Source organism: Staurois parvus, unplaced genomic scaffold (genome assembly GCF_062004578.1).
Source record: "Staurois parvus isolate SC_StPar_1 unplaced genomic scaffold, SC_StPar_1.0 ptg000388l, whole genome shotgun sequence".
Lineage (NCBI taxonomy): Eukaryota > Metazoa > Chordata > Amphibia > Anura > Ranidae > Staurois > Staurois parvus.
The window spans coordinates 3355235-3499413 of NW_028318184.1; the positions used below are offsets into that span (position 1 = coordinate 3355235).

Genomic DNA, 144179 nt, shown 5'->3' on the forward strand with positions numbered 1-144179 from the left:
CATATATTATTTTTAACTAAAAGGTGAGCTTATCCTTTAACCATATTTAGGTGCAGCTATTACTGAGATTTCATCCATTCAAGAAAACACTCATTGGAGGGTGATTTATTCCATCTATACTGATTTAGTCCATCAGACTGTTCAGACTTTGCAGAGATTTGGTTGGGTCCTGCACCTTCAGAAATCAGCACTGGAACTGACCTGACCCACTGGAGTATATAGGTATTCTTCTAGATATGGCCCAGTCCAGGTTTTTTCTTTCCTTGGGTAAACTCCTTATTCTCTGTTCCCAGGTTCAGGGCAGGCCAACCTTTACCTTTTGCATGCTGGCTTTGGGGTTGATGTTTGCCTTCTTTGAGACAGTTATGCATAATTCAACTTCAGACCATTGCAACGCAACATTCTGTCTGCATGGGAAATGAAGGTGCATTTTCTAGGCATTCACATGTGCCTGATGCTTGGGAGCAGGCTATCCCTGGCCTTGTTGCCTATACACCTTTCTCTGAAGTCAGGGCAATCCTTCCTTCCACTGAACTGGAAGAATTTCATGATGGACACCAGTCTAGCAGGCTGAGGGGAATCCTAAACACTCTATTGGTGCAGGAGACCAGGATGACCAGATTCTTGCTTTGGCAGAAGTTTTCACTCCAGTCCTATCTGTGCACGTTCCAGGTAAGGAAAATTGCAAGTGGATTTTCTCAGTGTAGCGCCCTCTAGTGCTGGGTAGGATTTGATGTTTTTAGTCAGAGGCTTGTTAGAAGCCTGGGATGAGTCAGCCTGGGAGTGAGGTAGTGTGTTCACCTCAGGACAGGCTAAGAGGCTTTACAAGTCAGGGCTTTTGGAGCCCTGCCACCCTTACAGAAACTGCTAGAACTTTATGGCAGAGGGGCGGAGAAGGGGAGGAGGCCCAGAATTGCATGTTTAGGGGAACTTGGCCAAACTCCAGGCAGGAGACCGGGCTTGGTGGCCAAGAGCAGCCCTTAAATATGACAGAGCCTGTGCAGCAGGGGAGTCGGGTAAAAGATGGACTGAAAGAAGGTGCTGAAGTAAGGAGCCTGGGAGGGGGCCCCAGGGAGGTGAACGTACCTACAGGCTGGTTGCTGGAAAGAAGGATCTCCACTGTGCCAAGTCTCCTAAGGAGGACAATCTGGTCAGCAGGGAAGGAGCCAGCCCAGCATAATGCCTGAAAGCATCTAAAACCCGCCAAGCTAACAAGACAGTACTTCTACACCACCTTGGGCCAAATAAAAGGAGAGGCAGTCAGGTGCAAAACCCAACTAGTTCTCATCTGGGACTACATAATTGGCAGAGCTTGGAAACTTGGAATCCTTAGCCCAGGGATACCCTCGGTGCTACTGGGTGAAGGAGGAAGGATTCATCTGGGGTCTAGGGAGGTACATCAAGGGGTCTTCAGTGCTAATTTTTTTTGATCCACATTTTTGTACAGTGTACAGTTTTCTAAGACATTTGTCCTCAAGTTTGCAGTTATTTGGACATCCCATATACCCTTAGACCCCATCCAAGTTGTTAACCCCTCTATAAAAACAAAAAAATAGCTCAAGGACTGTTTTATTGACTTTGTGTGTAAAGATGTGGAAAATGCGTGTTGCCTGGCCGTGCAAAGCTTAGGGGGATCCAAACAAACTCAGTGGCTCCTGAGGGGGGTAGTGCTACATCAGTTTAGGACAAGTTGTGTCCATATTGCAAGGTTATTTCTTCTGTGAAAGAATTGGTCGCTCTCAGGAGCTCAGTGAATTCAAGCGTGACACCATGATAGGTTGCCACCTTGCATTAGGTCCATCCGTGTAATTTCCTTGGTCCTAAATATTCCACGGTCAACTGTTAGTGGTATTATAACAAAGTGGAAGCAACTGGAAACAACAGCAACTCAGCCACCAAGTGGTAGGCAATGTAAAATTACAGAGAAGGGTCAGCGCATGCTGAAGCGCACAGTGCGCCGAAGTCACCAACTATCTGCAAAGTCAATAGCTAAAGACCTCCAAACTTCATGTGGCCTTCAGATTAGCACAATTGTGCATAAAGAGCTTCATGGAATGGGTTTCCATGGCTGAGCAGCTGCATCCAAACCTTACATCACCAAGTGCAATGCGTAGCATTGGATGCAATGGTGTAAATCCACTGGACTCTAGAGCAGTGGAGACATGTTCTCTGGAGTGACCAATCACACTTCTCTGTCTGGCAATCCAATGGACGTGTCTGGGTTTGGCAGTTGCCAGGAGAACGGTACTTTCCTGACCGCACTCTGCCAATTGTAAAGTTTGGTGGAGGGGGATTATGGTGTGGGGTTGTTTTTCAGCGGTTGGGCTTGGATCCTTAGTTCCAGTGAAGGGAACTCTTAAGGCATCAGCATACCAAGACATTTTGGACAATTTCATGTTCCCAGCTTTGTGGGAACAGTTTGGGGATGTCCCTTTCCTGTTCCAACATGACTGCGCACCAGTGCACAAAGTAAGGTCCATAAAGACATGGATGAGCGAGTTTGGGGTAGAGGAACTTGACTGCCCTGCACAGAGTTCTGACCTCAACCCGATAGAACACCTTTGGGATGAATTAGAGCAGAGACTGTGACCCAGGCCTTCTTGTCTGACATCAGTGTCTGTCTTTACAAATGCTCTTCTGGAAGAATGGTCAAACCTTCCCATAGACACACTCCTAAACCTTGTGGACAGCCTTCCCAGAAGAGATGAAGCTGTTATAGCTGCAAAGGGCGGGCCAACTCAGTATTGAACCCTACAGACTAAGACTGGGATGCCATTAAAGTTCATGTGCGTGTAAAGGCAGGACGACCAATACTTTTGGCAAAATAGTGTATCAACAGAAAAATCTGCACTCCAGTCCACGGTTTTCTCCCCATTGTTGATGTCACCACTGGATTCTGCTTGTAAGTAACTTGTAAGTGCACGTCTTTGTGGAGCTGGCTCTGTGTACATACTGGGAAAAGGAAGCCATCCATTATTTACAATTGTCATGTGACCTGCTGTAATTGGTCAGCAATGGGCTGGTATGCAGATCAGTCATCAGCTATGTCCAAAGGACACAGCTGTTGACAGATCTCACTGCTGCAAGGCCCCAAAGGCGAACATGAGGCAACGATCCAGGAGGACGTCATATGATGTTCACCCAGATCAACGAAAGGCCCGCTCGCCAGTCATTTTACTAACGAACAGCTGGGAAAGGGTTAAAAACAAGCAATGGAGATTTGGGGATTACATCCAGGGCTGCATACATGCAAAGCATGCGCTCTACCACTCAGTTACATCCCCTTTGTACAGCTGCAGGATTAAAGCTGGCCATACATGGACAACAGGGACTGGCCAAAGTTCAGTCAATGTATGGGCACTCTATCTATCAATCGACTTGTGTACAACCAGCTTGTCGGGTTTTTCCCGAACAATTAGTGCAGCTGGCTACAGCTGGCAGCACTAATCACTGTGTTCTGCCAGCAGGGAAGGCAGTCAGAGCAATCAAGCAATTTTCTTTCCCATTGTGGTGGGAAAGGACATTGCATAATCTTTAGCCTGCCTAAGGCTGGCCATACATTATACAATTATCTTCCAATTTTCTGCCCAATTTCCTTTAGATTTACCTTCAACTGTGTAGTGCAAGGGCCTGCCTAATTGGATACAACTGAAAGTGTTGTTTAGGTTTGTCCTCCTATTATATGGTTTTTGGTAAATCTAAACCAAAAATCTAAAGATAATTCTATAATGTATGGCCAGCCTAACTCTCCTTACACATGACTGTGAATTCTTTGCCAAGCCTCCAACACTGCTATTGTCTGTGAGCTTGGTTTTGACCTACTTCCCACAACGTTTGGCTATATGATGATGATTGAAGAAATGGTGAGGGTCTACCTTGGACTAAACCAACTAGCAGTAAACAGGAGAGGAAGGCAGAGGAAAATACCAAAATCACATTAGTAAACAAGTAGTATTGGCCCAAAATTGGCAATAGATGTCAGCATACTGTGAACAATAACAACCTAATGCAGGTCAATACAGCACATAAAAAAAATACATGAACGTAGGGCACACTTGTTGTCCTTTGAAGCCCTGAATAGAACTAAAACTACCAATTGTCAGATGGATTAGGCTTTATGATCTGATCTTTGTTACTGCACACAACTGTCAGTTGATCATTTTCAGGGGTTATTCAGGCAGTTTAAGAATCATCTCCCAATCACTACTGTTCTTCCTGTTGGGAAGCAGCAGGGGGGCTGCCAAGTCTCCTCTCCCCATTTCCTCCACTCTGTATTGCCATAAACATGGGTGTTCAGATGAGCCAATTATTCCTGTTTATGTGCTTGCATGGTATTTGTGAACTGTACACGTATAACAAACAAAGTCAATTCAACAAATACTATCAGGCTGTTTTTAAATCAAACAATAGAGATGCCAGGGATTGAACCCGGAACTTCACACATGCGAAGCGTGCGCTCTACCACTGAGCTACATCCCCATCTGTTTACTAGTGGATCCAAGTTTCTATTTCATAAAATATTTAGGTTTTTTGGCATCACAGATGAAAATGGGGATCTATCATTAGACGAGGAGGTATTATGCTGTATATCGCTGTGTCCCATTTTGAACTGGCCTTTGTTGGAGATGTATCTTGGTGCTGCAGTTCAGTATTCAGGGGAGGCGCGTTAAACTTTCAAGTACATGTAGTTGCTGCCTAGAGAAAATCTCATCCATTCAAGCAAACACTCATTGGGGATGGTTTACTGAAGGAGTAGAATATGTTCACTTTGCTATACCAGTCTTTCGCTTTACCCAATCATGTGCAAGCGAAATAAAAACAAACATTTTTACAGATATATGATTGGGTGATTAAAGTCAGCAAAGCTTCACCACATTTACATCTAATTATGTGCAACCCTTTTTTTTTTCATTTAAAGTGTTACTAAACCCAGGACCCTGCATTCACTATATCCAGTCTCCTCGGACCCTGCATTCCCTATATCTGGTCTCCCAGGACCCTGCATTCACTATATCCGGTATCCTCGGACCCTGCATTCCCTATATCTGGTCTCCTCGGACCCTGCATTCACTATATCTGGTCTCCAAGGACCCTGGATTCCCTATATCTGGTCTCCAAGGACCCTGCATTCACTATATCTGGTCTCCCTGGACCCTGCATTCACTATATCTGGTCTCCTTGGACCCTGTATTCACTATATCTGTTCTCCTCGGACCCTGCATTCCCTATATCTGGTCTCCCTGGACCCTGCATTCACTATATCTGGTCTCCCAGGACCCTGCATTCACTATATCCGGTCTCCCCAGATCCTGCATTCACTATATCTAGTCTCCTCGGACCCTGCATTCCCTATATCTGGTCTCCAAGGACCCTGCATTCACTATATCCGGTCTCCCAGGATCCTGCATTCACTATATCTGGTCTCCCTGGACCCTGCATTCACTATATCTGGTCTCCCAGGACCCTGCATTTACTATATCCGGTCTCCCCAGATCCTGCATTTACTATATCTGGTCTCCCCAGATCCTGCATTCACTATATTAGGTCTCCCCGGACCCTGCATTCACTATATTTGGTCTCCCAGGACCCTGCATTCACTATATCCAGTCTCCCCGGACCCTGCATTCACTATATCTGGTCTCCCTGGACCCTGCATTCACTATATCTGGTCTCCCAGGACCCTGCATTCACTATATCCGGTCTCCCCAGATCCTGCAGTCACTATATCCGGTCTCCCCGGACCCTGCATTCACTATATCCGGTCTCCCCGGACCCTGCATTCACTATATCTGGTCTCCCAGGACCCTGCATTTACTATATCCGGTCTCCCCAGATCCTGCATTTACTATATCTGGTCTCCCCAGATCCTGCATTCACTATATTAGGTCTCCCCGGACCCTGCATTCACTATATTTGGTCTCCCAGGACCCTGCATTCACTATATCCAGTCTCCCCGGACCCTGCATTCACTATATCTGGTCTCCCTGGACCCTGCATTCACTATATCTGGTCTCCCAGGACCCTGCATTCACTATATCCGGTCTCCCCAGATCCTGCAGTCACTATATCCGGTCCCCCCGGACCCTGCATTCACTATATCCGGTCTCCCAGGACCCTGCATTCACTATATCCGGTCTCCAAGGACCCTACATTCACTATATCTGGTGTCCCCGGACCCTGCATTTACTATATCTGGTCTCCCCGGACCCTTCATTCACTATATCTGGTCTCCCCGAACCCTGCATTCACTATATCTGGTCTCCCCGGACCCTTCATTCACTATATCTGGTCTCCCCGGACCCTTCATTCACTATATCTGGTCTCCCCGGACCCTTCATTCACTATATCTGGTCTCCCCGGACCCTTCATTCACTATATCTGGTCTCCCCGGACCCTACATTCACTATATCTGGTCTCCCGGGACCCTGCATTCACTATATCTGGTCTTCCACAGTACACAGAACATGGAAATGCAATTATTTTAGTAAATATAAACTGCTAAATACCTTTTCTCATCAACAGTTAGAGCAGTCATGTGACTTCTATCAGTGTCTGGCCAAGCACTGGTTAAAGCTTGTAGGAGGAGGGTTTTTTTTGCTCTAGGAGGATGCAGAATCCTTGACCTCTGGCTGGACAGTGCTGATTGGCCCTGTACTGATCACATGCACTCTCCCAAGAAAAAAAAAAATCTGTAGCAATACACACCAAACTGAGCATGTACAGAGTGTCTCCACACCATATGTCTTATTAGGCGATAAGAGGGGGACACTGGAAGAAGGGGAGGAGCAGAGAACTCAGGATCAAACAGCATTTTTAAACAATGCAGAGGATTAACCCCTTCGGTTCTACAGTGAGTATAACAAGCATGCTTTACAGCATATACAGACTGAATTTTACTGTTGTGGGGTTAGTAACACTTTAACGTCTTGCTTCATGCATGTAATTTCCTGTGACAATGGTAGACCACAGGGCTGCTGTTAGAGTTTTCTATGCTTCAGTTATGAATGAACAAAATGAGTGATTGGCACCGGTCACTCATTGTGTTTATTCAGAACACTTTAATACTCTGTGCAGTACACATTGAGATACAGACTCCCTAGCCCCTCCAGTGCTGCAGCCTATCTCATCCATCTATTTCTTGCTGCACTGTGCACAGAACCTCCAGCACAACATTTCCATTTGTACGGCACTTTGCATGCATTCCACTTCAGGTTTATCCTTCTGCTTTGATGTGCCTGGAATGTATTTAACTGATTTAAGATGAAAGTTCAGTTGAAATGTAAAATACAATGTCCAGCACCTGTAATTTAATGGATGTGACTTTAAAAACAAACAAGTGGTGGGCTGCAAGCGGTGGAAAAAATGCGTCACTGTGAAAGTTTAAAAATACATTTTTAGATGTGAAACCTGTAGACATTTCCCTGTTCTTACCAACATCATCTTCTGTCTTGTTTCCACTCTGGTGGAGTGAGTCCCGTCTGTGACTTTCAGATGTTTCTCCTAAAATATACTACATGCAGTTATGAGGCTAGAAAAAAGGTCAAGTTCTGCTATTGATGGATAGTGGGAACTTAGCTAGTGAGCGACAGCCATCAGATATTTCAGATGTTTTGTTTATTAAAGCCAGCACACTATGCAAGACATCTCTCATAGATGAGTGAGCAGGAAACCACGGGTTGGCTCCTCCACTAACTGGCAGGTCAAAAAAAGCAAAACATATCTTTGGTAGTATTTAGTAATGAGCACTAAATACGTGTAACACGGGATAACTGTTTTTTTTACTGCTTTTCTATGGATTTTCAGATTTCTAGGGATATGCACTCCATCTGATGACCAAGGTAGGATCCCCTTTCTACTTTTCTGTAGTGTATTTTTAGTATAACTCAACCTTTTATCACATTTTTAAGATGTTTGATGTTACTAGTCAGTAGAGCATTCAGTAAAATCGAATATTTCAGAAAGTATCTTTTAGATGTTTAAATTTAGTTGGTTACCAATTTATCCTTTTTTTTAGTGTTTTTTTTTTTACAATGTTTTCAGCAATGTTTTAGGGAGGAAAAGCCTTTTACTTGAATCTGTGCTCGTTAAGGAGCTTACAATCTAAAGTAGACACCACAGTTATACAGATGTAGAGACAGATTTGGGCAGAGGCTGATTAACGCACCATTACTTTAAAAGTACAGTGAGGAACTACACAAATACATAGACAATATACAAGCTTTATGCAATTAAGACTCCTGATCAGGGGTGGACTGACAACTCATGGGGCCCCCAGGCAATAGGGGATCATGGGGCCCCTGTGTCCTTGCCCAAACTCAAAAAAGCCTATGAAATAGGTACCAGGGCATCTCATGGGGCCCCCTACTTACCCCGGGCCCGAGTTTCCAGATGGCCAGTCCGCCCTTGCTCCTGATGCTGCCAAGCCTACAACCCTAAATCTGGGATTCAAGGCCATTGTTCAATCCAAAAAGTGCCCATATGCCCACTTTTAAAATATTCTTTTTTACATTCTATTTTTTTTACAGTTGACTGTGGTTTGTGTCTATGCAAATTTTTCATTGTGTGCTGCAGAAAGCGACAGATTATTATTAGCAGTGCTAAATATTTGCCATCTCAGTCTCTGAATGAAGCTGAGCTACATATCCAGGATTGTCCTAGAGCCCAAAACAAATCTTCATCCAGGCAGCTCCAGAAACTCTTAGTTGTGGTTCCCAAAACCCTAAAACTCTGGCTTTATGTAGCTCCTGAAATCTGAAAGCACTGGATTTAGTTGGCCCAAACAATAATGGCTCTAGTTTAAGGACAATCCAGAAACCCTCAGTGCTAGTTCCAGACAGCTTCAGAATTCTGCAGCTCTGGCTTTAGGTAGCTAAAAAAGTATGGCACTAATTTCAAGTAGCCTCAGAAACCCTCAGCCCCAGCTCTAGGCAGCTTCAGAAAACCTCAGCTCTAGGCAGCTCCAGAAACCCTCAGCTCTAGGCAGCTCCAGAAACCCTCAGCTCTAGGCAGCTCCAGAAACCCTCAGCTCTAGGCAGCTCCAGAAACCCTCAGCTCTAGGCAGCTTCAGAAAGCCTCAGCTCTAGGCAGCTTCAGAAACCCTCAGCTCTAGGCAGCTTCAAAAACCCTCAGCTCTAGGCAGCTCCGGAAACCCTCAGCTCTAGGCAGCTTCAGAAACCCTCAGCTCTAGGCAGCTCCGGAAACCCTCAGCTCTAGGCAGCTTCGGAAACCCTTAGCTCTAGGCAGTTCCAGAAACCCTGAGCTCTAAGCAGCTTCAGAAAACCTCAGCTCTAGGCAGCTTCAGAAACCCTCAGCTCTAGGCAGCTCCAGAAACCCTCAGCTCTAGGCAGCTCCAGAAACCCTCAGCTCTAGGCAGCTCCAGAAACCTTAAGGTTAGGTTTTAGGCAGCTTCAGAAACCTTCAACTTTGTTTTTTGGGTAGCTTTAGAAACCCTCAGCTCATGTTCCAAGCTGTTCCATACATTCTCTGTGCTAGCCCCAAGCAGCTTCCAAACCCCTCAACTCAGACACTGTTGTTCCATTTGCAAAAATATTTTGAAGCAGATTTTTCTAATGCTTGCTAGCTATTCTGCCCATTACCTGCTGGCTTAAGGAACACTGACATATTTGTAAATCTTTCCTGATAACTGAGCCTGTTCAGAGGAAGAATGGAATGGTTGGATTTGTTTTCTTGGTCAGTCATTATTATATTCATCCTTGACTGATGCACACTGGCATGGTTTTACTTTAAGCATTGGTAAAATGTATTTGTAAGAATGATTGCACTGTGAATTTGAACAGTAAATGTTGCTTTCATTTAGTAAAATATGTTCATTCCAAAACTGAATGTTAAGAGCAAATAAAATGTTTAAGTACTTTTGAGTAATATTCAAGTCATCCAGTGTACCCAGAATTTTTGTACGAGTGTTCACTCTGAAAATCTACCAGTATATGGCCAGCTTAGGTTCCAGATCTTATCTTCATTCCTATACTTCAATCATCAGTTTTTTATCAGCTCTGTAGTTTTTCTTATACAACTAATGCTCCCTTTACCAAGCCATGGAGCCAGATCTGGAACCAAAGCCCTAAAAACCTTGATGTAGACCACTAACAATAGGCACCATCGGTGCCACAAAATACCACTGAGCCATATAACAGAGTGTGATTAATACTTTACCACAGTGGTGTTCAACTTTCAGGGTTTAGGAGGCCTCAATAGCAGTCATTAACTTTGCCACATAATATTTAGATTATATATTGCTTCAGGAGACTGTGGGCATGCTACAGGAGACGTTCACAAACTGCAAGCATGATATAAGGGATGATCAAGAAGTGAGACATACTACAGGCACTGGGCTGGGGAGCATGTCAACCAGGCTGACTATACGGCTAAATGCATGCCACGCATTCTCACGGCATCCTGTCGATCAGATTACAAGTTGAGTGATGCAAATGCAAGCACAGATCGGCCACCATGTTTAGAGTGGTTATAAATCTTCAGAAACATAAGGGGACCAGCAGCATCACCGAATATTTGCTGCTCAATATAATTGTTACTGTAAAAGAAGGTTGAGGTTTCTTATTGAAAAAGGAATGCAATAATAAAATATCACTTATAAGGTTAACATTTACTGTAAGCAGGATCTGTAATACCATATATGGCAAAATGTTTGTTGACAAAAACTGGGTCTTCTCCAAAATGCTAGTAGAGCATATCTGTGTCTTTGTATTTTGTAATATCAACGGTACCCATCACTAGAAACACTTGAACTCAACCAATTGGAGGGGAATAATTTTGGTCATATTGCAGGCGTGATGGTCAGGTTTCCAGAAACCTTTGGCCATATAATGTACGTGATCCACTCTTTTTTGATCACATTTTTGGCCATGTAGTGTATGTTAGGGGATCCATTTTTTTTGGCTATGTACTATAAGTACTATACAGAAATATGAAGAAAGGAGAAATACAAATACATTCCACAGATCAAAAGGGTAGCCAATTCTTCACTTCCATGTTTGTGACATAATTTGTAAATACTATAACCCAACACCTCAGATCTGATGGCTGCACAGAGAAACATTTTCAAAACCATATGTAGAAATAGAAAGTCTATTGGCTATGCAGTATAAGTACTATACAGAAATATGAAGAAAGGAGAAATACAAATACATTCCACAGATCAAAAAGGTAGCCAATTCTTCACTTCCATGTTTGTGACATAATTTGTAAATACTATAACCCAACACCTCAGATCTGATGGCTGCACAGAGAAACATTTTCAGAACCATATGTAGAAATAGAAAGTCTATTGGCTATGCAGTATAAGTACTATACAGAAATATGAAGAAAGGAGAAATACAAATACATTCCACAGATCAAAAGGGTAGCCAATTCTTCACTTCCATGTTTGTGACATAATTTGTAAATACTATAACCCAACACCTCAGATCTGATGGCTGCACAGAGAAACATTTTCAGAACCATATGTAGAAATAGAAAGTCTATTGGCTATGCAGTATAAGTACTATACAGAAATATGAAGAAAGGAGAAATAAAAATACATTCCACAGATCAAAAAGGGCAGCCAATTCTTCACCTTCATGTTTGGGACATAATTTGTAAATACTATAACCCAACACCCCAGATCTGATGTCTGCACAGAGAAACATTTTCAGAACCATATGTAGAAATAGAAAGTCTATTGGCTATGTAGTGTAAGTACTATACAGAAATATGAAGAAAGGAAAAATAAAAATACATTCCACAGATCAAAAGGGTTGCCAATTCTTCACCAATTCTTCACCTCCAAGTTTGCGACATAATTTGTAAATACTATAACCCAACACCCCAGATCTGATGGCTGCACAGAGAAACATTTTCAGAACCATATGTAGAAATAGAAAGTCTATTGGCTATGTAGTATAAGTACTATACAGAAATATGAAGAAAGGAGAAATAAAAATACATTCCACAGATCAAAAGGGTAGCCAATTCTTCACCTCCAATTTTGGGATATAATTTGTAAATACTATAACCCAACACCCCAGATCTGATGGCTGCACAGAGAAACATTTTCAGAACCATATGTAGAAATTGAAAGTCTTTAAACCCTGTTATTGCAGATATCTACTCTGGAGAATGTGTGCGCGATAAGGCTGACTTATACCCTGCTTCTCTGCTGTCCTCTACTCTCATCAGTTATTCATTTTTGTACCTACAATTTTACATTTGTTATTTGCATACCATATGTTGCAACTTAGTAAAACTGTAAAAAAAAAAAAAAGCAACTGTACTTGAATAGGAAGTGAACAAACAAAGCAAAAAGAAAATAATAGACCTACAACTCACTATTTGTAATTGCTTTATCTACATTATCTGACAGAAATTTTGGAAACTCATACAAAGTTTACACTGTGATATTGATAGAGTCTAGCTGGCATTACATTAGTGGAATTTATATAAATAGTTTTCAGTTTTGGAACAATTCCATTTTCTAATGGTTAGCAAGGTCAAATTGATGTTCGTTTTCGACCATAGTGAGGAGACAGCATAGAAAATGTTTCTCAAACGAATTAAGTTTTAGCAAGGAATGTGGTTTTCGGCCAGGAAATTCCATTTATACAAAAATCGAATGTTAAAAGCAAATTAAATCTTAGAGTACTTTTTAATCATTTTTTAATCAAGCCTGTGTTGACATTATTATGTACTGACAAGATGTTTCATTCGAACGTTCATTCAAAAATCTACCAATCCGCACAGCAGGCTTGTAGGGAGACTAAGAAAACTGTTAGTGCAGATGCACATATTTTTAATGGGTTGATCAGAGTTTGAATTTAGGTTGTATTTTCCTAACATCAGAGCATTCATTTTCTTGAGGAAGAAAATTGGAGGAATTCCCTCTTATTTCCTGTCCCCATAACAGAAAGTAAGAGAAAATCTCCCAATGGAAGAAATATTGGTATTCTAACAGCTCTCAGTTCTAAAATGAAAATCGGGTACAGACCATTTGGAAACTCGGGCACTGCTCGAGGGCTTGGGGTCAGTAGGGGGCCCCATGAGATGCCCTGGTACCTTTTTCATAGGCTTTTTTGAGTTTGGGCAAGGACACAGGGCCCCATGATTCCCTATTGCCCAGGGGCCCCATGAGTTGTCAGTCCGCCCCTGATCGGGTATAGATACATGGATCAGCAAGATGTTAGTTTTAAGGGCTCATTCACACCAGTAGTTGTGCTAAGAGGAAACAGTGTCAAAGCTCCGATCCCAGCACATTGCATTTTTTACATTTTTACATTTAGAACAAGTGAAACATTTACCACTTGCCCTCTGGAAGATTTACCTCCCTTAATGACCAGGCCATTTTTTGTTATTCGGCACTGCGCTATTTCAACTGGTAATTGCACGGTCATGCAATGCTGTATCAAAATTAAATTATGTCCTTTTTTCACACAAATAGAGCTTTCTTTTGGTGGTATTTGATCATTACTGGGTTTTTTATTTTTTGTGATATAAATGAAAAAATACCACGAATTTTGAAAAAATAAATTATATCTTTTACCTTGTATTCTTTGAGAAAAGTACAAGGTATACTTTGAATGGTGCAGTAGGCAGTCACTCAGAGAGGGACCTGGAAGACAGTGAGGATCACTGCAGTAGCTGTGACTCCACAGGAATCAGCCAGGTATAGCTTATTATACTTACACTGGTCCAAGCCGGACCTGGTATTCAGCTTTAAAGCGGTAGTAAACTCTGCTGTAAAATGTTCTTTTTAGGGCCCCCCAGGTGATTTATGCCATAATGTGCTAGTATGCATGGCATATTAATACATTATGGCAGACTTACCTGTCAACCGGTGCCCTCCAGCGCTGTGGTGGGATCGACTAGGCGGGTCTCCGACACTTCCATCTTCACCCGGTCTGCCTTCGGCCTCTCGATAGGCTGGGCCATGATGACATAATTCTCATGCATGAGCATGGGAGTCACATCACTGCAGCACAGTGGGGGCCGTAAATGTTCAAGGACCTGCGCATGCGCGGCTCAGTGTACATGAGAGCTGACAGGCAGGATAATGGCGGCTGGAACCGCAATGTTGGTATAGGCGTGATGTCCTCGGTGACCAAGATGCATCACCTACGCCAACGTTGCAGTTCAGCGTGCATTCCAGCCGCCGACTTTTGGAGTACGTGCATGCTGGCCGGCTCCACATCTGTCTCCCTCCTGAACCACGCTCCCTACCATTGAGATGCGGACAATACAGGCACCAGTGATTCAGAAAAAATGAGGAAGGGTTGTAACAGCGCAAACACTGCAAAGTCCTGGGAAATGGTAGTATGGGGTGATGGTGGTATTAGTGGCTACTGTATGAAGAGCGTAGGATTCCGTGTGGCACTGAGGGCAAGGCTTCCAAATAAGCTGTAGCAACTTCTGTAGATGAGAAAAAGGAGAGAAGCGCCTCTAAGTGCAATAAGTCTTTTAATTCAAGTCTAAATGTAGAAACACTCACATGTGTGAAGTAATCATAAGCTTAAAAACCGTGGTTAACAATAGTTAACGGTGGGGTGGTAACCCGGGTGAAGAGCTGTCATCTTACTGCGATGTGGGGAGGTCAGCTCTCGGCTGGAACAGCGTGGTGGCTGGAGGGGAACAGCGGTGAGGCCGGCCTGCATGCACATCCTCCCTCAGAGCCGGATGGAACGCACGCTGGAACGTAGCGGCGGCGTGGCCGTGATGACCTCAGATCCCAGGGTGCACTGCGACCCCCCCCCCCATCAACTTTTTTCACATAGCTTCTTTGATTTTCAGCTGTTCAAAAATCTTTTATTAATGTCATTTTTTATTTCATAAATTTTTTTTTTTTTTTCATTTTTCTTTCTTTTTTTTTTTTTTTCATCATTTTTTTCATTTCATCATTTTTCTTTTGTCTTCTGTTTTCTTATTTATTACATCCTCTCTTTTTTCCATTTGATTTCCTTTACCCCCCCATTTAACATCCATGACTTTACACTATTCACCTGACAGCAATGGTCAATCACTGGTTCATTGGTAATTGATCAATTAGACTCACGTTCCCTATATATTCACCCCTGTTCATCCACCTCTCCCTGCTTGAAAAAGGAGCGCACTTCCGCCTTCCACGGCCAGTGCATGCTCCGAAACGCGTCGCAGTGTACCCTGGGATCTGACGTCATCACGGCCACGCCGCCGCTACGTTCCAGCGTGCGTTCCATCCGGCTCTGAGGGAGGACGTGCACGCCGGCCGGCCTCACCGCTGTTCCCCTCCAGCCACCACGCTGTTCCAGCCGAGAGCTGACCTCCCCACATCGCAGTAAGATGACGGCTCTTCACCCGGGTTACCACCCCACCGTTAACTATTGTTAGCCACACATGTGAGTGTTTCTACATTTAGACTTGAATTAAAAGACTTAATACAGGCACCAGTGACAGCCATTCCCCATGGTGTTTCTACACCACAATACCCTACATAGTTTTATTACTCTACAAACATGTGAGTATTCCTACTTTTTATTATATATTAAAGTGGTCTGCTGCACTTAGAGACACTTCTTCTTCTCTCCTATTTAGCCCAAGCTGCTGTTTACACCCAAATGAGGTGACTGATCCCTATTATCATATAGCTCAGTCTGAATTTTTATTTAGACAAATAGAGACAGGAACTGCAATTCATAATTCATAGTCCTATGGAATGTTTTGTCATGTGTGTATTTATTTATTAATGTATTTAAAGGTTGTACTATATATCCACCAGGACTTCTTTTCTGCCACTTTTTTGTTTATAAGTAAAGAACTTTATTTTTTGCTAGAAAATTTCTTAGAGACCCCAAACATTATATATTTTTTAAAGCAGAGGCCCTACAGAATAAATTGGTGGGTGTTGCAATTTTTTATATCACATGGGATTTGCACAGTGGTTTTTCAAACACATTTTTTGGGGAAAAAATACACTTTTTGGAATTTTAATGCACAAAAACACAATATAATACCCAATTGTTCGTTAATACTTAAAACATGATTTTACACTAAGATATCAAACAGGTCACATTATAAATTGCGCACTCCCGTGCAGGGGCGTACTGACAACTCATGGGGCCCCCGGGCAATAGGGGATCATGGGGCCCCTGTGTCCTTTCCCAAACTCAAAAAAGCCTATGAAAAAGGTACCAGGGGCATCTCATGGGGCCCCCTACTGATCCTGGACCCTCGGGCAGTGCCTGAGTTTCCAAATGGTCAGTCCACCCCTGCTCCCGTGCAACAACGTAAATTAAATTATCCATAGGTGGTGCTTTTGTAGCACCCTCTAGTGTGCTACTAGAGTAGTGTAGGTAAATTTATTGTGGATAACTCATGGTAACTGTGTGAGTCTATGAATAAGGGCAGGTTACTGCAGGTGAGGCTAGATGGCTTAACAGGTTGGGACCATGGAACCTTCCAGAAGCCAGTGGGTGGAAGGGGTGGAGACCCACTCTGAATGTTTATGGGAGTCTAACCAATCCCAGGTTTGGAGGCCCTAGTAGAGTAATGAGACCAACGCATAAATATGGGAGAGTCAGGCTGGCAGGGGTGTTGAGTGGAAGATGGAGTGCTGAGGCCTGGAAGGGGTCCCCTAAGTCTAGGGGGGCTGGCCTCCAGGGTGGGCTTGGACTGGCTCAGGAGGGTCCATTTAGTGTCACGGCATGAACAGGATCAAGGCCTGGGAGCAGTGGGAGCAAAGAGGACAGAGTGAGTACATCAGCACACCCTGGGATTCACAAAAGGAGAGACTGCCACATGTAGCAAGCTTCCAAAGCAGAGCACTGGGCTCAATCCTTTATCCTTGTCCTGGGAGATCTTCACGACCACTAGGAGGGATGGTAGTGTCTGCAGGTTGTGGAGCTGGGACCAGTTCTAAAGGGGAGAGGAGACATCTCTGCATGTAGTTTGCACCAAGCTAAGCTATCTTTCAGAGGGGCTGCAAGTCCCTAGCCCATAATGGGCTGTTGCTACTTATCTGTAATGACTGATGGCTTTCAAGGAAAAGAACAGTCCAGGATCTGTTTCTGTAAATAGGAAGGACATTGTCCCCGTGCATTGATTGAGTCAAATTGGGCATCCCATAATTCCTTTTACCCTATCCAAGTTATTTCCCCTAATAAAATAACAAAAACCAAGCTGATGGAATATTCACTGAATGTGGATGCAAGAGCAGAAAATGCGTGTTGCCTGGAAGTGCAGAACTTAGAGGGATCCTGAAACACAGCGGTCCTCACAAGGGTAGTGCTACACTTTAAAAGCCTTTACAGGTTACCAGTTTAGATTTACACAGGAGGTCTTGTGCTAGAATTACTGCCCTCAATCTGATGTTTGCGGTGATACTTCAAATGATACTTTGCTGGTTGTCAAGTAGATATAAAATTAAACAAAGATGGGGAAAACATGAACTTTGTTTTGTCCTCTCCCAATGGGACATTGAGGGCAAAAAAACCCCATTGTCATTCCCTACACCATCCATAGCATACAAAATGACATTTTTTCAGCACCTTTTTTTAATTTATCTCCAAATAATCCAACCTGTTCTTAATAGAAAAGGCAATCCTATCTATTATTAGTACCGAATAAAGTGGCCATTGAGTGTATCTTAAGATATAGAAAAATATTCCCAGGCTTACTGTTGTCACCACACTTGGTTCTTGCTTCAAGCTGAAGATTGATTCAGAAAACTGCATCCCAGTTGTAAACTATGTGTTGGGTGCTAGGTAAACAAATAGCTATTTTTTAGTCTTCATGGGCTGAGATACACTTTAATGTAGAGGAACATACATATGAATTAACAGGCGTTTTGTAGATTTTTTTTCTGGCATTGTTTTTATTGAGATTTCGAGACATATTGTAGGGATACTTTATAATGTTGTGCTATATTCTCTAAGGATGGGTCTGGGTTCTAGTAAGAAGGTCTGGAAGAGAGAGGACCAATATGAAGTGAGAAGACCCGGTCATGGTACCTTTTTCAAAGCTTCCCATCCACCAACAGTAAGTCTTCACCTTTGTTACTTGTGTATGTTTCTTTTGTTAAATATAAAAGAGTAATAGTAATGCTCCACATGTGCTATATCACCTGTAGCAATGAGAATCTTGGTAGAAATATAATATGAACAGACTCCTGCTCCCTTTCCAACAGCAAGAACTGTGACCCCTGGCATCGTACCTTCATTAGTGTATAAAAAGCCAAAGCCCTTTTAGAGTAGAGAAGGGTTAAAACTGCTGAGCATTTGCATTAAGGCCTAGTTTACACTTGTGGTCAGGGGGTGGTAAAAATAGGCAATGATGGACTTCTGCAAACGGGAACAGCCACCTGCTGATCGAAATCCAACATGTTCTTGTTAGACTAGAAAAATTTAAATCTGTCTATGGGAAATGTCAAGCACAAGGCCCACAGGTCAAATCTGGCCCACCAGGTCATTTCATTCACACCTCTCCTGCAGCTGCAGCACCCCCCTCATCTATGTCCCCAACATTTCTCAGCAGTCGGCAGCAGAGAGAAGGACAGAACTCCTCCATCATATCCTGAGATTCTCTGTACAGTCACAGAGATGCTTGTCTCTTCCCCCGTGTCAGCAGTCGGCAGGTGAGAGGAAGACAGAACTCCTCCTACAGAGCCTGCACCTCTCAGTGAATCCGCAGCACCCCTTCATCTCTGCCTCTCTTGGTTTCAATATTCAGTATACTCTAGCAGCTGACTCCAGCCCTCCTCTGGACCTCCTCCAGACCCTGCACTTACTGCATCCAAATTCTGACCCCAGATTCTTCCCGACAGCAGCACTGCAGGACTCTTGACTTCTGATGGTGGGGGGACTCTTGAAATCTGATGTAATGGGGGGGTACTCTGGACATCTAGTGTTACAGAAATAATAGTACCTTTGAGGGCAACCATAATGCTGATGCGGTCTGTGATTAAATTGAGTTTGATCCCCCTTGTCTATGGCCAGCTTTAATCATGGTTTCACCTCCCCCAACCTCCCCCTTAATTTGAAAAGGGAATGTACACATGTGGCGGTGGCAATGGATTTCTTATTGAGTATCACCACCGAACACAACCCAACATTGGGGCCTATTTATAAAAAATGGGCATAATCCAGGAGCATTCAACTTTTTGTGCTCACCACAATATGCCATACATCATCAGCATTATTTCCAGTAATTAAGAAATGTTTATATTCTATATAAAATCATTCTAGCTCCTTCCACGTATGGTGTGTAGCATACATCTTCACACTTTAATACCATAAAAATAAAAACATGGTACCAACAAATGCACAATCACTGATTAGAAGATATTCTTTGCAGAACACATAGAGTATTTACCTAATACTGGGTTTTGCAGTGTGATTTCCTCTCACCCTTGCACAGGAACACCACACACACACACAGGAATACCATAAATACAACCTACGCACACTGCAGAAAACCACACATTAGAGAACTGAACCCACAGAACAAATTCCGGCTCACGACAGGACTTTTCAAGTTTCATAGAGTCAACAAACCTACAGAATCTCTTGGAAGAAACGAAGTAATGAGAACTAATTACAGTCTTGGGGTTCCACAGGAACAGCACGGTTTCTCCCTTTATATATAAATGTTGAGTAGGTGCGTGGTGAAGCGGCAGAAATCACGGAATGCAGTAACTGATGTATTGAAGAACTTGCAGAACATTTACAACAACCTGGCAGGGGGAACACCCATTCAGGAGCTCACAGTCAATGCAGCGAAGAGTCAGCAGTAGTAGGCCTGAGCTAGAGGTAGTGTCTGCCTAGGGAGGTGGAGTGCAGAAAACCACACATTAGAGAACTGAACCCACAGAACAAATTCCGGCTCACGACAGGACTTTTCAAGTTTCATAGAGTCAACAAACCTACAGAATCTCTTGGAAGAAACGAAGTAATGAGAACTAATTACAGTCTTGGGGTTCCACAGGAACAGCGCGGTTTCTCCCTTTATATATAAGTGTTGAGTAGGTGCGAGGTGAAGCGGCAGAAATCACGGAATGCAGTAACTGATGTATTGAAGAACTTGCAGAACATTTACAACAACCTGGCAGGGGAACACTCATTCAGGAGCTCACAGTCAGTGCAGCGAAGAGTCAGCAGTAGTAGGCCTGAGCTAGAGGTAGTGTCTGCCCAGGGAGATGGAGTGCGGCATTGCTGGTCCGGTCAAGAGGGAGCTTGTGGGAATACAGATTAAGGCCTTCCACCTTCCCTGTTCCTCAGGCATTTTTCCCTATCGCTAGTGCTGCCCCAGACAGACAAGTGACCTCTCCCTACACTAGCCACTTTGCAAATGTGCTCCAAAACCCAGGGGCAGAAGCTTAAAAAGACTCTGCCTGACCCAAGATGGCCACCAGGGTCACCTGGATGCAGTATAACCAACCACAACACTGCTCCAGGGGACCAAGGAAACCATAGAGAAACAAGTATCTCTTGACATCCCCTCCAGCTGCAGTACCGCTCCAGTTGAGCACCACTTACAGTGGAAAAAATAGTCTGCACCTACCTGCATTCTGTGTCAGGTTCCTCCAAACCCGCTTTCCTGGTTATAAAGATCAGTGAGGGCTTGTTGGCATCAGGGGAACACTACCCAGATTGTCTTCCTCCACATTTGTTTTGATAATGAAGACTGCTAGACTAAAGCAGCCATTACACTTACAGACATGAGGTTAAATTCACAAAGCTTAAACACAGTGATTTATTTTATGTGACAGTTATTTTTAGTGTCCAATGAGATTGGAAATTTACAGTCACATAGCTAAAAGAAAGATATCCATCCTTGTATTAGAGCTTTATAAAATAAGCCTACAGTATGTGAAAAAAATAGTATCCAATGCCAAAACTTATAAAAAAGTTGAACAGAGTAGGGAATGTCTGTGTCCCATTGGTGAGAATTACGTTCACATCCTGTCCCAAATATATAACAGCAAGTAAGAGAAAATCTGTCCAAAGAGATTGGAAAATCTCTTCTTTGGTTATCGTCAGTAGAAGAGGTGCCCCATGGGAACGCTTCCCCTCTACAGTATTCTGGTTATGTTGACAACCTAAAAGTTTGGACTTTTCTTCACTTTCAGCCATGTTGACAATGATCACCAAGACAAACTGAACTTCAAAGTAACTTAAAAAAAAAGATTTTGCTATAGATACTCTTTAACCACTTTGGCTCTCACATCTATTCACTTCCTTTTTGTGCTATGCGCCTGTTTATTCAGTAGTAACTTTGTCATTACTTAAAGTGGTTGTAAACCTTTTCTCTGCTATCTGCATGAATCACTTCTAAGAGTCTAGGCCGACACCAGACAATCTCAGGAGACACCCCTGCAGCACACAGCAGGCAACTTAGAGCCTCAGTGCTACATGTTTCCCTATGAGACTGTGTAGAAGAGGGTGTGTCCATTCACTCCACTCAGGTCTCAGAATACACTCAGTTCTCCTCTCTGTGCTGTGTACTGTGTGACATCATATCCCCATCCTCTGCTTTATAAAGTTCAGGAATGCTGTGTAAAATGTTTGCTTTAGAAGTCTGTAGAGAATAGAATGCTACAGATAAACAGGTACAACCCAGGGGCGGACTGACCATTTGGAAACTCGGGCACTGCCCGAGGGCCCGGGGTCAGTAGGGGCCCCATGAGATGCCCCTGGTACCTTTTTCATAGGCTTTTTTGAGTTTGGGCAAGGACACAGGGGCCCCATGATCCCCTATTGCCCGGGGGCCCCATGAGTTGTCAGTCCGCCCCTGATCCCAAGACTATTCTAACACTTCTCTCCTACCTGTAAAAATCTTTGTTTTAGAAAATAACTTAGAACCCCCAAACATTATATATATTTTTTAGCAGGGGCCAGAGAATAAAATAGTTTTGCCATTTTTTAAGTTACACAGTATTTATAAAAAACACAATTTTTGGGGAAAATATACACTTTAATGAGTTTTAATGCACAAAAACACAATATAATACCAAATTGTTGGTAGAATATAAAAGATTATGTTATAACAAGTAAATAGATACCTAATATATAACACATTAAAATTTTGCACACTTGTAGAATGGTAACAAACTACAATGCTTAAAAATCTTCATAGGCTATGCTTTAAAAGCCTTTATAGGTTACCAGTTTAGTTACATAGGAGGTCTGGTGCTAGAATTATTTTTCTTGCTCTGATGTTCCCGATGATACCTGACATGTGTGTGCGATTACCATTTATGAATGCGTGCGGGACCGACGCATGCATTCGCCTTTGAGCGCAAGCACGGCGAGACAAGGGTGCTTTGAAATTTTTATTTTATTTTATTATTTATTTGATTAGATTTTTTTTACACTATAACTATTTTTTGATCACTTTTATTGCTATTGAACAACATCAAGTGATAGAAAATTTAATTATCTATTTGATTTGATTTTTTTTACACAATAACTATTTTTTATCACTTATTGCTATTAAACAACATCCCTTGCGATAGCAAATTTAATTTTTTTTTTTGTTACACAATTATTTTTTATCACTTTTAATGCTATTGAACAACATCCCTTATGATAGCATGGACCGTGACAGGTCTATTAGCCCTCAGATCTCTCTTCTGGCCTCCAAAGCATCAGATCAAACCACGATCAGTTTGATCTGAAGCTTATACAAACCAGGAATTGCTTGTTTACAAACTGGTGAAATACTCATCGCATCCGGTTTCTTAGACCAGAGATGATCAAGGTCATTCTCATCCTCGATCATCTCTATGGTCAGCTGACCTAAGTGGGACGGGAGAGCCAGGGAAGGCAGCTGGGGATCCCCTTCCACCAACTGTAAAAGTGATCCAGCAGCTAATTAGCTGCTAGGATTGCTTTTTCATGAAGAAGCATTGTCAGCTGAAAACAAAGATACCAGAATGATGCCTGTAGCTGCAAATGTATATCTCGGTACATCACATACTACAAGTATATCGCAGAGACTGAAGTGGTTAAGCCATTTTCCATCAAGACTAAACATCCCTCTTTGATGAAAGCATTTATTTATTGAACCATCCACTTGCATTTCTGTCACTGAGCGATTGTGTTGTTTTGTGTTTGACCAGCACAGGGGCGGACTGACAACTCATGGGGCCCCCGGGCAATAGGGGATTGTGGGGCCCCCGTGTCCTCGCCCACACCCAAAAAAGCCTATGAAAAAGCCAATGAAAGGTACCAGGGGCATCTCATGGGGCCCCCTACTGACCCTGGGCCCTTGGGCAGTGCCTGAGTGCTCGATTGGTCAGTCCGCCCCTGGACCAGCAATACACTGAAACGTGTGCTACAAATTCAGTGATATCTCTGTAGACAAGGGGTGTCAAACACAATTTCATTGTGGGCTGCATCAGCATTATGGTTGACCTCAAAGGGCTGGTTGTATCTGTAAGATTAGATGTGCAAAGTGCCCTACCTTCCCTTACATCAGATGTCAAGAACCAACCGACCATCAAAAGTCAAGAGCCCCCACCTTCCTCTTGTTTCAGCTGCCCGAGGGGTGCGAGGGCCATGTAAATTGGACTGGTGGGCCACAATCAGCCCTTTGGCCTTGTGTTTGACTTATGCTGAAAACAATTGAATATTATTCATCTACAATTATTATTATTATTAGTCAGGATTTATATAGCACCAACATTTTACACAGCACTTTACGATATATAGGGGGACAGTACAATTACAATACAGTTCAATACAGAAAGAATAGGAGGGCCCTGCTCATGGCGCTTACAATCTAAGTACAATGCTCACAGCAAGATTCAATTAAATGCATAACCCCTCCTATTCGTAAAATGCAATACATATCAAATCAATAAAATGAAACATATACATAGTTACATAGTTAGTCTGGCTGAAAAACGACAAAAGTCCATCCAGTTCAACCATTAAAAAAAAAAATAAGATTTTATAGATAGATAGATAGATAGATAGATAGATAGATAGATAGATAGATAGATAGATAGATAATATGTATTTTATTTCATTTATTCATTTCCATGTTTTGAGGGGGTTGTGAATTTATATGAATCTTTCTGTTGCGCTCTATTTTTTGTGTGTTATATGTGTACGTTTATTAAACTGAGACTTTTATTCTCAATTCATTTCTCTGCACTTTTGAGATGGAGAACTTCTGTTCTCAGAGGGAGAAGAGAGGAGTTTTTCCTCTGAAAACGGCTGAGATCTGAATAGAAGGAGGAGAGCTGCCTGTGATCTCGTGAGATATTGTGAGATTACAGAGCAGCCTAGTTCCAAAAATGAAACCAAGTCAAAAAGGCTATTACATAAAAATAATAAACATTAGGCACTGGGGCTTTTTAGTAACATATATTTTGCCGTGGTTTTTAATACAGTTTTTTAAATCACACATTGTGGCGCATTCTTTAAATTCATATTTTTGTCCTTTTTAACCCACATTTTGGCACTTTTTTTAAGCACGCAATTTGGTGCAGTTTTTTTATTGTGTTTTATGGTGCTTTTTTTAAGTGTGCACTTTGGTGCACATATAATGCACATTTTGATGCAGATTTTTTATCACTCATTTTTTTACATATATTTTGGTATTTCTTTTAACACGTATTTTGGAGCTTTTTTCACTCACTTTCAGCACATTTTTATGTGCATTTTGGCAAAACATGCATCTCTTAGCCACATTTGGGGTGTCATTAACAATTAATTGCACCACAAGCGTATTTTGCATCCATTTATGGAATGTGCACAAAAACACATTTCTGCAGATTCCTGGAATGCACAGGTGTGAATGGGGTGTTAAAAAATTAGCCAAAATGCCTGTTAAAAAGTGCCAAAATGTACATATAAAAAATGCTAAAATGCATGTAAAAAAAACCCCCACAATGTGAGTTGAAAAAAAAGGCCAAGCTGCACATTTTAAGATATGCATCAAAATATGCATTTAAAAACTGACAAAATGCCAAAACGAACCTTTTGGTCATGGAGCGTTGTGCGTTTTTTCCACTTTTGTTTTGGCGCTTTTTGCAATGCATTTGTCACATATCACATGTCCGCTAACCTAATATTGGGTTCCGTTTGCAATGAATGGTGCCTAGAAGCACAGTGTGCATTTTGCCGCAATTTCAGTATAATCTGTATTCGCAGGCAGTCACGCAATAAATATATATACCATTATACATATATTTGTATTATATATATATATATATATATATATATATATATATATATATATATACACAGTATATAATTTATATTGATTTGTAATCCTCTGGAGAAAGAAGTATTCTGCCTCATGTTGCACCAGCTTCTCTCCCGATTCTCCACCTGTAACCTGGAGAATTTGGGACGGAGATATTTCACACGAACGGCCAGTGATATCTTCAGATCTCATTTTCATAAACTGACAGTTGTGTACAAGCGGCAGAACGGTTGTGTTCTGTGATGGGAAGCTGGGAACATGTTCTCTGCTCAGTTACATAAACTGGTACAAGTGAGAGGTCAGCTGCGATCCTCAGGATCACAGCTCTTCTCTCTTTCATAAACGGACACCTTAGTCTGAAATGGATATTTGGATATACAGCTGCTTGTTTGGAGGAGGGGATTGTAGATCAGGAGGTGCAAAACTTTGGATTGTGTTTGAATTATTGCGACTTGCATTCAATTTAATTTATTCAACTGGTCTGATTTGCATTTGTCATTTCGGCTACAGATTCCATCCTCTCGACCACAGAATTTTGTACATCAAAACAGAAAGTCACATGAAGGTGAGACCCCGGTGTTTTAGTTTGAATGAACATATTAATTCTCAATTTTTGTTTCATCTAAACAGTGCTGAATATAGTGTATATACAGTTGTGTTCAAACGTTTGCATACCCTGGCAGAAATCGTGAAATATTGAGTCCCCACATTCTAGTGTCTGTAAGGCAGCCTATGAGGCTTCGGGAAAATATGCGCATTCCATGAATCTGGTGTGCCAGAAGATCCCTAAGGAATCCAATGCTGCAGTGCTGCTTCTTCTCTTGGATGTCCTCAACCCTGTCTATCTGCACGGGGCAGTACATGATAAAGAGCGTAAAGTAGTAATAGACTAACTATGTAACTATAGATTGCTTTAAAAAAAGTCCTGGATTCTTTCCTAGATACGCAGAATATAACTGGATACTAACATTTATAGGTAAAGTTGATCCAGGGAATATCCGATTGCCTCTTGGGGGATCAGGAAGGAATTTTTTCCCCTGCAGGAACAAATCGGGTCATGCTATGATAGGATTCGAACTTTTTATTTTTTTATGGTTGAACTAGAGTAGTGGTTCTCAACCTTCCTAATGCCGTGACCCTTTAATACAGTTCCTCATGTTGTGGTGACCCCCAACCATAAAATTATTTACCCAGTAATTATAATTCATGAAGTGTCGTTTTACCTCCAATACTGCTGCTTTCAACACAGTAGCTGCTTTTAAGAGAGTAGCTGCTTTCAACACAGTAGCTGCTTTCTACACAGTAGCTGCTCTTTACACATCGGAAATATGTGTTTTCCGATGGTCTTAGGCGACCCCTGTGAAAGGGTCGTTCGACCCTCAAAGGGGTCGTGACCCACAGGTTGAGAACCACTGAACTAGATGGACTTTTGTCTTTTTTTAGCCAGACTAACTATGTAACTATGACATTTTGGCACTGATATTGAAAATATCTTTGATCGTGCCAAAAAACCTTTATATAAGGCTAGTGATCATATGAAGCCAGTTACTGTCACATAGTTGTTTGGCTCCTTTTTAACTCATAATTATAACAGAAATCACCCAAATGGCCATGATCAAAAGTTTACATAACCTGGAATATTTGGCCTTGGTAGAGATGTACAAGGTGACACACACAGGTTAACCAGGAAATTAAAGGTTAATTTCCCACATCTGTGGCTTTTTAAATTGCAATTAGTGTCTGTACAGTTAGGTCCATATATACAGTATTGGACACATTTCCTAAACCCTTCCTCCAATTTGGATGGACATACCCTTAAATTAAACCTGAGAGTGTGCACTTTCAGCCCATATCCATTATATAACTATAGCTTGAATATGTTTTGGTAAATACCGGAAAAAAAAATCAAAAATTGTGCCTGTGTCCAAATATATATGGACCTAACTGTATATAAACAGTCAATGACTTTGTTAGCTCTCACGTGGATGCACTAAGCAGGCAAGATACTGAACCATGCGAAGCAGAAAAAAACTGTCAAAAGACCTGTGTAACAAGGTAATGGAACTGTATAAAAACGTAAAGGATATAAAAAGATATCCAAAGCCTTGAATATGTCAGTCAGTGCTGATCATTCACTTATTAAGAACTGGAAAATTCAGGGATCTCTTGATACCAAGCCAAGGTCAGGTAGACTGAGAAAGACTGCAGTCACAACTGCCAGAAGAATTGTTTGGGATACAAAGAAAACCCACAGGTAACCTCAGGAGAAAAACAGACTTCTCTGGAAAAAGACAATGTGGTTGTTTCAAGGAGCACAATATGACAATACTTGAACAAAAATGAGCTTCATGGTCGAGTTGCCAGAAAGATGCCTTTACTGTGCCAATGCTCCAAAAAAGCCCAGAGAGGCATGTCAAGGTGTTGTTAGGCATTTTGTAACCAGGCTTTTTTGTTGCATTGGTCCAGTATAGGCTTCTTTCTGGCAGCTCAACCATACAGCTCATTTTTATTCAAGTATCATTGTATTGTGTTTTTTGAAATAACCACGTTGTCTTCTTCCAGAGCAGCCTGTATTTCTCCTAATGGAAACCTGTGGGGTTTTTCTTTGTTTCTCAAACAAGTCTTCTGGCAGTTGTGGCTGCAATCTTTCTTGGTCAACCTTACCTTGGCTGGGTATCAAGGGATCACTGAACGTCTTGAGCACAACTGTATAGACCATGCTGAATATATATATACACCATAATAGACAACAGTCCGGCTGAAGGGTGAAGGTATGTGTTTTTTAAAACTTTTGTACTTTTTTCATATTTGATAATAAAGGCATTTTTTAATTTATACTGTCTGATCTCTTGAGTAACCTCCTGTCCTGGGTTTTTTCAGCCCGACTGTTGTTTATTATGATGCTTTTGGGTTAAATAGATCACACCGACATTCCATGGTGAGTCAGTGAATTGGTGCCCATGGTAAGCCTTGAATTTACTGATTTACCTGAGGGGAGGCCCCTTTATTTTTGTTTTTCATTTTTGGTTTGAGCTAAATATATTGTATAAACCATGCTGCCTAAAAGGCACAATGATGTCACCTTTTTGTAAGGCATTGTCCCTTATGTCATGTGATTTTGTTTTAACACTAATTAAAGAATGCAGGGTCAGAGGATGAGATATATATGCTGTGCTTATATTTAAAGTAAATTATAAAATCAGTCACAATTATTAATATTTTAAAATGTGCAAATTTTATTAAAAAATACCTGTCGTGAAGGTCCTTGTTCAGTCACTTACTGCTATGAAGTGACAACGCCCTGTGCCTTTCTCCCAATCCCTGCCTTGCATTGTCACACTGTCAAACATGCTTCCATTGAAAGATATAAATGGCTCTGCCAACACTCAGGGGCTACCACCAGTTCTCCTGTACGGGTCCAGGCAGGCAGGCAGAGGGGCCCAAGCAGCTGGATGAATCAGATGTGGGCGGAGGGGGGGCATCGTCAAGGTAAGGGACAGTTACTTGAACTGATCCCCTGTATGGCTCTCTTTTGCAGCAGCTGAAAGCTGGCTTCTCCTCTACTACCCGCCATCTTTCACCTGCTGCAAAGGGAGCCATACAGGGGATTGGTGCCAGTAATTACTCTTCCGGTGCGCCCATCACTCTCCCTGTGTACCATATGCAAAGGCCCCACAGTGCTGCCAGCTTCCCACCTTTCCTTCCCACTGGCAGCTGCAAGAACACAATAGGATCCTTCAGGATGTCGAGTGTGGTAATATGTCACATTTACCAGCCCTTTTCTTTCCTGAATGAACACAATGAGTGATTGGTGCCAATCACTCACTTTGTTCATTCATAACTGAAGCATAGAAGAGCCTAACAGCAGCCCTGTGGTCCACCATTGAAATTACATGAATGAAGCAAGATGTTAAAGTGTTACTATACCCACAACAGTAAATTCAGTCTGTATATGCAGTAAAGCATGCTTGTTATAGTCACTGCAGAACTGAAGGGTTTAATCCTCTGCGTTGTTTAAAAATGCTGTTTGAGCCTGACTTCTCTGATCCTCCCCTTCTTCCTGTGTCTCCCGATGAGACATATAGTGTGAAGACACTCTGCACAGTTTGGTGTGTATTGCTAGAGTTTTTTTTTTTTTTTTGAGAGAGAGAGAGAGTGCATGTGATCAGCACAGGGCCAATCAGCACTGTCCAGACAGAGGTCAGGGGTTTTGCATCCTCCTAGAGCAGAAAGAAAACTCCTCCAACAAGCTTTACTCAGTGCTCTGCTGAACACTGATAGAAGGCACATGACTGCTCTAACTGCTGATGAGAAAAGGTATTTAGCAGTTTATATTTACTAAAATAATTTAATTTCCATGTTATGTGTACTGTGGGAGACCAGATATAGTGAACACAGGGTCCTTGGTATAGTAACACTTTAAGACCGCAGAAAGTGATGGAAAATTCAAAATTGTTGAGTTGTCATGAGAGCAAGAGGTGAGGGGAGATCTTCCAACTGTTCTGGTGACAATTGTCTAAGAGGGGAACTCCCTCCACCTTGGGGAGATTTCCTTTCATTTCCTGTGAAGTGAAAATAAATCTCCCCAATAGGACGCAGAGGGGAAACATTGATGGGGGTTTAACCTTTCCTCTCTGTAAAAAAAAATCATCTTTATATATACTTTTAATTATACAGTTGGAAAATATACTAAAACCTTTGAAAGTGACAATGCCCACCATCTGATCATGAGCAACATAATTCTACTTGTAATGTATAATTGCATTACTTATAAACATCCACAGATAATTCCCTCACAGACATATCCCCTTCAGAAATTCAATGTGTGATATAGTAGGATATACCTTACAAAGAAAATAATAATGTGTAGTAGTGCTGAGCGTCTTATTGATTCCCTCTCTTTCTTGGCACAGAGAAGAAGCTTGTTGCAGTTATATATGACTACACTCCACTCAATAATGGGGAGCTCCAGCTACAGAAAGGGGAGAAGCTCCAGCTCCTGTCTGAGTGAGTTCTGTTTTCTATCCATACAATGGATGGTGGTAGGGGTGGTGAGACACTTGATAAAGGTTTTCAGATATGTCTTATCCTGGACTGACAGATTTAAATCCTAGTTGGTATAGTCATTGATCTCTGTTAATTGACACTTAAAAAATGTGTGTAACTCCACAATTCCTTTATTTTGCCTTCCATCCATTTCCCTTATCTTTTATCCTCTTCCTTTGCCATATTTGCACTTTTGTTCTATCTTCCTTTTCTTCCCCCACACTTCTCTTCCTTTCTGTATGTTTTCTTTCTATTCTTTTCTATCCCATTCCCCTTCCTTTAGCCTCTTTCCTATCACTTCTATCTCCTGTCTTGCTCTATCCCATCAGTTTCTTTACCTTCCACTCTCCCCCTTCCTTTAGCACACATGGCATTATGGGGTGGATTTACTAAAATTGAGGAACTCAGAAACTGTTTCTGCTGTGCATGGTAAGCAATCAGCTTCTAACTTCAGCTTGTTTAATTAAGCTTTGGCAATAAAACTTGGGAGATGATTGGTTTCTATGCAGAGCTGCACCAGATTTTGAATCATACAGTTTTAGTAAATAACCCCCTATGCTCCCTTCTTCCTCTTAATGTTTTTCCTTTCCTTGTCCTTCACTTCCATTCCATTCTGTTCCCCTTTTCCATTCCATTTCTCTCCTGTACATAAAATTATCTTCTCTTTTTATCATTATCTTTCTTCTGTCCATTCCATTCTCCTCCCTTCCTGTACATTTTCTGCACATTTTCCCTTCTATTTGTTCCCTTATTTCCCTTCTCGTCCATTTTATCCCCTTTTTTCCGTTCTCGTCCATTTCTTGACCATCCATTCCCTTCCTGTCTGTTTCATCCCCTTATTTTTCCTACCCATCTTTTTCATCCTCTTCTTTTCCCTTTCCTTCTATTTCATCCCCTTCCTTTCCCTTCTTGTCCATTTCATCCCTCTTCCTTTCTCTTCCCTTTCATTTCATCCTCTTCCTTTCCCTTCCCTTCCCATCCATTTTGTGCCCTTCCTTTCCCTTTCTGTCCATTTATTCCCCTTATTTTCCCTTCCATTCCATTTCATCCCCTTCCTTTCCCTTCCCGTCAATTTCATGCCCTTACACTCCCTTTCTGTCCATTTTATCCCCTTCCTTTCCCCTCCCATCCTTTTCTTCCCCCTCCTTTCCATTGCTGTCCCTTTCTGCCCCTTTCTTTTCTGTTCCCATCCGTTTCATCCCCTACTTTTCCCTTCCCATGCATTTCGTCCCCTTCCTGTCCATTTCGTCCCCTTCCTGTCCATTTTGTCCCCTTCCTTTCCTTTCCCATCCATTTTGTCCATTTCCTTTCCCTTCCTGTCCATTTTGTCCCCTTATTTTTCCCTTCCTGTTCATTTTGTCCCTATCTTTTCCCTTCCATTTCGTCTCCTTATTTTCCCTTCTTGTCCATTTCATCCCTCTTCCTTTCTCTTCCCTTCCATTTCATCCTCTTCCTTTCCCTTCCCTTCCCATCCATTTTGTCCCCTTCCTTTCCCTTTCCATCCATTTATTCCCCTTATTTTCCCTTCCAATCCATTTCATCCCCTTCCTTTCCCTGCCCGTCAATTTCATGCCCTTACACTCCCTTCCTGTCCATTTTGTCCCCTTCTTTTCCCCTCCCATCCTTTTCTTCCCCTTCCTTTCCCTTGCTGTCCCTTTCTGCCCCTTTCTTTTCTGTTCCCATCCGTTTCATCCCCTTCCTTTCCCTTCCCATCCATTTCATCTCCTACTTTTCCCTTCCCATCCATTTCGTCCCCTTCCTGTCCATTTCGTCCCCTTCCTGTCCATTTTGTCCCCTTCCTTTCCTTTCCCATCCATTTTGTCCCTTTCCTTTCCCTTCCTGTCCATTTTGTCCCCTTATTTTTCCCTTCCTGTTCATTTTGTCCCTATCTTTTCCCTTCCATTTCGTCTCCTTATTTTCCCTTCTGTCCATTGCATCCCCTTCCTTTCCTTTCCCATCTATTTTGCCCCCTTCTTGTCCATTTCTTCCCCTTCCTTTCCCTTCTCTTTATTCTCCTTCCTTTTGCCTTCCATTTCATCTACTTCCTTTCCCTTCTCGTCCATTTTGTCCCCTTCCTTTCCATTCTCATCCATTTTGTCCCCTTCCTGTCCATTTTGTCTCCTTCCTTTCCCTTTTCATCCATTTCATCCCCTTTCTGTCTAATTTGCCTCCTTATTTTTCCCTTCTCGTTCATTTTGTCTTCCTATCCATTTTCTACACTACCTTTCATTCCTGTGCATACCATAATGTTTCCTTAATTCATCCCCCTTTCCATCCATTCTTCCCTTTACTTTCACTTCATATTTCTCTTATTTAGTAAAGTGTATGTAAAATCAAAACTTTTTATTAGTTTTGGATAGTGCGGTCAGGGGTTACAACCTCTGTCTGCTTTTTATTACTGTCTGTGTCCAAGCTAAAGGGGATTGGTCCTGATGATATTTGTCTAGTACATAAAAATGAAAAGTTTCTCCACTGTCAGAAAACAATGATCGCTGCTGGCAGCTATAGTCACTGGTAGTGATCATACGAAAAAAAAACCTGACAGGCTGGTTGTGTAATGAAGTTGATCGATAGATTGATGCTCATAGATGGACCATAATTCAGCTTGTTCAGAAATTCGATATGTCTGTGGTTGGCTTAAGAGGACATATCTCCTCACACCACACAAATCTTTCTGTAAAAATTGAATTCACGTCTATCATCCCTCCTTCCCTTGTGTACCTTCCTTTCATTGATGTCCCCTTGATTTCCCTTCTATTTTCTACACCTGATTCTCCTTCTCTTTCATTGTGTCCTCATCCTTTTTCTCCATTTCTTTCCCCTTCCTTCCACCTTTCATTCTTTCCTGAGCAAACTAGAAACTCTGCTTCCCTTCTTTTTCTACGCTTCCTTTCTGCCTCCTTCCTTTCTCTGTCCTTCCTTCCACCTTACCTTTTTTTCCTGGACATATTATATTCTATCACCTCTTCCTTCCCTTCAATTCTGACCCCTTCCTTCCCTCCAAAACCATATACTGTAATATGAGGTCATACCTAGAGATGAGCGAATTATTCAAAAATTCGGTTCGGCTGATTGGCCGAATTCGCCGATTAAATTCGCTTCGTGCCGAATATATTCGCTGCGAATTTAACTTATAAAAAGGGTGTTTCTAGGCTTCAGAGAGCCTTTATATTAGTGCAGAACACCGTACCTTTAATTTAAATGCCCTTGGAGTCTGCTGGGGAAGAGAAATAATACTGTCAGTCAGTATGACATGCAGATGAGTGCCGTCGATCTTAGAATCACCGCACACTTCACTCATTTGGGCAGTCACGGGGCCAAAACCAGAGTGTGGAGCCACAGTGTGGCGGTGGAGGCAGCAGCAATGGGAGGCCATACAGCACCCTATGACAAAATGGAACCCACCAGCAGTGTGAGGAGACCTGACAGTGGCACATGGCAGAGTGTGGCGATGGAGACAGCAGCAATGGGAGGCCGTACAGGGACCCATGACACACTCTGGACCTGGCAGCAGCATGAGGAGTCGGTACTAGGGCCCATGGCAGATTACGGGCCTGGCAGCAGCATGAGGAGGCGGTACAGGGGCCCATGGCAGAGTGGCGGAGCGTAAGCAGCTAAAATTGAAGGCCATACAGAGGCCTATGTTAAAAAGTCCCCCCAGCAGCAGCGTGGGGAGACGACTATCAAGAGTCCAATGGCAGAGTGGCGGAGCAGAAGCAGCTTCAATTGAAGGCCATACACAGGCCTAGGTTAAAAAGCGGAAGCCGTCAGCAGCGTGAGCAGACGACAGAGACACATGGCGCAGGGTGGCGGTGGAGGCAGCAGTATTCGGAAGCCATACACAGGCCTAGGTTAAAAAGCGGAAGCCGTCAGCAGCGTGAGCAGACGACAGAGACACATGGCGCAGGGTGGCGGTGGAGGCAGCAGTATTCGGAAGCCAAACACAGGCCTCGGTTAAAAAGCGGAATCCGTCAGCAGTGTGAGCAGACGACAGAGGCACATGGCGCAGGGTGGCGGTGGAGGCAGCAGCAATGGAAGGCCATACAGCACCCTATCACAAAATGGAACCCACCAACAGTGTAAGGAGACCTGAAACTGGCACATGGCGCAGGGTGGCGGTGGAGGCAGCAGTATTCGGAAGACATACACAGGACTAGTTTAAAAAGCGGAAGCCGTCAGCAGCGTGAGCAGACGACAGAGGCACATGGCGCAGGGTGGCGGTGGAGGCAGCAGTATTCGGAAGCCATACACAGGCCTAGGTTAAAAAGCGGAAGCCGTCAGCAGCGTGAGCAGACGACAGAGACACATGGCGCAGGGTGGCGGTGGAGGCAGCAGTATTCGGAAGCCAAACACAGGCCTCGGTTAAAAAGCGGAATCCGTCAGCAGCGTGAGCAGACGACAGAGGCACATGGCGCAGGGTGGCGGTGGAGGCAGCAGCAATGGAAGGCCATACAGCACCCTATCACAAAATGGAACCCACCAACAGTGTAAGGAGACCTGAAACTGGCACATGGCGCAGGGTGGCGGTGGAGGCAGCAGTATTCGGAAGACATACACAGGACTAGTTTAAAAAGCGGAAGCCGTCAGCAGCGTGAGCAGACGACAGAGGCACATGGCACAGGGTGGCGGTGGAGGCAGCAGTATTCGGAAGCCATACACAGGCCTAGGTTAAAAAGCGGAAGCCGTCAGCAGCGTGAGCAGACGACAGAGACACATGGCGCAGGGTGGCGGTGGATGCAGCAGTATTCGGAAGCCAAACACAGGCCTCGGTTAAAAAGCGGAAGCCGTCAGCAGCGTGAGCAGACGACAGAGGCACATGGTGCAGGGTGGCAGTGGAGGCAGCAGCAATGGAAGGCCATACAGCACCCTATCACAAAATGGAACCCACCAACAGTGTAAGGAGACCTGAAACTGGCACATGGCGCAGGGTGGCGGTGGAGGCAGCAGTATTCGGAAGACATACACAGGACTAGTTTAAAAAGCGGAAGCCGTCAGCAGCGTGAGCAGACGACAGAGACACATGGCACAGGGTGGCGGTGGAGGCAGCAGTATTCGGAAGCCATACACAGGCCTAGGTTAAAAAGCGGAAGCCGTCAGCAGCGTGAGCAGACGACAGAGGCACATGGCGCAGGGTGGCGGTGGAGGCAGCAGTATTCGGAAGCCATACACAGGCCTAGGTTTAAAACTGGAACCCAGCAGCGTGAGCAGACGACAAAGACGCACATGGCAGAGGATGGATCTGGCAGCAGTATGAGAAGGCGGTACAGGGGCCCGTGGCACAGTGTGGTGATGGAGGCTACAGCAACTGGATGCCAGAAAGTGGCCGATAGGGCTATATACTGCATGACTACATAGGTGGTTTTTATAGTACTTTATTTTGGCCTCCCTCTCAGCAGGTGTGAAAAAGGCCACCATTTTTGAACGGTAGCGAGGGTCCAACAAGGTGGACAGCCAAAAGTCATCCCTCTGTCTGATGGTTATTATTCGGCTGTCGCTACGCAAGCAACCAAGCATGCTATGGGCCATTTGTGCCAAGGAATGCGAGGGACTCCCTGCCTCCATCTCCACAGCATACTGCCACGGTGCGTCTGGGTCCTCTGTCTCCTCCTCCTCCTCTACCAGATGCTCCTGCTCCTCCACTCCTGTCCGCTGAGTGGAAAAACCACCCATTTCACTCAATAATTCCTGAGCACCAATGTCCTCCTCTACCTCCTCCTCTTCTTCCTGTCCTGCCCCCACAGGGGTCATGTGGCGTTGAGATCTGTGCGCCACGTCTACCGCACCCTGACCAGCCATTGTTAACAGCATTTGTTCCAGGACGTGCAACAGAGGAATGACGTCGTTCATCCCATAGTCCTGCCGACTCACGAATAGCGTGGCCTCCTCAAAGGGCCTGAGCAAGCGGCAGGTGTCACGCATGAGCTGCCAATGGCTGACATCTAAGTTACACAGGGGAGTACCTTTATCCGCTTGTAACATCAGGAAATCGGTGATGGCCTTTCGCTGTTCGTAAAGGCGGTCTAACATATGTAGGGTTGAATTCCACCTTGCTGCAACGTCGCAGATCAGGCGATGCTGTGGAATTCCGTTCTGCCGCTGCAGCTCAAGGAGGGTGTGCTTTGCGGTGTAGGATTGGCTGAAATGCATGCAAAGTTTACGTGACATTTTAAGGATGTCTTGCAGTGGGATGGTGGATTTTAGGAACCGCTTGACAACCAGATTGAACACGTGAGCCATGCATGGCGCATGGCACAACCTTCCTTGAAGCAGAGCAGACACCATGTTCTTTCCGTTGTCGGTCAACATGGTTCCGATTTTCAGTTTGCGCGGAGACAGCCATCTGTCGATTTCTCTGTTCATTACACTCAGAAGTTCCTCCCCTGTGTGACTACGTTCGCCAAGGCATACCAGGTGCAGCACAGCGTGACACCGTTGCGCCCTGCACATGTGATATGCCGGTCGGGTAATGGGACTTGGCACGGGGGTGGCGGCTGAGGACACGGCGGAAGAAGAGGTGGTAGAGGCGGACATCTTTCCTGGACCAAGGACGTGCAAACGTGGAGGCAAAAGCGGCGTGACCTGTCCAAGTTGCTGGTGCGGCTGTGCCGGCACCACGTTCACCCAGTGGGCCGTAAATGACATGTACTGTCCCTGACCGTAGTTACAGCTCCACACGTCGGCGCTGCCGTGCACTTTGGCAGAGACCGACATGCTCAAAGACTGGCCCACCATCTCTTCTACATGTGAATGCAGGGCTGGCACTGCCTTTTTGGCGAAGAAATACCGGCTTGGCACTCTCCACCGCGGCTCGGCACAAGCCATCATTTCTCAGAAAGGTGCTGAGTCCACCACTTGGAAAGGGAGGGACTGCAGCACCAGCAACTTGGACAGGAGGACGTTCAGCTTCTGCACCGTCGGGTGCGTGCTCGCAAACTGTTGTCTCTTGGAAACGGATTCCAAGAAAGACTGCTGACGGAATCCGTGAAGAGGAGTAGCAGGAGAAGGAGCATCTGAACGAGCGGAAGATGCCAACGAGCGACAACTCCCCTCAGCAGAGGTGTTGGAGCCTTGACTGGCTGATAGAGGGCAATTGCGGGTGACGGAGCAAGTAACGGAGCGGGTGATGGAGCGGGGGCTGGGGCAGGCAGAACCGCCGTATCTTTATCACGGTTTTCCCAGGCCACCGAATGGCGACGCTGCATATGCTGACGCAACGCTGTAGTCCCAACATTTGCCCCCTGGCCACGCTTGACTTTCTGGCCACATAGTCGACATACGGCTACGTTTACTTCCTCGGGCGGCGTGACGAAAAATTGCCACACCGCCGAGTAGGAAACTTTGCCCCCGCTACTCCTCACTGGCTGACTGCTACTTCCTCCGTGCACACCGGCACCACTACTGGCCGTGGTGGTAGGCTGCAGTGGAGCTGGTGCTCTACTCCGTGGCCATTTGGCTCCACTGACACTGCTGCGACCCTGCTGCCTCCTGGGCAACCCACCGACTGTTTTGCTCGCTGGCAAGCTGGCACCCTCTTCTCCTGATGATGCGGAAGCAATAGCCTGATGACGACGAGGCTGCCAAGTGCGATCAGCCTCATCATCATCAATTAGGGTCTCCGCGTCACTACTAGCCCCCTCGGCTGCGTGTGGGTCAGGAGACAGACCTGTCTCTAGACCGGCTACCGAGCCACTCTCCTCGCCACTACTTCTTCGCCTGGCTGCTGAAGAGGCGGATGTCTCCCCCCGTTCCTGACCGCCCTCTGTTAGCTCTTCCTCACTGTACAGTGGGGCTGAGCCCACAGCATGCGATACTTCGCTTGGTGAGGGAACACCAAAGGACAGGGGCAGGTCGAGGACACGTGATTTCAGTGGGCTTGCTCCCGGGCCATGCCAACTAACGGTTGTGTCTGACGTACCCACCGACCGTTGGCTGTAGGTGTCAGAGGTGACCTGGGAAGAGGAAGACGACCGAGTCAACCAATCGATGACGGCAGGGTTGTCGGTGGAGACACGACCGCTGGATGACACCGGGAGCACTGGCCTCTGGCTGCGACTAGTGCTGCCTCGACCCCTTCCTCTGCTGCCACGTCTGCTCGCTCCTGAAACATTGCCTCCTCTGCCACTCCTCTGCGTGTTGTCTGACATACTCTTTAATTCAATAAGCACCCCAAAAATAAAACCGGATTTAACTCTTTGAACGTACAATAGTGGTTGTGAAGCAGAAAGTCAGTTTATTTAGCACAATCGGTCAATTGCAGCTTGCCGTTGGCTGGAAACTGTACGTTTATGTCACTGGAATGCACTAATCACCCAAAAAATATTACCGCCACCCGGCGTGTAAATGGATCTAACTCTTTGAACGTACAATAGTGGTTGTGAAGCAGAAAGTCAGTTTATTTAGCACAATCGGTCAATTGCAGCTTGCCGTTGGCTGGAAACTGTACGTTTATGTCACTGGAATGCACTAATCACCCAAAAAATATTACCGCCACCCGGCGTGTAAATGGATCTAACTCTTTGAACGTACAATGGTGGTTGTGAAGCAGAAAGTCAGTTTATTGTACACAATCGGTCAATTGCAGCTTGCCGTTGGCTGGAAACTGTACGTTTCTGTCACTGGAATGCACTAATCACCCAAAAAATATTACCGCCAGCCGGCGTGTAAATGGATTTAACTCTTTGAACGTACAATAGTGGTTGTGAAGCAGAAAGTCAGTTTATTTAGCACAATCGGTCAATTGCAGCTTGCCGTTGGCTGGAAACTGTACGTTTATGTCACTGGAATGCACTAATCACCCAAAAAATATTACCGCCACCCGGCGTGTAAATGGATCTAACTCTTTGTACGTACAATGGTGGTTGTGAAGCAGAAAGTCAGTTTGTTGTACACAATCGGTCAATTGCAGCTTGCCGTTGGCTGGAAACTGTACGTTTCTGTCACTGGAATGCACTAATCACCCAAAAAATATTACCGCCAGCCGGCGTGTAAATGGATTTAACTCTTTGAACGTACAATAGTGGTTGTGAAGCAGAAAGTCAGTTTATTTTGCACAATCGGCAAACTGCAGCACCAACTGTGCACGACAGCCACCAAAAAAAAAAAGGGTGTATGTCACTTTAAATTTTCGATTCTTTGATAGCTGTGGCCCTGAGTAACGATTCTGTGTCCCTGAGTAACGATTCTGTGTCCCTGAGTAACGATTCTGTGTCCCTGAGTAACGATTCTGTGTCCCTGAGTAACGATTCTGTGTCCCTGAGTAACAATTCTGTGGCCCTGAGTAACGATTCTGTGTCCCTGAGTAACAATTCTGTGGCCCTAAAGTCTCTGTGGCCCTAACTCTGTCCCTTAATACAGACAGGTCTGTCTCTCTTGAATGACCGGAGGCTAATGGAGAATTCTAAGATGGCCGCGATTTATAGCTCCACCATTACACAGTGCTGGCTGGCTGCTGATTGGCTAATGCGATCACATGTCATGATTCATGACTCATAAATGCATTATGGGTCAGCGCGCCTTGTCTGCGCGCCTTCCCAGAGATCCCCGCCCCATCTTCTCTGTCCATTTTCTCCTGTCGCCACACATGTCGCCGCCATTTTTGGGAAAATTCGATTCGTGCATCCGAAGTTTGCTAATCTTCGGATTCGTCGCGAATCAAATTTTTCCAAATCTTCGGAACGAATTCCACTTCGTCATGTTCGATTCGCTCATCTCTAGTCATACCTAAACAGTTTTTCATTTGAATGCAATCAGGCAGGCCCTTGCCCTACATACTTGAAGGTATATCTAAAGGAAATTGCACAAGAAAATGTTATTTGTATGACCAGCATATGGCTAGGTTCAATTTTGTGTGATGCAAGAATGTGCACAAAATCTCACACGTTCCTGCAGCACTCAAAAAACTTGCATCCCTTTTGCAGGCAAGCTGTGGTGCCATTAACCAATACACCGGCGTGATCTGTCACCGGCCGTGTACCTCGGACACAGCCGATGACAGATCTGAGTATCGGCCCTGTTGCCAGTACCATGTGACCTGCTGTGACCAATCACAGCAGGTCACATGACAGTTGTATACAATGGATGGCTTCATTCATGCCATCCATTGTATACTACTGTCTAGCTGTGAATGGTCACAGCTAATTACAAGCACATGTCGTGATTAGCTGTGGCCAAATCACAGCTAAGCACAAAAAAAAAAAAACCCTGAATGAATCGATGTCATTCAGGTAAATGCTTGCTTATAGCAAAGTAATTCTTTGCTATAAGCAAATTGTGTAAAAAAAAAAAAATACTGATCACTTCCCCAAAGTAGTACAATGTAGATCACTTCTCCCTTCATTCGGAGAAGCAATCTACACCGCTTCATAAAAAGGCATTCAGGGGAGAACTCTCTCCTCTGAGAATGTCGGAGAACTGAACAGCTGTCATTTACCGACACCTTTATCTCTTCCACCCCAGTCTTTCCTCTTCCTTCCCTTTTTCCCCTTTCCTGCATTTCCTGTTCTCTTCTTTAATCCCAACTTCTCTTCTCTTTCCAGTACATAACATTATTTTCTATTTTTTTATCCTTCCTTCCTTCATATCTGTCTTTTCCCTCCTCTTCAATAATCTTTTATCACTTTTCTCGTCCATTACCTCCCACTTTTTTGGCATTGTTCATTTCATCATCAATGCTCCCTTCTTTTTTTCAGCACCGATGGAGAGTGGTGGTATGCAAAGTCTGAGCTTAGTGGCCAGGAAGGCTATATCCCCAATAATTATGTCACACTGGTTGCTGGATTGGAATCAGAATTGTGAGTGGGTTACCAAATAATTTTTTTTTGCAAATTAAAAACACTGTTTTGCATTTATTGTGATTCATTGAACAATAAACTGCTAAGGGAGCACTCCTCTGACAACTGAAATACACTATATTGCCAAAAGGATTAGGGCGCCTGCTTTTACACGCATATGAACATTATTGGCATCACATTCTTAGTCCATAAGGTTCAATATTGAGTTGGCCGACTCTTTGCAGCTATAACAGCTTCAACTCTTCTGGGAAGGCTGTCCACAAGGTTTAGGAACGTGTCTATGGGAATCATTGACCATTCTTCCAGAAGCGTATTTAAGAGGTCAGGCATTGATATCGGGCGAGACCTGGCTCACAGTCTCCACTCTAATTCATCCCAAAAGTGTTCTATGGGGTTGAGGTCAGGACTCTGTGCAGGCCAGTCAAGTTTCTCCAACCCAAACTCACTCATCCAAGTCTTTATGGACCTTGCTTTGTGCACTGGTGCGCAGTCATGTTGGAACAGGAAGGGGCCATCCCCAAACTCTTCCCACACAGTTGGGAGCATGAAATTGTCCAAAATGTCTTGGTATGCTGACGCCTTAAGCGTTCCCTTTACTGGAACTAAGGGGCCAAGCCTAACCCCTGAAAAACAACCTCACATCATAATCTCCCTTCCACCAAGCTTTACACTTGACACAATACAGTCAGACAAGTACCGTTCTCCTCACAACCGCCAAACCCAGACACATTCATCGGATTGCCAGATAGTGAAGCGTGATTGGTCACTCCAGAGAACACGTTTCCACTGCTCTAGAGTCCAGTAGTGGCGTGCTTTACACCTTTGCATCTGACACTTTGCATTGCACTTGGTGATGTAAGGCTTGGATGCAGCTGCTCGGCCATGGAAACCCTTCTCTGTAATTTTAATGGCCTACTACTTCGTGGCTGAGTTGCTGTGGTTCCCAGTTTCTTCCAATTTGTTTTAATACCACTAACAGTTGACTGTGGAATATTTTGTAGCAAGGAAATGTCATGGATGGACTTATTGCACAGGTGCCAACCTATCATGTTACCACTCTTTAATTCAATGAGCTCCTGAGAATGACCCATTCTTTCACAAATGTTTGTAGAAGCAGTCTGCATGCCAGGGTGCTTGATTTTATATACCTGTGGCCGTAAAGGTGATTGGAACACCTGAATCCAATGATTTGGAGGGGGTGTCCCAATACTTTTGGCAAAATAGTGTATTACGTACATTGAGTTGATTTACCTGCAGGCCTCCTTAATGTTCCTCTGCATTGTTTCCGCACCTCGTCTCACAATTCAGTGACACTCTATCATACGCTCACCATACTTGTTACAACACTTGTTTTGATTGTACAATCTCCTCTAGAGCTACCAACCAGTATGTAGTGCATGGACCTGCTTGAATGGATACAGACTAATTGGATAGGTTTAGGTGGGGATATACCAATACCATTTTATTTTCAATAATGAGTACTGATACTTTTGTTTTTGTACTCGTCGATTCCAATTACTGATACCTGCCAGGAACTGTTTTGTGTACACTACCACTGTCAGCAGGGGAATCATGCTGAAAGCTGAATGAGTGATTGGTTGTTAAGGATGAGGTAGCACCACACTTCGCACATCACACCTGTTCACCTCTTTATAAACCAGAGCAATTTTTACATTTCTGCTATGGACCTGCTTATTCAGCGGTAACTTTGTCATTACTTAAGATAACAACATAATGCATATATATTTTTTAACAACAAACAAGACTTTTGTGAATATTGTCTTGCAACAATAATATTTTTTTTACAATTCTTAGACAATTAAATGTAACAAAACTAAAATAAATAAACACACTTTTTTTTAGCAGTGTTAGCTTAAAAATAGTGTGACTGTACAAAATAGTATGCATTTTATTCTGTAATTTGTAATGTTTAAAATGACACTAAGATTGTGATTCTGGTACAAAGCATTGACAAGTTATTTACAAAGGAATCAAATGTTTTTGTTTTTTTTTTAATTTTGCACTTTTTTCAATGTGAAACATGTGAAGATATGTTAAAGGTGTAAACATATTGACAAACAAAACAAAAAAAGTTTTAAATATTAATAGTTTATAAAATAGAAATAAACAAAAAAATCATCAGGAAAATAATTAATTAAAAGGAGAATAAGGAGTTAATTAGGGCTGATTAGAGAAATTAAAGGTTAAAGGGGTTAAACAGAGGAACATATAATTAAAAAAAAACTTTTTTTTTACTTGACAGGTTGCTTTTAACTGACTTCATGTGCAGATGGAAGTTCATCCCTTTGAGCTGTAGATGAATAAACAGAAAGATACAAAATGAAACAATGTATCTTTTTTACCTTTTTTGTTTTAGGTGAGCAATGTTGTTGATAAACATTGTCAGGCTTTTTTTTTTACAGTTCCAATTGCAGCATCTTGTTAACACTTCAGCTGTCAGCAGGGGAACCCTGCTGACAGCTGAATGAGTCATCAGTTGTTAAGGACACAGTGGCACCACTCCTTAACAACCTGCAATTGCTGGCTTTTCTATTTACATTTCAGCTGTCAACAGGGAATCCCACTGACAGCTGAAAGAACAGAGCCTGGAGGTATCGATTTCAGGTATCGGAGCACTTGCATGAGTACCAATACTCATGCAAATGCTTAGTATCGGTACCTATACTCATGCAAATGCTTGATATAGGCACTGATACCAGTATCGGTGCAACCCTAGTTTTAAGTAAGTCCTCATATTACATAGATTTGGTTCTAAGGGTGATTGTACAGAGACTTCAGGTCAGATTGTAACATATATAGGGAGCCTTAGTATAGCTGTGTAATTATGTGTCTATTTAATTGTGTCAATGATCCATTAGGGCAGGGTTTTTCAACCAGGGTTCCAAAGAATCCTAGGGTTACTTCAGATGTTGCTAGGGCTTCCTTGAACAACGAGCAATTTCTGCCTCTCAGTTCCCACTGACATCATTTATCTATCTGTAGGGGGGTAATTCTTCTCTATGACCTCAAGTTTAAGGAGGGTTCTTCCCACTGACCATCACACTAATTTATCATGAATTGTAGACATAGTAATTTTTAGCAGGGGTTTCCTGAGACCAGAAAGTTATTTTAAGGGTTCTTCTGCCCATATACTTGTTACCTTGGATTTCTATCATGAAATAAATCATTTTGGACTTCAAATCCATCAGTGTGGTGCTCTGGTTTTCTCATACTTCCTGAACAATAATCAACTGACAGCTCTATCAAGGTGGGGAATGTTTATTGTATACCTTCAGATTAAATATATATTTCTGTCTGCAGATTCTATTTTAATAACATTACTCGAAAAGATGCAGAACGGCAACTGTTAGCGCCGGAAAACATTCCTGGAACCTACCTTATCCGGGAGAGTGAAACACACCCAGGTACAGTATGTTACCAAAAATTATGTCTGCAGAGGATTTCACATGTCTCAGATTAAGCATGTCTACCCTTGAGTAATGAATCCAAAGTCTGTCTGCTGTTACAACAAAGAATCCAAAGTGTGCCTGTTTTTACAGAAAACAATGCAAAGTCTATCTACTTTTATAAACAAAATTCAGCACTACCCTAGGCTGTCCTTACAGGAAATAATTAAAATTCTCACTAAAGTGACCAGTAAATGAGTCAACAGTTTTACTTCTCTTACAGAAAAAAAAACTCCCGCAAGACAGACCATTGCAATTACTTTTACAGTAAATAATCCACAGTCCACAGTTACTGTACAAAATCTAAAGTTTGTATACCATATAGCAGGGGTTCTTAGTCTTGTTATAAATATAGACCAATTACATCAGCCCTTCTCAACATTTGTATCCTAGATGAACCACTAAAATAATTTTCAGGTCTCAGGGAAACTTTAGTGAAAACAATTCAACGGGGGTCGATAGGGCAAATACCCCTTACATTGGTGGTCAGTAGAAAGAATGCAACCTATACAGTAGTGGTCAGAATGTCATCCTTACAGACAGATAACAAGATAATTGTGCCATACTGCTGGTTTTGCCAAGTACCCTGGAACTATGCAGACAGCAACAGAATGGTCAATCAGCTACAGCTCAAAGAACCCCTAGAAACCTCTAGACGAACCCTATGGTTCCAGGGAACCCCGGTTGAACATGGCTGCTTTATTGCCCAGTATGCCCCCATACTACCTCTGTCAGACTTTCTTGAGTATATCCATTTTATCATAATCATCTCTGCAATAGTCCTATTGGGTACCCAAATGACTTCAAAATATGTAATTAGCTTGGCTTTAATTTACATATGGATGGCTAGAAAGAAAATCATAAGGATTTTCTCTTATTTATTTATGATAAGGTAGCAAATCCCTAAAACACAATCTGGCTACATCTAATGAGATTTTTGCTGTTGCTTTTGTGCAATCGAAACAAAGAATGGAGATCCAGTTAGGTCTAGGTCTGTCAATGTTCCTCACATGTCATCTCAAAGGCAACATGCTGGTAATACCGGGGAACTGCCTATATAAACTATGGCTAATACAAAAATGTATTTTAATGTATATAAAACATCATATTTTCCAGCGCAAAAACCAAGGCTCTCCTGCCCCCTCCTTTCCCCAATCCAGCATTCAAGTTTCCTCTTTCCCCTGCAACTCACCCACCACATAGTACCCTCCCAAAACCAGCTTCCCATGTACCCCTCCCCCCCGGAGATAGATGACAAGCCTGCAAAACCCTGCAGGGAGACTGATCTTAATGTCTCTGTATATCCATATAGCCTGCTGATATAGCCTAGATGAGGAAGATAATGCTTCTTATAGAGATATGACCAATATATATGTATGCAGTCCAATGAGGATGTGATCCATGCATTTGGCTAGGTTGGAAATCTGTGGTGAGTCCTGGATGTATAATCTACTTGAGCAGTGGTCCCCAAACTGTGGCCCTTTGCTTGCCTTTATCCGGCCCTCGGGGTACTGTTTCATCCACTGACACCAAAAATGCAAAATAATTCCTGTTGTTGACACCAACAATGGAGTATTATTCCTCCCACTGAAACCATCAAAAGGGCACAATTCCTTCCATTGACACCAATGACAGGACACAATTCCATCCATTGATACAATGATGGGGCACAATTCCTTTCTTTGATACCAATGGGGCACAGTTCTTTCTATTGACACCAATGATGGGGCATAATTCCTTCCATTGAGACCAATAATGGAGCACAATTCCTTCCATTGACACAACAATGGGGCCCAATTCCTTCCATTGACACTGATGAAGGGGCACAATTCCTTCCAATGGCACCAACAATGCGGCACAATTCCTTCCATTGACACAACGATGGGGCACAATTCCTTCCATTGACACCAATGATGGGGCACAATTCCTTCCATTGACACCAATGATGGGGCACAATTCCTTCCATTGACATCAATGATGGGGCACAATTCCTTCCATTGATACAATGATGGAGCAGAATTCCTTCCATTGAGACCAATAATGGAGCACAATTCCTTCCATTGACACAACGATGGGGCCCAATTCCTTCCATTGACACCAATGAAGGGGCACAATTCCTTCCATTGGCACCAACAATGTGGCACAATTCCTTCCATTGACACAACGATGGGGCACAATTCCTTCCATTGACATCAATGATGGGGCACAATTCCTTCCATTGATACAATGATGGGGCACAATTCCTTGCATTAATACTCATGGGGCACAATTCCTTCTATTGACACCAATGATGGGGTATCATTTCTTCCATTGACACCAAAGGTGGGGCACAATTCCTTCCATAGACACCAAAGATGGGGCAGAATTCCTTCCATTGACATAACGATGGGGCAGAATTCTGTCCATTGACACCAATAATGGGGCAGAATTCCTTCCATTGACACCAATTATGGGGCACTATTCCGCCACTGACACCAAAAATAGGGCATTGTTTACTCCCACTGGATGCCAGGACATTTTCTACTCTCACTGGCTTTAGTCTGGCCGCCCTAATGTCTGAAAGGACAGTAAACCGGCCCTTTGTTTAGAAAATTTGGATGCCCCTGCACTAGAGCTACAGTCCACGTGCCACTGTATCTGGTGCTCAGTACTGTATAAGCAGTAGGTCAAGCCTGAATGTCCGAATGAATGGTCAAGTGCAGGGGAAAAGAGGGGGGCCGAACTTCCGGCTCAGTTCGCTGTGGTAAACTGAGCCAGAAGTGGGAGTGGGTACCTGTCAAAACCAGGTATCTGCTTCTCCCCCACAAAAAAGTGCCAAATAGCAGTGGAGGGGTGGAGGAGGCAGAAAAGTGGAGCTTCCTATTTTGGGTGGAACTCCACATTACCATCAGTCTCCCTGCAGGGTGTTCAGACTTGTCATCTAATTTGGGGGATGGAGGGTACATGGAAAGGGGGTTTCAGGAGGGTACTATTAGGTGGGTGGGTAGGTTAGAGGGAAAGGGGGAAACTTGAATGCTGGATTGGAGAGGGGAGGGGAGAGGAGGGAGAGCCTTGGGTTTTGCACTGGATAATATGATGGCCTTTATATAGTAAAAATATATTCTTTCATTAGCCATAGAAGGTGTCATATCCATTTACTTTTCTTTTTGATTCAGATATCACCTTACACTGCAAGTGGATTTTGATTTCACATTAAGGCTCCATTCTCACCTGAGCAGAGCGATTTTCAGGCATTTTATTAGATTTTTGGAGAGTTTTCGGAAATGTGTTAAAAGCAGTTTAGAAGCATATTACAAGCATTTTACAGCTTCAGGTGTTTTTGTTTACCCAATAGAAAGCACTGGGGGGGGGGGGGGAATTAGGGGTGGAGAGCTTCTGCTTGAGCAGAAAGCACTCAACAAAATGCTCAAATTACACGTTTTCAAGTCTATGGGGCCAAAAACGCTTGTAATCTGCCAAAAAAGAAGATCATGTACTTCCTTTGAGCGACAGGCATTTTGCTTCAGGTGACAGAACTCTCATATATGAACAGGGGCCATTGAAATGAATGGGATTTAGCTTGTTGAGCAGTTTAGAGCTACAAACTTGAAGCTGAAAATTACTCAGGTGTGAATAAAGCCTTCGTAATGCAGAGAATCCTGTTTCAGAGTATTGTAGTTATTCAGAGATCCATTCCCATTATTTGGTTCTACCAAGAGATATGGATACCCCCCAGCTGTGAACTCCTGCCTTACTGTACTGAATACAAAGAAGCTCACTTGGCAGTGACATCTTAGAGACAAACATATCATTTTGGTGCAATCACAGCATACCTGTAGGATGTGAAAGTCACACTTTGCTTCTTGGGGCTGAACAGACAGGAAACCACAGCTCTTCACATCTTGGTTAGCTTTCATTTGGAGGAAGGTATGTCCCGCACATCTCCTCCAACCTCTGGCCAATATTTTAGACGTTCTGCCTAATATATGGTTCCATATGTGTCCTCTGCTCTTCATCCACACGGCATATGCGAAGACTTTGAAAGTGCGGCATATTTCCCTGTGCACTAAACGCTGATCATGGACACAGATTGTAGCGCTCTGTTCTTGGAAGAGAGTTAAAAGTGTTTTAGGCTCATAAAGAGGTGAAGTGAGGTTTATATGAACGACACTTGCGTCATGCCGAGTTCTCAGAGATGAAAGCAATCCCATGAAGCAAAGCCGCAGACCTGCCGCCACGGAGTGGTATGCGCTAATTTATCCTCTTAATGATTCCATTTGTTGCAAAAGGTTGTGGTAATTCTTGAATCACTCCGCTGTTTAAATTTAATTACTGCAATGAAAGATGGAATTCCTATAAAACAAAATGCTGACAGTTGTCTTCTAATTTCATCAAGTGTTGGCTGTCCAATACTCTCTCTACAGGTAAGTCATGACTCTCCAGATGAACTACAGATCCCAGTATTCACTAATTAATGGAATAAGGTCTTGCTGGAACTTCTAGTTCTACAACAGTTGGCAAGCTACTGGTTCCCTATCAGAGGAGTAATGAATCTACAGTTATAGTATATGTAAACCCAAACACTAAGGGTTCATTTACACTTGAGTGTTTCCAAAACGCATGGCAGAGCACCTGATCTATAAACACTGCTTTGTGGTGCTAGTCGTCAAAGCACAAAGCACCAAAGTCCACCACAATGCATATACCAAGTGTTGTGGTGCACTGCATTGTTAAAAGGGGTCAAGCACTTTTTTTTTTTGGTGCTTTGGCAGTCCATTTATAATGCGTGCATTGGCATTCCATTCTTAAAGCATGCAATGGCAATCCATTCATAATGTGTGCATTGACAGTCCATTCATAATGTGCATTGGCATTTGTGCATTGACGATCCCTTCATATTGTGTGCATTGGCAGTACATTCATAAAGCATGCAATGGCAATCCATTCATAATGTGTGCATTGGCAGTCCATCCATAATGTGTGAATTGGTGGTGTGCATTGACAGTCCCTTCATATTGTGTGAATTGGCAGTCCATTCATAAAGCATACAATGGCAATCCATTCATAATGAGTGCATTGGCAGTCCATCCATAATGTGTGAATTGGTGGTCCATTCATAAAGCATGCATTGGCAATCCATTCATAACGTGTGCATTGGCAGTCCATCCATAATGTGTGCATTGGCAGTCCATCCATAATGTGTGAATTGGTGGTGTGCATTGACAGTCCCTTCAAATTGTGTGAATTGGCAGTCCATTCATAAAGCATACAATGGCAATCCATTCATAATGAGTGCATTGGCAGTCCATCCATAATGTGTGAATTGGTGGTCCATTCCTAAAGCATGCATTGGCAATCCATTCATAACGTGTGCATTGAAAGTCCATTCTTGAAGCATGCATTGGCATTTATAATGTGCGCATTGGCAGTCCATTCATAGTTTGTGCATTGACGGTCCCTTCATAATGTGTGCTTTGGCAGTCCATTCATAAAGCATGCAATGGCAATCCATTCATAATGTGTGCCTTGGCAGTCCATTCATCATGTGCGCATTGGTGGTCCATTCATAAAACTTGCATTGGCAGTCCAATTTATGTGCCATAATGAGCATTATCACATGCACCATAGCATGTGTTAACATGTGTGCATTAATGCATTGCAGAGGAATGGGCCCTTAGATTAAGCATGTTAATGTCTTTTAAAAGCAATTTTTATTATCTTTAAAACGGTTGTAAAGTCTGGAATTTTTTCTCTAAAATAATAAACATATTATACCTACCTAGTAATGGTATGGCACAGAACAGCCCCAAGCCTCCTCTTCTGGGGTCCCCTGCTGGTGCTCTCGGCTCCTCATCTTCTGTGTCTACCACCATAGCAAACTGCTTGCTATGGGGACAGACATGTGGACTCTTAGCCGGGCTGTGTGCATCCATGTGTGCGTCCCCATTCCCTCCCCACAGGATTTGACTGACAGCAGTAGAAGCCAATGGCTCTTGCCCCTGTGCCTGTGAGGAGAGAAAAGGAGGAGAGTGCTGCTGCAGATGGGCACAGCGCTGAATTCGAGACAGGCAAGTATATAAGAAGGTGTGGGAGGGACATATAACTACTGGGACATTATTTACCTTTATGCGGGAAATGCTGCAAAGCATCGTGGCTGTGGCGCATGTACACTCCCGGCCACTGCCTTTGCAGCTTAAAGGGTAGCAGCTGAGGGTAGTAAAAATGTGGCTCAACCAAATGTTTTTAAACCCCCCCCCCAATTGCAAATGTAAATGAGCCCTTAATGTACATTGAGTGTAAAAAAATAAGGTTTCTTATTATTATTTTTACAAATTTTTTATAATTCTCATTATTATTTTAATTTTCAGGCACTTATTCACTGTCTGTGCGAGACAAAGACACAACCAGGGGAGATTCAGTGAAACACTATAAGATCAGAATGCTGGATAATGGCGGATATTATATTTCCCCGACTCTCACATTTTCCTCACTACAAGATCTAGTGAAACATTATACTGGTGAGCATATAATATTTCTTTTCTTGTATGTTGGTCACACTACCTATAATTATTATTATTATACAGGATTTATATAGCGCCAACAGTTTGCTCAGCGCTTTATTATTAATATTATTATTATTATTATTATACAGGATTTATATAGCACCAAGAGTTTGCTCAGCGCTTTATTATTATTATTATTTTTATTATTATTATTATACAGGATTTATATAGCGCCAACAGTTTGCTCAGCGCTTTACAATATAAAGGGAGACAATACAGCAACATACAGTTCAATACAAGAGGGATAGGAGGCCCTGATCCTGGGAGCTTACAATCTATGAGGGTCACAGTTTTCTGTCACTCCATAATCACTGTGATGGGCAAATGAAAGACTGGCCACAAGCTATTGAACAAAATACTGTTAGCAGCCCTGGTTTAAAATGTGAAAATATGATCAATGGATTATTTGTAGTATAAGTGAGCCTGTCAACTGTAAAGTCAATCAATCACAAGAGGACATCATTTTGAAGCCAGGTACATGTAGCTGTATATTTTGGGGTGTATTTACCAAAGGCAAATAGACTGTGGACTTTTCAAGAGTAATTGCACTGCAAGTGCATTTGATCCAGAGCTCGATAAAAGAGGGGAAATTCTACTGACTTCTATCATCCAATCACGTGCAAGCAAAAATGCTGTTTTTTGGGGGTTTTTTTGCATGTGATTGGGTATTCTTTGTAATATGAAGCTTTATCTCATTTACTAAGCTCTGGAGCAACTGCACTTGCAGCGTTCACAGTCTATTTGCCTTAACCTCCCTGGCGGTATTCCTGAGTGTAGCTCGGGGTAAAGTTTCAGCCCCACAAGGGGTAACCCCGAGCTACACTTAGGGAATACCCTGCAGCGCTGCTCCGGGATCTCTTCTTCTCTTACCTTGTCCTGCTCCCCCGCGATGTCCCTCCTGCAGTGTCCCCTGCAATGTCCTCCGGCTGATGTCGGCATTTGTCTTCCGGGTTCTGCTCCTTGCGATGTTGGGACGTATGGGATGTAACCGGGCGGGAAATGTAAAAACTTTAAAAAGTGACATTCACTAAATACACTAAAATCACATAGTAAAACATTACTGTATCAAACCATTTCACATACATTCTGTCCTGAGTGCTTTGTCCTGTGCCCTGCCTGCATTTTTACCGTTCATTCTGCCTGGAAACTGAGAAATGTCCACGGCGTTCAAAAAGCGTCCCTTTATGTCAAAAGCGATTTTAGACCAGCTAGAGAACAGTGATAGTAAATTAGAACCACTTGCAGAATTGAGTGATAATGATTCGTGGGGAAATTCGTCATCAGACACTGAAAACGATTCTGCGACTTTGCTCAGTGATGTGCGAACTTGGCGCTATATTTCAAATTTCAATGTTTTTGGTTTTATTGCATTATTGAATTAAATTTATTATTATATTATTATTTTTTGATTATTTATTAAATTATAATTTATGATTTCGTGTTTCAAATTTTAATATACCCGGGATGTTTACTAGACTCTTGTTCGGACAGATTTCAGTGAGTTATTCCTAAGAATTACAGGCCTACAATAAAAAAAACTACATATTTCCATGCAAAAAAATTTACCGCTTTGAGCACAGCAGTGCTGACATAATTAGACCGCTAGGGAGGCTACGTAAATCAACCCCAATATAACTTTGCAGCAAGTCATGAGGTTTAAACAGGGTCTGATCTGTGTTAGACATTTGTGAACACAGACAAAAACTCCTCAGGCACCAGGATTTACATGACTGAGTCATCTCTGAGATGGCATCCCGGTCCAGGAAGTAGGTGGTGACCATGGATGATGCCTGAACAAAGATGGCTCCATCCTTTTGAAGAGGAAAGCATAGGAGTGCATTGTCAGGTGGAGTACTGTGTTACCTGTGAGAAGTAATAAATACTCTGAAAAGTTACACTTACAGTGGCTGTAAAGGTAGAAGTTTTTTTCTACCTTAATGCATTCTATGCATTAGGGTAAAGAAGCCTTCTGTTTGGTTCCCCCCAGATCCCCTTTTACTTACCTGAGCCCGATCTTGATCCAGCACTGTGCCAGAGAGCAACAGATCTCTCTGTGCTCTCTCTCTCCTCACTGGAAATAGAGGCAGCAGTGAGAGTCATTGGCACCTGCTGCTGTCAATCACAGCCAGTGAGGAGAGAACGGGGCAGGGCCAAGCTGTGCTGTGTGTGTCAATTGACGCACACAGCTTGGCTCGGGAGCAAGCCCACATGAGTGGCACCCAGAAGGAGGGAGGAGCCAGGAGCACTGGCGGTAGACCACAGAAGAAGAGGATCTGGACTGACAGAGAATTTAAGTATAATATGTTATATTGTAAAGCGCTGAGCAAATTGTTGGTGCTATATAAATCCTGTATAATAATAATGATAATAATATGTTTATTATTAAAAAAAAAATTCTTTAGAAGCACTTTAAGCCGGCCATGCATGGATCAAAATTGGGCTAGTTTGATCCACGTATGGACAAGGTAGTTGTGCAGAAGTTGATCTACTTCTGTACAACCACCCTGTCAGAGTTTTGCTGCTTGATCAGCACTGCCAGCTATTGCCTACAATGCTGATCAGTGTATTCTTACGGCAGGGAAGTCTCCCCACTGTCAGAATACAATAGCTCATTGGGGAGGATTCCCTCATCTACATTGAGTGTGTGGATGGGGACATCAAATCAGTTTTTTTTTTTTGGTTAAATGAAAAAATCTGACTCATGTATGGGCTACCTTACACTTTGTGCAAATGGAGAAACGAAAAAAAGGCGCACCGAACTTGTGCATTATCATTTAAAAATGTATTTATTGAAGGAACAAGTAAGTATCATACTCACAATAGACATAATAACACAGGCATGTCAAACTGAACAAGATGTATGATCCAAACAACATCTGAGTCCATACGATGGAACCCTGGATGACCAACTTCTAATGCGTTTCGAGGACACAACCTCTTCCTCAGTTGGCTTCAATAAATATATTTTTAAATGATAATGCACTAGGTCGGTGCGCCCTTTTTTTGTTTCTCCGTTTGCATCCAGTGTATTTGGACCACCCCGGTCTGTAGAGAGTAGCAAGCAGTGCATATTCCAGAATATTCCAGAACATTCCTATTGGGTCTACTGAGTCCATTCCTAGTGCAGGAGAAAAGTGTTTGTTGTGTTGGATCTACTTTACATTTTACTAAGCCTCCATGCAGGGCCGTGGATAAGGGGGTAACACCAGTCCTCCTGTATGGGGCCCAAGCCAGCAGGGGGGCCCAGGCAGCTGGGTGTATCGGATGTAGGCAGGGAGGGTGATCGGCATGGTGGGGAGTATTTACTGGAACCAATCCCCTGACTTTTTTTCCTCTTCCTCCCACTGGCTTTAAGCTTCTGCAGAGAGAGCCATACAGGGGATTGTTTCCAGTAATTGCCCCCCGCCCCATCACCCATCACCCTCCCTGTGCACCATGCATTTCCCCCTGTTGCCCAAGCCCCCTGTGTGCCCCCACCCCCGCAGTGCTGCCGGCTTCCCTCCATCCCCTTCCTTTCCTGAACAAACACAATGAGTGGTCAGTACTGATCACTCACTGTGTTTATTCATAACTGAAGCATAGTAAACTTTGTTTTCTTTTGGGGGGTCCTGTCAGGCTGGCTGTATGGGGCCCCGTGGTTTCTAACAGCAGCCCTGCCTTCATGTACTTAACATGAAAAAAATGATCTGATGAAAGGTCTACATTAGTATTGTTTTTGTCATTTTATAGGAAGAGCTGATGGTTTATGCCGGAAATTAGAAAATCCTTGTCCAGCGTTGGTGAAAAACACATGGGAGGTGGATGTCTGGGAGATCCCAAGGGATTCTTTAAGGCTTGTAAAGAGGCTTGGAGCTGGGCAGTTTGGAGAAGTATGGATGGGTGAGTTGTAAGTCATATCATATGAATGAAATAAATTCAGTCCCAAAATTTCCTCTAGTTCCATTCTTGCCTTACGTTTTTTCGGTGCACACAATCTGCACACTACCGCAATACAGTAGTTTGAACCAGCCACACAGGAGAAAAGGCAATTTGCATTGTCTTGTGATGGGACTGCGGTGGAATAGCTGCCAGCATCTCATCAACTGACCACTCAGGATAGACTGGGGACACCTCCTCTTTCCAGGTCTTTAGAGTATTTGTTCACACCACACCATGCGCAATGAAATGTTTTCTTTTGTTGAGGGAAATCTAGCAGTCACAGAGAGAGCAGGCCATACAGGGAGCATCTGGGAGATTAACGACATCCCCTTGAGGAATCCAGTACCGTATTACCAGGGGCGGACTGACCATTCAAGCACTTGGGCACTGCCCGAAGGCCCAGGGTCAGTAGGGGGCCCTATGAGATGCCCCTAGTACATTTCATAGGTTGTTTTGGGTGTGGTTTGAGTGTGGGCAAGGACACGGGGCCCCATGATCCCCTATTGCCCGGGGACCCCATGAGTTCTCAGTCCACCCCTGTGTATTGCCATACAAAACATTGACCCATCATAATTCTAAGTAATTAATGATACCCTTCCATTCTGGAGCTTTGCATTGATTCCCTGTTTTTCTATTCTAACCTATTAGGATATTATAATACCGATATGAAAGTGGCCATCAAGACATTAAAAGAAGGCAGCATGTCACCCATGGCTTTTCTAGAGGAGGCTAACTTGATGAAAACCCTTCAACATGATAAACTGGTACAACTTTTCGCTGTGGTAACCAAGGAACCCATATACATTGTAACAGAGTACATGGCAAATGGTGAGTTAAAGGGGCAGTATGAAGGATTAACATGACATAGTGATTCTTGTTAAATTGTCTGTTCTCATGTTCAACTCTTGCTTGACCACACCTTGTATCTTGACAAATCTATGTTCAAGAGGATACCTGTTAGGCTCTGGGCCAATCAATACAGACAAGCAGGGCCATCTTTAATATTGATTGAACCCTGGGCAAACATTTTTTGCCCCCCCCCCATATAATTTTGCTCTCCACCTGCTCTAAGACTTACAATACATAGCAGCTAGACTCAAAATCAGTTTATTTAGCAGATCTGGCAACAATTGCAATTGGTTGCCGGAGGTTGCAGCACATCATTACAGCTCACTGACTGTTTGGCAGAGGTTTCAGCACACATTACGGCTCACTGCTTAGTTGCTAGTTGTTACAGAACTTGATTGTAAGCTTTAACGAGCAGGGCCCTCTGTTTCCTCTTGTACCAAATTGTATAGTAACTGTAATGTCTACCTTCATTTGTAATAATAATGATTTCTCCTTGCTGATTGGTTGCTAGAGATTACTGCACATCATTACTGCTCACTGATTGGTTGTTAGAGGTTATTGCACATCATTACTGCTCACTGATTGGTTGCTAGAGGTTACTGCACATTATTACCACTCACTGATTGGTTGCTAGAGGTTACTGCACATTATTACCGCTCAGTGATCGGCTGCTAGATCATTACTGCTCACCCATTGGTTGCTAGAGGTTACTGCACATCATTACAGCTCACTGATTGGCTGCTGAAGGTTACAGCATATCATCTCCTCTCTGCCTGCACACCTTCCTAGTCGAAGGTGAGGGGACCCACTTATAGACAGAAAATTCCTAGGATATCTAGGACTCCTAGAATCAGTGGCAGTGCTGGGGATGGGGGGGGGGTTTGATGGGATAAGTGGAAGTGGTAGGGGGGATGGGATTAGTGGCAGTGCTGGGTGGATTGGATGAGTGACTATGCTGGTGGGGGATGGGATAAGTGGCAGTGCTGGATGGGGATGGGAGTTGACATTTCTACATCAACCACCAATGTAAGAGGGGATTTACACTAACTACCAGTGTATGGGCAATTCTGCACTTAAAAACAATGTAAATAGAAATTTACACTGACCACCAATGTAATAGGGAATATGCATGACTACCAATTTAAGGGGGCTTCTACATGGACCACCAATGTAAATGAGGATTCGACACTGACCACAAATGCAAATTAGGCTTTTTTTCTGACTACCAATATGAAGAGGAATTTCTACAGTGACCACCAATGTAAGGAGGGATTTACACTGACCACCAATGTAAGAGGGACTTTCACACTGACCACTAGTGTGAATGAAAGGATTCTACACCAAGCCCCAATGTAATGAGAATATACAGTATAGAGTGACCACCAATGTAAGGAGGGATTTACACTGACCACCAATATAAGAGGGACTTTCACACTGACCACTAGTGTGAATGAAAGGATTCTACACCAAGCCCCAATGTAATGAGAATATACAGTATACACTGACCACCAGTGTAATTGGGACATTTAGCCTATGTTCACATTTATGCGTGTTGGAAATGCATGCAAAATTGTTTTCCTGACACCACAGAAATATGCTGCCCTTTAGCAGATACACAATAGTGTAATTAATTGTTGATGACACCCTCATACATCTGCTGCTGTGCACGTTTCCACATGCACCAAAATTAACGGTGCTGTGGCTCGAAGTGATTTTGAAAAATGGACTTTATTTCCGCAGTTCTAGCACATAGAGCAGCCCATTGAAATGAATGGGCTGCACTACATGTGACGTACATCTTTATCCACCCCATCAGTACACCTTTGCATCCTAAATTTCTCTGTTAACCTCTGCACCCCAAAACTCCACTATCCTCTTCACTCTAACCTTCCCCCCACTTTAACTCCATATGCCTTCTCTGCTCATCTTTGCACCCACCTTCCTTACCTCTGTACACCCCCCCTCCCCCTAGATAGTGTGCACTCCAAACTGTAATTACTTTGCTTACCTTTGTAGCATAGGCTGATGGTAGGCTCAGTGACCACAGTTGCAGACAGGACTTTCAAGTATGCAGAGGTGATGGTGGCTGGAACCTCATTGGGGCATAATATACATATGAATACAACCACAATTTGCATATCAGTGTCCTACTATTTACATATTAATGCCATCGGCCTGCCTCTGTTTACATATGAACTTTGGTTATTTACATGTGGCTGCTGACATGGTCTTCATGTGAGTCATGGCAATAGGGCAGAGCTAGGGAGCATAAGTGACAGCACTTCACACTATATCAGGACACAGCATGGGATGAAGACTTCAAGGGATAAGGGAATGTAAACTGAGACAGTTGGCAAGTATGAGGCAGCTGCTTTGGGCCCCACAACAATGACTGTGCCCAGGGCAGCTGTCCCTTTTGCCCCTCCAGACAGCCCTGCACACAAGGTTCAAAATCAACCTTTATTTGCCCAATATATAGGCAGACCTCTGATCTATTTAAGCAGTCAGCGGTATTGCTATGGCCGGGCAGATGTGCAAAGTCTTACATCTGCTGTACCTTATCGTTGTTGCACATACCTCTAAAAATAGTCATTGAAAATCCATGGGGTAAGAGCATTTAGCTCTGCTAAGACACCAGGTAACATAAAATATCACATAACATAGACACAGTGGAAGATGGGAAGGTTTCCCTGCAGTCCATGGTGAGCACTTGTTGCATTTGAAGTGAAACATTTTTACTCAAAGCATAAGTATATGTAAAATAGGGGAACATGGGAAATTAAGAAATATGTTCAAATAGAGTCTGAGATCTACTTGTAACACTGGGTATTGTTATTGAAGACGCAGAACTCTGTTGGGTGTTTACTACTGTGTCTCAAGTTGATACAAGTGCCCAGACCATTCTAGGAGTTGTAGTTTCGAAGGAGGACCTTGCTCACAGTAAATCTGAAGTCAAAACTAAAAAGCACACGTGCCAGCCAAGGTGAGGAAAAAAGCCTGGGAAGGAGTTGGGGTAGTTGAGGTAAGAAGTGCCAATAGAGAAGTTGTGTTTGGAAATGTGCTGAGCCGTGCTGCTCAAACCATGCCAAACCAGACTGCATTCCACAGAGGCTCATCAAGCAGAGGAGCAGACTATTGTGCTGAGCGCTGAGCCAGGAGACAACCCAAGGGAGATCCTTTATCATCCAGAATTACATGCACCCTGACCACTGCAGCTGTATCGTCATTTAAGGGGACCCCCCACCCCCACCGCACGGACAGTTCGTGGTCTTCTAAAGACTGCTGCATAAGGACTGGGTGAGAGAGTCCTGGACCCACACAGTTGGCCATGTGCATCCCAAGTTGCTGCACAACAATTCAACCATAACTCTTGCCAATCCTTGCTCTACATTGCACTCCCCTTCTTTCAAATGTGCCTTCCTTTGCTTAGTTGATTTAAATGGGTACACCCACTGACTGAGTCTATTTTTCCATCCTATTGTTTCTGAACTCTGCATCCTAGGAACATCCCATTGTCTCGCATGCCAACATTAAAGGGCCCCAACTGAGCAGGAAGAAGTTAACCTTAAAGAACTGTTCAGATCATGTGTTCTTCCTGGTCGCAGCTCTGGTTTGCTGGTAATATAGCAAACTTTCCAATTTAAGCCTAGCCCTCCCAGACTAAAGGCCCTCAATTGTACTAGCATGTCATTCTTATAGTAAGACGGGCATGGTCACTTGGGGCATAATCTCCCAGTCGGAGGGCTACTGTTTATGCTCTTGGTACTGCAGTACACACTAAATTCATTCTTAAAGGTACTTGATTCAATTAAAATTTCTTTGTATTGCATTGTTTTCTCATGTGTTGACATTGAAATATTGATTTATTGTCTTATCCTTTCATTTTGGTCTGCCAATATAATCATCTTATCTTCTAGCAGTCAGTGTATGCCATTTTTGAGGGCCCACTGGGGGCTCAGCCAAGCTATTCTGGTGATTTCGGTAAGAGAGAGGCTTAGGGCCAGAGGGCCAGAGAACGAGCAGAGGACCCAAAATTATCAGCAGCTCCTGCAGGGGTATTGCTACATACAGTAGACCATTTACTGAAGACTTTGGTTGTTTAAGAGAAGCAGATATTAATGAAATATGTGTATGAAATGCTCATAGTTTGTAAGGAGGTCCTGGAAGCAGGCTTTGATGCATTTCTTTGACACAGTATTGCTTCACATACTGGTAAAAAATAGATCATTTAGACACTAGTATTGTGGCATCAATCAAGGTGTCATATGCTTACTTCAGTGTCTGGTCTATCTCCTACAGGAACCTTGTCATAACACTGGCAAAAGATGGCAAGCTTACATGGACTTTGAATGTGCAACTGTGGTTGTCTAGGGGCAGATGCACTAGAAAACCAACACTGGATACATGAATGCCAGCGAGTGGCGCTTGACAGTGGTATATGACAACCACCCAATACTTGTCACTGGCTGTGTAGTTTATTCAGCCAGCAGTAACATGTGCAATTGATTCTGGTGAAAACTGGTGCTTACCTACAGGTACCTAATTATGCAAATCATAATCTCAATTCACTATCTGCCTTAAAAAATACATGACTGAAAATAAAGATCATCATAATGAATACCACATGCTTTACAAATGAGTAAATTGAGCGTATTGCTAGTCAAAGTTTTTGCATGGCATGAATGCTAGTGTATTATACACTTGAAGTCAGAATAGTGTATGTCCAGCATGTAACATCATTAGTGGATGCCCAATCCAGATGTAGTGCCAAGAAGATGGCAGTGGCAGACCGGTGACATTGTGTATGAGTCTGTCAATGCTTTTTATGATAAGAGCTCCCACACCTCGGCCAAATTTTAATTCTGCTTGTAGATCCTATAATTAGATCCTTCTCTGTTCCTGTAAATTGCCTCACTTCCTCCTCTTCTGGCTCCCAGTGCTAAAGCATGTTAGAAATACAGTATGTTAGAATGGCAGAAGTGTACAATGTAATATACTCTTACCTGCCTGACACACCTCATTTCTAGTGTGCAGTGGATTATTTTATTAATATATGAAGTTCACATAATGATACAGTTCATGTAATCATACTAAGAGCATTTGACAGTTTTTGAATGGACATGTAGCTAAACCAAATTATTGTCCATTACATTATATTTGCCTAGAATGATCCTTTGGGTCCTGTCACATTAAATTTTCAATAGTTGGGAAGGTGTTTTCTTTCCAGGGACTATTTGGTGCTCTGAATTCCCATTGACATCAATCTTTTTTTCATTTTCAGGAAGTTTAGTAGACTTTATGAAGACTGAGGAAGGAATGAAGCTGAGTTTTCCAAAACTGGTGGACATGGCGGCTCAGGTCTGTGATATTGATGATTCTAATTACTGTGCTGGTGGGGTTTTCACACATGATACTCTCTGCTGGGGTCACAATTTGCCTTTCTGCATAACGGGTAATGTAAAACTTCAGCTACAATATAAAAGCATACTACTCTATATAAAGATCAACTGCCCAAAGATATTGCAACCTCAGTGAGTATAGGAGCATGGACATGAGGCCAGTTTAGTTCTTACTGCTGAGAGGACAGGTGTATATAGAGCAAAATAGATTTGCGGTCAGTGTACATCCCCGAGCAGCATTATTGCCTAAGTTTTGTTTTTTCTTTTTTAAATGAGAACAAGGGACAGTACTTACATTTAATGAGAAAGGCCCCTTGTGCTAGGGTGTGAGATGGGGAAACAGCTCTCATTGTTTGAACACTGTTTGTGTGGAAGTAAATTATTGTGTGGAGTAAATTAAAAGTTTTGACTGACATTCTGCGGTTTAGCCACAAGATATCACTGTTTTTCTAACACAGCCTCAGACTGCATAGATATTTGTATATTCATGAAGAGGTGGGGCTTTCACACTGAGTGGAGAGAGAACAGGAAGGAGAGAGAGAAGCCATGTTTTGGAGCATGGTGAATAAGGAGCCCTGTGAGCTGAGAATTTGATGACATGCAGGTGTGAAAGCATCCCTCAGTAACCAGAGTTGCAGCTAAGTAAAGCTGATTGTGTCCAAGACCCTGATTCTGTTCAGAGAAAGGAAGATTGCTGCCAGGAATGCTGATGAGAGCAGAGGAACTAAGCAGCATATACTGCGATACCGCATGCTTGTTGGAGAGACATTTGTTCTGTTCAGAGTCACCAGCGGATGAAAAGCAGACCCGGGTCGGTAAGATCGTGCAAGCACCTCATTTCAGTGTTGGCGCCTAGTGACTGAGGCCAGGCCTATAATTAGTTAGTTAGGGTCTCTGTTTGTGTCAGGCCACAAGTGTTGTTACTGATTATTGGAAGGACTCCACAACTTAAAGTGACATTTCACATTGGAGAGCTGATAAAATCCTACAAACTCAAGCCAGACTGGCGTTTTGCTCAGAAGGAATGCTCAGGCACGTGCTGCAGGACCAGTTATGGGAGGGGGAATACTGTAGATTTGTGTAAGATTGTAAGCTGTTGTGCTGCACCGCAGGCTAGCCCATACCGTACACCCATACACTGATTCCTGCTGTTTTAGGGTAATAACAGGTAAGGTGTGGCAGCTTAGTTGTGCCCACCAGTAGGTAAATTACTACACCTTCTACCTTCATCCATCAGGAGGCGCTGTGCTGTGCAGCACAATGGTCTCAGCCTTTGGGCTGGGTGTATGTAAATTTATTGTATGTAGCATCCAGCATTTGTGGTTGTGTTTATTTTCCACATCTAAGTAAAATTCTGTTGTGGCAAAAGCTGGGGAGCCCACCCCGGTACACGGCTTAGAAGGGCCCCACTCCCACCAAGTTACAATCCTAATAAAGAAAACCCTTCCAAAGTCCTTTTCAACCCACCAAGTTAGCTATCATGTGACCCTTTGTGGTGCCTATTCCTGGAGTGAAGATGCACTACTGCAGTTCGGGCCTACCACTCACTGGTCTTTTTCTCTGCCCCTTGTCATGACATCACCACCACCGTTGGTATCCTAAGGAACCTGCAGTGACACTGCTGATAGACTGCCAATGGGAAGTGTCTTTTCTAGTGAGTCTACAACAGTCATCAACAATGTTTTAGGGCTTTGAGGCCCAGTTTTATTTAAAATGAAAGAAATGTTTGACTAAATAAATGGTTGCCAAGTAGGGGTTTCCACCATCAATTCAAACATGAAAGTAAAGGATAATCAGCCTCCTGGCTCTAACTTGCAGCACTGCTGCTCATTTTCCAGTCTCAAACCTTTAGGTTGGTGCCTTGCAAAAGGTTCACAGTACCTACTATGCTCAAAAGTTGACCATGCACCTCTTACATGCATCATCTGGCCTCTCGATAGGGGAATATCCTGGCCCGTCTGTCTCCAAACCTGTGTCCTCCTGGCTTTTGGGTGGAGAACATCTCTCCCCTCAATGGAATCCTGAGCTATGGCCAGGTCTTTGAATATAAAAGGTGTGCACACCTGCACACACAGAGCTTATCAGCCTCCAGTAAGACCTGGACATGGGGTTGGAGGCTTCCTTCCTCCCAAGACTCTTTAAGGCCTCTGAACTCCAGACCCAAATCCAGCAATTACAAGATCAACTTTCTCCAATCAGTACAGACATTCATGATTCATAGGAACCCTGCATATTTTGTGCCTACTGTTACACAGTGGAAGGGCCTTGCACTGTCACTGTGTAAATAAAAAGCAGGCACACCTATAGTAGATAAAATTAGGAAATCTTTGTGTAAATTTGGTTTGTGGTCTCTCATATCAGTTTCATCTGTGGCAGGAAACTGTCGCTGACATCATTTTTCCATCACAGCAAACGAAATCAAACTTTGAGAACCTGTTTTAAGTTTCTGAAACTGATCAAATGCACTTGCAAAAACCACAACTTCATCTTACAGCAGACTCCTCTGTTCTCTTTAACAGTAAATAAAGGTGACTGGCTGTCATAAACACTTGGTGGTATGTGTTCGTTTTAAAATGTGTTTGAGAAAAAAAGGAACGTTCACTTCTGCGTCAAACCACAGTCTTACGTCTGTGTGACTTCCCATCAACTAAAACTAATTTGAGGGTCAAAAAGCAATTCCAGAAAATAAATAAAATTAGAGAATTGCTAATGGTACTCATAAAACACAACAACAGTGCTAAAGACACAAACTCCCCCTATTTTGCTTTCACTACCACAGACATAAGTACTACATTCTATGCAGCACCAACATGTTAACGGACAGCTGACTGCAACCAGGGATTTGTTCATCTTTTTGGACTGCCAGCTATCTTGTAGCCATCCGATGACCTCTAAGGGGTAGTTAACATTGGCAGTGTGCTCTGAAGAGCTATATGCGTTTGTATCACTCTTCAGGGAGCACTTGACAGCAGTAAGGAGGTGTTATAGCCCCTCCTTACCTCCTGCTTTAACCCCTCGATCTCCACACTAGTGTGCCACAACCACGTGTATTGCATGTGGCTGCAGGGTGTTTGCAGAGCAGCCCCATTCACCCACCGAAAGTGACAGGGTATATACCACCATCCACAACTGCATCTTGTTTCCACCCCTGGCTGCTTTCTGCAGCTAAAGGGGGTAGCGGTGGAGGAGCGGTAAAAGCGTGGCTGAACCCTATTGCCTGAACCTACTGTCATGTACCATCCCAGGATGGAAAATAGTGGTCTTCCCTAGGAAGAATGAACCAGGAAACACTCAGCCCTGAGCACTTTTTGGTTCAAAGCTGTAAATCACTGGCTACTCTGGCTCAGGAAAAAGCAAATCCAGCACAATATGTATGTAGGGTTGACTCTAGAGGCTAATACACCTCTGTTGCCTCCGTAAAGAGAACACATTACCTGTACTACACTATCAAATAGGGGGCTTAGCAAATTTTAAGCAATTATTAGCCCTAAAACATATGAAATAGAACTCTGACAGTGAAAGGGGTTAATGTGAACCCTCGGTAAGCCACTGTAGCCAGAGATCAAAATGGTCCTCACAAGTGGCACGGGTGGATCTTCATCCTGAAATCTGTGCTGGGCAGCTTCCTTTTTATCTGCTTGCCTCCAAAGCTGTTTTAAGTCTGGCTGGTGGCTATGAGGAACCTCTTTGTATCCATTCTATGATACATAAGACTTTCTAAAAGTAGGAGACAGCAGAGAGTTTGCAGTAGGTGTTAGGGAATACCTCTACTGCATTGTAAACAGGTAAGCAGCAGGGTGGGGGGGTTCCAGATCACAAGGTTTCAAACAAAAGGGAGAATCACTGGTCTGCTACAGCAATGTTGGTATCAAAATCTGAAGCCCTGAACTGGTAGTTTGTATTGTCTGATGCACTTTTTGGCATTATTAGGGCATGCTTTCAGTGCAGAGACTTTTGAAGTAGGGTAAGGTGAATATGCAACATATTAGGAGTGAAGTGTTGAGGGATGCAGGTTAGGTGTTAAGGGTCATCTTTAGAGGCTAGGTCGGGGGAGGCTTAGAGTAAAATGTTTGGGGGTAAGGGGTTAGGGCTTACCTTCCAACTAGAATTTTAGAAAGGAGTGAAGCCCTGTATTATTTTAAGGAATAAATTGTTGGTAAATTCTGGAAAGTTAAAACTTAATTTCAGACAGATATAAAACACATAGAATAATGCAGCTCGGTATTCATTATTATTGTTTTTTAATGCAAGCAGTGAAGTCACCTGAACTTGACTTGGTATCAAGCTCTTCCATTCCAAGAACAGCAGAAAACAGATTGGGATAGGCAGACGGACAAGGAGCCAGTAAATCAGTTGTGCTGCAGTGCTCATGTGATAAGAAGGAACATGCTGATAGGAAGAAAGAACAAAGTGACAGATGAGCTTTTTGGTCTGCTGCTTCTGCTTTTACTGTCCATTCACAGACTGGGGGACAAGACCTATAAGACCTGTAAGAAGAGCCTAACACTATCTATTCTTAAAAATGCCCCCCCCCCCTCCTCCTATCTATCCTGCATAACCTGTATAAAAAGATACAGATGTACTTTCCCATTTTTTAATCCACTCTTTTCTGGTCATGTGCTCCCACAGCTCTGGCTGGTGTCAGTGAGCTGCTGCTGCAGAGGTGAGGAGAGAGTGCCGATGACAGCCTATGTTTGACATCACAGCCCCCAATATCCCATCCCACACCAAATTATAAAGGGTTTTTAACATCACCCACAACCACACCCAGGAGAGGTGCGTCCCTAAGCAGGGTACTAACACCTGATAAAGGTGGTTTTTAGAGGTTCCAGAGTGAATCACTGTATCACCCAGTAAGTGGCTTCCATCCAGTAGCCAAAAAGCATACAGAAAAAGGAGGTTTGTGAAAAGAGATTCACAGAAAAGCGGCTACATTATGAACAGAATGTGATACTCAGAAAAGTTTCCAAAAAATTATGCTTTATTAAACATTAATAATTGACATATGGGCAATCGCCCTGGTTTACCATCACCTCAGTATGAGACAATACACACAGACCTAAAACCATATAAAATCACACCAAGACCGGTCTGGATAAATGTGCTACAGAGGCTTTGACCACTATAGTCTAAAGCCCTTGCAGCACTGGCACATAGGTAACACTTCCTAAAGGAGGTGTGTACAAAAATTATACCATAGGTATACAGTGTCACATGCTATATGTATATAGACATATGTCATAACCATGTCGGTTACACCCCATATAGGGGAATTTCCAAAAATTATACCAAGGGTATATCATATCACATGCATGCAAAGCAGCGAGCACAGTAATCGTCAAAAGAGAGGCATGACCCTAAGCCTATGATAGGCAATATAAGGGTAAAACATAAATAATACAGTACAACCCTATACCGGCACACGTGGTTGGGGCCCATAAATCTGTAATGAACGTGAATGGTTATGAGGATTCTTGTAATAGAAAGAGTCCCTGTTGTTGCCTTGATGGAAAATAGATGCAAGTAGCAGAGATCTGCTTTAAATGGTTTCTTCACCACAGCATGTGGACTGCAAACCACTTTTAAGTTGGAAACAAGGTTAGGCCCAATAGATCTTCCGCCTGTTGCAATATATGTAGTATGCCTTGTTTCTTATGTAAAGCACCATAATGTCCCCATCCTGTAATAAGACAGATAATATAAGGATAGTCACTATAAGAGCTTTCACTCTATGGTAGACGTGTATTGTCATATAAATCGCAAGGAACCTTTTTTCAAATGTCCTGTAACAGTCCACCCACCACCTGTGCAATGGGTAGTAGAAAAAGGAAAAGAAATCCTTCATAGGTACTGCCGTGTTGATCCAGGGAACCACCGCTTACATCAGCCGACATTTTGCGGGTTCCGACCTCTCCATGGCGCCTGTACAGCCTTTGCATGACTCATGGCATGTGAAAATGGCTACCTCCTTATAGGTCGGCGTGCGTATCACCTAGTGCGCATGACCGGAAGTGACGTATCTGACGTATGACGTCAACGCGTTTCGCCGATGGGCGTATCTCACTCAGCTTCGTCAGGACCAAGCTGAGTGAGATACGCCCATCGGCGAAACGCGTTGACGTCATACGTCAGATACGTCACTTCCGGTCATGCGCACTAGGTGATACGCACGCCGACCTATAAGGAGGTAGCCATTTTCACATGCCATGAGTCATGCAAAGGCTGTACAGGCGCCATGGAGAGGTCGGAACCCGCAAAATGTCGGCTGATGTAAGCGGTGGTTCCCTGGATCAACACGGCAGTACCTATGAAGGATTTCTTTTCCTTTTTCTACTACCCATTGCACAGGTGGTGAGTGGACTGTTACAGGACATTTGAAAAAAGGTTCCTTGCGATTTATATGACAATACACGTCTACCATAGAGTGAAAGCTCTTATAGTGACTATCCTTATATTATCTGTCTTATTACAGGATGAGGACATTATGGTGCTTTACATAAGAAACAAGGCATACTACATATATTGCAACAGGCGGAAGATCTATTGGGCCTAACCTTGTTTCCAACTTAAAAGTGGTTTGCAGTCCACATGCTGTGGTGAAGAAACCATTTAAAGCAGATCTCTGCTACTTGCATCTATTTTCCATCAAGGCAACAACAGGGACTCTTTCTATTACAAGAATCCTCATAACCATTCACGTTCATTACAGATTTATGGGCCCCAACCACGTGTGCCGGTATAGGGTTGTACTGTATTATTTATGTTTTACCCTTATATTGCCTATCATAGGCTTAGGGTCATGCCTCTCTTTTGACGATTACTGTGCTCGCTGCTTTGCATGCATGTGATATGATATACCCTTGGTATAATTTTTGGAAATTCCCCTATATGGGGTGTAACCGACATGGTTATGACATATGTCTATATACATATAGCATGTGACACTGTATACCTATGGTATAATTTTTGTACACACCTCCTTTAGGAAGTGTTACCTATGTGCCAGTGCTGCAAGGGCTTTAGACTATAGTGGTCATAGCCTCTGTAGCACATTTATCCAGACCGGTCTTGGTGTAATTTTATATGGTTTTAGGTCTGTGTGTATTGTCTCATACTGAGGTGATGGTAAACCAGGGCGATTGCCCATATGTCAATTATTAATGTTTAATAAAGCATAATTTTTTGGAAACTTTTCTGAGTATCACATTCTGTTCATAATGTAGCCGCTTTTCTGTGAATCTCTTTTCACAAACCTCCTTTTTCGGGGTACTAACACCTGCCTACATGCAGTGTTAGGACCATGCCCATCTCTTCAATAAAGTAGCAGAGGCAGTGATAGCAAAAGATAACAAAAGTATCTGCACAAAAAAAAACTGTTATAGTTTAACATGGCTATGGCTAATGACTATGCTTGGCTTGCTTGCTTCTTCCATACTGCTTCAGCAATGGGCAAGCTACAATTAACAGCAGAAGAAGAAATACAGGTTCTATGGTGACCACAGTATCCCCTAACAAAATTAAATTCTTCAAGTTGTAGATTATACACAGCTATATGTCTTTTTCCTTTTTCCTTTTTAGCTATTGTTTGCTAAGAAACCCCATGCCCTTATGGTCTGTTGAACAATTAACCACAAGACTTAAAAAAACAGCAGAATAAAAGCTGTATCTAACAGTTTTCACACTTGATTTACTGCATAAACAGGTTCTGGAGAACTTGTAACTGTCTGTTTCCTATGTGACCATTATGTATAAGGTGAAGAAAAGTGATGGTGGATTTGAGAAACCGGACCTTTCACTGATCTGAGATAGTGTGAAAATGAAAGGCATATTTAAAGACTTGCCACATTTCTAGCTGGGTACCAATAAAGCTGGCCTAAGACAACTTTAAATTCAGCTGATTCCTGCTGAAGTGGATGAAATTTGAGTCTTGGGTGGCCTAGTCAGCTCCTTATCAGCTGAACAGTGAGTATATACAGTGACCTACTCACAGCTGCCTGAATACAGTAGCCGGCAGTGGTGATTCCTTTATTCAGTCCACTGGCTGAACAAGAGCAAATAGAATGTGTTTTGCCAGCTTAGAAATAACCATGAATAGTGAAAAATCAAACCATAAGTAGCACATATTTTCAAATCTAGTTGCGGAACAGTCAAGGGATATTGGCAGGAATTCAACAGTAGCAGCAATGAGCAGAATGTTAGGTTACTGAGCCTCGTCACCATCTTGGCTTGTCTCAAGCACTTCAATTCGAGAACCAATGCCACTGGTTTTAATTCATTGCCATTTGCCTTAGGGGCCTGGTGCTCTGCATCAAAGCATTTACATTAGCAGGGGATGGATAGACTGTGCTGATCCTCCAACAACCAGACCACAACCGGCAGGATGGGTGCAGCACTAGAACATGGAACCCTTATAAAAAGGAAGGAAAGCTCAGAGTTTGGTAGACCATTGGCTCATCTTTACATACAGTATAGTTCTGTTGATCAATTTTCTTTTAGATCATTGCTTTCAAGGTTCAGATTGCTGAAACACCCAATCATACGTGTAGTACATAGAGAAGTTGGGTTAAGCCCTATGTTGGGAATCTGTTGATTTACCTCTCTGTTTCTGCCACAGTGGGTAAGAACTCTCATGAGCATTACAAAAATGAAATACAGATCCATACATTCATGTGGAATTTCTTGTATTTACCTGTCCAATGAACCACTAATAAATATTGAAGTAGAGCCCTTCTCTAGTCAATGTTTTCCATCGTCACTGCTCCTCCCCTGACAGAAGCCCAATTAGTGTGCATTACTAATGTTGGGCTTAGGCAGAGCGTAGTTGCTGCCACCTCCTGTTCAGCGACCACATCTGTATGACATGCTGAAATTATTTACACTGACGATGATTGATATCAAGTGACATCAATTGTTTCTGGCAGCAAATGTTTGTCTGAGACAAGTGCCATCACTAGGAATGCAAGAGGAGGGGTCGGGGGCATTTCAGCTAGACAGCTCACACCCATTTCCCCTCTTCCACCCTCTCTGTCTTTTCAAGCTGTGACAGGCTCAGCTAGATCCACAACCCTGTGATCCAGCTTCTCTGGTTGCTAAGATGCAGGCGGCTGAGCTGCACAGCACCATATATTTCCGTAGTGTGGGAAGTGGATCAAGCTGAGTCTGTCACTGCTTGAAAAGACAGAAGGGTGAAACAGGAAAATTGGGTGTGAGCCCTCAAGCTGATATGCCCATCCCCCTGTTTTGGTACTGACAACTCTGCTGTGAGCGTGTCTGTCTTGGCAATTTATTTTAATGGCACTGTAGCTGACACACACCCTCCCGCAGCAATCTAACAACAGCAGCTGTTTTTGGGGGCTAATCAGGTTTCCCACTTGAATGCCTTTTCCCCTTATCCAGCCCAGGAGGTGTGGGGTTACTCATTCAGTCTCTCATACAAGCTTGTGGGTTGGTGACTGCCTTCAGGCTCTTACACTGGGCTGGCTCCTTCCCTGCTTCCCAAGCTGTCCTCCCTCAGGGGACAGTGAGGCTGAGAAATCCTTCCTTCCAGCTCCTCTGCCTGTAGGTAGGCCCCTCTCCCGGACCCCCTTCTAGGAAAAAGAAGGTGGCCTGGTCTGATGAATTCAAGAATGGTTTGAGGAACACAAAATGAGTTTGAGGTGTTGATCTCCAAATTCTCCAGATCTCAATCCAAACAAACATCTGTGTGATGTGCTGAAAAAAACAGTCTGGTCCATGTAGGCCCCACCTCCCAACTTACAAGACTTAAAGGATACCACCGCATACCTTCAGAGGTCTCGTGGAGCCCATGGGTTCATGGTTTATGGTGGGTGGTCATCACTTGTTTTGTGCTAGGCACAGCACTTTCTCAAAGAAAGAGAAAGCACCGTGCCAAACACAAAACATGTCAGAATAGAGCTTGTTCTTTCTGGCTATTTTAATAAAGGAATATTAATTTGCATCTTGGTGCATGACATTCAGCACCTGAGATGTGATTGTGGAATGTGGAGCAGCCAGGGTGGATAAAAATCAATGATTTTTTTAAAAAAAATCAAAAAATCGGATTTTTTTTATTTAAATCGGATTTTTTTAAATAAAATGCTTTTTGGGGAAAATATATTACCATCCAAAGGTTATTCCATCATGAAATAAAGATTCGTTTTTTAATTATGTAGAATAAGGCTGTATATGTTTAATTTTTTTGGTAAATAAATTCCATGAATCCATTCACAATGTCATGCTCTTCCAGAGGTTTTTGTAAGATTATTGGGCAGTTTCTCTGCCTACAAGATATTATCACAGATGTTGGTTTACTTTTGCAGTTTTCAAAACTGAATGTGACTCAGCGGAGATCACATGCCTCTTCTTCACAGCAAAAATGTTATAACATGAACAGAGTTAAGAAAAAGACCTTAATCCTAACTTCTACAAACCTATGAATACAGAATCAACCCCTTCAGTGCTAAGTTTCAGGAAGCTCAGTGAATAGAATAGAAACAATATTTTTCTGATTGTTTGGAGTGGAATAGATCTGCACAAGAAGAAAGTGAAACTAAGTGTGAGGAGGAAGGGGCTGACAGTCTAAGTTTCTTAAAATATATAGATTTTGTTTAGCCAAATTAGTTAACAAACATGGATGTTTAAGCAAATCACATATGCTGGAATGTTATTGTTTCAGATGAATAAATCTATTTAAATTGTTATTAAGGTAATGATTATTTTTCTCCTTCCTAAGTACAACAGAAAAGTTGTCCAAATATGAATGATTAACCTATTAAACTGGGGATAAAAAAACTAATATGAAAAGTTGTTATTCTAAAAATTTTCATCTACTTGTATATTAAAGTTATACCAGCAAGAATTACCGTATTTTTCGCTCCATAAGACGCACCTGACCATAAGACGCCCCTAGGTTTTAGAGGAGGAAAACAAGAAAAAAAATATTCTGAACCAAATGGAGTACTAAAATATTTAATAAAACATACAGAATAATGTTTCAACCATGTAACGTGAACAGCAGTCAACCATCATCACTGTCATTAACAAATGAGGACAGGTTTGAAGGAATTGCTAGTAATGTGTCCTTCATTGTTATGAGAGCACTGTAGCTGAGAACATTACCCCCCATGTACACAGCACAGCAGCGCGGCCACCAGCACTCGCTCCTCCCACAGTATAACATGCTCATTCACTGAAAGGCTGGCCTGGCACCAGGGCTGTCTTTAATATTGATTGGGCCCTGGGCAAACATTTTCTTGGGCCCCTCCCAGGAGATGACCAGAGACTGCAGACATACTATAGGAGATGACCAAAGACTGCGGGCGTAGTACAGGAGATGACCAGAGACTGCGGACATATTACAGGAGATGACCAGAGACTGCGGGCGTAGTACAGGAGATGACCAGAGACTGCGGGCGTAATACAGGAGATGACCAGAGACTGCAGACATACTATAGGAGATGACCAGAGACTGCGGACATATTACAGGAGATGACCAGAGACTGCAGACATACTATAGGAGATGACCAAAGACTGCGGGCGTAGTACAGGAGATGACCAGAGACTGCGGACATATTACAGGAGATGACCAGAGACTGCGGGCGTAGTACAGGAGATGACCAGAGACTGCGGGTGTAATACAGGAGATGACCAGAGACTGCAGACATACTATAGGAGATGACCAGAGACTGCGAGCGTAGTACAGGAGATGACCAGAGACTGCGGACACAGTACAGGAGATGACCAGAGACTGCGGACACAGTACAGGAGATGACCAGAGACTGCGGGCGTAGTACAGGAGATGACCAGAGACTGCGGGCGTAGTACAGGAGATGACCAGAGACTGCGGGCGTAGTACAGGAGATGACCAGAGACTGCGGGCGTAGTACAGGAGATGACCAGAGACTGCGGACATAGTACAGGAGATGACCAGAGACTGCGGACATACTACAGGAGATGACCAGAGACTGCAGACACAGTACAGGGGATGACCAGAGACTGCGGACGTACTACAGATGACGACCAGAGACTGCAGACGTACTACAGGAGATGACCAGAGACTGCGGACGTACTACAGGAGATGACCAGAGACTGCGGACGTAGTACAGGAGATGACCAGAGACTGTGGCCATAGTACAGGAGATGACCAGAGACTGCGGACGTACTACAGGATATGACCAGAGACTGCGGACGTAGTACAGGAGATGACCAGAGACTGCGGACATAGTACAGGAGATGACCAGAGACTGCAAACACAGTACAGGGGATGACCAGAGACTGCGGACACAGTCCAGGGGATGACCAGAGACTGCGGACACAGTCCAGGGGATGACCAGAGACTGCGGACGTACTACAGGAGATGACCAGAGACAGCAGGTGTACTACGGGAGATGACCAGGGACTGCGGACACAGTCCAGGGAATGACCAGAGACTGCGGACACAGTACAGGGGATGACCAGAGACTGCGGACACAGTACAGGGGATGACCAGAGACTGCGGACACAGTACAGGGGATGACCAGAGACTGCGGACACAGTACAGGGGATGACCAGAGACTGCGGACACAGTACAGGGGATGACCAGAGACTGCGGACACAGTACAGGGGATGACCAGAGACTGCGGACATAGTACAGGAGATGACCACAGACTGCGGACATACTACAGGAGATGACCAGAGACTGCAGACTCAGTACAGGGGATGACCAGAGACTGCGGACGTACTACAGATGATGACCAGAGACTGCGGACGTACTACAGGAGATGACCAGAGACTGCGGACGTACTACAGGAGATGACCAGAGACTGCGGACGTAGTACAGGAGATGACCAGAGACTGCGGCCATAGTACAGGAGATGACCAGAGACTGCGGACGTACTACAGGATATGACCAGAGACTGCGGACGTAGTACAGGAGATGACCAGAGACTGCAAACACAGTACAGGAGATGACCAGAGACTGCGGACACAGTACAGGAGATGACCAGAGACTGCAGACACAGTCCAGGGGATGACCAGGGACTGCGGACACAGTCCAGGGGATGACCAGAGACTGCGGACGTACTACAGGAGATGACCAGAGACTGCAGGTGTACTACGGGAGATGACCAGAGACTGCGGACACAGTCCAGGGGATGACCAGAGACTGCGGACACAGTACAGGGGATGACCAGACTGCGGACACAGTACAGGGGATGACCAGACTGCGGACACAGTACAGGAGATGACCAGACTGCGGACACAGTACAGGGGATGACCAGAGACTGCGGACACAGTACAGGAGATGACCAGAGACAGCCGATACAGTCCAGGGGATGACCAGAGACTGCGGACACAGTCCAGGGGATGACCAGAGACTGCGGACACAGTCCAGGGGATGACCAGAGACTGCCGACACAGTCCAGGGGATGACCAGAGACTGCCGACACAGTACAGGGGATGACCAGACACTGCCGACACAGTACAGGGGATGACCAGAGACTGCCGACACAGTACAGGGGATGACCAGAGACTGCCGAAACAGTACAGGGGATGACCAGAGACTGCGGACATACTACATCATATAAAGTCCCAACAGGGCCCCTCCACCCAGAATATCAAATGATCTGACCATACATCAAGGAAAAGGACTACAACTCCCAGCATGTCATTTTAACTTACAGAAGGCAGGGGGCGCACTGAGCTGCGAGGACAGGCCACACCAGCAGACAGGACCGGACTGCAGAGCAGGGAGCGCACTATGGACACATGCCAGGAAAGGGGAGGAGCTGTAAGGACAGGCCACACCTGGGGACCGGACTGCAGAGCATGGAGAGCAGTACACAGACATGCCAGGAGCGGGGTGGAGCTCCGAGGACAGGCCACACCTGCAGGGCGGACCGGCAGAGCTGGGTTCGGCGGGGGACTGCCTGCTATGAAGAGCTGCGGGGACAGCCCGCTGAGAGACGGGATAAGGTAGGGAGAACTTCAGTGACAGGCTGCAGTGGGAGGGGACAGGCTGCAGTAGGAGGGGACAGGCTGCAGTGGGATGGGACAGCCGCTGGTCCTAACACGGCGGCGGTGACAGATGGCTGTCAGTATTCGCTCCATAAGACGCACAGACATTTTCCCCCATATTTTCTGGGGAAAAAAGTGCGTCTTATGGAGCGAAAAATACGGTAGTCTATGTAGAAAACTAGGATTTAAATCAAGCCTTACTGACTAGTGATTTAAATCGTTATTTAAATCAGTTTGATTTAAATCAAATCCACCCTGGGAGCAGCATCTGATCTTATTGCCAGGTGCGGCATGTAAAATAATAGTTTTAATTTCACTTTGATGAATAGTCAGCCTGTGGTTTCCATTGCAACCAGTCAGATTCTTTCTCTTCATTCTATTTTTAAAACTGAATTATTCCTTTATACACAATGACAGATGAGTTGGTGTGTTCCCTTTCTTCAGGTTGCGGAGGGTATGGCCTACATAGAAAAAAAGAATTATATCCACAGGGACCTTCGAGCAGCCAATGTCCTGGTCTCCGATATACTGTGCTGTAAAATTGGAGACTTTGGCCTTGCGAGAGTGATTGACACAGAATACATAGCCAAGGAAGGTATGTTGTCATTTTGTACAGCACTGATTTTTTAAACACTTTTTATGTCCATAAAGATTCAGAAATAATGTGATGTTCTATGTTACAGTTCATGGTTTGGAAAAGACTGTGCTACTATGCTGGAGGCAGCTTAAAGTAATATTAGCCCCTCAGTGTTTAACGCACAGTAGAACAATAGAACAATAGGAAAACAGATAAGAGTTAACAGTGGAAAGTGCAGTCTGAAGCCAACCTGTTAGCTTGGAGAATGGAGGGCCAGAGAGGAGCAGGGAAGTGCCTTGCCATCCTAGGCTATGGGTCTGTGTGTTTCTATTGATGCACACAGTGTAGGAAGACACAACTCTAGTCCCTGCATGCAAGGGTGGCTCTATAGGATGCTGCAAGAGAAAGGAACCACACTGAAACCAGGGGTGGAAGTCATGACACCAGATAAAAATGGAATATAAATGAGAATTAAAGAATAAAGAAGCTGCATACTCAGAAAGTGAATAAGTCAGACACTGAAGGTGCTTAAAAACTGAGGGTTTAATATCACTTTAATCACTTAACTGCAGGGCGGCTGCACTGTGCAAAATCACATTAAAATTTATGTACAGTGTTGCATGACTGAGCAATTGTCAGTTACAGTAACGCAGCGCTGTATCACAAAAAATGGCCTGGTCAGGGAGGGGGGTAAATCTTCTAGAGGGCAAGTGGTTAAGGACTGCCTGTCCTCAATGTACTGCGGATGGGCGACCCATACAAGCACAGTGACGTACCTGTATTTCTCTGGCCTCTTCTGGGTGCGCGGCGACTCCCTGTGTGATTGTACACAGCAGGAGTTTGTCAGCAGATCCCAGCCAATTATTCATGACTGGGACTGCTGATCGGCTGTGTCCAGTCACAGCCCAGAGCCCTGTGTTGACAATCAACAGAGAGATCTGTAGAGAGGGAGAATGATCTCTCTGTTTCTCCTCCCTGCAAAGCTGGGAAAAGAAACACAGAGATTTTTAGTACAAAGCAACACACTCTACAAAAACTAACACTTGTTAGGCACACGCTTAACCCCTTGATTACCCAAGATGTTAACCCCTTCCCAGCCAGTGTCATTAGTACAGTAACAGTGTATAATACACTGCTCAAAAACATTAAAGGAACACTTTGAAACACATCAGACCCCAATGGGGAAAAATATGTTGGATATCTATACTGATATGGACTGGGCAATGTGCTAGGAACGTAAAGATGCCCCATCGTTTGATGAAAATGTAAATTATCAACCTACAGAGGACTGAATTCAAAGACACCCCGAAAATCAAAGTAAAAAAATTATGCAGCAGGCTACTCCATTTTGCTGAAATTTCATTGCAGCGACTCAAAATGGTTCTCAGTAGTTTGTATGGCCCCCACATGCTTGTATGCATGCCTGACAATGTCAGGGCATGCTCCTAATGAGACCACGGATGGTGTCCTGGGGTATTTCCTCCCAGATCTGGACTAGGGCATCACTGGGCTCCTGGACAGTCTGAGGTGGAACCTGGCAGACTGACATGATACATGATATCCCAGAGGTGTTCTATTGGATTTAGGTCTGGCGAGCGTGGGGACCATTCAGTGGTATCAATTCCTTCATCCTCCAGGAACTGCCTGCATACTCTCACCACATGAGGCCGGGCATTTTCGTACACCAGGAGAAACTCAGGACCCCCTGCACCAGCGTAGGGTCTGACAATGGGTCCAAGGATTTCATAACGATACCTAATGGCAGTCAGGGTGCCATTGTCTAGCCTGTAGAGGTCTGTCCGTCCCTCCATGGATATGCCTCCCCAGACCATCACTGACCCACCACCAAAACGGTCATGCTGAACGATGTTACAGGCAGCATAATGTTCTCCACGGCTTCTCCAAACCCTTTCATGTCTGTCACATGTGCTCAGGGTGAACCTGCTCTCATCTGTGAAAAGCACAGGGCGCCAGTGGCGGACCTGCCAATGCTGCTGTTCAATGGCAAATGCCAATCGAGCTCTATGGTTCTGGGCATTGAGCACAGGGCCCACTAGAGGACATTGGGCCCTCAGGCCATCCTCATGAAGTCTCTTTCTGATTGTTTGGTCAGAGACATTCACACCAGTGGCCTGCTGGAGGTCATGTTGTAGGGCTCTGGCAGTGCTCATCCTGTTCCTCCTTGCACAAAAGAGCAGATACAGGTCCTGTTGATGGGTTAAGTACCTTCTATGACCCTGTCCAGCTCATTGGTGTCAGTGGGAGGAATAGTGCGCCATCATTGATGTCAGTGGGAGTAATAGTGCCCCATCACTGGTGTCATTGGAAGGAATAGTGCCCCATTATTGGTGTAAGTGGTGGGAACCAAGCCCCACTGTTGCTGCTGGAGGAAATAATGCCCGAAGGGCCGGATAAAAGCAAGCAAAGGGCCGCATCTAGCCCCAGGCCACAATTTGGAGACCAATGATATATACAGTACTATAGTTTGTAGACAATATAACTTTCACTCAAACAAATCAATATACACTTATTGGGATTTTTTACCATGTAGCAGTATACATTTTGGCCTAAATTTATGAAGAAATTAGACTTTTTAAATTTTTTTATTGGATATGTTTTATTACAGAAAGTAAAAAATATAGTTTTTTTTTCCAAATTTTCGGTCTTTTTTCATTTATATAATAAAACAAAAAACCCAGTGGTGAACAAATACCAACCAAAGAAAGCTATATTTGTGTGAAAAAAATGATACACATTTTGTTTGGGTACAGCGTTGCATGACTGTGCAATTACCATTCAAAGTAGCACAGTACAAAATAGCAAAAAATGGTGGGAGTGATGAAGGGGGTAAAACCTTCCGGAGCTGAAGTGGATATCTTACATGCAATCTTCTTTCATTTATAGGTCCACCCCCACCAACCGTCTGAGCCCCCCCCCAATCGGGTCTTTTAATGACCAATAAGGGATTTTTGAGGTAGAAGGGGAAAAGGGCCAATTCGAGATATGCAAATAGCTTCTCCTGTCTTCATCTTTGGATGCACGTTAGCTTTAATGTAAAGTTTTCAATGCACCTAACGACAGTATTTTTCATCATATGCTCATTTTGAACCGTCCAGGCTTATGACGTATTTACTAGAAGGCATATTAAAGTGGTCTCCCAAGTAATTATGTGATGATGCTGCTTGAGAAGCCAATGACAGCTCTGTGAATTGAACCCCCTGTATTTCATATACAGTTTTGTAATTGCTCCCTCTAGTGGTCATCTGTAGTTTGGGGGTGCAATTAGCATACCAGCCTAATGTGAACCTGTGCTTTACCCATTCCTAAAAACTTGTAGACATCCTTCTCAAGAGCACATAGTCCCCAGTGGCTGAACCTAGAAACAGAAAGGGCATTCAAGTGATCCTGCTGCTTTGCTCTGCCTGGGTAATATATAGGTTCACTTTAGGTGAGTATAGAAAGTGCCTGGATGTGTGTAGCTGATTTCTTTGGGCATTGCTTATAGTAGTGAAAGCAGAAGTAGCATTCATACCTTATCATAGCGATACTGACAGTTTGCTTTAAACTTCTACTTCACAAGTGCAGGAATTTGGATCTTTGCTGGAATCTCACACAGACCCTACTAAACGCAGTCTATGTACAGGTGAAACTCGAAAAATTAGAATATCTTGCAAAAGTTCATTTATTTCAGTAATGCAACTTAAAAGGTGAAACTAATATATGAGATAGACTCATTACATGCAAAGCAAGATAGTTCAAGCCGTGATTTGTCATAATTGTGATGATTATGGCTTACAGCTCATGAAAACCCCAAATACACAATCTCAGAAAATGAGAATATTGTAAAAAGGTGCAATATTCTCGGCTCAAAGTGTCCCACTCTAATCAGATAATTAAGCCATAACACCTGCAAAGGGTTCCTGAGCCTTTAAATGGTCTCTCATTCTGGTTCAGTAGGAATCACAATCATGGGAAAGACTGCTGACCTGACAATTGTGCAGAAAACCATCATTGACACCCTCCATAAGGAGGGAAAGCCTCAAAAGGTAATTGCAAAAGAAGTTGGATGTTCCCAAAGTGCTGTATCAAAGCACAATAATAGAAAGTTATGTGGAAGGGAAAAATGTGGAAGAAAAAGGTGCACAAGCAGCAGGGATGACCTCAGCCTGGAGAGGATTGTCAGGAAAAGGCCATTCAAAAGTGTTGGGGACTTTCACAAGGAGTGGACTGAGGCTGGAGTCAGTGCATCAAGAGCCACCACACACAGACGGATCCTGGACTTGGGCTTCAAATGTCGTATTCCTCTTGTCAAGCCGCTCCTGAACAACAAACAACGTCAGAAGCGTCTTATCTGGGCTAAAGAAAAACAGACCTGGTCTGTTGCTCAGTGGTCCAAAGTCCTCTTTTCTGATGAGAGCAACTTTTGCATCTCATTTGGAAACCAAGGACCCAGAGTATGGAGGAAGAATGGAGAGGCACACACTGCAAGATGCTTGAAGTCCAGTGTGAAATTTCCACAGTCTGTGTTGATTTGGAGAGCCATGTCATCTGCTGGTGTTGGTCCACTGTGCTTCATTAGGTCTAGGGTCAACGCAGCCGTCTACCAGGAGATTTTGGAGCACTTCATGCTTCCTTCCGCAGACGAGCTTTATGGAGATGCTGACTTCATTTTCCAGCAGGACTTGGCACCTACCCACACTGCCGAAAGCACCAAAACCTGGATCAATGACCATGGGATTACTGTGCTTGATTGGCCAGCAAACTCGCCTGACCTGAACCCCATAGAGAATCTATGGGGCATTGCCAAGAGAAAGATGAGAGACATGGGACTGAACAATGCAGAAGAGCTGAAGGCCGCTATTGAAGCATCCTGGTCTTCCATAACACCTCAGCAGTGCCACAGGGTGATAGCTTCGATGCCACGCCGCATTGAGCCAGTAATTGCTGCAAAAGGGGCCCAAACCAAGTACTGAGTACATATGCATGCTTATACTTTTCAGAGGTCCGATATTGTTCTATGTACAATCCTTGTTTTATTGATTGCATGCAATATTCTAATTTTCTGAGATTGTGGATTTGGGGTTTTCATGAGCTATAAGCCATAATCATCACAATTATGACAAATCACGGCTTGAACTATCTTGCTTTGCATGTAATGAGTCTATCTCATATATTAGTTTTACCTTTTAAATTGCATTACTGAAATAACTGAACTTTTGCACGATATTCTAATTTTTTGAGATTCACCTGTATTCCTACCCATATGGAAGAAAAATATATTTGAAATATATTTTTAAAATATTCTTCCCAAATATATTGCCATATATTTGAAATGCTACAATTTTGGCCATATTTGTCTCATTTGTAACAGCACTAAAATTATGCTTTTTCAATTATGGTGAATTTATTTACAAGAGAAGTAAAAGCAGTTTAATTTTTGTTTTGAAGTAGAGCTGTAGGCAAAACTTTTTTATTTCATTCTGGATAGAGTAAGGGAGGTTTACAAGGTGGTATCAAAAAGTTTCAAGATTAGTTTTGTAACATGCCAACAGATGACAGCACAAGGCTGCATGGGAGCTATGCAACTGGTGCTATTCTGAGCATGTGCATTAGCACGTCTGCGATTTCATCATGGAAAGCAAGTTAGAGCCAAGAGCAAATGTGAACATTTTGTCATGTTACAACCAAAAACATAAATGTGTTTTATTGGGATTTTATGTGATAGACCAACACAAAGTGGCACATAATTGTGAAGTGGAAGGAAAATGATAAATGGTTTTCAAAATTTTTTACCAATAAATATCTGAAAAGTGTGACATGCATTTGTATTCAGCCCCCCCGGAGTCAATACTTTGTAGAGCCATCATTCGCTGCAATTTCAGCTGCAAGTCTTTTTGGGGATGTCTCTACCAGCTTTGCACATCTAGAGAGGGACATTTTTGCCCATTCTTCTTTGCAAAATATCTCAAGCACTGTCAGATTGGATGGAGAGTGTCTGTGAACAGCAATTTTCAAGTCTTGCCACAGATTCTCAATTGGATTTAGGTCTGGACTTTGACTGGGTCATTCTAACACATGAATATGCTTTGATGTAAACCATTCCATTGTAGCTCTGGCTGTATGTTTCGGGTTGTCCTGCTGGAAGGTGAACCTCCACCCCAGTCTCAAGTCTTTTGCAGACTTTAACAGGTTTTCTTCTAAGATTGCCCTGTATTTGGCTCCATCCATCTTCCCATCAACTCTGACCAGCTTCCCTATCCCTGCTGAAGAAAAGCATCCCCACAACATGATGCTGCCACCACCATGTTTCACGGTGGGGATGCTGTGTTCAGGGTGATGTGCAGTGTTAGTTTTCTGCCACACATAACATTTTGCTTTTAGGCCAAAAGTTCAATTTTGGTCTCATCTGACCAGAGCACCTTCTTCCACATGTTTGCTGTGTCCCCCACATGGTTTCTCTCAAACTGCAAACAGGACTTCTTATGGCTTTCTTTCAACAATGGCTTTCTTCTTGCCACTCTTCCATAAAGGCCAGATTTGTGGAGTGCACGACTAATAGTTGTCCTGTGGACAGATTCTCACACCTGAGCTGTGGATATCTGCAGCTCCTCCAGAGTTACCATGCGCCTCTTGGCTTCTTCTCTGATTAGAGCTCTCCTTGCCCGGCCTGTCAGTTTAAGTGGACAGCCATGTCTTGGTAGGTTTGCAGTTGTGCCATACTCTTTCCATTTTCAGATGATGGATTGAACAGTGCTCAGTGAGATATGCAAAGCTTGGGATATTTTTTTATAACCTTACCCTGCTGTAAACTTTTTCACAACTTTATCCCTGACCTGTCTGGTGTGTTTCTTGACCTTCATGATGCTGTTTGTTCACTAATGTTCTCTAACAAACCTCTGAGGGCTTAACAGAACAGCTGTATTTATACTGAGATTAAATTACACACAGGTGGCCTCTATTTACTAATTATGTGACTTCTGAAGGCAATTGGTTCCACTAGATTTTAGTTACGGGTTTCAGAGTAAAGGGGGCTGAATACAAATGCACGCCACACTTTCCAGATGTTTATTTGTAAAAAATGTTGAAAACCATTTATCATTTTCCTTCCACTTCACAATTATGTGCCACTTTGTGTTGGTCTGTCACATAAAATCCCAATAAAATACATTTGTAACATGACAAAATGTGGAAAATGTCAAGGGGTATGAATACTTTTTCAAGGCACTGTACTAGTCCTACTGTGCTTTGCTTCTGGGCTCAGGAATATGATGCAAGCAGTCTGAGTACATTGATAATAATGGCTAGTGAGCGCAAGAAACAAATGTAAGCAGCAGCTGGCACAATGTAGCAAACCCTTTGTCTCCACCAAACAAACAAATGATAATAATAAAAGATAATAATAAAGTGAAAGTGCACTTTATTATTATCATTAGTCTGAGTACAGCACTAGAGGGAGAACTGGAACAGTCTGCAGCAATGAAGGTAATACCCACTGCATTCATATTATTGTAGCTAGCACCTGGCTACATTTAGATCACGGCATAATGTTTGCTTTTCGAAATCTCTTCGCATGCTTCACTTTGTCAGACATCTTCTATTTAAGTGATTTCTTGACTCAAAAGGTCTGGCGGTAATCAGGCTTTGGTATGGCATGTGAAATTTAACAGCTTTCCAAAAATGTGGTTAATCCCAGTTCATTCATGACTTAGAAAGGGGGGGGGGGTGCAGTTACTTTTTCACATAGGGCTAGGCAAGTTTGGATAGCTTTTTTTCCCTTAATAAATGAAATCATCATAAAAACTGCATTTTATATTTGCTTGGATTATCTTTGTGTATTATTAAAATTTGTTTGATGATCTGGATCATTTAGGTGTGGCAAATATGGAAACATTTTTTTTACAAAAAATTAGGAAGGGGACAAATACTTTTTCACAGCAGTAGAGAACGGAAAAGGAGGGAGTAAAATAGGGCTACTATGGGTTATCTAGGGGTTAATAAAAAATGCACAAAAAAATTCACATTCACGTGATGCGGAGATGTGAATGCAGCATTAATGCACACATAGGGACTTTAGCTGACAGCTGTTCCTGAAAGAGGAGATTTACCCTCACTTTGGAATTTGCTGATTGACATGCCTGCCTGGATTCCCTCGCTGTTGCTTTTTTTAACAGGTGAGAATTTGAATGATCAAATTTGGACTGTTTGTGCAGTGTTTTGCAGAACAACCCAAACCTAAATTTCATCCCTATAAGAAACAATATTTTCTTTGAAACATTTAACCACTTGAGCTCCAGAGGATTTACCCCCCTTAATGACCAGGCCTCTTTTTGCTACTCGGCGCTGCACTAATTCAACTGATAATTGCGCGGTCATGCAATGCTGCACCAAAACGAAATTTATGTCCTTTTTTTCACACAAATAGAACTTTCTTTTGGTGTAATTTGATCACCTGTGCGCTTTTTATTTTTCATGCTATAAACAAAAAAAGGCCAAAAATTTTGAAGAAAAACAATATTTTTTACTTTCAGCTATAAAAAATATATAGTAAACTCAAAGTTGGTTATAAATTTAGGCCAAAATGTATTCTGCTACATGTTTTTGGTAAAAAAAAATCCCAATAAGTGTATATTGATTGCTTTGTGTGAAAGTTATAGCGTCTACAAACTATGGTATAGATACTGCAATTTACGCCATTTTTCTGCTATACATCGCTGCGCTAGTTTAATGGACAATTGCGCGGTCATGCAATACGAAATTTACATCCTTTTTTTTCCCCACAAATTGAGCTTTCTTTCGGTGGTATTTGATCGCCTGTGCGGTTTTTATTTTTTGCGCTATAAAAAAAAGGCTGACAATTTTGAGGAAAAAAAACCAATATTTTGGACTTTTTGCTATAAAACATGTCCAGTAAAAAAAAATGCAAAAATCAAATTTAGTCATAAATTTCTGCCAAAATGCATTCTGCGACACGTCTTTGCTAAAAAAAAAAAACCCAATACATGTAAATTAATTGGGTTACGTGAAAGTTATAGCGTTTACAAATGGCGGGAAAGATACTGGGATTTTTAGGTTTTTTTTATACTAATAATGGCGGCGATCAGCGAATTATGGCGGCGATCAGGGACTTATGACAGCAACCAGCGACTTATGGCGGGACTGCGGGACTGCGGCGGCGGACATTCTGACATTACGGGGTACTGACTTGGGGTCACTGACATCCCCAAAAACACTAATACAGTGATCAGTGCAAAAAAAAACAACACTGACACTGTACTAATGGCAATGGGGAGCAAGGGGTTAACTTTATTTTGCAGGGAAGGGTTATAGGAGTGAGGGGAGTGTTTTACTAGGGGGCGGGGGTGTGTACTGGACGGGACAAGGCTGATCGAGAGAGAGAAACTATTCTTTCTCGATCAGCTCATCCTCGAGCTGACAGGAAAGTGACAGACAGCACAGCTACTGAAGCTGTGTTCTCTGTCACTGTTTGCCGCCGATCGCCGGGAAACAGCCGCTAAGGACTGGCTGTGACCCGGCGACTCACATCTGCGGCGGTGATCAGCGGGACAGATAGGGCGGCGGCGCGCCTCTCGCGCGCTCCGTATTTGTTTACAAAACACACGTTTTAAAACGTGGTTTTGCCTGCGAGTGCCGCCCTGCCGCCGTATATATACAGTGGCTGGGCGGCAAGTGGTTAAAATAAAATACAGGTACTGGTTTTAAAGTAGTAATAGACCCTCAGGATTTTTTTTTTAGTTTAACACATTGAGCACAATAAAATAACCATTCCCTGGTGAACTATTCATTAAAACTCTTACCCCAGCACTTGCAGTTTAGAAATTTCAATGTTACTGGCTCCTGTTCTCTCAGTGCTGCTTCCCTGAACTTTTGGTCTTCACGGGAAAGTGTGGACATAGCAGTCTGGTGTCAGTTAGTTTGAAGAAGGGAAGGGGGAGGAACAAGGGAGTGCCTTGAAATCCTAGGCTATGGGTCTGTGTGTTTCTACTGATGCACAACTGTAGTTCCTGTATTCAAGGGTGACTCCATAGGAGGAGTCAATAAGAAAGGATCCACCCTGACACAGGAAACCTGGGGCAGCAGTCATGACAACAGCTTAACCACTTCCCATCTGGGCCATAGACAAAAGATGTAAAGATGTCCTCGGTTGGGAGTGGAATATCGGGGTTACAGCTGCAGTAAAGTGTCTTAACCCTGGTATTGTTTTTTTCAGCCGGTGATTCCCTTTTAGATAAAAGTGGTCTGAGCGGCAGATTCACCACTAGATTACTTTTAGAAGTGGCCCCGCTTAATTCATTAAAGTATTTTTCCAAAGAAATTGCGTTTTAAAAATTGCTGCGCAAAAATACCATGTGACAAAAAATTGCAGCAACTGTTATTTTATTCTCTAGGGCCTCTGCTACAAAAACATATACACTGCTCGAAAAAATTAACCATTCGCCCTCCAGAAGATTTACCCCCCTTCCTGACCAGGCCATTATTGGCGATACGGTGCTGCGTTACTTTAACTGACAATTGCGCGATCATGCAATGCTGCACCCAAATAAAATTTATTTCCTTTTTTCCCCCACAAATAAGGCTTTCTTTTGGTGGTATTTGATTGCCTCTGTGTTTTTTATTTTTTGTGCTATAAGCAAAAAAAGACTGACAATTTTGAAAGAAAAACAATATTTTTGACTTTTTGCTATAAAACATATCCAGTAAAAAAAATGTAAAAACTAAAATGTCATCATAAATGTAGGCCAAAATGTAATCTACTCCATGTCTTTGATACACAAAAATCCCAATACGTGTAAATTAATTGGTTTACGTGAAAGTTATGGCATCAACAAATGGTGGTATATATACTGGATTTGTTTTTTTTATGCTAGTCGGCGATCAGAGACTTATAGCGGGACAGCGGTGGGCATTCTGACACTGGGGGAGGGGGGGAACTGACAAACTGCCACTGACATCCCAATGACACTAATACAGTGACCTGCAACTGACATCCCAATGACACTAATACAGTGACCAGTGCTAATAAAAAGCACTGACACTGTACTAATGACACTGGGTAGGAAGGGGTTAACATCTGGGGCGATCAAAGGGTTAACTGTGTGCTGTTTTACATGATGTGCTGTGTGTGTTTTACTACGGAAACATACTGCTGTGTATTTCTCTGATGTGCAGTTGTTCACACACAGGTCTCTCCCCTGTCAGTGATACTCAGTGATCGCCAGGTGCTGGCAGGGAATCTCCAGCTGGGACCTGATGATTGACATCTGTAGCCGCCAATGACGGTGCGGGTAGGGCAGCGCGCGTGCGCACCCCTATCTAGAAATGCAAAATCACGTATATATATATGTGATTTTGGGCAGCCATGCTAGCCCTGTAGCAGTGGTTCTGCTATAGGGAAGTTGGGAAATGGTTAAACTGGAACATAGGCAAGATGAAGAAGCTGCATACACAGTAATGCCCCGTACACACGATCAGCGGAACCACTGATCAAACGATTTTCTCTTCGTTGATGAGCAGGATGTTTTAACCAATAACAATATTGTGAACAAAAAAATCCGGTTGAACAACAGTGAAAAATGTTGTCGTTTCACATACGAATGACCAATTGCGGTGGTATGACGGTCGTACAAAAAAAATCTATCAAGCGCTATCACGCATGAGTGGAAACAGAAGATGACTCAGATGTTTATGTCCAAAGAATCTTTGTAAACACAAACGAAAAATCCAAATGTTAAAAGTAGATTGGCCTAATGAGATAATGAAACCAGAATTGTGCAGATTATATTTTATATATCACTATTTATGTATATAGGTCATGTAATAAACTATATTATACTCATTGCTGGTAATTGCTGTGTATATCGCTTGTTCTGGCCGGAAGGGCGTGGCTACAAGGTCACACGCACACCGCATCACTTCCACTTGTAGGGAAGACGTCAACACTACATATTGCCCGAACAAACTATTTTTTTAGATTGGTTAATGTGGGCCACGATTTCGACCAACAAATGAACGCCTCTTGGTCGTCGGATGACCGATCGGTCGATTTTCTAATCGTGTATTCCCACCTTAAGTGTATAACTCACCTGAGGGTTTAACGATTCACCCTTTGTTACACATTTTCCTTTTCTATTTTCTTCAATGTACAGAAATACCAGAATAGGATTGAAAAAAGTAAATTTCTTTATTTTAAACTGCAGGCACAAAATTCCCCATCAAATGGACGGCTCCAGAAGCCATTAACTTTGGAATATTTACGATAAAGTCAGACGTGTGGTCATTTGGGATTCTACTCATAGAAATTGTCACCTTTGGTCGCATTCCCTATGCAGGTAAATCTATGTACTAAACGATTCATTCGTATGATATGCTGCACTATACAGCCAGACGTCACCCTTCCAATGACTGGGTTCAGGTGTTTCTAGCTGAGGGTACTGTAAATATTGCATCATACAAAGATAATGTAGAGAACAGGGGCGGACTGACCATTTGGAAACTCAGGCACTGCCCGAGGACCCTGGGTCAGTAGGGGGCCCCATGAGATGCCCCTGGTACCTTTTTCATAGGCTTTTTTGAGTTTGGGCAAGGACACAGGGGCCCCATGATCCCCTATTGCCCGGGGGCCCCATGAGTTGTCAGTCCGCCCCTGGTAGAGAATTTTGTGTTTCCCACAGTTTGGGGAAGACTTGTTTCTGCTCCAGCATGACTCTGTCCCTGTGTACAATGCAGCCTCCATAAAGACGAAAAGTCTCTGCTCACATTTGTGCAATGCATGAACGCATGTTGAGATGTGCACAAGGAAAAATTTTGTTTCCGATTCATTCTTTATGTTAGAAGGATTCCTTTTCGGAATTCGTTTAATTTATTTTCGGATTCGTTTTGTATATTCGCTGTTCGTATTTTCAGAAGTTATTTCGGAAGATTGGCTATATTCATTTTAATGTGTTCAATTGTTATTTAACCACATCAAATCCGGACACTTTCACCCCCTTCCTGTCCTGGCCAATTATCAGCTTTCAGTGCTATCACACTTCGAAAGACAATTGCGCGGTCATGCAACACTGTACCCATATGAATTTTTTTGCATTTTTTTTTTGAGACAGATAAAACTTTATTTTGGTGGTATTTTTATTTTTTTGCTATATTAATGAAAAAGTCCAAACATTTTGAAAAAAAAGCGTTTTTCTTTTGCAAATAAATAATCTTTCCTCATAAATCTTGGCCAAAATGTATTCAGCTATCTTTTTAGTAAAAAAAAAAAATAACTCAAATTAGTTTATAACCAAAAATTATATTTTTTCAAAAATGTTTTTACATTTTAATTTTTTTTATATTAATATTTATGTGTTTTTTTTTAACATACCATCACCCTGTGGGGAGTGATGAAGATTTTTTTTTTTTACACTGATTGCTTTTATACCCATAAAGGCTGGAAAAGCAATAATTTCTCTTTCTCTCTGGCTGCATTCTTACAGCCATTAAGAAATACTGTGTGAGCTGTGATTGGTCACAGCTTGTCACATGGTACAAGGCTGTTGTGAATAGCCCTGTACCATGTGATCCCTGTGATCATTCACAGATTTCACAAGTAGTAGGCAATGATGCCAGGAAGCGACATCTTGTTTACTACTCTCCATGTGATCACTGATTGGCCAACCAGTGATCACATGAATCGGGCCCTCACACAGAGGTCCCGTACAGCGATCTGTGTTCTCCTGACACAGCGGGCACCAGAACGCAGTGCCGCGCACTCCCAGGGAGCGTTCACAGGCAGTGATTGCGGGGGCCGTTTATAAACAGCAACCCGCTTCGGCACTGCTCCCGTCTGGCCGTTTATGTACATTGGCCAGATGGGAAGTGGTTAAGGAGATTACTTATGTACCCTGAGTCATCCCTGCTAGTCCAACCTACAAAGAGAAATAAAACGATATTGACTGTAAGGAAAGTAACGAATGGAACGAAAATAATTTCGGATTCATTCATTATGTTATGCTTCAGAGAATCTGATGGCTCCACCTCCATCCAACCTGAACATATAAATTAGGAATCATCTTATTTCACTATCATACTTTTTTTTTTTTTGCAACATGTTTCCATTTCATATATAGTGAATTTTTTATCAAAATGAAAAATGTTAATGCAAAAAAAGAATCGACTGATTATTATCCAAGAGTCAAAGGCTACCGCGACAATCTCATCCGAATAAAGCCAAAACAATTTGGATCATTTGGTATTTTGTTTTGGATGCTTCAAACATTGAAAAAAGGCCCAAACTATTGCATCATGTCATCTGAATGAAACCAATGAATTTGTTGTTTTCGTATCATTTATTGTGTATTTGTTGAAATTCTTTACTATTATGATTTAAAGATTCGGAGACATCCGAATAACAAAAATGTTGTCCGAATTTAAACTTGTAATGAAATGAATCGCACATGTCTGAACACACATAAACTCACACATGTAGCTCTCCAAAAAAAGTGCATCCGTTTGGCAGGATCGCGGTGGTGACATTAAAGAGGTTCTAAAGGCGCAAGGTTTTTTACCTTCATGTATTCTATGCATGAAGGTGAAAAACCTTCTGTGTGCAGCCAGCAGTGCCCCCAGTCCCCTCAATACTTACCTGAGCCCCATGGAGATCCAGCAATGAGCACAACAGCCTCAGCTGTCCCAGGTCTCTGCCTCCTCATTGAATCTATGGCTTCCGCTGCTGTCAATCACAGCCAGTCAGCCAATGAGGAAAGGGAGGGGTCGGGGCCAAGCTGTGAATGGACACACGACGCAGCGGTTGCCCCCATAGCAGATTTGAATTCTGGGAGAAGAAACAACCAGATCGCTACCTGTGTACAGTTGCATAAAAAAGAGAAAAAAAAGGCATGAACACCCAACAGGCTACCTTTATTACCAGTTATTGAATAAAAAGTGTATGACATACATCGCAAATATGTGGAACCTCCACACACCTCGATGTCTAAACTACCCCCCCAACCTAAACCACCCCCCCAGAACCCACATTCCCCCCCCCCATCCCCCCCCAACTGTCCACAAACCCTCTTTTCTCTTTTTTATGTAATTTGCTTCCCCAGACCATTTGTGCTCTTTTTTACTGAAAATGCAAAACTCTGTGCTGTGATTTGCCACAGCCGATCAGCAGGTATACAGCCAAAATAATTGGCTGAAACCTGCTGACAAACTCGTGCTGTGTCCAATCAGAGCTGTGGTCAGCAGGGGGCGAGCACACACACCCGAAAAACAGGCAGCGATGTACGAGAACATTGCCTAGCCTGTAGCTCCTGCCTGCAGTAAAAGTATTGTGAGCGGATGAGCTCACAACATTATGAGTTTTCTCATTTAAATGAATTAACACGATTCGCATTATTCATCAAGTGATCATCATCTTTCAAAAGCTGGAGATGCCAGGGATTGAACCCAGAGCCTCATACATGCAAAGCATGCGCTCTACCACTGAGCTACATCCCCTTCTAGTAAGAAAGCTAAAAATATCCATTCCTGAACTTAAAGGGTAACCCCCCCCCCCAAATGCAAAAATGAGATGAATCTGGGGATGTGTTCTACTGCATTTAAACTAAATATTATCAAACAAAAGTATTGTGTGATTGTTGTTCTTATTTTTGCCTTGTAAAATGTCTGAAAAACGCCCCTGAGAAGCATTTTCTGTGCAGTTTTCAAGTCACGTGTCCTTTAAAAATGCTGAGAAAGTGCGGCAAAAGCGCGGTAAAAACGCCTATGCGTTTTTGCTGTGTTTTTGCGGCAGATCAGTGTGAAAGTAGCCTTACACCACACCGCAAGCGCAGCACTTCAGTGTGAAAACATACATAGATATACATTCACATACATAGGGAAGCATTTTTCTTGAGACTTTTTTTCAACGCAGAAACACTTCTAAAACTCCTCACTGTGAAAGTAGCCTTCCAGAGCCATTTCTGCATTTTTTTTAAAACACATATTTTAAAAAAATATTTTAGGCATGAAGATTACCGTCCCCTACCCCCTCCAAATAATAAATATTTTCTGAAAGCAGAGGCCCTGAGGAATAAAATAATGGAAGTTCCAATATTATACACACAATTGTAAAAAATGTACTCTAAATTTCAGTAAAAAATATATTAAAGTTAATTTTAGGGCACACAAACACAATATATTACCCGAGAATCGGTGCTTGCGCAGACCAAACCTGATTTCTCGTGCCTTTGTGCTGGTGTGCTGTTTATGCACCCACATCGATCGACCAGATCCTGAAGGATAGGCAGAACGCCTCAACCAGGGGTGGACTGACAACTCATGGGGCCCCCGGGCAATAGGAGATCATGGGGCCCCTGTGTCTTTGCCCAAACTCAAAAAAGCCTATGGAAAAGTTACCAGGGGCATCTCATGGGGCCCCCTACTGACCCCGGGCCCTCGGGCAGTGCTCGAGTTTCCAAATGGTCAGTCCACCCCTGGCCTCAACACATGTGTGCAGGCGCCAGGCAGTGGTGTATTTAGGATTTGTGCTGTCCTAAGCAACACAAGAATTGGCTCCCCTGCCCCCTACGGAGAGAGACCCTGACACCGACAACCCCCCCTCCCCCACGAAGAGTGCCCCCCCACCCGAGAAGACAGCCTTTCACTACCACCGCCCCCCATACATTGGCAACCCTCCCCCCACCCTGGCGAGAGAGAAGACACTCACCTTTACAGCTCCAGACATCCCCAGGAACAAGAGTCAGGCTCTGCATACACCATCAAGGAGCCCGCAGCCTCTCTCAGATCCCACCTGGTCCCCGTGCTGTGTGTGTCTCTTCGTCCATCCCTTCTTTAGGAGGGTGGAGTTGCCACCCTGAAAAATGCAGCTGCCCCCCTGAAAGATGTCGCCCTAGGCAAATACACCCCTGGCGCCAGGCCATCAAAGGTGGAGGCTCCAGAAATGAGAGGACTGACGCATCTCTTTAAAGTCCTTGCATGCTTTTCTTTGAATTGAATAAACATCATTACAATTTTTTTGACAATTGAATATCATCCTTTTAAAAAGCTGGAGATGCCGGGGATTGAACCCGGGGCCTCATACATGCGAAGCATGCGCTCTACCACTGAGCTACATCCCCTCTCTTGTTGAGGTTGCTGTGCAGCTCAGTGCTGTTGGAGTGGGGCAAAATTGGAGCACTTAAAAAGGTTTTTTTGGTGGGACTGGTGTGGAGAGAGGACAGGGGTCACCACTGGCAGGAGGCAGGACAGGGGTCACCACTGATAGCAGAGAGGACAGGCCCCCCCCCCAATCTAAGATTTCCCCTTTATCTCCTTATCTAGGTCATTGAATTGGCATTTATCCATAAAACAGCCAGACCAGTAGTATTTTGCTGCATCTATATACTTTGATAATCCTACTTGTTTTGCTTTGAACAGCATAAACATGATTAGCATTGATTGACAATTAAACATCATTGTTTAAAAGATGGAGATGCCGGGGATTGAACCCGGGGCCTCATACATGCAAAGCATGCGCTCTACCACTGAGCTACATCCCCTTACATACGTGTCTAAATGTGATGATGTGAAAGGGCAAGTTTCAAATCATAATAATGACATAAATCTGAGGTTAATGTTCTACTATATAATATAAGTTATGTGATTTTTATTTTGTGCTTTTGCCTTTTAAATAATCTGAATATTGGTCTGACTAGTGAATGTTTGACTTTAGATAGTGGCAGGAAAATGTATATTAGAAAATAAAACAAAAATAATTATATTCAGTAAAATAAATTGGAACTCTTCAACCTCTCCCGTCCTTCTATATTGAAACTATTTACACTTTTAAAACGACTTTCAGTTCACAGGCAGCACGTGTTTGTCCATGTAAGTAGCAGTGACCCCTAGTGGAAGCAAGGAGGACTGTCTCACCGGAGTAACCCCAGGTTCACACCTAACCATTTTCTGCAGCATTTTGCAGAAACGCAGTACAGTCCATTTAACATGATTTCCTATGGGACATGTTCACACCTGTGCGTTTTCACCCGCTGCGTATTTTGGAAAGGGTCAGGGACCTTTTTGAATGCAAAACGTTGCGTTTTTGGTTCTACAGACTTTAATAGGAGCATGTATTGCATTTTTGCTGCATTTTTTAATGTGGTTATGCCACGTTTTTTGATGCGTTTTGTGTTTAAAATCTGCCTAGCAACAAGAAGAATTTAAAAAAATGAAAAAAAATTGTGCAAAACGCATAAAAAATGCAGCAAAAACACAACGCAGAATGCAATGCAGAAATGCCTCAAACGCAACCTGCATAGGTGTGAACCTAGACTTAGAGCAGATCTTTACAGACCAAGATTTGGCACACACAATATCATTGATAATTGTTCTGCCTCCAAACTAAGCGATGCAAGTGTGATCTTTATAACTGATCCAGTTGTGGCAAGATAGCTGCAATTTACAGTCTTATGAGAACTAGCATACAGTGACTCTATGCAAATTACATTGTGCAGATCGTAGAAAGCTGAGGCCATACACTTTACCAAGCATTGGGTCAGTTGAGCCGCATCCTGCCCTCATTATGTCTCTCCAGAGTTATTGAAGAGCTTTAACTCCTTTGTGCCGGCGGTACATAAATATGTGGCCTCTCAGCGGCCGGGCCTTGACAGCAAGAGGCCACATATTTGAATACCCGATGTAAACAAACACGTGTCAAGAGCGCACGCCCTGCGCACTCCTAGCACAGTTACTGGCGCCTCACGGAAAGCTTTCCAATTATATGACCACAGTGACAACCAATTATGGTGGTCACATGACCCTAAACCCCGCCCCACCTTCCAGCACCAAAAACTCCTTAAAGGGCCAGGAGGTGCCGGCGCCAATGGGTTGAGGACGATTTTCCACACACAATATTGTTCTCCATTTTATGACATACTTAAAGAGAACCTCTTATGGTGACCACACACGCTTCAATAAATGATTGATTTCTGATCGATCTTTACCAATAGAAATAATCAATCTATAGTCGGCAACTCATTCAATCAATATGCCAAACATGGGGGAGGTGGGTCTCAATCAATGGCTAAGATAAGATCATAACTTACAGTTGTAAATTATCGATCACATCTCTGTTTCTATCATGTAATCCCATTATCGTTTTGATCAAAATACCATTGTATTCATGTGCAATGTATCTCAGTGCTGCCGATCATTGCAAAGCGATCGGTATTCCACCCTGGGGAAATTGAGTCTATCGATCAGAAGGGAAGTTTTTGCTGTTCGATTAAATAAACGCAAAAGTTTCCAGCAAAAATATTCCTGCGCTTAGTGAGATAAGGACTGTTGCACCCAATTCGCAATCTACATACAAGATATTCATGTACAATTTAAACCAAAAATAGATGTGCTGTCCCTTTAAGGATTCATAAATCTTCATAAATCCTCTAAAAGTGATATGAATCCATTACCAATGACTAAAATTCATGATAAATATTTTAAAAAAATGAGTGCACTACCCCTTATAGACTCACAGCCAGGGGCAGACTGACCATTTGGAAACTTGGGCACTGCCCAGGGGCCGGGGTCAGTAGGGGGCCCCATGAGATGCTCCTGGTACCTTTTTCATAGGCTTTTTTTAGTTTGGGCAAGGACACAGGGGCCCCATGATCCTCTATTGTCCGGGGGCCCCATGAGTTGTCAGTCCGCCCCTGCTCACAGCTCATACCATGAAAATTCATACAATGCAATTCAGTGTTCAGCACAAGTAATAATTCATATCAATAAAGCGAAATTCATAAAATATTATTTCATAAAATGGCTGTTCGATTGTTTTGATCAAATCACACATGGATCAGCTAATTGAAATGTGTGTGGTCACCATTAAACAGTCCTTCCTGAGACCTGGAAAAATGAAAGGCTGCATTCACATCTTAGCATTCTGAGAATGTGGGCACAGATGCATTTTTCTGCTGTACTTTTGGAAATGCGCATAAACGTTGCAAAATACGCATCATGCTTGTGGTGTCATTATTTTTTAAAGGCAACTTAAACGCAGATAGCAGTTTTTTCAATTTTTGACAAAATGCACAAATAAGTGCCAACACTCACAACACAAAACACGCTTGGCTGAGTGCCAAAAAATGCTCTATGAGCTACTTTGCTGCTTTTGTAGTGCATGGGGAAACCCATTCAAGTGAAAGGGCTGCTCTATGATGTCTCGTGACAAATGTGACAACAAACATGTCAAAAAAAGTGTTGTGTCACTCAGGTGTGAATGCAGCCTTAGTAGTTGCTAATAGTTAGCCCAAATATTCTCCTCTCTGTGCCAGCCTGATTGTGGTTGTCCTTGTTACTAGGCGCTCACCCTCTCTGACTTCAAGGGTAAGTCCTGCTTCTGAAGCCGTGCCCAACACCTTAGAGCAGTAGTGGGCAATTCAGTGAATATAGGGGGGCCTCTGACATGTCCAGAGGGTCACACAATGGTTTAGTATTGAAACCTTTGGTGTCACATTACCGTACAGTAAAACTATATTTGTACAGAAGTTAACACAAAGCACAGTAATTCTATTACAGGACTGGACAATGCAACCGCACTCCAGCATACCACAGCATCTCCATATATTCCTCCCTCCAGCAGTGACTGAGAAGCTCAGTTCCCCCTCCCAGCGGTGATTGAGAAGCTCAGTTCCCCCTCCCAGCGGTGACTGAGAAGCTCAGTTCCCCCTCCTAGCGGTGACTGAGAAGCTCAGTTCCCCTTCCCAGCGGTGACTGAGAAGCTCAGTTCCCCCTCCCAGCGGTGACTGAGAAGCTCAGTTCCCCTTCCCAGCGGTGACTGAGAAGCTCAGTTCCCCTTCTCAGCGGTGACTGAAAAGCTCAGTACCCCCTCCCAGCGGTGACTGAGAAGCTCAGTTCCCCCTCCCAGCGGTGACTGAGAAGTTCAGTTCCCCCTCCCAGCGGTGACTGAGAAGCTTAGTTCCCCTTCCCAGCGGTGACTGAGAAGCTCAGTTCCCCCTCCCAGCGGTGACTGAGAAGCTCAGTTCCCCCTCCCAGCGGTGATTGAGAAGCTCAGTTCCCCTTCCCAGCGGTGACTGAGAAGCTCAGTTCCCCCTCCCAGCCGTGACTGACAAGCTCAGTTTCCCCTCCCAGCACATCTGTGTATGCACCAGTCCATCAAAGGTGGTGGTTCCAGCAATGAGAGGACTGACGCATCTTTTTGAAATCCTTAGGTGCTTTTCTTTGAATTGAATAAACATGATTACAATTTTTTTGGCAATTGAATATCATCCTTTTAAAAAACTGGAAATACCAGTGATTGAACCCGGGGCCTCATACATGCAAAGCATGCGCTCTACCACTGAGCTACATCCCCTACCTTAGCTATGCTGCTCAGTGCTGTTGGAGTGGGGCAAAATTGGAGCACTTAAAATGTTTTTTTTGGTGGGACTGGTGTGGAGAGAGGACAGGGGTCACCACTGGCAGAGGGCAGGACAGGGGTCACCGCTGGTAGGAGAGAGAACAAGGATCCCCCCCAATGGAAGATTTCCCCTTATCTCCTGTTCTTGAATTTCCTTTGCTGAACTCCTATTCTAGTCATTGAATTGGCATTTATCCATAACACAGCCAGACCAGTAGTATTTTGCAGCTTCTATATACTTTGATAATCCTACTTGTTTTGCTTTGAACAGCATAAACATGATTAGCATTGATTGACAATTAAACTTCATTGTCTAAAAGTTGGAGATGCCGGGGATTGAACCCGGGGCCTCATACATGCAAAGCATGCGCTCTACCACTGAGCTACATCCCCTTCCATATGCTTATAAACTTGATTATATGAAAGGGCAAGTTTCAAATCATAGCAATGACATGAATCTGAGGTTAATGTTCTACTATATAATATATATTATCTGATTTGTATTTTGTGCTTTTACCTTTTAAATAATCTGAATATTGGTCTGACTAGTGAATGTTTGACTTTAGATAGTGGCAGGAAAATGTATATTAGAAAATAAAACAAAAATAATTATATTCAGTAAAATAAATTGGAACTCTTCAACCTCTCCCGTCCTTCTATATTGAAAGTATTTACACTTTTAAAATGACGTTCCATTTACACGCAGCACGTGTTTGTCCAAGTAGGTAGCAGCGACCCCTAGTGGAAGCAAGGAGGACTGTTTCACCTGAGTAAAGCTAGGTTCACACCTAACCATTTTCAGCAGCGTTTTTCATTTTGCATTTTCCATTTAACATGATTTCCTATGGTACATGTTTACACCTGTGCGTTTTCACTCGCTGCATTTTTTGGAAAGGGTCAGGGACTTTTTTTTAACACAAAACGTTGTGTTTTTGGTTCTATAGACTTTAATAGGAACGTTGCAGAATAGCATGTATTGTGTTTTTGCTGCATTTTTTTTATGCGGCTTTGCCACGTTTTTGATGCATTTTGTGTTTAAAAAAATTTTAAAAAATGAAAAAAAAAATATTGCAAAACACATAAAAAAATGCTGCAAAAACACAACGCAGAATGCAATGCAGAAACGCCTCAGACACAACCTGCATAGGTGTGCACCTAGACTTAGAGCAGGTCTTTACAGACCAAGATTTGGCACACACACAATATCGACAACTCGTTCAATCAATATGCCAAACATGGGAAGCTCAGTTACCCATCCCAGCAGTGACTGAGAAGCTCAGTTCCCCTTCCCAGCGGTGACTGAGAAGCTCAGTTCCCCTTCCCAGTGGTGACAGAGAAGCTTAGTTCCCCTTCCAACAGTAAGCTCAGTTCCCCTTCCCAGCGGTGACAGAGAAGCTCAGTTCCAATTCCCAGTGGTGACTGAAAAACTCAGTTCCCCTTCCCAGCAGTGACAGAGAAGCTTAGTTCCCCTCCCAACAGTAAGCTCAGTTCCCCTTCCCAGCGGTGACAGAGAAGCTCAGTTCCCCTTCCCAGCGGTGACAGAGAAGCTCAGTTCCCCTTCCCAGCAGTGACTGAGAAGCTCAGTTCCCCTTCCCAGCAGTGACTGAGAAGCTCAGTTCCCTTTCCCAGCAGTGACTGAGAAGCTCAGTTCTCCTTCCCATCAGTGACTGAGAAGCTCAGTTCCCCTTCCCATCAGTGACTAAGAAGCTCAGTTCCCCTTCCCAGCAGTGACTGAGAAGCTCAGTTCCCCTTCCCAGCGGTGACTGAGAAGCTCAGTTCTCCTTCCCATCGGTGACAGAGAAGCTCAGTTCACCTTCCCAGAGGTGACTGAGAAGCTCAGTTCTCCTTCCCAGCGGTGACAGAGAAGCTTTGTTCCCCTTCCCAGCAGTGACAGAGAAGCTCAGTTCCCCTTCCCAGCAGTGACAGAGAAGCTCAGTTATCCTTCCCAGCAGTGACAGAGAAGCTTTGTTCCCCTTCCCAGCAGTGACAGAGAAGCTCAGTTCCCCTTCCCAGCGGTGACTGAAAAACTCAGTTCCCCTTCCCAGCGGTGACAGAGAAGCTTAGTTCCCCTTCCCAGCAGTGACAGAGAAGCTCAGTTCCCCTTCCCAGCAGTGACTGAGAAGCTCAGTTCCCCTTCCCAGCAGTGACAGAGAAGCTCAGTTCCCCTTCCCAGCAGTGACTGAGAAGCTTAGTTCCCCCTCCCAGCAGTAAGCTCAGTTCCCCCTCCCAGCAGTGACTCAGCAGCTCAGCTCCTCCCTGTTCACCTCTCCCAGAACTGGTGCAGCAGCTCTTCTCCTTATCTCAGCAGCAATTTACAAACCCCAACCACAAATGTGAGATTTCCTTTCACTTTCTCTCTAAGTGATAATGGTAAACAGGACAAATAGAGAGGGAGAATCTCCCTAACAGGGACCAGAGACAGCAATACAAAAGGACAGAAGTTCTAATCCGTCTGCCACCTATCCAAAACTACAAAAATAAAGTGTTTCCTTTACATAGCACTACACCCTTAAGGGTTGCGTGGTCATTTTCGGGTTCTCTGGCAATCTGAACCTCTTTCTGAAAGCCCAACCTCCGCTGACACCACCGTACTCATGTGACCAGAATAAGTCACCACTGTAAAATGGACTCACACACAGGTTAGTGTAAACCAATATGAAGTTGATATTGAATCTGAATGTAGCTTGATCGAAAAGCACAAAATAACATTGGTATATTCAGCAGATATAATCACTCTTGTCAACTTGAATTAAAAAGTAACAGCAACCCTTAGCAGGCCTGCTTTCAGGAATAATGCACTGCCTCCAATCTGCAGTGACTGTTAAATCCCCAGCGAGCGAGAATAACTCTCAATAAACAGGTAAGTTCACTGTGGGTCCTCAGAACCTGATGGCAAGGATTAGATTTGAAAATGAAGAGAGATCTCGTCTATAATCAACCAATGTCCCTTTAAGAACAATATGGAGTCTTCTGCACGCTAGTTGGGGCCCAATTGGTGTGAAGATGATCTAAGGTGTAGATGATAGTTAATAAGTACTTCTCTCAATGTCAGTGAACTGATGCAAGGTCCCCTTTAAGGCACTAAACAAGAACAGATTCAAAGTAGTGAAGTGTAGCAGTTGGCATAGGCATCTGTGAGCAAGATCAACTCTCTGGGTGACAAGGGCCAAAGGCAACAGTAATAGAAATCCTGTTCAACTGGGAAGGGTAAATTGTTGTTTTAGCTCGCACTGTTGTCATCAAAGCTGACCGCAGGACATAGTTGTGTGTCCTGCGGTCAGCTTGGATGATGAGACTGTGAAGCAAACGCGTTCCAACAATGGTGGCTGGGAGAACTAGGCCACAAACATAGCCAGGGGCAGACTGACCATTTGGAAACTCGGGCACTGCCCTAGGGCCCAGGGTCAGTAGGGGGCCCCATGAGATGCCCCTGGTACTTTTTTCATCAGCTTTTTTGAGTTTTGGCAAGGACACAGGGGCCCCTTAATCCCTTATTGCCCGTGGTCCCCATGAATTGTCAGTCCGCCCCTGAACATAGGTAACTATGTGTAATGTCCGCAACTATGTGCAGGTCGATAGCAGATGTGATGAAATTGTCAGTGTTCACTTAGTTAGTTGGTGTATGGGACTCTGTCATCCAATCAATGATGTCCGGCAAGTCTTAGCGGTCCTTCTTTCTCTGCAGATAGGGGCCCCCACAGACTATTTGGTCCTGATTCTGCATCCTGTCTGGTCTTCTGCTTACAGATTGGCTTGCTGGGCAGCGTGGCAAGACTGATGATCAGCAGACATTTTCCACTCCTCCTCCCTCTCTGACTCTGGCTCTTGTCCAATACTCCAGCCGTCAGCACACTTCCTCCTCTCTTAATCTCTCCCCTCTCACTTCCTGCTCAGTCTGCCGGGCTTTTACATATACAGTATATGCCCCCCGGCCACACAAAAGTTCCTCTGGGAACTGTAGTTTCCAATTACACTGCTCCTTAGTGAAGTCCTGCAATTCAGCATACAAGTTCCATATGGCTGTTCTTCAACATGTGAATGTTACTGTTCTGCAGGACACTGCCATCTTGTGTTGGCTTCAACATACTGCATTAGACATTTATAACAGGGTATTACATTTAGATATACTTTAACTGTGAATAATGGACCTAGAATTATTGCTTTAAATTACTATAGAAGGGTTAAAGGTAGTTTCTGAGCATTGTATGTCACTCTATAATGTTTCTTTCTCTTGTCTTCCACATGATATATACAGTTTGTCTGGCATAGATGCCAAGTGCTCCTCTTTCTATAGCAAGGTTTCTCAACCAAGGTTCCATGGAACCCTTGGGTCCCTCCAGAGCTTGCTAGGGGGCAGCACAGTGGCCAAGTGGTTAGTACTTCCACCTGGCAGTACTATGGTCATTGGTTCAAATCCCAACCACAACACCAGCTGCCTGGACTTTGCATGTCTTCCCTGTGCCTGTATGGGCTTCCTCCCACACTCCAAAGGCATGCTGCTAGACTATTTGGATCCTGTCCAAATTGACCCTAATACAGTATGTATAAGTTAGGTTCCTTAGACTGTACACCACTTGAGGGTTAGGGACTGATGTGAATATACAATATACTGTATATGTAAAGCACTGCATAAATTGATGGTGCTGTATAAGTACCTGTAAAAATTAAATGGGGGTTCCTTGAGCAATTTTTGCCTCTCAGATGAGTTCCCAGTGACACCATTGATCTTTTCAGCTATCTCTAAGGGGGTTCTTCTCAATGACCACAAGTGTACGGAGCCTTCTTCTCACTCACCATCTCATTAATGTTTCATAAGTTGTAGATATAGTACATTTTTGGCAGGGGTTCCCTGAGACCGGAAACGTATTTCAAGGGTTCCTCTGTGTTGAAAAGGTTTAGAAAGGCTGTTCTGTAGGAAAGTCCCCCCCCATTTTGTCCCACAGAATGTTCCAAAAGTGGGCAGTTCTCGAGGTACATCATTATTTTTTCTTACAAAGTGCCTTTCCATTTTTGAGGAAATGTCATCAACTGTTCTACCCACACTTTCTAATTGTTTTCAACTTGGCCATCACCATTGAGGAGAAAGTTCAGGCCACCTTATTATGGTCAGTATCAGCAGCCTAAAAATGACCGGAGGAAAGAGATCCCTCCAACAGCAATAGTGATGCTAAGGCTTCCACATTGTACAACACTGGTCAAGCCCTTCAATGAGGTTCATCACTCGTTTTCTTTCTTTCCTCAGGTATGTCCAACCCCGAAGTCATACAGCTTCTAGACCAGGGTTACCGCATTCCCTGCCCGGAGAACTGCACCACAGAACTTTATGAAATCATGCTGAAATGTTGGCGAGAGAAGCCAGACGACAGGCCAACCTTCGAGTACCTCCAGTCGGTTCTAGAAGATTTTGGTACAGCCACAGAGAAGCAGTATGAAGACGAGCCTTGAGATACTTTGACTTTACCTGGATTTACAGATTAATGAGTAGCAAACCTTCTGTGAAATGTGTCATTGGCCTTATGGATGAGAGCAATGGAGACCTGAACAATATGGCTTCCACGTCATGTAATATTGGGAAAAAATATCTAGATTGGTCAGATTAGGAATTAACTTTGATGGCGATGAGCGCAACTACATAGTTACTGTGGTCTTATAATATGTGCTCACCTTCATCCTCAGGAATCATCTGATTATGTCTGGTTATATTTGTGGACTTCTCATGCACCATTTTTATTCAAGGGGTTGAGACTGGTGGAATATCTTATTTTAACCTGTAATTTTATCTGATTATGATTGCTAGTATAATGCCAGAGGTAGAGCCTAGAGTAACCCTTTCAGCTCGACACATGTGAGGTTGGGGGAGTTTTAAACACTGAGCTTTAGACGTGCTTTTACCACCCCCGAACCACTATTTCCTTTAGCTGCAGAAGCAGCAACGATGCTACAGCTGTGATGCTTTGTTCCCTGCAGTAATTCCTTTCTGCCCCTAGATGTCCCCAGTCTTCTGGTTGAATGATGTCCGGCAAAATACTGAGGACATCCTGTGAGTGCAGGTCATCATGGACCAGGGGCGGACTGACCATTTGGAAACTCGGGAACTGCCCGAGGGCCCAGGGTCAATAGTGGGCCCCATGAGATGCCCCTGGTACCTTTTTCATAGGATTTTTTTAGTTTGGGCAAGGACACAGGGGCAACATGATCCCCTATTGCCCGGGGGCCCCATGAGTTGTCAGTCCACCCCTGTCATGGACCTATAGCCAGAGGGGGTGCCAACACAGCACTTACAGAGTAATGGTGCAGAGATTGACCCTGAAGTCATCAGGCCAATGAAAGTTTCTGTATCCCTGAAGACCACCTACCACTGCAGAAAATCCAAAGAGTACCCTGCTTGTCACATGACCAGCCTAAAGAGATAACATTTACAGGTGGGAACATTTTAGGATGCAGGAGCCCAGAGTTATGCTTTACCTGAGATAGGCTAGATTCCCACCTATGCAGTTTGCCTTTGAGACGTTTCTGCGTTGCGTTTTTACCACGTTTTTGATGTTTTTTTCCCCTTTTTTTAAATTTTTCTTCTTGCTAGGCAGGTTTAAACGCAGCAAAAACGCAGCAAAAATGCACTACATGCTGTTCTGCAGCATTTCCATTGAAATCTATAGAACCAAAAATGCAACTTTTTGCGTTAAAAAAAATCCTTTCCAAAAAAAGGCACCGGATGAAAACGCGGAGATGGGAACCTGTCCCATAGGAAATCATGTTAAATGGGCTGCTGTGCATTTCTCCAAAACGCTGAAAAAAACGCTTATCAGTGAACCTAGGGATAAAAAAGGTACTAATGAGTAAACTGTACATCTCTGTCCATAAGGTTAATCCTCAGCAATCTACTAAGCGCTTTTTTTTTCCAATTCTTGATTATCCATCCCCTTTAAATATACAGAGTGATCAGCAGATCCTCCGCCTAGGCTGTGACCTAGTGCTGCGACGCTTTAGAAGGGCGGCGGGCTGCCCACTATTTTGCCATGTTTTTATTAATATTATATGTATGCCAGCAAATAATAATAAATACAATATCTTTCTCATTCAGGTATATGTGTTTTTTTTATATATTTTTTTTCTCAAAAGGTGGGTTTAAAAAGTTCAAAAAGTGACTGAGAGGGCAATACACATATACATGATATCCAGTCAGGTACCTCTGCTATACACAGTACAGTATTTGCAAGCAACCAATTAGATCCTAAAATAGTGGAGTCAGATAATTAAACAAGGTATATACCCCAAATAGATAGCATTTCTTTTGTCATTGCCATTTTTTCTCTTGAAATATAGTTTTTGTACTTTTTATGCTTTTTTTATCATCTCAGTGCTGCTGATCTCCTGCAGACTCTTTCAGTCACTTCATTGCTTCATACACTCCAGTGTCAGCTGTATATCATTACTGTGGACTGTGCCAAGGGTGGTACATGCCTGTGAAATGTGTGTTGGTATGTGAGGTCTCTACTAGGAGCGCATGTATCAGGGTGACAACGCAGGAGCACAGATGGGAGATAGTTGTCACCCCATAACAGGAAGTGGGTACTTGTCTGTTAATTCACTGGATTTATTTATTTATATATATACTCTATATATATATATATATATATATATATATATATATATATATATATATGTGTGTGTATGTATATTTATTATTATTATTTTTTTTGTAATATGTTTTATTTAAATATATCAAAAATATATTATGAATTTATAGACAAGTACCCAGGAAGTGTTCAGATGGAGCCTGTTTTATTTCCTGGCTGGAGGATGTCCAACATCTTCTATCTCTTTCTTCCTTAGCATGATTGTCCCTGGCCTGCCCCTTTCATTCACTTGATTCCAGTTCTTTTAACCACTTGCCTACCAGGCACTTTTTCCCCCTTCCTGCCCAGGCCAATTTTCAGCTTTCAGTGCTATCACCCTTTGAATGACAATTGCACCATTATGTGACACTGAACCCATATTAAATTGTTATTTTTTGGGACAGATAGATGGTGGTATTTAATCACCACTGGGTTTTTTATTTTTTGCTAAACAGAAAAGACAGAAAATGTTGATAAAACACTTTTTCTTTGTTTCTGTTATAAAATTTTGCAAATAAGTAATCTTTCTTCTTCACTGATGTGCGCTGATGAGGCTGTGCTTATGGGCACTGATAGTCTGCACTGATGGGTACTGGTAAGCTGCACTGATAGGCTGCACTGATTGACAATGATGAGGCTGCACTGATGGGCACTGATAGTCTGCACTGATGGGTACTGGTAAGCTGCACTGATAGGCTGCCCTGATTGGCACTGATGAGGCTGCACTGATGAGACGGCACTGATGGCCAGTGATGAGGCGGCACTGATGGCCACTGATGAAAAGGCACTCATAAGGCAGCACTAATGGCTTCCCATCAACACTGCATACCAGTTCCCATCAGTGCTGCCTTATCAGTGCCTTTTCATCAGTGCCCATCAGTGCAGCTTATCAGTGCCACCTTATCAGTATCCATCAGTGCCTCCTCATCAGTGCCAATCAGTGCATCCTCATCAGTGCCCATCAGTGTACAATGACGGTTGGGTGGGACCATTCTGGTTCTGGGAGGACACCATATGATGTCCTCCTATATGCCCTCGGACACAGCGCATCACCGATCAGGGTAAAGGGCCAATGACAGTAGCTGTTTACCATGTGATCAGCTGTGTCCAATCACAGCTGATCACATGTACACAAATGCAGGTTATCAGCAATTCCTTTCTTCCAGTTAATCATGGAGGCCACAATACAGAGGGGGTGTTCCTCGGGGTGGCATATATACAAATACAATCAGTATCAATGTATGGATCTCCAGACCAACATCCACCCATCTAAGCAAAATACATTTGCATAACCCCTCCCAAGAATCCATCCTTTGCATCAGGACTGAGGGCTCCTGAGAGCAGTACTAAGGTAGGATGCTATGTACAGCCCACTGACAGCAATTTCCACCAGCCATGACTTGCCTACATTGCATAGAGGAGCACAGAGACTCAGTGATACGTAATTAAAAAAAAAAATTTTTCTTTAATGTATTGATGAAGAGGGAGGAACCAGGGAAGGTAAAATATGAGCGGAATAAACTTCAACATTAAGGCTTTTAAAGATCAGTGACAGCAACAATCTACAATGGCTGTGTACTGTGCTCCAGACTTTGTAGCTGGTTTGGCCTATATAGTTGGGAAATGCTCGTTTCTGTCTGAGAGTGACATGTGGGTCTGAAGGCAACTGATTTTTACTGTCTACCACACAGTCCATCCAAAAAAAAAAAAAATCAGAAGCCATTTCCATGGTTATTTTTGTTAATAATTATTGTATATTTTCTAATTAAATTATTTAGATGTGCGCTGTCTAATTCAAAATATTTAGTCATTGGACCTGACAAAACAAAACAAAAATGTACCCTGCAGTTCCCATATCTGACAAAAGATGGCAGCAAAATCTAACCAATTTTACAGAAGGTGATATAATGACTGCTTGCTGTAAACTTTGGAAGAATAGTTCCATTAAAAAAAACCTGCATTACACATTGGGACTGAATTACATTAAGTGGAAGAGTAAAATAAATCAAAATGGGCAAACAGACAGGAATGTTCTTCTACATTAAAGCTACTTACCTGCCTGTCCGCCACTGTACAGTGTGCCGTGCATGTGCAACTCACTGTACAAATTTGGCAATGCCGAGTCTGACAAAACTCCCACGCATGCACGCGAGTGACGTCATCCTTGCTCGGCCAATGACAACGGCCAGCGATTAAGACCTTGAAGATGTCAGCGACCGGGCGGGGAGCGGAGGGAAGCCGATTCACTGGAACTGAATTGAGCATAGTTCCATTTTAAGGATTAGAAACTGTTATCTTAATATATAAGGGGAAGCTGTGTTCACTTTGTAAAATGAGCATATACAGTGGGGCAAAAAAGTATTTAGTCAGCCACCAATTGTGCAAGTTCTCCCACTTAAAAAGATGAGAGAGGCCTGTAATTGGCATCATAGGTAGACCTCAACTATGAGAGACAAAATGAGAAGAAAAAATCCAGACAATCACATTGGCTGATTTGGAAAGAATTTATTTGTAAATTATGGTGGATAATAAGTATTTGGTCAATATCAAAAGTTCATCTCAATACTTTGTTATATATCCTTTGTTGGCAATGACAGAGGTCACATGTTTCCTGTAAGTCTTCACAAGGTTGGCACACACTGTTGCTGGTATGTTGGCCCATTCCTCCATGCAGATCTCCTCTAGAGCAGTGATGTTTTGGGGCTGTCGCTGGGCAACACGGACTTTCAACTCCCTCCAAAGGTTTTCTATGGGGTTGAGATCTGGAGATTGGCTAGGCCACTCCAGGACCTTGAAATGCTTTTTACGAAGCCACTCCTTCGTTGTCCGGGCGGTATGTTTGGGATCATTGTCATGTTGGAAGACCCAGCCATGTTTCATCTTCAATGCCCTTGCTGAAGGAAGGAGGTTTGCACTCAAAATCTCACGATACATGGCCCCATTCATTCTGTCCTGTACATGGATCAGTCGTCCTGGTCCCTTTTGTGGAGAAACAGCCCCAAAACATGATGTTGCCACCCCCATGCTTCACAGTAGGTGTTCTTTGGATACAACTCAGCATTCTCTCTCCTCCAAACACGACGAGTTGCGTTTCTACCAAACAGTTCTATTTTGGTTTCATCTGACCATATGACATTCTCCCAATCCTCTTCTGGATCATCCAAATGCTCTCTAGCAAACTTCAGACTGGCCCAGACATGTACTGGCTTAAGCCGGGGGACACGTCTGGCACTGCAGGATCTGAGTCCCTGGCGGCATAGTGTGTTACTGATGGTAGCCTTTGTTACGTTGGTCCCAGCTCTCTGCAGGTCATTCACTAGGTCCCCCCGTGTGGTCCTGGGATTTTTGCTCACAGATAGATAGATAGATAGATAGATAGACAGACAGACAGACAGATAGATAGATAGGGCTTTATTTTCTCAGAGGTGCAGGTACTCCCCCTTCTGAGTCACCCTTGTCTCTGCCCCCCTATCCACCTCCCAGTACCACCCCTTTTATAGAAAACAGATCCAAGTATAATTTTGTGCTGTTAAGTCATTTGCATGGAAATTTGTTAATGATAACAAGAAAAGCAGTAAAATAGATCCCCTGGAGCCTGCCAAAATAGCACCTCTCACAAACAATAGATATCCCCAGCAACAGTAGATTGCCCAAGCAACAACATACCCCCTGCAACAAAAGACCCCCAGCAACAATAGAGCACCCCCAAGGAACAATAGACCCCCGCCAGCAACAATAGCAACAATTTTCTACTAGTCAGCATTATTAGACCTTCCAGCTAGAAACAAGAGACTCCTCCTCAACAGTAGATTCCTCCCAGCAAGAATACCCCCCCCCAAGAAACAATAGACCCCCCGGAACAATGGGCCACTCCCTCAAAAATAGATACCCTCCACTGACAATAGATCCCCCAGGAACAAACAGCAATGGACCCTCCATCCCCTTGCCATTACATACATTCAGTGATGAAAGTGCCAGAACTGCGTTCACCCTCATTCCTGCTAAAAAAAATCCCTGTATATGTGTGTATATATATATATATATATATATATATATATATATATATATAAAACAATCATAAGTCAAGCCATATTTAAAGTGTTATAATACTCAATGGCCTTCCCCAAACTGTTACCACATGGCTGGCATTGTCTAAAGTGTTTTTGCATTCTTCTCAGTCACTTGGAGTAGTGTCTAAATACAACATATTGCCCAAAGTATTGTTCCACCCCTCCAAATCATTGGATTCAGGTGTTTCAATCACCTCCATGGCCACAGATGTATAAAATCAAGCACCTAGGCATGCAGACTGCTTCTACCAACATTTGTGAAGGAATGGGTCATTCTAGAGAGCTCAGTAAATTCAAGTGTGGTACCGTGATAGGTTGCCACCTGTGCAATAAGTCCATCTGTGACATTTTTTTGCTACTAAATATTCTACGGTCAACTGTTAGTGGTATTATAACAAAGTGGAAGCAACTGGGAACAACAGCAACTCAGCCACCAAGTGATAGGCCATGTAAAATGACAGAGCGGGGTCAGTGCATGCTGAAGTGCACAGTGCGCAGAAGTCGCCAACTGTCTGCAGAGTCAATAGCTACAGATCTCCAAACTTCATGTGGCCTTCAGATTAGCACAACAGTGTGTAGAGAGCTTCATGGAATGGGTTTCCATGGCCGAGCAGCTGCATCCAAGCCTTACATCACCAAGTGCAATGCAAAGCGTTGGATGCCGTGGTGTAAAGTACGCCACCACTGGACTCTAGAGCAGTGGAGATGTGTTCTCTGGAGTGACGAATCATGCTTCTCTGTCTGGCAATCCGATGGACGTGTCTGGGTTTGGTGGTTGCCAGGAGAACAGTACTTGCCTGACTGCATTGTGTCAAGTGTAAAGTTTGGTGGAGGGGGGATTATGATGTGGGGTTGTTTTTCAGGGGTTGGGCTTGACCCCTTAGTTCCAGTGAAGGGAACTCTTGAGACGTCGGCATACCAAAACATTTTGGACAATTTCATGCTCCCATGCATCCCTGTTTGGGGATGGCCCCTTCCTGTTCCAACATGACTGTGCACCAGTACATAATGCAAGGTCTACAAAGACATGGATGAGCAAGTTTGGGGTGGAGGAACTTGACTGGACTGCACAGAGTCCTGACCTCAACACAACAGAACACCTTTGGGATGAATTAGAGCGGAGACTGTGAGTCAGGCCTTCTCGTCTGACATCAGTGTCTGACCTCACAAATGCACTTCTGGAAGAATGGTCATAGACCATAGAATTCCCATAGACACACTCCTAAACCTTGTGGACAGCCTTCCCAGAAGAGTTGAAGCTGTTATAGCTGCAAAGGGTGAGCCAACTCAATATTGAACCCTACGGACTAAGACTGGGATGCCATTAAAGTTCATGTGCGTGTAAAGGCAGGACGACCAATACTTTTGGCAATACAGTGTATGTGTTTGCCTATATATTCCCTCCAATACTCATAACAGATTGCAAGGAGGTAAAACCAAACTAAACCACTAGATGGCGCCATGTCCTTCTGAAAAGTATTGAGTAGAACTAGGAGAGAACATGGGTCTGATTTAGAAAAGGATTCAGGATTGTTCACTTAGCAAAGGGAAGGTTTAATAAACCTAAAAAAGAAGTTGAAGCTTTGTTCACTTAAATCAACCAATCATATGTTGGAAAAAAAAATCTTATTTTATCATTTATATCAATTGAGTATTCAAAGTAAACATAATCTCACCGTATTTACTAACGTTCAATTTTTAAGTGCTTTAATAAATCAACCCCAAGTTCCAAGATTTATTGTTTTGCTTCTGTTCAGTATATAAGGGCTGTTTACACCAGAATGCACAATGCACAGATGAAGCCGCTGCGTTCACATGCCTTTGCGCACATTTTGCAATGTGTTGCATATGTTCAGATGTGTTTTTCTCCATGCTTTTATTTTTTTTAACATTCTGTTTAAAAAGCAATCTGCAGTTTTTTTGAGCTGTGTCCACATGTGTTGCATTTACACACAATGCAAAAAAATAAAAAATACAGCCTGCCCTGCTTTTTTCAAATGCTTGTAACTGCAACAATGTTGTGAACTACACTCATTAAAAAACATTCATTTTTTACCACCATTGTGTAGGGGTCTGCTGCCCTCTACTGTCTGAATTTGTAAGTGTCTATAAATATATTATGTATGCACTTCCTGCCCAGGGTTGGTAGGTTTTGAGACCCCTTCCCTATCCAGGATCCTATCCTTAAAGAAATTGCAGCGATTGTTATCGGTAACTGATGGAAGAAATGGAAGAGACTGTCAGTATTTCTGTGTGGTGCTGTGTGGATTGAGGCAATCAGTGTGAAGGAAAAAGTGGAGAATAAGAAAGTCTCAGCCTCATATCCTGTCCATGCTGCTAAATCCTGGACCAGAAAAGATGGAAAAATGTTATGCTTTCGAACTGTTTTTCACTTGTATCAGCAGCATTTTTCACTTTTACACTACAAGGGAGGGAGTAAAGTGCAGAGTAGATAAGCTGACTCTGAGCTCCAGTGCCACACCATAGTTCCTGTCAGTAAGATGCTACATTCCAGGCTGGTTGGACAACAGTTGGAGGATCCCCCGTGACCACAGATCTTGTCTTCAGGTCTCCGACACAAAGAAAAATGCCATATCATCCTCAGGGGCCCCTGCAACTAAACTTTGCTACAACAGTCATCTGGAGGTATCTCTGTTAAGAACAATGTATAGCCCGGTTATATGTGCACAATTCCACCAGAGCTCCTATCAAACCCTGTGCTGATAATACCTGTTTGTACACTAGATGTGTGTACTGTTATTATTCTGTTCTCATATAAAGCTTGTATCATTTTTATACTGATGTACATCGATATACCCATGGTAAATGTATGCTGGTTGGAGTAGTTCTTCTGTTCTTCTTACTTTGATCTGATTACTGGTAAAGTCCGGAATTGAATTTATAAAGCTTGTCTGAGAGTTCAGAAAATAAGGGGGTGAGGAACTGAAATTACACATTACAGAGCTCAGTGAGGAGAGCTCTAAGAGATGATTGGAGGAAAGGGACACATCTACCTTCACACAGCTCGCAGGAAAAGAGCTGAGGCTGTCAATCACAGGCTCTGTGCTGGAGTTCCCACCCTGTCCCCTTATGTCTTTTGGTGTCAGGAAAACCTGTCAGAAATGACTCAAGCAGATAGCAGTGGAATGAAGCAGCGAACAGAAATGCCACTTAGTGCTCTGGATTGAGACAAGTACACACTACAGAGGGATATGCTTTGTTCATATTTCATGTCTGAGGTTTACAACCATTTAAAAAAAAATAACATACATTGTGGGGGATGATTCAGGGGAGCTTAGCCTGGAATGGGGCTTTAAGGAAGCCAAATAATAAATAATAATATCTTTATTCTTCGCTCCCCCAGACGGAGGTGTGAGGGTGGGCTGTCAATGTTCATGATGACGTTGGAGAGAACACAGCTACATAAGTGGTGAGGTTCACACTGCTGCATTCTGATTTTGATCCAATTCTCAATGCAATTATGTACAGCTACTTGGATGCAACTTGGATGTGGTTTGCTAATTCTATGGGGCCAAAATCATGATGGAATTGCACCAAAATAGCACAGGAACCTTTTCCAAAATTGCTACACGCTGAGTTGCATTGATGTGAGTGACACCATTAACCCCCCTGGTGGTATTCCGGAGTGTAGCTCGGGGTTATGTTTCAGTACCAGAAGCGGTAAGCGGAAGCTACACTCGGGATTACACTGCAGCGTTGCTCTGGGATCTCTGGATCACTTTCCTTGTCCCGCGGTCCCGTGCTGTCCTTCCGCTGCCTCCCCAGCCATGTCTTCCAGCCGATGCCGGCATCTGTCTTCCGGGTTCCGTTCCCTGTGAGCGTCGGGACGTACAGGGGACAGAACCGGTAGGAGATTCAAAAATGGCAAAATTTTACATATACGTAATACACTAAAATCTGATAGTATAACATTACTGTATCAAACCATTTCACATACATTTTGTCCCGAGTGCTTTGTCCTGTGCCCTGCCTGCATTTTTACTGTTCTTTCTGCCTGGAAACTGAGAAACGTCCATGGTGTCTAAAAAGCGTCCCTTTAGGTCAAAACCGGTTTTAGACCAGCTAGAGAACAGCGATAGTAAATCAGAACCACTTGCAGAATTGAGTGATAATGATTCGTGGGGAAATTCGTCATCAGACACTGAAAACGATTTTGCGTCTTTGCTCAGTGATATGCAAGCTTGGCGCTATATTTCAAATGTCAGTGTTTTTGGTTTGATTACATTATGTAATTCAATTTATTATTATTATGTTATTATTTTTTATGTTTATTTATTATATTATTATTTATGATTTATGTTTAAAATTTTATCCTACCCGGGATGTTTACTAGACTCTTGTTCGGACAGATTTCAGTGAGTTATTCCTAAAAATTACAGGCCTGCAATAAAAAAACAACATATTTCCATTGAAAACAATGTACCGCTTTGAGCACAGAAATACTGACATAATCATACCGCTAGGGAGGTCCATTGTCATTTGATTCTGTGCAACACATCTGATATTGCACTAGTGGGAACTGAGCCTGAGTTACTGACTGGAGGTACTCTTTTTAAAGGCTTAAAAGAAAAGATTCAATGCTTACATTTCTTAAATTTCCAGGTGTGTCAAGTGCCTGACCCCCCTTCCCCTCCCGTATACTGTGGCTCTATCCACTGGCCCCTGCATTAAGGCAGGATACAGTAGAGATGAAGAGGCCAGGGGCGGACTGACCATTTGGAAACTCAGGCACTGCCTGAGGGCCCGGGGTCAGTAGGGGGCCCCATGAGATGCCCCTGGTACCTTTTTTATAGGCTTTTTTGAGTTTGGGCAGACTGAGTTGTCAGTCCGCAACTGGTAGAGACCATTGTAAGAAATCACAGAGGGAAACGGAACCAGGAACTTGACACACCTGGAAGTGTCAAATTCTGAAGATTAGCTCTATGAGAGAACAAAGACTAGCGGTGGGGAGAGTGGCACAGTATCATAGCTGAAGTTTAATCTGCTAATATTTTTTTTCAATTCCTGGCTCTCTTTTCTTCAACATGCTAATGATTTTTTTTTAAAATAAAGTATTTCCATATTATATACCTTATTTTAGACCCAGTGGTCGCTGGGTCTCTATGCTTCTCTATGCAATGCAGGCAGATCATCCTTGTGGGAGGTGCCAGCAGGGTGCAATAAATAGCTTCCTAAAAACATCCCAGCACCCAGGCCTCAATGCTCCTGTCAAGAGCCCTCAGCCCTGATGCAAGCAATGAACAGAGGAAGAAACACAGCACCTCTAAGTGTAGACTGTGATGCAAGTTTAATAGTTAAAATGTAAGCAGGCAACTCACATATTCATAGATAAAGAACAGGCTCATCATAATATAGTTGTTCGGTCCGCCTCATCGCCAAGCTGGTAAGCCGCAATGTAGTGTATCAGTGGGACGGTGGGGAGCGCTGGAGTAGGAGGAAAGCGCCGGGATGAAATCTGCTGTAGTGGCCCACTGTGAAGTTCAGAGCGGTGGCGCTGGCGTCTGACGTCATCCAGGTGCGACGCATTTCTGAACATGCGCAAGGTCCGAACTAGACCAGCGCGCTCCTTTCTCAAGCATATAATGCTGTATTAATGGGAGCCTTATATGGGGAACAAGGAGGGATAGTGGAAGGGGAAAAAGCGGGAGATTGAAGGGGGAACATGTGACAAGCAGGATGAATTTTCTAATGGTATCATGTGAATACATAAAATTACATAAAGTAACATATAAAAAAAATGACATATAAAAATTAACATTTAATAAAAAGGATTACAAAATTAATTCATTAAGAGGATAAAATAAATGCATATACAGGTGAAACGCGAAAAAATAAAATATTGTGCAAAAGTTCATTTATTTCAGTAATGCAATTTAAAAGGTGAAACTAATATATGAGATAGACTCATTACATGCAAAGCAAGATAGTTCAAGCCGTGATTTGTCATAATTGTGATGATTATGGCTTACAGCTCATGAAAACCCCAAATCCACAATCTCAGAAAATTAGAATATTACATGCAATCAATAAAACAAGGATTGTACATAGAACAATATCGGACCTCTGTAGGTGCAAGGCCCCTACTGGGACAAAGAGTTTCCAACATGGTCCCCCCAGCTAAAAGGCCTGGCAGACCCCTTTCCTTGTGGCCAGCCGATGTCGACCACCAAGTACTTGGTCGAGGGGCTCTCCCAAAGAGAGACCCCCCAAGGATCTGGGAAAGAAGGAACCTAAGGGCCACGCATCTCCCCCCTAGATGTGAGGGCAGGCCTGAGGACCCACACCCTCCATCCAGTGAGAAAAAAAACACACACATAAGTGAAAGGTGACAAACGTGGAGAAAAATAAATAAATTAGTGCAATAGTGCACTGGCTAGGCACTGAGACCTGGTAGCAAAAAAATTGCCCTGGACTTAGCCAAAAGGCCTAGCCCTAAAAGGCACAGTGCAGATAAAGTGTTTAGAACTGTGACCATGTGCATTTTTCACATGTTCAGATTCCACCCCCAAGTGTTACTAGGAGCACCTCTGAGGCGACCACTCCCAGGGGGCACAATTCCAGAGACTTTCGGCCTCCTCGGCCCCTGGCCAAACAAGGTAGACCCATTCAAATCAGAAGGAACTGTGCCCATCCAGTTTTCCCGGGGAATTACTCCTGTGCCCCAATTACCTGTGGGTGCCCCGGTTTCTGTTCCAGCCAGTACTAGCCTTCAGAGCCCCCACCATACCAGTAGGGGTACTATACAGCCAGCCATCCTCACAAAAAGGAAGGTGGAGCACCCATACTAGACAATGATAAGAACAGATACTACACTAGGTCTTAGCTAAAGGCTGGGGGAGGGATTTTTTTTAAGTACTGTGGTGTTGTGAACACACTCACAAAACTAGCATCCAGTGCAAAAAAAAAATGAGCACACAAAAGTGAAGCACACAAAAAAGTGCACAGGGTGTACATCTGACCCTCCTCCAAAGAGAAAGTGCCCTAGCCCTGATCCCCCAGGGTGCAAAGTTTCTGACAGGGGCTAAGGCACTCACTGGTCCACCTGACTGAAACCAGGTGGACCTTATTCTTCAGGGGGCCTGCCAAAGCAATGCCACCCTGAGTATTTAGTGGGGCTCCCCCAAAGGGAGACCACATGGGAGGGGGAGAACCTGACCAAAAGGCCACATGCCTCCCCCACCCAAGACTTTCAAGGCTGGCCCGAGGATCTACACCCTACTAATCAGGAAAGTGATAAAGTGCATACAGTGCTGTGCAAAAAGTGCAAGTGACAAAATAACATCGAAAAAAAAAGGGAGAGGGGAAGTGGACAAGTGCTTAGTGCCATAGTGCAATACTATGGTGGGCTGTTTGGCCAGGAATAAAAAATTCCTCTGGTCCTGGCCAAAAGGCTCTGCCCTAGAGGCAGGTTTGAAAAAAGTGACTGGTGTAGTGACCATGGTGCCTAAAAAGTGAGCTCCCACATCATGAGAATTTCGGCACCCCTGGACTGCCACTCCAGGGGCACATACACCGCAGGCTTCTTTCTCAACCTAACCCTCAGCCAGACCAGTGCAGCCCAATCCCTACCGAAAGGCATCAGAATTTAGAAAGCTTAGGGAGAGCCTTGCCTACGACCGGGGACAAGCCTGGTACACCAGGCCAAAATCAACCCGGGAGGAAAAGGATCCCCCACCACTCTCACCATTCCCACCTAATTACATCTGGGATTACTAACTGACTTCCCAACTGGCAAAGGGCGAGAAGGCTGGAGGAAGGATGGTCTACATAATACTAGATGTCCTCCAGCCAGGAATTTAGGTGGGCTGAATCCAGCTTGCTGCAGTTTCTATTGCACACTATGAGAAGCTCACAGTGTGCAGTGAAATCAGAGTAAGCTATTTCAGTACAGGAGCGGAGCTGGTACAAACGTGCAAGACTGAAGGGAAGGCTGGAGATCCCCTTTAACTCTTCTCCTAGCCGGGAGTATCCTTTTAAACTTATTTTTTATAAATAGCGACTGTGATTCCTATATTGTTTCAATCTGCTCTACAAAGCTGATGGCAGATTTTCCCCATTAGTATTACACAGGGAAGTAATGACGGTACAAGTTATACTGATTTAGTTGAGTCACCTTTTCCTAAGTCGCGGTAACGTTGGCCCAGTTGCTGTCAGGTGACTTGGCGCTCTAGAAGATGTCAGTGGTGACCCCCAACTTTCTCAGGGAACTTTAAAGATCGCTTCTTCCCAATAAATCATCCCGCCTAGACACCCTAGGTGCGAACATCGTTGTGAGGACAATCTCAGCCGGCTGCGGAGAGCGTGACAAAGCCCAGTGCAGGCCAAAACACTCAGAAGAGCAGATTAGCCTGTGAATACATTTCAATTTACAAAATCCGATTTGTATGGGAAACGGAGGAATGAAGTGCGTACACCAGAGACTGTCAGAGCGGGCCCAGTCATTAATCATTCTGTCTCCTGGATGAAGCTTGTGTAATGCTCCGAGCTGACATGTGAGCTGTGTTTTATATAAAATGACTGCTGCTTGAAGGGAATGAAAAGAGGTATTACAGCCATATTATCCACAAGGCACCCTAGGCAGGGGTCTACGGCGCAGTGGATGTCCAGGGGGCCCAGTTTACGGTAACAGATGTCCCCAGTTTCTGGCAGAAAAAGTGTTCCTGATTTCATCCCCAGTTAAAGTGGTTGTAAACCCCAGACATGAAATATGAACAAAGCATATCCCTCTATAGTGTGTACTTGTCCAAATCCAAAAGACTAAGGGGTTGATTTACTAAAGACAAATAGACACTGCACTTTGCAAAGTGCATTTGCATCCTGCAAGTGTGGTTGCCCCAGAGCTTAGTAAATGGGGTAAAGCTTCACTTTGCAAAGAAGACCCAATCACGTGCAAGGGAAATAAAAAGACTGCATTTTGCTTGAACATGATTGGATGATTGAAGTCAGCAAAGCAGTCTATTTGCGTTTAGTAAATCAACCCCTAAGTGCCATTTTTATCTGCTGCTTCCTTTCTCTGCTATAAGCAAAGTCACTTCTGACAAGTTTTGACACCAAGAGAAAAAGGTGATGGGGAGCGACCTCCAGCACACAGCCTGTGATTGACAGCCTCAACTCTGTTCTTGTGTGCTGCACGAAGGGAGTGTGTCCCTTCCCTCCAATCAGCCCTCACTGGGCTCTGCAGAGTGTAACTTCAGCTCTCTGCCCCCTGCTCTATGAAAGCTCTGACAAGCTGTATAAATTCTGGACTTTGAATGGCTGTCGGCAGATAAACAGGTACAACTTATTAAGGAGGATTTGTTTCATCTCACACACAAGAGGATGCAAACACCTAGTGCATTACCACCACAGAAATGTATTAAATCCTAAAAACAATTGCATACTCACAAACATTGAAAACAACAGGTAGATCAAACATTAACTCCAGCCATAGGCAATGTCATCTGGCCCTATACCACACGGTTGGAAGACTGACGAGTTTTGAGTGACACCCCCCCTACTCAGAGCTGACTCAGCTCTCAAAAACGCATCAGATTTGCAACTGTGTGGTATAGGAACAGATGACCTTTCTGAAGCATTTTGGGGGCGGACCCCCTTCTTCAGAGCTGAGTCAGATCTGAAGAAGGGGGCATGTTACCGAAAATGTCAGATGGTATTGGCTATGGCTTGAGGTATTATTTGATATGCCTGTTGTTTTCTATGTTTGTGAATATGCAATCGTTTTGGTGATTTAATCAATATCTGTGGTGTGAATGCACTGGATGTTTGCGCCCTCTTGTGTGTTTTTGCAGTTGATTGAAGATTTCCCAATCTGAGGAGGGCTGCATTGGATGAAGCCTTACGTGTCAGAACACCATTAGACGTACCTGGGTCTGAGCGCTGGAGTGTTTGGATTTTCAAGGGGTTACAACCACTTTAAAGGAATGTGTCCTTGATTTCTTTCCAATTTAATAATGGCATCCCCATCCCAAGTGGCTGCAGGGTAATCCATTTTAGCAACATTTATGTGATTGGCTGCTAGCAGGAGGCAGGAGGAGAGGGGTGTTTCTGCTTCCGACTCTGTCCAGGGTCTTTGACGATGTCATATGCCAAAATTATGTGGTCTTTCCAGCCCCATCCCCCTTCAGCTTGTGCAAAGTTCACTGAGGGATCTCATTTGCCACGTTGCCCTTGATTGTGATGGTGACTTTGAGTGCATACCCGGGCCTATACTCTTGACTCAGGAAAGTAGGCTCAGGCATTATTAAACCATGCCCCTCTAACCCCATGCCATTGTTAGTACAACTTGGTCACACTCAACATTTGGTTTGGCGCATTTCACATACTGCTATTATCCCCACCCCTCTTTCACACACCCCCCCCCCTCCAATCATAGTGGGCATAGTCATTTGGGTGTCCCAAGACTTCATTTGGAAGATCTAGTCACCTTAGTCCAGTTACAACCTTCATGCTCCTGCAGTAGGTCAAAATTGTGCACCCTCCTCAGGGCTAGGCCAAGGGGTAGGCACAAGAGGCAGCTGCCTTTAGAGCATCAGTAGGTGGAAAAAAAGTGGGATCTGGTGGAGATAGTTCACAGCTCATGGAACGAGGGCACTTTGGCCATTTTCATCTTGGGTGCTAAAGGACTTTGTCCTGGCACTGACCTGGCTGTCAAACTCCAAGGGAGAGCACACAAGTAAGCAGTTGGTGTGTTAAACTGGTCATAGATTAGTAGATTATTGACTGGCTTTCGTACGTAAATTCTTAGTTCTATGTTTTATGTACAGAAATTCTAAGTCTATGTTCCATGATTTGGTGGATATCGTTCGAAAGTACCTCAAAATTTTGTTTGCTTTTAACATTCGATTTTGGAATGAATGTAATTTCCCAAACAAACACCACATACATTTTCCATCCCATTTCTTCAAATTTTCTTGCCAATTGATTTGACCCTGACAATGATTGAAAATCGAACGAACGTTCTAAAGCTAGCCACACAGTAGCAAAATTTTGTAAGAAATTTTATTATTTTAGGAAAATTCTTTTGATTTTTGAATCATTGTTGGGGTCAAATCAATGTTGGTTTTAAACCAGTCTGCTTCATCTCCACTCTGTAACATACATTCCGTACTCCTACTTCTCACAGTTGTATCCTCTTTCTTCAAAGTCTCTCTCCTTCACCCCTCTTCTCCACCCCACAGCATATATATATTCCCCTCACTCCTGTCTTCACCTTATTACTGTACTCAACTCCTGCTAATTCTGATCCCACATACTAATAAAACCTCAAGGACATTGGAACCTGTCCCTGCATATACGTCATACTCCCATATTACCTCCCTCACCCTTCTACTTCTCCTCACATCTGGAGACATTTCCCCAAATCCTGGGCCACCATCTTTTTCCTTTGATCAACACACCCTGCACCCCCTATCCTCCAACAACAGCCGCAATCCACACAGTCTAGTTACTATTCCTCTTCTTCCTAGAACCAGCTTCCCCTTTTCCTGTGCCCTCTGGAATGCCCGCTCTAACTGTAACAAACTCACCTCTTTCCATGACGTTTTTATCACAAACTCCTTTAACTTGCTTGCAGTTATGGAAACCTGGCTTCACAAATCTGACTTTCCCTCTCCTGCTGCTCTCTCCCATGGTGGACTCCTTTGGACTCAATCTCCCAGGCCTAGTGGACGGAAAGGAGGTGGAGTTGGAATCCTCCTATCCTCTCAAAGCACTTTTCAGGTCCTTCATTCACCTCCCTCTCTGTCCCTCTCCTCATTTGAAATTCACTGTATTTGTCTGTTCTTTCCAGATTCTTTAAGAATTGCTGTGATCTATCGACCTCCTGGACCGGTATCAAGCTTCCTTGATGACTTCTCTGCCTGGCTGCCTTACTTTCTCTCTTTTGAAATTCCCACAATCATTCTTAGTGACTTCAACATGCCTGTTAATCTGAACACCCCTGCTACCTCTAAACTTCTGATCCTAACCACTTCTTTTGACCTAAAACAATGGACACGTGCTTCTACTCACTCCAATGGTAACTGCCTTGACCTTGTATTCTCCTACCTATGCACTCCTTGCAACCTTGTAAGCCGTGTACCGGGGTGGGCTCCCCAGGATACAGTCAAGTCACGAACGAGGAAAGCAACCCCAACACCAGCTTTTGCCAAAACAGAATTTTACTTAGACGTGGCAAATAAACACAACCACAAATGCTGGGAACATACAATAAATTTACATACAGTCAGGTCCATAAATATTGGGACATCGACACAATTCGAACATTTTTGGCTCTATACACCACTATAATGGATTTGAAATGAAACGAACAAGATGTGCTTTAACTGCAGACTGTCAGCTTTGATTTGAGGGTATTTACATACAAATCAGGTGAACGGTGTAGGAATTACAACAGTTTGCATATGTGCCTCCCACTTGTTAAGGGACCAAAAGTAATGGGACAGAATAATAATCATAAATCAGACTTTCACTTTTTAATACTTGGTTGCAAATCCTTTGCAGTCAATTACAGCCTGAAGTCTGGAAAGCATAGACATCACCAGACGCTGGGTTTCATCCCTGGTGATGCTCTGCCAGGCCTCTACTGCAACTGTCTCCAGTTCCTGCTTGTTCTTGGGGCATTTTCCCTTCAGTTTTGTCTTCAGCAAGTGAAATGCATGCTCAATCGGATTCAGGTCAGGTGATTGACTTGGCCATTGCATAACATTCCACTTCTTTCCCTTAAAAAACTCTTTGGTTGCTTTTGCAGTATTCTTTGGGTCATTGTCCATGTGCACTGTGAAGCGGCGTCCAATGAGTTCTGAAGCATTTGGCTGAATATGAGCAGATAATATTGCCTGAAACACTTCAGAATTCATCCGGCTGCTTCTGTCAGCAGTCACATCATCAATAAATACAAGAGAAGCAGTTCCATTGGCAGCCATACATGCCCACGCCATGACACTACCACCACCATGCTTCACTGATGAGGTGGTATGCTTAGGATCATGAGCAGTTCCTTTCCTTCTCCATACTCTTCCCTTCCCATCACTCTGGTACAAGTTGATCTTGGTCTCATCTATCCATAGGATGTTGTTCCAGAACTGTGAAGGCTTTTTTAGATGTCGTTTGTCAAACTCTAATCTGGCCTTCCTGTTTTTGAGGCTCACCAATGGTTTCCATCTTGTGGTGAACCCTCTGTATTCACTCTGGTGAAGTCTTCTCTTGACTGTTGACTTTGACACACATACACCTACCTCCTGGAGAGTGTTCTTGATCTGGCCAACTGTTGTGAAGGATGTTTTCTTCACCAGGGAAAGAATTCTTCGGTCATCCACCACAGTTGTTTTCCGTGGTCTTTTGGTGTTGCTGAGCTCACCGGTGTGTTCCTTCTTTTTAAGAATGTTCCAAACAGTTGTTTTGGCCACACCTGATGTTTTTGCTATCTCTCTGATGGGTTTGTTTTGTTTTTTCAGCCTAATGATGGCTTGCTTCACTGATAGTGACAGCTCTTTGGATCTCATCTTGAGAGTTGACAGCAACAGATTCCAAATGCAAATAGCACAATTGAAATGAACTCTGGACCTTTTATCCACTCATTGTAACTGGGATAATGAGGGAATAACACACACCTGGCATCATGGAACAGCTGAGAAGCCAATTGTCCCATTACTTTTGGTCCCTTAACAAATGGGAGGCACATATGCAAACTGTTGTAATTCCTACACCGTTCACCTGATTGGGATGTAAATACCCTCAAATTTAAGCTGACAGTCTGCAGTTAAAGCACATCTTATTCTTTTCATTTCAAATCCATTGCGGTGGTGTATAGAGCCAAAACTGTTAGAATTGTGTCGATGTCCCAATATTTATGGACCTGACTGTACACCCAGCCCAAAGGCTGAGACCCTTGTGCTGCACAGCACGGCGCCTTCTGATGGATGAAGGTAGAAGGTGTAGTAATTTACCTACTGGCGGGCACAACCAAACTGCCACACCTTACCCGTTATTACCCTAAAAGAGCAGGAATCAGTGTATGGGTGTATGGTATGGGCTAGCCTGCAGTGCAGTACAACAGCTTACAAACTTACACAAATCTACAGTATTCCCCCTCCCATAACTGGTCCTGTAGCACGTGCCTGAGTATTCCTTCTGAGCAAAACGCCAGTCTGGCTTGAGTTTGTAGGATTTTATCAGCTCTCCAATGTGAAATGTCACTTTAAGTTGTGGAGTCCTTCCAATGATCAGTAACAACACTTGTGGCCCGACACAAACAGAGACCCTAACTAACTATAGGCCTGGACTCAGTCTCAAGGCGCCAACACTATAATGAGGTGCGTGCACAATCTTACTGACCCGGGTCTGCTTTGCATCCGCTGGTGACTCTGAACAGAACAAATGTCTCTCCAACAAGCATGCGGTCTCGCCGTATATGTTGCTTAGTTCCTCTGCTCTCATCAGCATTCCTGGCAGCAATCTCATCAGCATTCCTGGCAGCAATCTCATCAGCTTCCTGGCAGCAATCTCATCAGCTTCACTTAGCTGCAGCTCTGGTTACGGAGGGATGTTCTCACACCTGGGTGTCATCAGATTCTCAGCTCACACGGTCCGCCTCATTCACCATTCTCCAGAACATGGCTCCTCTCTCTTCTTCCTGTTTTCTTTCAACTCTGTTTGAAAACTCCACCTCTTCATGAATATAGAAATATCTATGCAGTCTGAGGCTGTGTTAGAAAAACAGTGACATCTTGTGGCTAAACTGCAGAATGTCAGTCAAAACATTAAATTTACTCCACACAAGCAGTATTCAAACAATGAGAGCTGTTTCCCCATCTCACAATCTCACCAACTTTCCTTTTCCTCTCTCTGATCACTCCCTTATTAGCTTCACTCTCTCCTTGGCTTCCTCCTCCTTGACTTCCAACTACAAAACAGTTACCCGTAGAAACCTTCTTTATCTTAACTCTTCACTTCTTTTTTCGGCAAAAGATTGTATCTATGACAAAATCTCAGCCCTGTCCTGCCCCAACCTGGCCACTTCTGTCTAGAATAGCTCACTGTCATCCACCCTGGACACATTGGCCCCCCTCACTACACATACAATCAGGCCCTGACCACTACAGCCCTGGCAAACAGACAATACCAGATGCCTAAAAAAACGTAGCCGTGCTCTGGAGCATTTATGTCGTAAGACTAAGACCCAGCAAGACTTCGACCAATATAAATCTACCCTTCAAAAATACAATTCTTGTCTCCACACTGCCAAACAGACCTATTTTATCTCTCATGCAATCCCCGTCAACTCTTTTCTACCTTTAACTCTCTACTTTGTCCTTCTTTACCTCCAACCACTAACTCACTCACTGCCCAGGAGATCGCTAATCACTTAAAAATTAAGATTGATACAATTCGTGACAAGATCTCCACTGAACAGATATCTCCCTCACCATACACTGCTTGTCCACCTGCACAATCTAAACTTCCCTTGTTTAGCCCATCTACTATAGAGGAGCTTGGTAAACTGTTTTCTAAAGCCCACCTAACTACCTGCCCCCTAGACCCTGTTTCCTCGCAAATACTACGGTCACCCTCTGGCTCTATCCTTCATTCTTTAACTTCAATCCCTCCCTTCCTACTGGCATCTTCCCCAACTCTCTAAAACATGCGCTAGTCACCCCCATACTTAAACAAGCCACACTGGACCCCACCAATCTTAGCAACCTTAGACCCATCTCCTTACTCCCTTTTGCCTCCAAACTCCTTGAACATCTAGTCTACAACTGGCTGAGCTGCCACCTTATTGAAAATAACCTTCTTGATCCCCTTCAGTTGGATTTCACCGAAACACTCCAGAGAAACTGCTCTCCTAAAACTCACAAACAACTTAGTAACCGCTAAAACCAAGGGTCACTAATCCGTACTCTTGCTCTTTGACCTCTCTGCTGCCTTTGGCACAGTTGACCACCCCCTCCTCCTCTAAACACTCTATTTACTTGGTCTCCATGACTGTACTCTCTGTTGGTTCGAATCTTACCTATCTCACCGCACCTTCAGTGTCACTCACAACTCTACTTCCTCCTCTCCTACGTCTCTTACTTTCGGGGTCCCCCAAGGTTCTGTCCTTGGACCTCTCCTATTCTCAATCTACACTTCTTCCTTAGGTCAGCTGATAGCTTCCCATGGTTTCCAATACCATTTCTATGCTGATGACACACAAATCTATCTCTCTACTCCTTAGCTCACCCCATCAGTTTCCTCACGTATCACCGATTTACTAACAGACATATCAGACTGGATGTCACACCACTTCCTAAAACGAAATCTATCCAAAACTGAGCTCATAATATTTTCTCCCTATGTGTCTCTTCTCCTGATTTCTCAGTCAGGATCAATAGCACCACTATCAACCAATTCCTGCATGCCAGGGTGTTAGTTGTAACCCTGGATTCTGAACTATCCTTTCAAGCCCACAACCAACCCCTGTCCAAATCATGCCACCTCAACCTCCGCAACATCTCCAGATTATGCCCCTTTTTAACCAATGATACCACAAAGCTCCTAGTTCACTCCCTGGTTATCTCTCGCCTCAAATACTGCAACTCCCTCCTCATTGGCTTACCTTTACATAACCTATCCCCCTCCAGTCCATCAAGAATACTGCTGCCAGGCTCATGCACCTTACCAACTGTTCAGTGTCTGCTACCCCTCTCTACCAATCCCTCCACTGGCTTCCACTCGCCCAACAAATAAAATTCAAAATACTAACTAAAAAAAGCCATCCACAACTCTGCCCCCAGCTATATCACTAACCTGGTCTCAAAATATCTACCAAACCTTTCTCTTCGATCCTCTCAAGACCTTCTGCTCTCCAGTTCCCATGTCACCTCCTCCCATGCTCGCCTCCAGGACCTCTCCCGAGCTTCTCCCATCCTATGGATCTCCCTACCCTAATCTGTCCAGCTGTCTCCTAATCTATCCACCTTTAGTCGATCACTGAAAACCTTTCTCTTTAAAGAAGCCTATCCTGCTTCTACCTAGTAAACCACCAATTATTTCCTCCATCAGCTCATCCCCCCTCAGCTATTACCTTTTGTATCACTCAACCCTTCCTCCTAGATTGTAAGCTCTAAAAAGCATGGCCCTCTGTTTCCTCTTCTTCCAAATTGTATTGTAACTGTAATGTCTACCTTCATTTTGTAAAGCGCTGTGCAAACTGTTGGCGCTATATAAATCATGAATAATAATAATAACCCATAGTGGTAAGAAGATGTGAAGGGGCAGGATGGAATATGTATGTAGCACCCTCTAGTGCATACCGCTCAACTTTTTGAGATGCGAACAAGGGACACCTATTAGCAAATGTATGTAGGCATAGGACGCACACCCTGCCACACCCCATTAAAGGAGAATTAGACAAAAAAAAATCAGTTAAAAACCACAAGTGCTTTTTTTTTACTACTACTATTCCTTCGTTTTGGCTTTTGAAGTTTACAAATGCAACAATTTAGAAATTGGATGAAAGGTTTAGAACTGGGAAACACTTTTGAATGATAAATAATGCATTTTATATACAACTGTATAGCTCAGACCAAAATAAGGGACAAATGAGGAGGAAGGAGGGACAGTCCCTTGAAATCAGGGACAGTTGGGAGGTATGCTCTAGTTTGCTACTAGAGTAGCGTAGGTGAATCTATTGTGTATGACTCATGGTAATTGTGTGAGTACGTAAATCAGGTAGGCTTATTGCAGGTCAGGTTGAATGGCTTAACAAGTTGGGGATCTGGAGGACCATGGAACCTTCCAGAAGCCAGTGGGTGAAAGGGGTGGAGACCTAATCTGCATGTTTATGGGAGTTTAACCAATCCCAGGTTGGAGGCCCTGGTAAAGTGAGACCAACCCATAAACATGGGCGAGTCGGGCTGGCAGGGGAGTCAGGTGGAAGATGGAGTACTGAGGAGGCTGTTTATTGCCTGGGAGGAGTCCCCTAGGTCTAGAGAGGGCTGGGTCAGGCTGGCTCAGGAAGATCAATTCAGCATCACGGCATGAACAGGATCAAGGCCTGGGAGCAATGGGAGCAAGGAGGACAGAGCGAGTACATCAGAACACCCAGATATTTACAAGGGGAGAAACTGCCACATGTGGCAAGCTTTCAAAGGACAGCACTGTGCTTAACACTTTACCCTTGTCCTGGGAGATCTTCAGAGCAGCCAGGAGGACTGGTAGTGTTTGCAGGCTGTGGAGCTGGGAGCAATTCTACAGGGGAGAGGAGACATCTCTGCATATAGTTTGTTTAGCTAACTTTCAGGGGGGGCTGCGAGTCCCTAGCCCCCAAGGAACTGTTGCTACTGATCCATAATGACTTACGGATTTCAAGGAAAAGAACAGTCCAGGATCTGTTTCTGTAAATAGAAAGGAAGTTGTCCCCGTTCATTGCCTCATTTAAGTTGGGCATCCCATAATCCCTTTTACTCTATCTAAATTACATCCCCTAATAAAATAACAAAAAACAAGTTCATGGACTGTTCACTGATTGTATATGCAAGTGTGGAAAATGCGTGTTGACTTGCTGTGTGAAGCTTAAAGGGATCCTGAACTACAGCACCCCTCAAGAGGGTATCAATACATGTATGTGGTGTATGTTTGGGAAATTACATTCATTCCAAGATAGATTTTGAAGTACTTTCGAATGATAAGTATTAGTAAGAATTTTCATATGAATCTACTAATGTAGACAGCTTTAAAAGAAACATTTCTAATAGTATTTGGCCATCTTTATAATGTGGGTTATGCAGGTAAAGACAATGCATTCCACCTTTAGGCGTTCTTCTGGTAAAACAAGCAAAAACAAATTGAATACATCTCTACAATACATGCTCATTTCTCCATGTTTTATCCCATTAAAAACCCTGCAGGTAGAGAATATACTGTACCTGCTGATCCACCAGAAATCTGGTTAGCTCTGAACTTCCTTTTCGGACTGGCAATGCTCAAAATCATCCAAAGAAACTGGCATGCATCTTTTTTTGGCAATACCATGCAACACAATGGATCTTCAGTGGAGTTGCCTTGCTTTAATGCAGTGCTCTCCAAACTGTGGACCGGAGGCCAGATGTGGCCCTTTATTTACCTTTAACTGGCCCTTGGGGCACCATTCCTTCCACTGCCTCCAACAACAGGGTGTTATTCTTCCCACTGACACCAACAATGGGGCACTATTCCTCCCACTGATACCAAAGAAGGGGCACTATTCCTCCCACTGATTCCAATAATGGCGCACTATTCCTCCCATTGATTCCAATGATGGGGCACCATTCCTTCCACTTACTCCAACAATGGGGTACTATTCCTCCCACTGATACCAAAGAAGGGGCACTATTCCTCCCACTGATTCCAATAATTGGGCACTATTCCTCCCACTGATACCAATGAAGGGGCACTATTCCTCCCATTGATTTCAATGATGGGGCACCATTCCATCCACTGACACCAGCAATGGCGTACTATTCCTCCCACTGATACCAATGAAGGGGCACTATTCCTCCCACTGATTCCAATAATTGGGCACTATTCCTCCCACTGATACCAATGAAGGGGCACTATTCCTCTCATTGATTCCAATGATGGGGCACCATTCCATCCACTGACACCAACAATGGGGTACTATTCTTCCCACTGATACCAGTGAATGGGCACTATTCCTCCAACTGACACCAACAATGGGGTACTATTCCTCCCACTGATTCCAATAATGGGGCACTATTCCTCCCACTGATACCAATGAAGGGGCACTATTCCTCCAACTGACACCAACAATGGGGTACTATTCCTCCCACTGATTCCAATGATGGGCATTATTCTTCCCACTGATACCAATGAAGGGGCACTATTCCTCCAACTGACACCAATACTGGGGTACTATTCCTCCCACTGATTCCAATGATGGGGCACTATTCCTCCCACTGAAACCAATGATGGGGCACTATTTCTACCACTGATAACAATGATGGGGCACTATTCCTCCAACTGACACCAACAATTGGGTACTATTCCTCCCACTGATTCCAATGATGGGGCACTATTCCTCCCACTGACAGCAACAATGGGGTACTATTCCTCCCACTGGTTCCAATGATGGGGCATTATTTCTACCAATGATAACAATGATGGGGCACTATTCCTCCCACTGACACCAACAATTGGGTACTATTCCTCCCACTGATAACAATGATGGGGCACTATTCCTACCACTGGTACCAATGATGCCGCACTATTCCTCCCACTGATACCAATGATGGGGCACTATTCCTACCACTGATACCAATGATGGGACAATATTACTCCCACTGATACCAATGATGGGGCACAATTCCTCCCACTGATACCAATGATGGGGCACAATTCCTCCCACTGATTCCAATGATGGGACACTATTCCTCCCACTGATACCAATGATGGGGCACTATTCCTCCCACTGACACCAACAATTGGGTACTTTCCTCCCACTGATTCCAGTGATGGGGCACTATTCCTCCCACTGACACCAACAATGGGGTACTATTCCGCCCACTGATTCCAATGATGGGGCACTATTCCTCCCACTGATACCAATGATGGGGCATTATTTCTACCAATGATAACAATGATGGGGCACTATTCCTCCCACTGATACCAATGATGGGGCACTATTTCTACCACTGATAACAATGATGGGGCACTATTCCTACCACTGGTACCAATGATGACGCACTATTCCTCCCACTGATACCAATGATGGGGCACTATTCCTACCACTGATACCAATGATGGGGCACTATTCCTCCCACTGATACCAATGATGGGGCACTATTCCTACCACTGATACCAATGATGAGGCACTATTCCTCCCACTGATACCAATGATGGGGCACTATTCCTACCGCTGATACCAATGATGGGGCACTATTCCTCCCACTGATACCAATGATGGGGCACTATTCCTACCACTGATACCAATGATGGGGCACTATTCCTCCCACTGATACCAATGATGGGGCACTATTCCTCCCACTGATACCAATGATGGGGCACTATTCCTCCCACTGATACCAATGATGGGGCACTATTCCTACCACTGATACCAATGATGGGGCACTATTCCTACCACTGATACCAATGATGGGGCACTATTCACTTTCACCTGCAGGTAAAACATAAAAAATAGACTTTACTTCCACTTTAACAAATTCCATACAAATTGCCTAGCACCAGAAAATGACTTTGAAATTCTCTAAAAAGCGTGGTATTGGAAGTTGGGGATTTGGGGTGCAACCAAAGGATGGAGCTTAGTAGTGGGTATGGGGTGGAGACAAGGGTGATTCTGGAGGGGGGGCAGAAGGGGTATCTGCACCTATTCTCTGAGTAAAAAAGCCCTGCCGTGGGATATGTAGTCCTTAGAGATGGAGGTAAAGCTGCAAAGCATGCTGGGAATCCATGAAGTTATGGAAAGAGACGGCCAGCAGACAGGCAGCGCTCAAAACATGACAGGAGATCTTTCAAGTAATCCACTTACCCTCCAGAGGATTTCCCCCCCTTCCTGACCAGGCCATTTTGTGCATCACAGCGCTGCGTTACTTTTACTGACAATTGCGCGGTCATGCAATACTGCACCCAAATAAAATTTACGTGCTTTTTTTTCCCACAAATAAAGCTTTCTTTCAGTGGCTTTCTTTAGGTGATAAAAACCTGTGTGTTTTTTATTCTTTGATCTATATCAAACAATTTTGAAAAAATAAAAAATATTTTTGACTTTTTGCTATTAAACATGTCCAGTGAAAAAATGTAAAAAATCAAATTTCATCATAAATTTAGGCTAAAATGTTTTCTGCTACATGTATTTGCTTAAAAAAAATCCCAATACGTGTAAATTATTGTTTTACATGAAAGTTATAGTGTCTAAAAATGACGGTATATAGCCTGGGATTTTTTTTTTATACTAGTAATGGCGACGATCAGCGACTTATAGCAGGACTACATTCAGACACTGGCTAACTGTCAGTCACATCCCAATGATACCAATACAGTGATCAGTGCTAATAAAAAGCACTGACACTGTACTAATGACACTGGGCAGGAAGGGGTTAACATCTGGGGTGATCAAAGGGTTAACTGTGTGCTGTGTTTTACTATGGAGACAAACTGCTGTGTATTTCTCTGCTGTGCAGAGAAATACACGGCAGCATGTTCTTGCTGGCAGGAGAGAGACCTGTGTTGTTTACAAACAGGTCTCTACCCTGTCAGTGATACTTGGTGATCGCCGACTGGGAATCTCCGGCCAGGACCCGGTGATTGACATCTGTAGCCGCCAATGGTGACACAGGTAGGGTGGCGCACATGCGCCCCATGCACGGTAATGGAAATCATGTATGTATACGTGATTTTGTGCAGCCCTGATGCCCTGTAGCAGTACTTCTACTATAGGGAGGCGGGGAAAAGGTTGAATTGGATTGTCAATAATAACTATTGTTTGTATAATTACATATAACATTTAACTGTATGCCATGACCAGAGAACTCCTTTAACTCCAGCAGCCGGCGGGATGCAGCTCACTGAGACATTTAGGCTCTGTTCACACTTGTGCGCCTTGTCATGCGACTTTGGACACATAGGGGTTGATTTATTAAAGACAAATAAACTGTGCACTCCGCAAGTACAGTTGCTCCAGTGCTTAGTAAATGAGGTACAGCTTCACTTTGCAAAGAATACACAACCACCTGCAAGTAAAATGAAAAAAAAAATGAATTTGCTTGCACATGATTGGATGATGGAAGTCAGCAGATCTTCTGCTCATTTACTAAGCTCTGGAGCAACTGCACTTTGCAAAGTACGCACTCTATTTGCCTTTAGTAAATCAACCCCAGAAAGTTGCATGACAAGTTGCAGCCCACTGTTTCAATGGCGCCCATTCAGATCTATGCGACTTAGAAAAGGTTCCTGCACTACTTTGATATGACTTGAGTGCCAGAGAGTGTAAAGGTGCATCAAAGTCACATTAAACGTCGCACTCCAAAGTCACGCTGGAAATCATGCAACTTTTGGAGTCGTACAGGAAATCGTGCAACTTTGGAGTCGCACAAGTGAGAACAGAGCCTAACCTGAAGCTTTAGTTGAATCTCGGATTGCACACTGAACAGGCTTGTTCTGTAGTCCTCAACCCACCGGCATCCACAGGGTTAACTAAAACAAGTTGTGCAAAAAGTGCCCTGCACCAAGGACTTCAGGAAGTGCTTCATATAAAAATAGCTCTTTTATGTCCTCATCAAAAAGGCAGCATTATAGCATAAAATCTGAAAAAAAAATGGCAATGTTTCAAGCCAGACAGATACTGGTTCATTGATGAGAAAATAAAAGAGCTATTTTAATACAAAGCACGTCTTTTTCATCTTTGGTGCTAAACACCTTTTTTTTCTGCATTAATGGGGTGTATTTATTACACAAAAAGAAAACTCTCATAGCTATGTGCCCTATTTAACTGTATGCACATTTGTTCTGTGCAAATTGGCGCACAGTCAAATGTTACTAGGCTATTCTCTCTCCAAATCAAATGTTATCCATTATTAAAAAAATATAGTGAATCAGGACAATACTGCATTATGGCCACTAGATGGAGCTGAAGGTCATAGTAAAATAAGGTGGTCCTAGGATCAGTGGCTCCATCTACTGGCCATTATGTTTTATTCATTTTATGAATGAGTAGCACTTGATCCTGGAGAAAATAGTCTAGTAACATTCGATTTTGCCCTCATTTGCACATAACAAATGCACATGCAGTTTCACAGGATGAAAACAGTAGATCTGTGATTTTTTTTTTCAATAACTACACCTGTTTTGAATTGTGGCCCTCGGTAAATATAACATGGCCTCTTGTGTTAATAAAATTTGACATACAGGATTGAACCCATTAGCGCATCCCAGTGCAAGCGAACTGGACAGGCATTTTTGTGCACATTTACACGTGTTTGCAGTGCGGTTTTTCCTAAGCATTTTTAGGGGCTTGTCTGCTTGCATTTCCTATGAGGTCACTTCCTTCCTCTTTATTTGTAGGGCTTTTATATGCGGTGCTTTTCAAAGCATTTTTGCGCGTTTACGTTGTGAAAAAATACAGCTTGCTTCTTTTTTTTACTGCAATGCACTGCATTGTAATGGTCCATAGGATAACCTGAATTTTGTCTTTCTGTGCAATGGGAATGCGTTCAAAATTGCATCCTGTTGTATCTGGTATGAATGGGCCCTCAAGGAAGTGCAAGCAGAGAGGCCCCTAAGCCCCGATTCACATATATGCACATATATATATATACATTGAAATTGCGCATTGTTCATGTGATCTGCTGTGGGGGTCAATGTGAAATTAACGACACCCTGATACAGCTCCCAAAACACAGTGTGATTGACTGAAATTGGATCGCATAGGCGTGAACATCCATGTGATCCAATTCAGATGCAGACAAAAAAAAAGGGTCCTGCATTTTGGTGCAGATGCAGTGCGATTTCAGCCATACAAAATGAACCACACATATATTGCTTGTGATGAGATCCGATTCCTGTGCAAATCACATATGGTGTCCAGCACCAAACATGTGCAAACCCAGGCTTAGAACTGGTTCACACCTATGTGTGTTGCCATTGATGCGTTTTCCAGTGTGTTGTTCGGTACATTTGCTGACCATGCGTTTTTTATGCTTTTTGGGTTTTGAGGGTTTTTTTGGGGGGCAACAGGAAAGTATTGAGTGAAACTTTGATGTGACTTTACACTCTCTGGCATTCAAAGTCGCATCATTATTATTATTATTATTATTATTATTAATATTATTATTATACAGGATTTATATAGCGCCAACAGGTTGCTCAGCGCTGTACAATATAAAGGAGACAATACAGAAACAATACAGTTCAATACAAGAGGGATAGGAGGGCCCTGCTCCTTGGAGCTTACAATCTAGGAGGGAGGGGCTGGTGGTACAAAAGGTAATAACTGTGGAGGATGGACTGGTTGGAAGAGTAGAAGATTCCATTATTAGCTGAGGGCAGGATAGGCTTCCCTGAAGAGATAGGTTTTCAGAGATTGCCTAAAAGTGAGCAGAGTAGGTGATAGTCTGATAAATTGGGAAAGAGAATTCCAGAGGATGGGGGAAGCTCTGAAGAAGTCCTGGAGACAAACATGGGAGGAGCAGACAAGTTAGCTAGAGAGTAGGAGGTCTTGCGAGGAGCGGAGAGTACGGTTTGGGTGATATTTAGAGACAAGATTGGTGATGTAATTTGGGGCAGAGTTATAAATGCCTTTATACATTATTGTTAATGTTTTGAATTTTATCCGTTGGGCAACGGGAAGCAAGTGGAGGGATTGGCAGAGAGGGGTGGCAGATACAGAACAGTTAGTAAGGTGGAGGAGTCTGGCAGCAGCATTCATGATAGACTGAAGAGGGGATAGCCTGCGATGAGGTAGGCCAATGAGGAGGGAGTTACAATAGTCAAGGCTAGATATAACAAGGGAGTGGATAAGTTGCTTAGTGGTTTCCGAGGTTAGGAACGGGCGTATCTTGGAGATGTTGCGGAGGTGAAGTCTACATGATTTGGACAGTGAATGGTTTGTGACTGAAAGGACAGATGGGAGTCTAGGATTACTCCTAGTACCCTGGCATGAGGGGAGGGACTGATGATTGTGTTATTGATCTTGATGGAGAAGTCAGGGGAGGGGGCACGGGATGGAAGGAATACTAAGAGCTCAGTTTTGGAAAGATTGAATTTGAGGAAGTGGAGTGACATCCATGCCAATATGTCACTTTGTAGGTTACTAATGCGAGAGGAGACTGAAGGGGCGAGATGAGGGGTAGAAAGATAGATTTGAGTGTCATCAGCATAGAGATGGTACTTAAAGCCATGGGAGTTTATCAAGTGACCAAGGGAGGAGGTGTAGATGGAGAAGAGAAGGGGTCCAAGGACAGAACCTTGAGGGACCCTTACAGAAAGAGGGAGTGGACAGGAGGAGCCAGAGTTATAGGTAACGCTGGAGGAGCGCTGCGATAGATAGGAGGAGAACCAGGACAGAGCAGAGTCTCTGAGGCCAAGAGAGTGGAGTTTTTTGAGGAGGAGGGGATGGTCAACCGTATCAAAAGCCGCAGAGAGGTCAAGTAGTATGAGTACAGAGTAGTGGCCATTGGTTTTAGCTGTTAGTAGATGATTAGTGTGCATCATGGTTACATAGATAATTTTGTTGAAATAAAGACACAAGTCCATCCTGTTCAACCATCAAAGTCACATCAAAGTAGTGCAGGAACCTTTTCAAAATGTTCCTGCACTACTTTGATGGGAATTGAGTGCCAGAGAGTGTAAAGTTGCATCAAAGTCATCTCAAAGTCACACTCAATACTTTCTTATTGGCAAAAAAAATTGAATAAAAAAACTCAACACTTGCGATTTTGTTGCAGTTCCATTGAAGTCTATTGCACCAAAAACGCAATCTGTTGCGGATAAAAAAGTCCCCGATCCTTTCCAAAAATGCATAGATGCGAACGTGTCCCATAGGAAACCATATTAAAACCACTTGCCCTCCAGAAGATATACCCCCCTTCCTGACCAGGCCATTTTTTGCGATACGGCGCTGTGTTACTTTTACTGACTATTGCGTGGTCATGCAACGCTGCACCCAAATGAAATTTCTGTCCTTTTTTTCCCATGAATTGACCTTTCTTTAGGCGGTATTTGATCGCCTGTGCATTTTTTATTTTTTTGAGCTATGAAAAAAAAAAGACTGACAATTTTGAGAAAAAAACAATACTTTTGACTTTTTGATAATAAACATGTCTAGTAAAATAAACTTAAAAAATCAAGTTTTGTCATAAATTTAGGCCAAAATGTATTCTGCGACATGTCTTTGCTAAAAAAAGATCCCAATACGTGTAAATTAATTGGTTTATGTGAAAGTTATAGCGTTTACAAATGACGGTATAGATAATGGGATTATTTTTTTTCTTTTTTTACCAGTAATGGCAGCGATCAGCAACTTATAGTGGGACTGCGGCGGGCATTCTGACACTGGGGGGGGGGAACTGACTTGGTGTCATTGACATACCCAGTGACACCTATACAATGATCAGTGCTAACAGAAAGCACTGACACTGTACTAATGGCACTGGGCATGAAGGGGTTAACATGTGGGGTGATCAAAGGGTTAACTGTGTGCTGTTTTATTGTGTTCTGTGTGCATGTGTGTGTTTCACTGTAAGCACACTGCTTTGTATGGCTCTGCTAAGCAAAACCATGCATAGCAGTGTGCAGGAGCTGACAGGGGAGAGATCTGTATTGTTTACTTACAGTTCTCTTCCTCCATCGGTAATGCTCCTCGATCACCAGGTGCCGGAGAGTAATTGTTGGCCAGGACCCGGTGATTGACAACTGAGGCCGCGAATAGTGGCGTGGGTAGGGCGCGTGCGCGGGGTGCGCGTGCCCCCTACCCGGAAATGCAAAATTACATATACAGTATATACATACCCCTGCTGCCCTGGACCAGTATCAGAGGGGAAGTGTTTAAATGAACTGTAGTGTGTTTCTGCCAAATACGCTAAAAACGCATAGGTGTGAACCAGGCCTGAATGGGCCCTAATGGCTGATTTTAACAGGTGGCTCAACACCTCCATGCGTTATCTTTTAGATTGTAAGCTCCCAGGATCAGGCCCTCCTAACCCTCTTGTATTGAACTGTATTGTTGCTGTATTGTCTCCCGTTATATTGTAAAGTGCTGAGCAAACTGTTGGCGCTATATAAATCCTGTATAATAATAATATTAATTAAGCTTTTAGGTGGATGGCCAGTTCATCTGCTTTTACCGCCCCCTTGGCTGCCCATATAAAAGAGGCCTTATTTCTCAAAACTGGGAACAAAATGTAAAATCGCTCAGGGTAGCAGTATTACAAATGCCGTTTACTTTATTTTTTGGTGAACGGTGTTAGAAAAGTATGGCATGTGCCTTTAATTCCATCCTCAACATCGAATCCTTCCAAACACAAAAAAATCGTTCGCTGTCTTAAAACAAGAAATCTGTTTCTGAAAACGCCATAATCAGGATTTTTATTGGCGTATCATGAACTGTTATAAATCGCTTTACGTCTCGCGGTCTTGGAGGGGCATCTGGAGGGATTAGTGAGTTTTAATGGTGCGGCCCAGATAGGAGTCACCTCCGCCTCCCCATCTAATCCGGCCTCCCTGGCTACACATCAATAACAACACAGGCATGGAGCTGTACAGTTTTATACAGGATTAACCGAGACATCAAAGGACGGGGAAATTGGAAGAGCTCATTTGTCTTCTATCATTACCAGGATACATGGAAAGGAAGCTCTCTCTCCTCTCTCTCTCTCTCTCTCTCTCTCTCTCTCCTCTCTCTCTCTCTATATATATATATATATATACTGTATATATGTCTCAATGCCAGATCTAGGCTGAAGGAAAGCATCCCCTTTAAGAAGACCATCCATCATGTTGAGAAGTAGATAAGACATTTTAATGGTGCCTGCTCTATGTTTTGGCAAAAAAAGCTTACTGTCCATTGAGATGTGATTTTCTGGGTTTAAGAGGAGGTTGAACAGGACTCTTAAAGTGGACCTGTCACCTGAGCTCATTGAAAGGAGTCAGACACATGGGTAGCATTGGTGGTTTATTAAAACATTTGGTTACCAATCAGAAGATTCTGAAAATTTGGCACATTGTACGGTATATTGGCAATAAGACTTTCCATTGACTGAATGTTTTAGCTAGATGGAATTATCACTGCTAGTATAGTAAATATAGGGGCTTATTGATTACAACAGTAGAAAAGAAAATTAGGATGAAATTGGAGCTGCCATTTGTAACTAGTAACCAATCAGGTCTCATCTTTCATTCTACGGAAATGTTAAAGTAGAACTAAAGGCAACATTTTTTTTTATTTTGGATATAATAAAGGAGGGTTATAGACTGTCTGTTCTTTTTTTCCTATCATCTGTGTCCCATTGGGGAGATTTCCCTTCACTTCCTGTCCAATAGCCAAAATGGGAAATAAGAGTAATCCCTCCAAAGTGTGGGAATCCTGGTAGTCACCAGAACTATTGTCCCCATTGGAAGATTTCCCCTATTCCTGTCCTGGTGGCAATCCATAATTTGGGATTTTCCTTTACTTTTCTAGTGACAACCCATAATTTTGGATTTTTTTTCACTTTCACTCTTGATGATAACAGTAAACAGGACAGAGAATTGAATCGCCCTAATGCGGGCACTTACAGGAATAAAAATCTGACAGCTGTTCTAATCCCTCTCCACTTTACCCAAAACTAAATGTAGCGCTACCCTCGGAGGGGCCACTTGATAATTCTTGTCCCCAGTGGTTGCCCTGACCTAGCAAGCATCCTGACATCTCTCTCCTGGGTTCAGGAATAATTTATCAGTATAGGATAATAATGTAAGAGACACAATTCTTTAGTATCTATCCTTCTCTCTAGTTCCCTGGTCTCCTCCTCCCATGCCCGCCTCCAGGACTTCTCCAGGGTGTCACCCATCCTCTGGAACTCTCTATCCCAACCCATCAGATTATCACCTACTCTCCTCTCCTTTGGGCGCACCCTGAAAACCCATCTCTTCAGGGAAGCCTACCCCACCCCCTGCTAACTTGCCAACCTCCTCCACTCTTCCTACCACCCCATCCCCCACAGATATCTCCTCCTGTGCCACCATCCCCTCCCTCCTAGATTGTAAGCTCGAAAGAGCAGGGCCTTCGATCCCCTCATGTTTTGCATTGTATTGTTATTGTTCTGTCACATGTTCTGTCCCCCTTTGTAATGTACAGTGCTGAGAGAACTATTGGCGCTTTATAAATACTGTATAATAATAATAATAATAGTCTTGTTCAAAAGAGGAGACCACAAGAATAATGGGTTTAGGATATACATACCCAGTCAAAACATAAAAAGAAGAACACTGGAATATTCAATTAGCAACGTTTAACAAATTATACAGTCATGAGTAGCAAGATTCAACTATTAAATTGCCACATCAGCTCCCTCTAGGCCACCAGAGCCACAATCGTGGATTCAGAGAATTATATAAATAAAATAATAAACTCCAACATAAATAGATAAGTATCCTAATTCGAAAAAGAATGGTCTTAGAAGAGAACTGGTCCTGAGATTGCAACTTGAGTCCTGTGATATTTAAAGTTCCTGATATGGTGGTGTCTGGGTGTCTTATTCTAGCAATGGTGGGGCCCGTAAACATTAGTGAATACTGGTAATTCAATTACGGTAAACAGATAGGCTATAGTACTGCTCAAAGCAAAGATCTCAAGATATTGAGGCGTAAAGGTGTCTGCATGCAGTGTCTCTAGAGTTGTGACAGAAAGAGGTTGGGCATCCACCCACTTACCAGTCCCATGGATAGCATGGCCTACTATTATTATTATTATTAATAATAATAATAATAATAATAATGTTATTATTATACAGAATTTATATAGTGCCATAAAGGAAGACAGTACAGTTACAATAAAAATTAATACAGGAGGATTCAGACGGCTCTGCTCGTTAGAGCTTACAATCTAAGAGGGAGAGCCAAGAGATACAAAAGGTAATAACTGTGGGGGATGGGCTCATGGACAAAATACATGTACAGTTGGAATGAGAGTTCTTGCTCGGGCTCTTGGCTGTTTGCAGAGAAGTGCAAAGTTACTGCCTGTGTACAAAAAATAGTGAAGCGCTTAATGAATAAACATATATAACTATATATATTAAAGTGCCATCAGTGAATATACGTGCTACGTGTTAATAGTTCCTTATTAAATGCTGGAGCATTTACAACCAAAAATTAAACAAACCAAACTGAATTCCTAATTTATCAGTGATAATAAACACACCAGTGACAAATAATCTTATGATTCCAAGGGGTTCCTTAGTCTCCTTCACTGTTTTAAATGAAAAGTGCAATAATTAAAAGTGAACAAGTGTATACAAATAAACTTTTTTAAGTGCATATACAGAACATATATATATGTATAAATCATATATCATATATATATAAATAAATAAAAAAAAGTCCATGCAAGTGTAGCTTGTGATAGAACAGTGATCTTCACTTCTAGTGCTCAAACACAAATCCTCAAATGGCAGCAGTGCCTGCTCACCTCCCCACACTGACCCTCAAGGGGCCAAAAGGCTACTGATCTCCTCTATGGCCAAACTTTCTCCTCCTCCTCTCGGTAGCTCAGCAGGTGATCACAGGGTCTCCACTTCTCCTCCACTCATATATCATATAGGACACAAAACAGAGCTTCCCATAGTGTAATATTGTTTAATGCAAGCCACTTCTAATTACATAGCGGTTGTACTCACATTGGATTTCCTGTTACAAAAGCCTTCCACCTCATCCCATAGGTGTATCTTATGAACACAGGGGGAAACCAATATGGCCGCTCCGTTCGGACATGCGTCCCACGTGACCGGAAGTGACGTAGTTCCAAACCGGATATGGCGTACCGACGCGTTGCGTCACGTGCGTCGTGACTTCATCAGGGTTAACGCCCACCAGTGACTGAATGCCTTTAAATAGGATCCAGCCTGAATTGGTTAAATGTTGGCAAAAGCATATTCTTGCAGCAACACTTCTGGAATGACAGTTCTCTGTGGCAGCAGAATGCAGTCCTTGTGTCCTTGCAGTCAGCAGTGTACAGCAGCATCTACTGTCAGAGGCAACAGCAGAGGATGCCAACTAAGAGCAGTATATAGGAAAAGACCTTATTCAAAATCACAAGTAGCAATTCACAAGATGCAAATGGATAAGCGCATGTAATCCATCCACAGGAGGAGATACTGATGTCAGGTCTGATATCATTTCCAGTCCTGCTCAGTCCATGTCCTCCAGGGAGGCTCCAGAATTTCCAGTCTTGTTTCTGGTGTCCTACACAGCTCCTGACATCAGTATCTCCTTCTTGGCTCCTGAAAACACACTGAGGCTCAACAACAAACCTCCCTGGATGGATTACATGCGCTTATCCATTTGCATCTTGTGAATTGCTACTTGTGATTTTGAATAAGGTCTTTTCCTATATACTGCTCTTAGTTGGCATCCTCTGCTGTTGCCTCTGACAGTAGATGCTGCTGTACACTGCTGACTGCAAGGACACAAGGACTGCATTCTGCTGCCACAGAGAACTGTCATTCCAGAAGTGTTGCTGCAAGAATATGCTTTTGCCAACATTTAACCAATTCAGGCTGGATCCTATTTAAAGGCATTCAGTCACTGGTGGGCGTTAACCCTGATGAAGTCACGACGCACGTGACGCAACGCGTCGGTACGCCATATCCGGTTTGGAACTACGTCACTTCCGGTCACGTGGGACGCATGTCCGAACGGAGCGGCCATATTGGTTTCCCCCTGTGTTCATAAGATACACCTATGGGATGAGGTGGAAGGCTTTTGTAACAGGAAATCCAATGTGAGTACAACCGCTATGTAATTAGAAGTGGCTTGCATTAAACAATATTACACTATGGGAAGCTCTGTTTTGTGTCCTATATGATATATGAGTGGAGGAGAAGTGGAGACCCTGTGATCACCTGCTGAGCTACCGAGAGGAGGAGGAGAAAGTTTGGCCATAGAGGAGATCAGTAGCCTTTTGGCCCCTTGAGGGTCAGTGTGGGGAGGTGAGCAGGCACTGCTGCCATTTGAGGATTTGTGTTTGAGCACTAGAAGTGAAGATCACTGTTCTATCACAAGCTACACTTGCATGGACTTTTTTTTATTTATTTATATATATATGATATATGATTTATACATATATATATGTTCTGTATATGCACTTAAAAAAGTTTATTTGTATACACTTGTTCACTTTTAATTATTGCACTTTTCATTTAAAACAGTGAAGGAGACTAAGGAACCCCTTGGAATCATAAGATTATTTGTCACTGGTGTGTTTATTATCACTGATAAATTAGGAATTCAGTTTGGTTTGTTTAATTTTTGGTTGTAAATGCTCCAGCATTTAATAAGGAACTATTAACACGTAGCACGTATATTCACTGATGGCACTTTAATATATATAGTTATATATGTTTATTCATTAAGCGCTTCACTATTTTTTGTACATATTCGGTTACTTAATGGTTAAGGTAGAGTGACAGCAGCTGTTGAGATAGGGACTTTGCCTGTATTGAGCGCAGGAGGATACTTGTAACAAAGTTACTGCCTGACAGCCTGTCAGTACAGCGAGCAGAGATGTACCGGATAGTGACAGTCCCGATGTTGAGAAGCTGATGCGATCCCGGTGTAGCGATCGGCGTCACCGCTGTGCTGAACTGATGAGCAGAGTCCCGCAGTGGTAGGCCAACAATCTGTCTCTGGAGGAGAACAGCAGTCCCCTGTGTTCAGCTCTGAATTCCATGCCAAAAGAGCGAACCAGTTCTTTGCTGTAGAATATATCTGCTCTCCCAGCATCCTTCTGGTTCTGGTAGTTGTAGTTCAGTCAGCACTCAGGAATACAGTATGTATTGGCTATAGGGCTACAGGTCCCAAGATCCTTTGCTGTCAGAAGAACTGGATCCACTCTGCTAACAGGACGTGATGTAGCAGTACCAGTACTGGGCACAAGGGGGAAAAGGATTATTCACAGTCTCATCTGTAAACATTCTTGAAAGGCATAAGGATATAGCTGGCACCTGGCTAAAAAAAAACAAAAAGCTTTGCCCTTAGTTATACTTTCAACTGAATTTTTTTCATTTGTCATCATGGGCAATGGGACACAAAATTAATGTTATTAGGCTATTTCTTTGCTGGTCGAATGTTTTTCATTGATTTAAAAAATGGAAAACACATTTGATCACTAGATGGTGTGACGATCGCACGTCAGACCCCTGACCTTCTCACCAAACTCGTGACCGAGGACTAGCCAATCTTACACCGCGATGTCACGTGCGTAACAATGCCACACCCAGCTGCACCCTGCACGACGATTTTCCAGCTAATGGAACCACAATCTATGTACCGGCAGCCTGAATGCGATTGTTACTGGGTCAGGTTAATTACACAATTACCCTTCAGACTGCCACCACCTCCTTTTTGTATAGAGAAAAGGGAAACTCAGCAATACACTAGGATGAACGGTTACTCGTTGGTATACCGCTATCTCCACAGACAGGTTATACCGAGGGTTAAACACTCATAGTAGCGCTCTTCGGTGGCAGGGATTCGTAAGTCACATTAAAGAGCTATAGAAACAGTTCAACACTTTCAGAAAGTAAAATTTATTACTAAAAGGTCAAAAGGGTGCAGTAGAAATATTTACAGAAAAAAGATGTAACCAATATATATATATATATATATATATATATATAAATATACAGAGCATAACAGCACAGCAAACACATAACAGAAAGAAGTTTAGGTAAATAAGTACTTGCTGAAAGATGCCTGGGGTTAAGCAGTTTCAAGTCTGATGGGCTAAAAAGGGATTTCTGGTCTTGCACTCAGTTTAGTTGTTACAGCGAGATTCCCCTTTCTCTCTGTCTGTTAGATGTTAAAACGCAGAAGGTCCTCGCTTCTCTGTCTACACATAAAGTATAACAGCTTATTTTACCCAAAGTCAACGGGGTGTCTCTTACAACAGAACCCGATTACCTTATTTGGGCAAAGGATTGTTAGGCAGGAGCTCAGCATCATACACTGATTGCATTCCTGAGGGAGGGGGAAAATCAGAGGAGGGAGACTGATTTGGAATTTAAGAGAAATACCAAAATGCAGAGGTTTGGAGCAAAATGGAGAACCGCGCCTCTCCCTGTGTGCATGATTGTTACAGATGGCACTAAATGTTATATGAAACTTATTGCCATCTAGTTGCCAAATGTGGTATTTTCCCATTTTAGTCAATGAAAAACATTCAATTAGCACATATGACATAAAATGAATTTATTTCACCCTTTCAGATAGAAAAAATGTGCATGCACTTTCACTGGGCAAATTACTGTGCATGTTTTTTTTTTCACAATCTCTCAAGAGAACTTCAGGAAGAGAGACATGTCATTCTTGTCTAGCCGCTTCCCGACCTCCCTATAGCAGAACTGCTGCAGGGCGGCAGGGCTGTGCAAAATCACAAACAGTATCTTCCAGAAGTGATTCCACCCCTCACATTTTTGTCAATATTTTAGTCTATCTTTTCATGTGACAACACTGAAGAAATGACACTTTGCTACAATGTGACGTAGTGAGTGTACAGCTTGTATAACATGTAAATTTGTTGTCCCCTCAAAATAACTCAACACACAGCCATTAATGTCTAAA

The 144179-nt window shown here is 43.3% G+C and overlaps 1 protein-coding gene and 6 non-coding genes across 7 annotated transcripts; 1 reads left to right on the plus strand and 6 right to left on the minus strand.

Annotated features, from left to right (window-relative positions):
* Positions 1–4407: 4407 nt before the first annotated feature.
* Positions 4408–4479, minus strand: TRNAA-CGC (transfer RNA alanine (anticodon CGC)). The gene has a single exon. It is a non-coding gene; the product is annotated as a tRNA-Ala (tRNA).
* A 2998-nt stretch (positions 4480–7477) lies between these two features.
* On the plus strand, positions 7478–104241 carry BLK (BLK proto-oncogene, Src family tyrosine kinase). The gene is made up of 13 exons (XM_089685912.1): positions 7478–7838; positions 17916–18018; positions 25705–25759; positions 30108–30201; positions 40929–41030; positions 44352–44455; positions 50845–50994; positions 54769–54918; positions 55606–55785; positions 61088–61164; positions 75642–75792; positions 87990–88121; positions 102408–104241. Exons 2-13 carry the CDS (start codon positions 17917–17919, stop codon positions 102608–102610), a joined length of 1500 nt encoding a protein of 499 aa, XP_089542038.1. The 5' UTR covers positions 7478–7838; position 17916; the 3' UTR covers positions 102611–104241.
* TRNAA-UGC (transfer RNA alanine (anticodon UGC)) lies at positions 91198–91269 on the minus strand. The gene has a single exon. It is a non-coding gene; the product is annotated as a tRNA-Ala (tRNA).
* Positions 92820–92891, minus strand: TRNAA-CGC (transfer RNA alanine (anticodon CGC)). Its single transcript has one exon. It is a non-coding gene; the product is annotated as a tRNA-Ala (tRNA).
* Positions 93240–93311, minus strand: TRNAA-UGC (transfer RNA alanine (anticodon UGC)). Its single transcript has one exon. It is a non-coding gene; the product is annotated as a tRNA-Ala (tRNA).
* On the minus strand, positions 97049–97120 carry TRNAA-UGC (transfer RNA alanine (anticodon UGC)). Its single transcript has one exon. It is a non-coding gene; the product is annotated as a tRNA-Ala (tRNA).
* TRNAA-UGC (transfer RNA alanine (anticodon UGC)) lies at positions 97487–97558 on the minus strand. The gene has a single exon. It is a non-coding gene; the product is annotated as a tRNA-Ala (tRNA).
* Positions 104242–144179: the final 39938 nt, after the last annotated feature.

Bases quoted from the DNA above. Each gene is read 5' to 3' on its own strand.
- BLK (XM_089685912.1), top strand. From the start codon at position 17,917: ATGGGTCTGGGTTCTAGTAAGAAGGTCTGGAAGAGAGAGGACCAATAT. The intron at 55,786-61,087 runs GTGAGTTAAAGG...TTTCATTTTCAG, and splicing joins AACAGAGTACATGGCAAATG to GAAGTTTAGTAGACTTTATG. The intron at 75,793-87,989 runs GTATGTTGTCAT...TTTAAACTGCAG, and splicing joins AGAATACATAGCCAAGGAAG to GCACAAAATTCCCCATCAAA.